This window comes from Trifolium pratense, linkage group LG6 (assembly GCF_020283565.1).
Source record: "Trifolium pratense cultivar HEN17-A07 linkage group LG6, ARS_RC_1.1, whole genome shotgun sequence".
NCBI lineage: Eukaryota > Viridiplantae > Streptophyta > Magnoliopsida > Fabales > Fabaceae > Trifolium > Trifolium pratense.
In genome coordinates, this window is record NC_060064.1 from 46,000,875 (window position 1) to 46,137,615 (window position 136,741).

At 34.2% G+C, this 136,741-nt stretch overlaps 10 protein-coding genes, 6 long non-coding RNA genes, 3 other non-coding genes and 3 pseudogenes across 36 annotated transcripts; 13 read left to right on the forward strand and 9 right to left on the reverse strand.

The window, feature by feature from the left end:
• The first annotated feature begins 4,476 nt into the window (after positions 1–4,476).
• On the forward strand, positions 4,477–5,658 carry LOC123892612. Its single transcript, XR_006803222.1, has 2 exons — positions 4,477–4,980; positions 5,397–5,658. It is a non-coding gene; the product is annotated as an uncharacterized LOC123892612 (long non-coding RNA).
• Positions 5,659–7,066: 1,408 nt separating this feature from the next.
• On the reverse strand, positions 7,067–7,375 carry LOC123892401 (cold shock protein 2-like). Its single transcript, XM_045942186.1, has one exon. The coding sequence runs from the start codon at positions 7,373–7,375 to the stop codon at positions 7,067–7,069; it is 309 nt and encodes a 102-aa protein (XP_045798142.1).
• A 3,047-nt stretch (positions 7,376–10,422) lies between these two features.
• Positions 10,423–11,061, forward strand: LOC123892402 (transport inhibitor response 1-like protein Os05g0150500). Its single transcript, XM_045942187.1, has one exon. It carries the CDS (start codon positions 10,423–10,425, stop codon positions 11,059–11,061), a length of 639 nt encoding a protein of 212 aa, XP_045798143.1.
• Positions 11,062–15,241: 4,180 nt separating this feature from the next.
• LOC123892404 lies at positions 15,242–19,320 on the forward strand. The gene is made up of 4 exons (XM_045942188.1): positions 15,242–17,205; positions 17,284–17,354; positions 17,429–17,524; positions 17,593–19,320. Exons 1-4 carry the CDS (start codon positions 15,588–15,590, stop codon positions 19,318–19,320), a joined length of 3,513 nt encoding a protein of 1,170 aa, XP_045798144.1. The 5' UTR covers positions 15,242–15,587.
• A 12,320-nt stretch (positions 19,321–31,640) lies between these two features.
• LOC123890505 (dynamin-like protein ARC5) lies at positions 31,641–35,533 on the forward strand. 3 transcript variants are annotated; one of them, XM_045940127.1, is made up of 8 exons: positions 31,641–31,924; positions 33,000–33,051; positions 33,452–33,609; positions 33,693–33,816; positions 34,611–34,658; positions 34,794–34,862; positions 34,944–35,083; positions 35,365–35,533. In XM_045940127.1, the coding sequence occupies exons 2-7, from the start codon at positions 33,022–33,024 to the stop codon at positions 35,067–35,069; spliced, it is 555 nt and encodes a 184-aa protein (XP_045796083.1). In that variant the 5' UTR covers positions 31,641–31,924; positions 33,000–33,021; the 3' UTR covers positions 35,070–35,083; positions 35,365–35,533. The 3 variants fall into 3 exon arrangements, with proteins under 3 accessions (XP_045796083.1, XP_045796080.1, XP_045796081.1); XM_045940124.1 differs by lacking the exon at positions 35,365–35,533 and having other exon boundaries at positions 34,944–35,338; XM_045940125.1 differs by lacking the exons at positions 31,641–31,924; positions 35,365–35,533 and adding an exon at positions 32,698–32,827 and having other exon boundaries at positions 34,944–35,339.
• A 1,181-nt stretch (positions 35,534–36,714) lies between these two features.
• LOC123892405 lies at positions 36,715–39,016 on the forward strand (annotated as a pseudogene).
• A 1,416-nt stretch (positions 39,017–40,432) lies between these two features.
• On the reverse strand, positions 40,433–41,216 carry LOC123889967. The gene is made up of 2 exons (XR_006802679.1): positions 41,038–41,216; positions 40,433–40,944 (listed from the first exon to the last, which is right to left on the reverse strand). It is a non-coding gene; the product is annotated as an uncharacterized LOC123889967 (long non-coding RNA).
• Positions 41,217–45,542: 4,326 nt separating this feature from the next.
• Positions 45,543–52,398, reverse strand: LOC123889713 (PRA1 family protein A1-like). Its single transcript, XM_045939175.1, has 8 exons — positions 52,075–52,398; positions 51,694–51,734; positions 51,499–51,577; positions 50,240–50,326; positions 50,075–50,163; positions 49,878–49,949; positions 49,663–49,792; positions 45,543–45,835 (listed from the first exon to the last, which is right to left on the reverse strand). The coding sequence occupies exons 1-7, from the start codon at positions 52,230–52,232 to the stop codon at positions 49,689–49,691; spliced, it is 630 nt and encodes a 209-aa protein (XP_045795131.1). The 5' UTR covers positions 52,233–52,398; the 3' UTR covers positions 45,543–45,835; positions 49,663–49,688.
• A 58-nt stretch (positions 52,399–52,456) lies between these two features.
• TRNAV-CAC lies at positions 52,457–52,530 on the reverse strand. The gene has a single exon. It is a non-coding gene; the product is annotated as a tRNA-Val (tRNA).
• Positions 52,531–59,022: 6,492 nt separating this feature from the next.
• On the forward strand, positions 59,023–63,370 carry LOC123890560. Of its 13 annotated transcripts, none has more exons than XR_006802871.1 (8): positions 59,046–59,229; positions 59,321–59,417; positions 60,044–60,163; positions 60,275–61,690; positions 61,764–61,873; positions 62,068–62,210; positions 62,366–62,463; positions 63,020–63,370. It is a non-coding gene; the product is annotated as an uncharacterized LOC123890560 (long non-coding RNA). The 13 variants fall into 13 exon arrangements; XR_006802872.1 differs by having other exon boundaries at positions 59,047–59,229; positions 60,105–60,163; XR_006802870.1 differs by lacking the exon at positions 60,044–60,163 and having other exon boundaries at positions 59,048–59,229; positions 60,275–61,480; positions 61,640–61,690.
• A 257-nt stretch (positions 63,371–63,627) lies between these two features.
• LOC123892406 lies at positions 63,628–65,049 on the reverse strand. The gene has a single exon (XM_045942190.1). The coding sequence runs from the start codon at positions 65,047–65,049 to the stop codon at positions 63,628–63,630; it is 1,422 nt and encodes a 473-aa protein (XP_045798146.1).
• Positions 65,050–68,327: 3,278 nt separating this feature from the next.
• On the reverse strand, positions 68,328–71,047 carry LOC123892407. The gene has a single exon (XM_045942191.1). The coding sequence runs from the start codon at positions 70,152–70,154 to the stop codon at positions 68,328–68,330; it is 1,827 nt and encodes a 608-aa protein (XP_045798147.1). The 5' UTR covers positions 70,155–71,047.
• Positions 71,048–81,326: 10,279 nt separating this feature from the next.
• On the forward strand, positions 81,327–81,858 carry LOC123891863. The gene is made up of 2 exons (XR_006803173.1): positions 81,327–81,500; positions 81,593–81,858. It is a non-coding gene; the product is annotated as an uncharacterized LOC123891863 (long non-coding RNA).
• A 6,640-nt stretch (positions 81,859–88,498) lies between these two features.
• Positions 88,499–89,269, reverse strand: LOC123890459. Its single transcript, XR_006802837.1, has 2 exons — positions 89,066–89,269; positions 88,499–88,802 (listed from the first exon to the last, which is right to left on the reverse strand). It is a non-coding gene; the product is annotated as an uncharacterized LOC123890459 (long non-coding RNA).
• Positions 89,270–92,160: 2,891 nt separating this feature from the next.
• On the reverse strand, positions 92,161–97,271 carry LOC123889250 (L-ascorbate oxidase homolog). 3 transcript variants are annotated; one of them, XM_045938506.1, is made up of 12 exons: positions 97,039–97,215; positions 96,774–96,931; positions 96,558–96,667; positions 95,746–96,016; positions 95,480–95,576; positions 95,028–95,376; positions 94,576–94,941; positions 94,404–94,482; positions 94,204–94,252; positions 93,034–93,192; positions 92,699–92,947; positions 92,161–92,581 (listed from the first exon to the last, which is right to left on the reverse strand). In XM_045938506.1, the coding sequence occupies exons 2-11, from the start codon at positions 96,921–96,923 to the stop codon at positions 92,835–92,837; spliced, it is 1,743 nt and encodes a 580-aa protein (XP_045794462.1). In that variant the 5' UTR covers positions 96,924–96,931; positions 97,039–97,215; the 3' UTR covers positions 92,161–92,581; positions 92,699–92,834. The 3 variants fall into 3 exon arrangements, with proteins under 3 accessions (XP_045794462.1, XP_045794463.1, XP_045794464.1); XM_045938507.1 differs by lacking the exons at positions 92,161–92,581; positions 92,699–92,947 and having other exon boundaries at positions 93,057–93,199; positions 93,975–94,252; positions 97,039–97,271; XM_045938508.1 differs by lacking the exons at positions 92,161–92,581; positions 92,699–92,947 and having other exon boundaries at positions 93,066–93,192; positions 94,048–94,252; positions 97,039–97,271.
• A 3,302-nt stretch (positions 97,272–100,573) lies between these two features.
• On the forward strand, positions 100,574–101,657 carry LOC123892517 (reticulon-like protein B13). The gene is made up of 3 exons (XM_045942324.1): positions 100,574–100,760; positions 101,118–101,329; positions 101,432–101,657. Exons 1-3 carry the CDS (start codon positions 100,579–100,581, stop codon positions 101,611–101,613), a joined length of 576 nt encoding a protein of 191 aa, XP_045798280.1. The 5' UTR covers positions 100,574–100,578; the 3' UTR covers positions 101,614–101,657.
• Positions 101,658–102,660: 1,003 nt separating this feature from the next.
• Positions 102,661–102,732, forward strand: TRNAW-CCA. The gene has a single exon. It is a non-coding gene; the product is annotated as a tRNA-Trp (tRNA).
• Positions 102,733–102,987: 255 nt separating this feature from the next.
• On the forward strand, positions 102,988–105,524 carry LOC123889450 (annotated as a pseudogene).
• A 1,344-nt stretch (positions 105,525–106,868) lies between these two features.
• TRNAW-CCA lies at positions 106,869–106,940 on the forward strand. The gene has a single exon. It is a non-coding gene; the product is annotated as a tRNA-Trp (tRNA).
• Positions 106,941–106,945: 5 nt separating this feature from the next.
• Positions 106,946–116,762, forward strand: LOC123889449 (annotated as a pseudogene).
• A 12,090-nt stretch (positions 116,763–128,852) lies between these two features.
• Positions 128,853–131,305, reverse strand: LOC123892194. Of its 2 annotated transcripts, XM_045942011.1 has the most exons (7): positions 131,143–131,305; positions 130,940–131,038; positions 130,787–130,834; positions 130,553–130,708; positions 130,400–130,447; positions 130,105–130,317; positions 128,853–129,584 (listed from the first exon to the last, which is right to left on the reverse strand). In XM_045942011.1, the coding sequence occupies exons 1-7, from the start codon at positions 131,201–131,203 to the stop codon at positions 129,520–129,522; spliced, it is 690 nt and encodes a 229-aa protein (XP_045797967.1). In that variant the 5' UTR covers positions 131,204–131,305; the 3' UTR covers positions 128,853–129,519. The 2 variants fall into 2 exon arrangements, with proteins under 2 accessions (XP_045797967.1, XP_045797966.1); XM_045942010.1 differs by having other exon boundaries at positions 128,853–130,317.
• Positions 131,306–134,539: 3,234 nt separating this feature from the next.
• Positions 134,540–136,732, forward strand: LOC123891280. Its single transcript, XR_006803050.1, has 5 exons — positions 134,540–134,765; positions 134,863–134,920; positions 135,021–135,215; positions 135,904–136,043; positions 136,605–136,732. It is a non-coding gene; the product is annotated as an uncharacterized LOC123891280 (long non-coding RNA).
• Positions 136,733–136,741: the final 9 nt, after the last annotated feature.

The window sequence follows — 136,741 nt, forward strand, 5'->3', positions numbered from 1 at the left end:
AAACAGTTAGTAAAAAAAGCAAATAAAAGAAAGCTGCGAGCATACTCCAAAAAGCGGTCAATTTTTCCGAGGTATCGCAAGCGAGCAACTCCTTCGTAGCGATCACCTTCGGGCAGGTCAACCTTCGACCATTTTCCCCAAGCAAAGGCTCGCCATTCGAGTCACTCAGAAGGAAAGGAGGCAAGCCCTCCACAAACTCTAATAATTTTTTATAGTCAGCTCTCTCCTCAGCTGATAACGCTCCCAGCGTAAACACAAATTCTTTGGTCGACATGGAATAATGATCCCTGCGCCAATAGAACGGGAATCTAGCAAAATCCTCCTCTATAGGGAGACCTTGCTCATCAAGCACTTCCCGTCCAAGCTCATCAATTCGATGCCCCCTACGAACGAAATTGTTCCAACCTTTCGTCGTGATTGGCCTAACTCCATAGAACACGGACTTAAACCCCCGAACCGACTCGTCAAACATATCAAAGAGGCGTTTCCGTTGCCTCAAAGAAACCCATCCATGCTTGGTGCCCGGTACTGGGGCTCCCTTCGCGAGCTTCCCTTTCGCCTGTTCCCCCCGAGGACAGCTCCGTTGAAGGCCAAAATGATAGAAAAATAAAGGCAAGGTGGGGCCCAGACCCAAATACTCAGCAGTCTTTTCGAAAGCCTTGATAAAGGCCAACGAGTTCGGGTGAAGTTGAGAAGGGGCTAACCGAAGATGCCGAAAGATGGACACTTCCAGATCGGTGAAGGGCAGTCGAATTCCCAGATGCTTAAAAGCAATCTCGTACATGGGGATCGTCCCCCAAGCCCAATTGCCGCAGATCCTGTGGCGAGCAGTGGGAATCCGCACCTCGAAGTCTTCGGTAGGAGGAGTCTGAATATCCGTGCACATCGTCTCTGGGATGTCACTCTCGCAATCCTGATAAACTGACTCCGTCTCTCGGGGTTCATCCGCCACCCACGAAACGTCGGCTCGGATGCGAATTGATGAGGAAGGCTGTTGATCTATGAACGTGAAGTCACCTTGAGATCCCTCAGCCATCTAGAAAACCTGAAAAAGCAGAGGAAGGAAAAATGAATTCGACATTCAAATCCACCCTTCCACCGCCAAATCAAGCGAAAGGGCGAGGGTCTCAAACAAAAGATTGCGCGGAAACTAAAGGTGACAAATCATCTCTCCGAACGCGAAATTCATGTAAACAATCGAGCACGAAATGCATATGGTGCTCGACACTGTTCTAAGCTAAAACCCAACCGTTAGTTGGTGAAAACAAGCGATTTCTCGCCTAGAAACCGCAAAAAACCCTTCTTTTGGGGGGAAAAGGGTGCTAATCACCACCTACAACCATCAAAAGGGCTACCCAAACTACACAGGAGACCAAATTACAAAACCCCTACCGCGTGAACTATTTACTCAATCAAAGTAAAATCCAAAGCCAAATCTTCAAAAGATTAACAAGGATAAAACACTTACTTGGTGATTAATGGAAAAGAAGACGCTTGAAGTATAGCAACAAAGAAAATATGAATCGCCGGAAGGCCTGGAAGCAAGGAAGTTGGTAAGGAGTGAGTAAGAAACTGTAAAGTTTCAAACGAAAAAAACCTCCCTCCTATATATAGGCCAACGCATCCGTACAGGAAAATCCGCGCCGCTTCCATCTGAACCACGGGATCGATCCAACGGTCCGAATCAATCACGATCAAGTGGCTCAGATTTGATCTCAGGAGAAACGAAAAGGCGCGAAAATCCAACGATTCAGGACGACCTCGAGATTCAAATCTCAGTAATAGCCACTCGAGTACTATTTAATAGTCTTTACACGTGGCGAGAGGAAACGAAGCGACTCGTCCTTTCAAGTCACATCCGTCTGCTCGCGCAAATCTCGTGAAATCCAAGACACCACATCCCGAGAAAATCGCAACCAAAAAAGGTAATGCAAGATCCTCGAAACCCATTCCCCTTATTTCTTTGCTAAAAATACGGGGAAGGCCGCAGCAACCGAATAAGAACACCGCGCTCCTCGACAAATTCGTAAATTCGGAAACATGCTCGAAAAAGGAGTACGGTTTTTCGATCGAAAGTCCGCTCGGAATCGTTCGGAAAATCCACGACATTATTAAATTAAGAGCATACATAAAGCATGAATGCAAATAAAATGTGCTCAAAATATTTAAAGTAAAAACAGTCTTTATTAATGATAATCCATTACAAAGGGAAGAGGATTACAAGGGGAACCGAGCACCTAATCCTCATACTCGGAACCTGAGCTAATTGCGGAATCCGAATCAGTCCACAGCACCTCCTCTGGCCATATCTTAGCCTCCTTCCCGACCTGGGACCCTCCTTCACCAGAGGCAGGGCCAGGAGGATAGAGGTGGGGAGATTGACGAGCCCTCAGGAACTCCTCGATTGCCCCAATGAAATCCGCCGATTCGTCGGAACTTGAGGTATCAGAAGTATCCGAGGAAGGGAGCATCACCTTAGCTTCTTTCCCCTTTTGAGAACGAGCCGGCGCAGACTTAGGAACCTCCGCTCTCTTTTCTCCTCTTCGAGACTCAGAGCCATCAGCAACAACCTTCTTGGAATCCCTATTATCCATCGCTAGCCTTCAAACTCAGGATATGGGAAGCCAAAGGATAAGCAAGTATTTATAGCAAAACTTGCCGCCCAAAGGACCAGTCACCATACCTGACATCCCATAAATGCGAGAGGCGGCTGCAGAAACCTAGGATTGACCACTTGTAATAAACGATTTTCCCTTTCCAAAGCTTGACTTTGACCACGGGAACACTGCGAAAATTCAGCTGCCCAACTCGGATCTGTTGTGTTCGGTAAATCGAGATGAATCGATAAAGCTTCAAGTCATTACCCTCGTCTACGAGCATAACGACTTGGGGGGCTCCTGTTCTGGGCCGAGCTTAGAGCTCGAGCATCAGAGGGTGTCGAACACATATACCATCCGAGCACGTCCTAACGGTCAGATACCCTTGCGTATTGTAACGGCCGTAAACCGGAATGATGAGCATTTACTGCGCATCAAGGCCTCCAAGCCGTTTTCCGGCAGCCACTTGATGGTCATTAATGTCATCAAGGGTCTTAGCCCAGCGCTGGGGGCTATATATATGCATCTCCACTTCATTTGCAAGGTACGCATTTTATAGCTAAGAAAACCTTACACACATACTGACTTGAGCGTCGGAGTGCCTGCAGGTACACAACCCCCCTCCGCTCCAACAGGGGTCTCAAACGCTCTCAACCACCGCAAACGCCGGCGAAGTCGCATCATTCTGATCAACACGATCATATATATATATATATATAAGAGATGAGAGCATTGAATATTAATTCTATTTGATTAAAATAAATGGCGAAGATCAAATTTCTTATGGTGAGATTAAAGTTGCACACTTACCTTCTGTTTTCCTTCAAAGTTGCTCATTCTTCCTCCTGTTCCCTTCCCTCAACCACGACAATGGCTTCAATTTACAGTTTGGACTTGTAGTTTGGACGTTCTATTTAGTTGCTTAACTAGCACTGTTCCAGAAACACTAGTTTTTTTTTTTTTTTTTACTCACACAAATTTAACTCATGTCATTAATCAAAATGTCCTCATACAAAGAGGAATCGAATAAAAATCACAGTGGCTAATTCAAGAAATGGCCGCCCTAACTAAATTATGAGTCCAGAAACATCAGTTAAGCACAACGATGTATTTATTTGTAATCTAATGGATTCTCGTTCAATAAATCAATCGGATTGCCGAGGCATCGGAATAGATAATATTGCAGCCAACGATCTAAACTGATAAACCGTAAGACTCAATCTTTGAAAAACTACATTCCTAGACCTAGGCGTCGTGATATTACAATGCATGACCTTTTGAACTCTTTTTTCAAAAGGTTTATAGTCTTTGGTGCTAGAAATCCATAAGTGTCGAATGCAAACGGTATTAAAACGTATTGATTGTCGGACCATGCTCATATTTGACCAGTTTGCTTGAAGCAGCTATCAGGGCTGCCCATCCCACAGTAAAATCCCCAGCCTCTAGTCCTACAAGTGGGAAAACTCAAGTCAAATCTACACAAACATGTTTTTCGCCTATCCATCCAAAACCCCGAACATCGATCCGCTGGGCGAAGTGTCGATTTCTCTTCTTGTGGATCAGTCAAGAAGTTCACTTGTGCCATTTTCTTAACAGAGATTCTCGCACGCATAAAAAAATCAAAAATCACATCTTTGACCAAGTCATGTTTGTATTTTAGCATGTGCCGCTTTCTGACACCCAAAAATTGTTTTTTGCTTTGCGGTCATGCTAAATCCATGTCCTGAACAATTTGCTAAAAAGACCACTTGCAAAAATATGTTGGGCTTTAGGGGGACGGTGTCCTTGATAGCAAAATTGTAAAAGTCATATTTTAATTGAACTTTAAAAATATTGTCATATTTTTGCAAAAAAAAAATCATTAGTAAGAAAAGGAAAACTAAAATAGAAATGTAAAAAAAAAAAAAATATTGTTGCAGAAAAAACAATTTATATTTGTGGAGAACATTCTCTCTATCATTCATTGATTGATTATTATAACGTCATATGGTTGCCAAATAGTTCCCATATGTTAATAACGTCATATGGCTGACAAATTAGTTCCCATATGTATGTAGGGACTAGGGACCCCATATGTAACTGCGCAGAAATTCATTTAACTTTTCGAGTAAGCAAGGTAGTTGACCATAAATTATACAGTTATATAAATAAAGACTAAAGAGTTTATAGTTTTCATAGGAAACCAAGACTTAGGCCAAGAACATACGTACTAGATATGGGAAATTGTTGCTCCGGACTTTGTAGTGACGATTCAGATGGAAATCAAGGTCATCATGGTGGGGGTGGAGTAGGTGGCGGAGCAGGTGGCGGCGGAGGCTGTGGAGGTGGAGGCGGTGGCGGAGGCTGTGGAGGTGGAGGCGGTGGCGGTGGCTGCTAGATTATGGTAGGCATTAATGTTGCAGCATTGGCAACAGTTTATAATTTGATGCAAGCTTTCACGCAGTCAACAATATCATTATAAATTTAAAGATTTGGTACTTTGTATTAAAAAAATTCAGATTTTATCGCTTTCATTCTTTTTAATTTGGAGTCGCTCTAATAGTGTGATATTGGGGGAACTTTTATTTGCTTCAGTTATTTGTTTTCATCTAGATTTTGGAACTATGATAATTTTTTTTAAGATATTATTATTGAGACTTTGAAAATGTCGCTTTTGTTTTTAATTTTAATTTCCTTGCATGATTTTAAATATTTAATTTTAATGTTCATAGTATAAGGATTATTAGTTTGACTAACCTCATAGGTAGATGGGACCACTGAGACAACGTGACTATCTCACTCTTCACATTTTGATTTCAGATAAACAGGTTGAATATGGGGTTAGAAGAAAGCTGATGCTTGAAGCAAGATATTAATTTTCTTTAGGAATTTATCATTAGATTTCTTCCATGTACTCTTGTTTAATCAACTTGATGAACTAATGTTATGTTTAGTCTTATGCTCATGAATTCAGACTTATGTATTTCTATTTTTGGATTTCTAGTGCTTATGTATTAATTCAAACAAATTTGTTTGTAATTCTAATGTATTCAGTACAACTAGTTGGGTTTATTAGGCGTAACTTAATATACTTATAGTATAGAGTTCTATAAGGGATTGCGCCTAAGCGCCATGAGTTGGGATGTAAAACCCATCGAATCCTAAAGTTGACGCTGGATTAATTCCAACTAATATTCTAGATAAATTAGTATGGATGTTATTTTTATTTATTTTTTGAATGGCAAATTGTTAGTTATTAGTATATTACAATGTTATGATAATTTTTCTCCTTGCCAAAACTTGAACGTACGTGGATCTCCAGTTCCTTAACCCTTAGCTCAACTAGTTTAACTACCCATCCCACCTGGATGTTATAGTTTAACTAGTTACCAATGCAATATGTTAAGCTTACAGGAATTAGGAGTTTCTGGTCATTGTATATAGAATTTAAATTTGGATTATGAATTTATGACCGTCCTGATTGAATTGCTAAAAAGACTAAAGTTGAAACATACTAGTATACATATACATACAAATAACATAATTCATCAGTTTCCAGCAAGAAAGCTAAATCAATATCTAAGCGCGTCTATTGTTCATCGAGAATTGTTAAGACTATTCACCGTTTTAACCTTTAACTTTTACTACACAATGTAATGCACAAAATCAACTAGTTTCATGCTAAATATGCGGTACAACATAATAAATCCGCTGCTCTGTAAATAATGCACAATGTCATGTAAGTTGAAAATTTAAAAGAAAAATCTCACAAAAGTAACTTCTAAAACATACATTTTGCTTACTTTTCAGAGTTCAAACTATAACTAACAGATCACTACTATAACTAACAGATCACTTCGTAGAGTTTGAACAAGGCATCCATGATGCAAACTCGAAAAGAAATATGTATTTCCAATAAGAAAAGAAATGTAATTACCCATACCCATGTCCGTACCCAAAATGCGGGTTTTTATCCTACCCGTTGTGGATAATTTTTGCGGGTACCCTCTAGATATGGATCAAATTACCATCCCTAAATGAATCATCATATATTGTTCAACCTCAGCTCTTTCAACCAATATAAAACTTTTAACTCACTTATATTTCTTAACATCGTAAGGCTAAAAAATTATCCATTTTATGTCCATATTGGTTATGCAAAGTGTTTCCTAAAAGCTTAATCCTTTAATTGGACTCATAAATTTTAATCTAACTTGTTTTCAAAGAGATGAATCAAACAATCACTTGACAATTTCAACCGAATCAAAGTCAATAAACAAATTTCATTCAAAATTACGAAATACAAACGTTCACCCAAATATGTAGAAACTTACAAAATATACAACATGATTTATGTCATATATAAATTAAAAAATTAATAAAGGGATATTACATATATGGACAGAAATAGATATATACAAAGTTTTCACAACCACAAAGGTGTGTGTATGGACCAAGTCAATACTCCAACATTAAATCCAACGATAATCTCAACCGCCACAACCGCCTCCACACCCTCCGCCACCGCATCCACCTCCACCGCCTCCGTCACCTCCACCACTTCCATGTCCACCACTGTCTCCTCCATGATGACCATGATATCCACCTGAGGTTGTGTCAACAGGAGTGGTTGCTATAGCAGCAGTCATAAAAACCATGTTACCATCTCTAGCACCACCATCATCTCTATATTTTGTGGCACTAACCTTAGAGGCATGGATGGCTTGAAATCCTCCATCTTTCTTGTGTTTGTTATTATAATCTCTTTTCTTTTCATGTCTGGAGCAAAAATTTCCCATATCTATATGTTTTTTGGCTTTAAGTCTTACGTTATAATGCTTTATTTATAACCATTATCGATATAATTTAAAATTTATAGTCAACGACCGTGCTTACAAGAAACATTCTATGAAGTTCCACGCAATGGATAAGGGAATTATATATTTGTGTGCCACATACGTTACAAAATTAACGATAAATGCAAGACTATTAATTTTGTAAAAAAAAAAACGTGAGACTTTTGCTTTTAGTCAAATGGATAAAACTTTGCTTAAAAATTTACATTTTAAAATGAATAAGTGGGTGTATGATATTTTCAAAAACATGAAAAAGTGTGGGTATTAAATTTTCAACCTGATTTCAACAGATTACATGTGGTGTTTATAGGGAGTAAAATTTATGATACAAATTTTAAAAAAAAATCAAGAGTTGCTGAAAAAAAAATTAAATAAAATTTGAGATATTTATATTAAATTTACGGGTTAGGATCAAATGACCAAATGATTTTGGATTTGTCTGAAATTTTACACAAATGATCTTTATGATATAAATTTTCAATCCAACGATGAATTTTATAAAATTTATATCGGTTAAAACATTATTGAGGGGTGTAACATTTGGTATCAAACTAGTTTGTGTCATTCATCCTGACCCTAAAATTTATATATAAGTCATGTTATAATTAATTTGATAATCATTTTTTTCATCGATCTTTGTCAAAAATTAGTTGAAAATCCATCGTAAATTCTCCCCAAGTTCTATCAAAAGAGTTAAGATCCCCCAACTCCTATCAAAAAGTTATCCCCCTAGTTTTCTTCATAGAATTCGTGGACTAGAATTAAATGTTTGACCACTTAAATTCCTTAAGGTTGGACCAACCACAAACGTTACTTTATTATTACTCCACCTGTCTCAAAAAGTATCTTTTAAAATTGTTTCACACATACTATTAAGAAATGTAATTATGTAATGATTTTGTTAAAAGAAATAATATTTTTACTAAATTACTCTTATTAGTTATAAATTTGTTTTCTTGGGATTGAGAATAATACATATAGTAATTATTATGGGGTATATTTGGAAAGTATTACATTGAAAAGTAATAATGACAATTATTTTGAGATAATTTTATTCCTAAAGTACAATTAATTTGGAACGTAGGGAGTAAAGTAACACATAATTCTTTTGGGCCAAAACGTAAGAGCCTAAAGTGACGACAATGACTGCCTTACCTTTGCGCCGACCTTCGTGGTTAGTTTGTGACCGATTTTTATTTTAACATATATATAGCATTGGTCAATCTAAAGAAAAGTCTTTGAATATTAATAGATGACAAACTTTTACACTTATTTTCCTTTCATTTTTTTCCTACGCATCTATAAAACAAAAATTATGAGATTTTCTATATCAAAAAAAAAATTATGAGATTTTACTACAAGTATACAACCCAAAAATAAAATTTGTCTGAATTCAACCCTCCTAATCCACCATATCCAGCTCCCTCCTCAATCACCACCTCCGCCTCCACCGTTGCCTCCTCCATCATTTGAAATATCAGCGCATAGTCCGGCACAATCAATGCAACTTAGCAAATAAAAACTCTTCCTTCTATTCAGCGTAGGTTGGTAATTAGAACTTTGAGGTCCTTTATAAGTTTTTTGAGGTCCTTTATAAGTTTGTGCAACACTATCTCTCAAATATGTATTTTGTTTCTTCTTTCTTCCAAAGCAAAGAAACCCCATAATAACAACCTTTTACTTGAAAGAACCTCTTACTGAATTCTCTATGTAAATATTTTTTCTGAAATCAAAGGCATGGCCTTCGGTAAATATATATATGTGACAAAGAAAGTGATATGAACAATTCTTTATCCGTGTGTTGGGTTTGAAACTAAACAATTTTAATAGGAACAGGTAAGCTAAAGATTAATTAATTGAAATAAATTATTGAAAGACTATTTCCAACATCAAAATATTTGTAACCGAGTAGAGACTTACGTTACGTACGCGACTACTTCTTGAATGTTCATAGTTGAGATTTGAGACTAATTAAGAGGAATTTTTTTTTTTACTCCTACATTTAATCCTTTACTCTTAGATATTTTAAAATATTCTCATTTTATCCTTATTTTACTATATTATTTTTTTATTATTATTAATTTATCATTTTCTGACTTTTTCAGTAGATGTTGTCCACCCCTTCAAACACATTATTCTGGTAAGTTTCTCTACTTTTCCGGTTTGTTAAATTTACAAGTGTTCTAGTTTGTATAATTTTAAGAATTATTTAAAAAAATTTACCGGAACACTTTATCGGAACACTTTGGAAAAGTGTCTTCAGGTTTGTTAAAAGTGTTCCAGTGAATCCACAATATTAAAACATAGCAGAAGATGCTACTACCAAATACCAATATTAAAGTGTTCCGTTGAATCCACTTTCTTCATAGATTCTTCCTTAGTTCTTTTCATAGCTTCTCATTTTTACATGTTTTCTGATTATTTGTAGCTTTTGATTATTTTAAAAATCTGTAACAAACAGACGCAAAACAATTAAAAGTAATTATTTTTATAAAAAAAATAATTATTTACCAGATGATTGTTGGGAATCGATCTGCAAATTCCTCATCGATGATGACGACGACAACCACCACCGTCACCGGAAACCTCTTTCTCTTGTTTCCAAAAAGTTCCTCTCCATCACCAACCGTCTTCGATCTTCTTTAACTATCGTCACCCCAATGCTCCCTTACATACAGACCCTATGCCACAGGTTCCCCAACCTCACCTCCATCCATATCAAAACTGTCCTAGGTGACGTTAACGACCTTCTCTGCCAAATTTCTAAATTCTCATTCAAACTCTCCAACATTAACAAATTCCCCACAAAAGGGTTACGAGTTTTGTCCAAAAAGTTTACAACTTTAACCTCTCTTACATGTTTCAACATTCATTATCTCAATAACAAACCATTGGCTCTTATCTCCAATTGTTTCCCTTTACTTGAAGAATTTCATCTTTGGCAAAACTCTTGTATTGACAATCTTCAAGATGGGGTAATAACTATGTTAATGGCGCTTCCTAAACTTCGCAAGATTAATCTCTCTAGCTATTATGGTCATTATTCAAAAATAAACGACGGGTTTCTTTTGAATTTGTGTAAGAATTGTGAGTTTCTTGAAGAAATTGTGATTTTTATTTACTGTCCATTATTAACCCAAGATGGCATTGCTTCTGCCATCCGTGAGAGACCATCTTTGACGTCTCTCTCCATTAGTTTCCGGTGCAATGGAAACCAGAACAACATCAATTCACATGTTATTGACTCGTTTGTGAGGTTGAAGGGCTTAACTTGTCTAGATTTTTGGGATACGGAAATTTCGGATGAGTTGCTTTCCTCTATTGCAACGGAAGACCTTCCTTTGAGAAGGCTTGTCCTTCAAAATTGCACAGGCTATAGTTATGCTGGAATCGTTTCTTTGTTATCCAAGTGTCAACATATACAACATTTGGATCTTCGTCGAACTGAATTTTTGAATGATCAACATGTTGTTCAATTGTCTTTGTTTATGCGTAATTTGGTGTCCATAAACCTTAGTGAATGTGATATGCTCACAAAATTAGCCTTGTTTGAGCTCGTTAGGAAATGTCCTTTACTTAGTGAGATCAAAGTGAGATCAAAATGGAAAATATTTGGAGTGAGATTGTAGAGAATTCTGATTCTATGATGGATTTTGGTGTCTACCCTCAATTAAAATCACTCCATTTAGCTGACAACTTATGGTTGACGGATGAAAACATCAATACCTTTGCTTCTATATTCCCCAATTTACAGCTCTTGGATTTGAACTCTTGCACGGGGACGGTAAGATTTTATGTAGCCTATATTATACGCTCTATGTTTTGTGTATCTATTTTATTTATCCATTAAATTTAATATTAATTTTCAAATTTTATATCTCTAAAACACACACGGGGACCGTAAGATTTTATGTAGCCTTTATTATATGCTCTATGTTTTGTGTATCCATTTTGTTTATCCATTAAATTTAATATTAATTTTCAAATTTTTATATCTCTAAAAAACGCACGGGGACCGTAAGATTTTATGTAGCATTTATTATACGCTCTATGTTTTGTGTATCCATTTTGTTTATCCATTAAATTTAATATTAATTTTCAAATTTTATATCTCTAAAAAATGCACGGGGATTGTAAGATTTTATGTCGCCTTTATTATACGCTCTATGTTTTGTTTTTCCATTTTGTTTATCCATTAAATTTAATATTAATTTTCAAATTTTATATCTCTAAAAAACGCACGGGGACTGTAAGATTTTATGTAGCCTTTATTATACGCTCTATGATTTGTGGGGTAAATAGGGTTTTACCCCCTGCAAAATAAGTTAGTTTTGTCTTACCCGCTGCAAAAAAAAAATAAAAAATTGGATTACCCCCCTACAATGTGAAGATTCTTTGGATTATCCCCCTGATTGCACAACTTGGCAGGTGATTGTATCAGAATCTTGACGTGGCATGCCAAGTGGCTTTTATTTATTTTTTTATTAATTTTATTAATGCCACGTAGATAAATATATTTCAACCTTACATATTTATTTTTTTAAGAAAATTTAAAAAACAATAACACAACCAAAAAATTAAAAGAACAAATTAACATTAAAAAAAAAAGAGAACAAAATGAATAACAACACAAGTTTTATCTTCAATCTCAAACCATTCCTTCATCTTCAATTCCAAACCCAACCAAAAAATTAACATAACAAGATGAACAGTACACACGAGCTTCATCTTCAACCTCAAACCATTCTTTCATCTTCAAACTCAAACCCAACCAAACCCAGAAAACGCAAATGAAACCAACGGCAAACGACAAGAACAAAACGCAAACGAAACCCATAAACAACAACAAAAACTTAAACGAATCGACAAGAACAAAACAACTAGAACAACAACAAAACAACAAGAACAACAACAAAATGCAAACGAATCTCAGAGTTTTGATTTGTGATTATTGAGATCTATGATACTGTTGTTTGGTGAATGATGATGGGTTGAGTTTTTTTCTTCACTAGTTGTTTGCTTAATTTGTTCGCGATCTAGGTCTTCTCTCTAACAATTCCAAAATCGATATGAGTTTCTTGTTTTTGGGTTTCTTCAAATTAATCTCAGCATCAAATCATTTGTCTTCTTGTTGTTATTTTTTTTCCTGGGAACAAGATGCAAAAAAGTGGAGTGCCAATTGAAAATTAAAATCATAATAGACAAAAGAAAAACAAGAATGGAAGAACTAGCTAGTGGTATCTTGGTTGAGGTTTCTAGATTTATGGAAAAGGGAAAGAATTTAGAAGATGAATTGTTTGAGTGAAATCTTTAATTTCTTACTTGTTGTTATTGGATTTAGATGGTAGATTATTGTTATAATTTATAGCTATTTTATTTAAAGAGTCAACGAAAAAAATTATATTAAAAAAAAGGTTGGAAGTTTTTTTTTTTTTTGACGCAAAGGTTGGAAGTTAATATATATATTTTTTATGAAATTGTTTTATTTTCTAATGGGATCAAATTATATAATTAAATTAACAAAGTTTTTTTATTATATTATGTGGCCTTATTTATCTATGTGGCACACTTTTTTTTAATTAAAAATGAATGAAAAGCCACGTAGGCATGCCACACATCAATTTTGTCCAATCAGCGTCCATGTTATCAATCCAGGGGGTAAATGATGGAATCTTCATTTTATAGGGGGTAATCCAAAAAAAAATATTTTGCAGGGGGTAAAGCAAAACTGACTTATTTTGCAGGGGTCCGGTTAAGCTGCATAAGCCCAAGCTTATGCACCGTGCATAATTGCTATGCGCGCCCCCCATATTGCTACGTGCGCCCCCCAACTGCTACGCGCCCCCCATTTTCTAGCCCCAATTTCTAGCGCGCCCCTCAACTGCTACGCCCTCCCCCCAATTGCTACGCGCCCCCCCCCCCATTTTCTAGCCCCCCAATTTCTAGCCCCCCAATTTCTAGCGCACCCCCCCAGGTTTTTTTTTTTTTTTTTAGATTTCTAACGCACCCCTCAGATTTTTTTTATCACGCTTTTAATTTTGATTGATTGAATTTTATTTTATTTTATTGATTAGGGATAAATTTCAGAGTATTATGTATGGTTAATTATTTTAGTAGTTAGTTTTAAACTAAAATCATGCCAAACCATCATCGCTGTAACCGCTGCAAGCTCTTCAATCTTCTTCGCTCTCGCTATCTTCGTTTTCCAATCGGAATCTTACAAATTGATTCTCTTGAATCGAACGAAAACAAGAACGAATTGCAATTTCTGAGATGAATCAGAATCGGAATCGGAGTTTTGCAATTTCTGAGATGAATTGGAATCGGAGTTCGTGAGAGAAGGTGAAGAATATGAACAGTGATCGCGGATGAACAGTGATCACGTTTTCACTGTTTCGCGTAAGAGAAGATGAACAGTGAATTTTCGTTACAATTATTCTGGAAACCATTGTGCTGGTTAAATGGTTTCAGAGAGTTAAAAAGTGAAACCATTTGTATTATAAATTGGTTTTATGTGTTTATTGAAATCAATATTGTGTTTTTATGGTTTTAAAAATCCTGGAAACCATTATGCTGATTAAATGGTTTCAGAGACTTAAAAAGTGAAACAATTTCTATTATAAAATGGTTTTATGTGTTTATTGAAATCAATATTGTGTTTTTATGGTTTTAAAAATCCTGGAAACCATTATGCTGATTAAATGGTTTCAGAGAGTTAACAAGTGAAACCATTTGTATTATGAAATGGTTTTATGTGTTTATTGAAATCAATATTGTGTTTTTATGGTTTTAAAAATCCTGGAAACCATTATGCTGGTTAAATGGTTTCAAAGAGTTAAAAAGTGAAACCATTTGTATTATAAAATGGTTTTATGTGTGTTTACGTTGGAATTTGGTAAACAACCGCTAGTTTAAGTATTTAAACTCGCGAGATCAACTAGTAAATCTCAGGACAATTTTGTGTTTATTCGTTTCAAGAAAACTGTTTGAAGGTTCGTTTGAATAAGGAAACGAACACTTAGGAATTAAAATATTTTAAAGCATACAAGAGAAACTAATTCGAATCGCCTCGAAGTAGCAGTTTCTCAAGCAAGTATCTGGATTCAGACTTAGAAAAAATTACTGGAAAACAAATTGCATTGCATTGAATGAAAAACAATTACAAATAAAGATGGTTCACAAAACATACATTTCTCCTTCGAATTCCGTTCGTTCGATCGCTGAGTACTTAGAATTTTTAGAGAGAATGTTTGTATAAATTTTGTGACCCTTGTTCTGAATGAAAAACTACTATAAATACTACTACGAAGTGGTAACTGTTCTTCGATCATCTGGACGCTCCTCCATTTGCCACGTCGACCACGTTCTCCACTTTCATCTTTCATTTCTTCAGCGCGCGCCAAGACCTTTTGGGCCGTTCGTTGTTCCTTCTTTGGGCTTGGCCCAACTCTCCATCGGTTCAATTTCGCGCTTTCGATAGCTTCCTGGCAGAACCAAAATTGGGCGCATTATCCATATCTTTCGAAGCGCTTTTTGGCTTCGACCTAGCTGGCTTTCGACGCCATTTTTGAAAGTTTCATTTTGACAATATCACCTCCAAATAAATATTGGACCCACCAATTATATTTAATTGATAAATACCAAATTTATATCCAACAAATTGCCCCCCAAAAATGCCATTTTCGACTGTGTCTATCGAAAGAGGAAGTGGCGTTTTTGAAAGTATTAATGGATATCTTTCTTTTCCATTTATCTCTCCTATCGTTTAGGCTGCCATTCAAAACTTTGGATTGGCTCCAAAACTTTTTTTTTTTTTTTTGTTTTTACCTGTCAAGGGGTTTGGACACTTGTCAACATAGGAAGTTGAAAAAATTTGCTATTTTCCTCAATCTGTGTGCCTCTATAAATAGCCAGATTCTTCCTTTATTGCGTTTTTTCTCCAATTTTCGCTCTGTCAACTGTTCATCTTCTTCTTCATCTTCTGCGATTCTTTCTTGAATTCTTGCTTTCAAAAGACTTCTTGTTCTCACCTTTCTGTTTATCACCAAGTTATTACTTTTCTTTTCACTTGAATTCTCCTCAACTATCTCAACAACCTGTGATTCCCAAATTTAACCCTAATCCGTTCTTTTACACCATCTTTACACCTTCATCAATGGCGTCAGGTTCAGATGTTGGAAAAATCCTTCCTTCCGCCGGTAAGTGGACCGCCGCCATTCTTTCTTCTTATGATACGGATGTGGTTCCAGAACCGTCGTTGCGTCTGGACTTGCAAAAGTTTTGGGAAAATCAATTGATCTTTCCTTATTCTGTTGATAATCTTGTGCATGCGTTTGGGGGACCCAAACCAAGTGATAAAAGTCGGAATTCCAAGGTTTTGTCTATTTTTCCTGTTTATAAACCTTGTGTTCCTAGGGTTTTCATTAGTGAACCCTATAATTTTAGCTATATCAAGGCGCCTAACAGAGTGTTTCGATCAGCTCCTTCTTTGAATGATCAATACCTTGGCTGGTTAGACAGGGTACAACGTGACAAAGCTGACATTTGGCAAGCTTGTGGCATTTATGACCTTATTCAACTTTCTCGGACCGGCCTTAAATATCAACAGGAAATGATTGTTGCTGCTTTGCACTTCTTTGAGTCTTCCACCAACACTTTCCACTTCGAATGTGGCATGATGACTCCTACACTGCTGGATGTTGCTGCCATTACTGGCTTATCGCCTCTTGGCGACACTTATGATCCTTGCAAAGCTTCCGACACCATCAAATTCGACTTTCGAAACAAGTCTTACTCTAAATACATCGTGGAGAATCGAAAGACTAGTGATGAAGTAAGTGACGAAGAACACATCGCTTTCTTAACCTTATGGCTATCGCAGTATGTCTTCTGCACTCAATCTCTCCAAGTAGCCAAGAAATTCATCCCTATGGCTATTCAATTACATGAGTGCCAGCAATTCAACTTCGCTCGGCTTATTCTTGGATGTCTTTATGAATCCATGAGGGATGCTTGTGAACATCTTAAAAGAACAGGTGATGGATCCACCTTTTTAGGTGCTGGCCCCTTCTGGTTACTGCAATTATGGCTAACTGCCACTTTTCATGCTGAGCTTGACCTTTTCTTGCCTGAGCCATACTATGAGGAATCAAGAACACGTCGAGTCGAAGGCACGAGGTTGGCGAGAATGGTGCCTAGGGAAAGAGGCCTTGGTTATGATGTAGCCTTCCAACAGTATTTTAATGCTTTTCTCAGCCTGAAGAAGTTCAAGCCTAGCTTTGCTCCTTTTGTAGATAGGCCACTTGGTCCTCCTTGGTTTACTCACAGATTTCCTTCTCCACCAGAATTTGAGATGGTAACCAACAGCATTTGGAATGCTTACTTGATGCCTACAGTCTTGTCTTGTCGAATTGGCTTGACCTCTGGAGATTTTGGGTTAGTTGGCTACTTCCCAAACCTGGTGTCTCGCCAATTTGGCTTAACTCAAATACTCCCTAAGAGCATATACTTGGAAGAAAGGGAGGTTTGTTTAGGCAAGCATGGCATGACAGAACCACAGTTCCATTCATTCTTGAACCACTTCAATCAGCCTTCTTATGAGCTCACCCCATTCGACTTCGCTCCCTCACATGCCTGCACTAGGGAATTTTTTACCTGGTGGTCTCGACACTATGAAGGACGCCTGGTTGACAAGACTGCCTTACTCACTGCTATCTCTAATGGGTTCGACTCATCTATTTTGAACAAGATTAAGTCGAAATTGAACGCCAGAGGTATTCTTTTAGTTTTACTTTTACTTGCATCATTTTTACCTTGCGTGCTTTTCTCTTATGCGCACCTCTCCGATGCAGGGAGTAAGTCGAAGGCAGGTTCCAGCGACTCTAGCAAGCCTCTTCCTCCACCATCTAAGGTTGAACTACAGGTAGGCTTTTATCTTCTTGTGGCTTCTCACACTTCTGTAAGATTTCTATGTTAACTTTGATATGCCCTTCCTAGATTGCTTCACGCAAGAGGCCTCATTCAACTGAAACTCCTTCTGTTTCGAAAAAACAAAAGCCTGTTCCAGCCACTTGTTCGAGTGCTCCAGATAAGGTACTTATCTAGCAAAGACTTTTCTCTTCTTTTCCTTACCTGCGAACTTACGGAGTTGTGGCTTGCAGGATATTCCTGTTCTCTCGACCATCCCCGAACAGACTACCGTTGTTACTACTCAAGATCTTTTTCCCAGTGCTGAACCCATTACTGATGAGAAAAAGAAAAAGAAGAAGAAGAAGAAAGAACGCCAAACCACCCAAGAAAGTACTCCTGAGCGCAAGTCCTCTGAGATTGAGGCACAACCTGATACTCTGGCATCACCTGAAGATCCTCCTTTGGAACAACCGGAGAGGAAGAAAAAGAAGAAAAAGAAGCAGAAAAAATCTCCTGCTGCAACTACTGTTGTCGAGGCTTCTGCTACTGCAAAAGAAACAACTTCACAACCTGAAGCTTCTGCTACCCCTCAAACCCAAGTAAGCCATTCTTATTTCTTGTTACTTCTCCAGCTTTTGGCTGTGTTACTCATTCTTTCATGGTTTTATTTGTTTCAGCCACAAAACTCTGTTCAAGTTATTTCTCAGGATGAGCCTACTCCTAGCAAAGCGGCTGAGGGGGTGGTCGAAGGACCAAGCGATGCACATCCTGAAGATGTTGCAGAAAAAATCCCATCTCCTCAGCCTGTCGGAACGGCCATTCTTACTGAAACCTCGTCACCGCCCAAGGCTCCTGGCTCGCCTCACCGCGCTTTCGAAGGTGACAACCTTAAGCCTGACAATGAAGAAGACCAACTCGATCAAAGCTTACCACAACAGAATCCTTCGACAAATCCTGCCCAAGTATTGGCTGATAATGATCCTCCAACCAACTTTCAAGCTGACCCCATTGCTAATACTGAACAAAAGCCAACAGTTGATGGCGAGCACTCCACTACCAATCACCCACAACTAAGTGGGTCAAACCATGAGTCTAGTTCACCCAGTGCTGGCACTTTCGACTCTGAAGATGGGAACTCCTATATTGGTGATTCACTTGGTGAAGAGGGAACTTCCGTGTCGAAGCCATTTCCTACTGTTGTCCTGCCGGCTGAACTTGCCAAAAAGTTAAAAGATTTAACTCCAGTAGATGCACTTAGCAAGCTTTTATCAAGCTATGGCACCTCTAGCTCCGCTGTTGAGGACACAGAGGGTAGGGAAGATGTACTTGAGCAAGAACAGTTTGAGCATGAAATCAGGTTCGGGAGAGAAATTCTTAATGGGGATATGCTGGGCTTGCTTGAGCGTGACTCTTCTATATATTACAACATCAAAGCCCTTTTTCGCAAGCTGCAGAACCCAAGGACTGACGAAGCCATGTTCCTTCTAGTGACTCAGGCTGAAACCTTTTTAGAACAATTCGTTAGTCAATCTCAGCTCCTAACCAGGACTAGCAGCCTTTTGACATCTCTGCTTGCCACCCAGCAACACCATTTCGAGCAAGCTAATAGTTGCAATGCAGAGGTCACAACTATCAAGGCTGCCTCTGATGAAGCTCTTGAGCAACTTGTGGCTTGTGAGAACAATATTGCTCAATGGCAATCTGAAATCGAAGCGCTAAAGGCAAAGATTCGACAAGAGGAGGCTAAGATGGAAAAGCTAGCTGCAGTGGCTATTGAAGCACAAAAGGTTAAGCTTGATGCGCTAGCACGTGAAGGTATCCAACACTACAGTGATGGTCTAGCTGTCCAGAAGCGAGTTGAGCACCTTGCTAGTGATAAAGAAATGCTACAACGTAAACTGGCGTCCATTCGAACTCAGTATTACCAATTTCAAGCGGCCAATCGAAAGCCTCCTTCAACATCCCAACAACAACCTTGACTTTATAAATTTTCCTTTTAGTCTCAAGTTTTTTTTTTTTCTTTTGGATGTCGTAATTGTAAATCTTTTAACACTAGCAACTGTCAAACAATTTCGTACATGCCTTTTGAATGCATGCCCGTTTTGGCTTTTTAATGCTGCATGTTCATATATTGGCTGAGTATTTTATTCCTTTGTTGTTGTTTGCTTTCCTTCTTTTGGGCCACTTTCCCAAGCCTTATTAACGGCACTTTGTAAGGAATGAAGCGAACATGTTTCCAAAGCAGTCAACATAATTAACTACATGGCTTTGAGCATTAATGCAATGGCATTTCCTATGCAAACTGAACGTGGTTAGTTGTAACTGCCTAGCTATTAACGCGTATTAATCCTTCTATAAATACCCACGCCTTGCAACTCTTTTGTTCAGCACTTTGCACCAATTAACGCATCAACACCTCTCCACAAAGAATGGATAACAAGAAAGATCTTCCTTCCTCTACCCCGGGCTCAAGCACACCACGTCCTCTTGGAAGGGGACGAATCAAGATTCCAGCTTCCAAACCTCCACGCACTAGAATCCTTCGCCCTAGGCCGGCACCAGCCAAGGTAGTAGAAACCATCATTCTCTCTTCTGATTCTTCAAGCTCTAGTTCAGATGATGAAGATGAAGACTACCTCAAGTTCCTCAGTACCCTAGAGCCTGATGAAGAATACCCAGGAACTCCAACTCCTTCTTCTGAGGATGAAGACTCTCAGATCTCAGAACTTTCCAATTCTGATTCAAAGGATGAGGGAACTCGGGTTCAGGGTAAACCCTAAGTGTTTATCTTTCAACATTCAACCATTTCTTGTATTTTCTTGAACATTCTTGAATGATTGGTTGTATTGTTGATTTTATATGAAATAAAACTTGATTATTGGCATTTCCTTTTACCATTTCGCAAATTTTATTCTTGCGTTATTCATTTTTTATGGTTATTTCTTGCAACATTGGCTTGTATTTCTTTAAATATTTGCCATTCATGTTGACTGAACGTTTCTCAGGAGTTAACTCTTCAATCTCATAAGCTCCATTTGACAAAACTTGAGAAATCTTAAATGGTCCTTCCCAATTGGGTGACCATTTTCCAAAGACTCGATCTCGTCTGTCCATGGGGAGGATGACTTTCCAAACTAAGTCTCCTACGTCAAAGAGTTTGGATTTAACCCTTTTGTTATATGCTCTAGCAATTCGTTCTTTTTGTCGAATCAAAGCATCTAACGCCTGCAACCTTTCCTCATCCACGTCTGTTAATTCATCTAACATTATGTTCTCATAGTGATCAGGAGGTAGTTCCCATTGCCTTTGTACTCGAATCGACTGCATCATTATTTCAACAGGTAACACGGCATCGTGACCGTATGTTAGTCGAAAAGGTGTCGAACCTGTTGACTCTTTAGGAGAATTCCTACATGCCCATAGGACTTGGTCCAGGGTCTTATGCCAATTCTTTGGTTTTTGGGCAACGTGCTTTTTAATTAAACTAATTATAACCTTGTTGGCTGCTTCAACTTGGCCATTTGCTTGAGCATAATAAGGCGTCGAAGTCATTAGCTTAAAACCTGATTGTTCAGCAAAATCTTGCATCTTTCGACCAACAAACACCGTTCCTTGGTCAGTAGTGATCGTCTCAGGAAGCCCAAACCTATAAATAATATGGTCTTGGATAAAACTGATCACTGTTTCCTGATCCACGTTTGTTAGGGCCACAGCCTCTATCCATTTGGTAAAATAATCAATCCCAACTAGTATATAGCGCTGGTTCTTGGATGACGCGGGCCTTATCTCACCAATTAAATCTAAAGCCCAGCCTCTAAAAGGCCAAGGTTTGATAATCGAATGCAACTCACTGGCAGGGACGTGTTGTATCCCCGCGTGTTTTTGACACTCTTGACAACCTTTCGCATATTCTATGCAGTCCTTAAGCATGGAAGGCCAATACAAACCCTGTCGAAACAAAAGCCATTTCATCTTGTGGCCTGCTTGATGGGCACCACAGGCTCCACTATGGGCATTTGAAACTGCTACATACGCTTCGTTTTCATTTAGGCATTTCAACAAAACCCCTTCAGGAGTCTTCTTAAATAGTTCATTTCCCATGATTGTGTAATTCAAAGCTCTATACTTAACCTTCCTATCGGCTGTACCTGTTGGATTTTCTATATATTTAACAATGGGTTGTCTCCAATCCGTGTCAGCCAAATTGTCAATCACAAAGACTTCAGTCATTACTTCATCAAAGTGTGCATCAGCCATTTCGGACTCCCTTTCGCCATTTGGTTCATTTGCCCCCAGCTGATGGGGTATTACCTCACTTGAGATTAGTTTCTCTTTAATTTCAACTATCTCATCTAATTTTTTCCCTGTTACTTTATAACCAGAAGCTATTTGGGCTAAGTCATTTGCTTCTTGGTTTTCGATCCGAGGCACGTGTTGAATGTCACACGAATCAAATCGTTTTAGTAACGAGAAGGCAATGACAAAGTATTTCATCAAATGTTCTTGAATGCATTTGTATTCCTTTGTCAATTGTTTTATTATTAACTCAGAATCTCCTCTGATTTTAACATGTTTTGCCCCCAAGTCCAAAATAATCTTTAGACCTACAATTAAAGCCTCGTACTCGGCTTCATTATTGGAGCATGTTCCATTAATCTTGTACTTAAATTTTGTTGGAATCTTTAAAGGAGAAATGATTAAGATTCCAACTCCTGTACCATGTTTGTGCTTCGAGCCATCAAAGTACAACATCCAAGGTTCATGTTCTACATATGTTATTGGGGTCTCAGTCACCGAGTGGTCGACAAGAAAATCAGCCACTACTTGACCCTTTACAGCCCTCAGGGGTTGGTACGTCAATGAATATTCAGTTAAAGCTAAAGCCCATTTCCCAATTCGACTATGCAAAATTGGTTTTAATAACATATGCTTAATGATGTCAAAATGAGAATAAACATAAACATGAACTGGTTTGATATATTGCTTAAGTTTGGTACAAGAGAAATACAAACATAGACAAAGCTTTTCAATTGGACTATATCTAGTCTCAGCATCATTCAAGATTCTACTTAGATAGTAAATAGCCTTTTCTACGCCATTTTCATCCTCTTGTGCGAGCATGCTTCCAATAGTCGAATCTGACGCTGCGATGTACAACTTCATTGCTTTGTTTCGAATAGGAGGCATTAAAGTTGGAGGCTTTGACAAGTATGCCTTGATATCATCAAATGCCTTTTGTTGTTCCATTCCCCATTCAAATACATCACCTTTCTTGAGCCTCAGCAGTGGAGAAAAAGGTTGAGCTTTACCACTTAGGTTTGATATAAACCTTCTCAAGAAATTGACCTTTCCTAGCAAAGATTGAAGCTGTTTCTTCGTTCCTGGAGGTTCTGTCTCCATGATAGCCTTTGTCTTATTTTGGTTAATTTCTATGCCCTTCTTATGCACAACAAAGCCAAGGAAATCTCCTGCATGTACACAAAAAGCACATTTCAGTGGATTCATTTTTAATCCACATTTTCTCATTCTTTCGAACGATTTTTTAAGATGTTCGATATGTTCATCCTGGGAAGCGGATTTCACAACAATATCATCAATATAAACCTGCATAAATATTTCGATAAAATCATGAAAAATTAAGTTCATAGCTCTTTGGTATGTTGCTCCAGCATTTTTCAATCCAAAAGGCATCACCACCCACTCATAGGTGCCTAAAGCACCAGGGCAACGAAATGCGGTTTTTGGCACATCATCTTCATCAATAAAGATTTGATTATAACCTGAATAGCCATCTAACATACTCAAATATTCATGCCCTGCTGCTGAATCAACTAACATTTCGGCTACAGGCATGGAATATTCATCCTTAGGTGTAGCATTATTCAAGTCTCTAAAGTCTATGCAAACCCTAAGTGATCCATTTTTCTTAATAACAGGAACAATGTTAGCTAACCATTCCACATACCTGGTTGTTCGAATGAACTTGCATTTGAGCAACCTTTCAATTTCTGCTTTGATCTTTGTCATGATTTCCGGTGCAAACCTCCTTGGAAGCTGCTTTACAGGTTTCTTATCTGGTCGAAGGGGTAGCCTATGCTCCACAAGATTTCTGCTTAACCCAGGCATTTCGTTATAGTCCCATGCAAAGCAGTCTCTGTATTTCTTAAGCAACTCGACCATTTTTTCTTTTAGGGCTGGGTCTATATTGGCACTAATGTAAGTTGGCCTTTTAACAGAGCCATCTCCAATATCAACCTCCTGCAAAGGATCTTGGGCTTGCATTCTCTGAATCGAACTATGTGGATCTTTCTCAAAACCCAAAGGCTCATCATCATAGATGCAATCTAACCTTTGCTTCTCTCCATCATTTACTTCACTAACCTCCAAGGCCAGTTTGTCCCTTAAGTTATCATTGGCTTCGACAGCCATATTTTCTTGAACATTAATGGCCTCAAGAGCCATTTTGATTCTATTCTCGGCTGCGTAAGCCGTAATTCGATCCCATGCTGGGGACTCAATCATCAAACTCATCATGGTTGACCCATCCAGACACTGGTGGGTATGCATCCTCACACAAGGGTTTCTCTATGTCTTCCCTCTCCCAACAAAAACCATGGGTTGGATGCAACTTAACTGAGTGGTATACATTTTTTGATACCACTTCATTTGGATCGAAGGCAGCATCTTGCTCACCACAAGGAGCAATCGAGGCCAGGTTTTTGTCGAAATTCTGTAAAGTCACAGTGCCTGTCTCTGAAACATATGCACTCTGATCTGCTTCTACGTTCTCGACTAAACCATCTTCTCTCCAGATGATTAATCTTTGGTGCATGGTTGAGGGAACAGCTCCAACACCATGTATCCATTCTCTACCTAATAACAAATTGTAATTAGGTTTGGCAGCTATGACCATAAACAAGGTCTTTCGAACTGTACTACCAACACAAACTTCCAACTGCACTGCCCCCAGGGAATGACCAGTTTTTCCTTCATAGTTGGCCAACACCACATTGTGGGAATGAAGGTCTGTGTCATAGAGACCTAATTTCTTCAACATGAAGTGAGGCATGATATTCACCACGGCTCCTCCATCCACTAAGACTTTATTGATTCCCACATTATTGACTTTTGCCCTAATGAACAAAGCCTTCAAGTGGTTCTGCATTCCCAGATCTGGCTTTTCGAAGACAGCTTTTTGCTCTTCAACACAACCATTTTGCATAACATAATAACACATTGGCTTATGATAAGCCAAATTGAGGGCTTCGAAGTCCTCTTCCAATTCATTGACTTCAGTAGGTATATCATATTCCAGTGGCAGAATCGACACCACATTGACCATGACATCAAAATCGGACCCCTCATCTAGGAGATCATCATCCTCCATGTCATCCTCATCTTCTGCCCCTCCTTGGGCATTTTCAGCTATGGGCTCTTCCAATATTATGGAGAGCCTCTCCTTTACTGGCCTCTTGGCCATTTCAACCTTTTCAGCCTTCTGGGTTGCTACAGCCTTGCCCCCAGCCTCAGCCTCTTTTGCTGTCAACTTTTGTTTCCTCTGGAACCTTCGCCACTGAGTGCGGGTCATAGGATTCTTTCCCTTATAGTTATTCCTATAAGAGTATTTGTTGACTTCAGTGGCAGCATTCACTGTTTCCTTCCCAGCTACCACTTTTGAACCCTTGGGTTCAGATACAATGTTCACATTAACATTGCTAGAGCTTCCATTTTCCATCATCCTTCGATTAAAAGTGACGTACTGTCCACTCACCCATTGGTTAACAGGTGCTCTCCCAGATGGTTTGAAAGTGTTTTGGGGGCCTAGCCTCTGATGGATCGAAAGGCCTTTGGTAATAGGCTTTCCCCAGTTGGCCCCTTTGTAAGGCCAAGCTTTTTGATTTGGCCTAGATTTTGGCCATTTTCTCTTGTTTTCAGCATAAGGTACAACACTTTGAAGGCCTGCAGTAGCCTCTTTGTCACACACAGCACTGCATCTAGGGCAAAGCATCACTTCAGCATTCTTCAGCTTGCACCTATTTAGGAAGTCCACCAATTCTTCCTCAGCATTGGGGTATACCTCACGTACCCTCTTTTCATACTCCTCTTCAGGCACAGCCTTGATTGGAGCAGCAGCGTCTATCACTTCAACCATGTTGCAGTCATAGACTTCGACATAGGTAGCGTCTGCAGGTGGCAAGGGATCTGAATCTACCTTCATTGGAGGCTTTGCCTTATCAGCATACTTCAGCCTTCCTTCATTCAGCGCTTTTTGCACCAAATCCCTGAAAACAACACATTGATAAGTTTTATGTCCCAAATAATTATGAAACTTACAATAACCTCTTTTCTTTCTTTGTTCTATTGGTGGTATTTTCATATCTTTTGGCACAATAATTTGGCCGTCAGTCACCAATAAATCAAAAATCTCATCACATTTAGTGATGTCGAAAGTATAAGTCTTCGTAACAAACTTATCATTTTTTGGTTCGATAGGATTTTTTCCATTCGACGGCCTCAACAATTTGCAAGTGTAAGGAGGCCCAGGCTTTAATTCAGCCACATTAATATCACTATCATCGAAATCTAAGTATTCATCACTCATTTCATAATCAATTTCATTATCATAGGAATCAACAAAACCTATTTCTTTCTTTTTCTGAAACTTAGAATTTCTAACTTTTTCAGCTTTTAACCTTTCGATTTGTCTCACTCTGTCAGCCAACTGTGACATGTCTCGAAGGTATTGGGTATCCAATTTCTTTCGAATTGAATAATCTAACCCACCAGCAGCCATTTCCACTAGCTCGTGTTCAGGCACTTGAGTAAAGCACCTGGATTTCAGCAAACGAAACCTATTTAAATAGTCATCAATTGACTCTTGGTTTTTCCTTTTTACACTGGCTAACTCTTTCAGACTTATCTTGGTTTGGCCCATATAAAATTGCTCGTGGAAAATCCTTTCCAATTGGGCCCAACTATTGATCGAATTGGGAGGCAAAGTTGTAAACCAAGTAAATGCATTCTTGGTAAGCGAATTAGGAAAATACTTCATTCGCAAATTTTCATTATTCGCCAAATTCCCAGACTCAGCTAGATACCTGGCAATATGTTCTACGGTTGACTCATTAGTGTCCCCGGCAAACTTAGTATATTTTGGGACTTTCCAACCTCTTGGTAACTCGGTTTGCAGCACATATTCAGTGAAGGCAGAGACAAAGTTTGGCCTTCGACAACCCGTGTTTAGGCCGTTTTGGGCCAAAATCGTTTCGACCATGTTAGCCAAATTGTGTTGGCCAAGCAAATTATTGTTTTGCACCTCTCGCACTACCTCGTCAGGATCCTGGTTCCTCCTAACCATTACCACTGGAGGGTTCTGATGTACCACTTGTGGATTTGGGTTCATAACAGGAGGGTTTTGATTTACTAATTGAGGCATTTGATTAACCTCGTGAGGATAATAGGTTTCCTCTTGTACAACTGGTGTAGGTGTTGGGTTAGGAACTGTTTCAGTAGCCACATAGGTTGGCCTTTGCTGCACTGGAGTCGAAGACATTGCAGGTAGTATTACTTGTGGAGTAATGGGATTTACTCTAGGAGGTGGTGGGGGTGTCCCAAAAAAATCTGCAATTCGACTCATTTGAAATGCCAACATTTGATAACTCTCGTTGGTATTCTGAATTAATGGATTAAACACAGTACCCATTTGTTGTGTTAAGAGATTAACCATTTCATGGTTGCTCTCATCCATTTGTTGTCTCAAAGACAACACAGATGCAGTCGTTAAGGGTGTGGGAGTTACCCTTGACGAAGTATACCTATCAGGTTCGAAACTTGGCATCCCTAAACCAAGTGTAGGGGGAGGCCCATACATAAAACCCTGACCTGATGGTGGTTTCGAACGTCCAAAACCAGCAGTTACGGACGGAATTGCCATAGTTGGAATTGGCAAAGTTGGAATAACATCATGCACAGTCGAAATGGTTGGACTGGAGAATATTGGAACATTCACTAACTCAGATGTTACCAAACTTTGTGGAGGTGGATCGACTCCACCACTCGAACTTGCTTCGCTACTCATCGCACTAGAATTTGGAGTTTTACTAGGATTAGATTTCTGAGTAGTTTTAACCATAACCTAACTTATCATCAGTTATATGCAAGTAACAAGTTTTTTATTCCACAATATAAAAATAAACACAACTTTAACAAACACAAAACCCGTCCCACCAGGTGTGCCAATTTGTTTACGTTGGAATTTGGTAAACAACCGCTAGTTTAAGTATTTAAACTCGCGAGATCAACTAGTAAATCTCAGGACAATTTTGTGTTTATTCGTTTCAAGAAAACTGTTTGAAGGTTCGTTTGAATAAGGAAACGAACACTTAGGAATTAAAATATTTTAAAGCATACAAGAGAAACTAATTCGAATCGCCTCGAAGTAGCAGTTTCTCAAGCAAGTATCTGGATTCAGACTTAGAAAAAATTACTGGAAAACAAATTGCATTGCATTGAATGAAAAACAATTACAAATAAAGATGGTTCACAAAACATACATTTCTCCTTCGAATTCCGTTCGTTCGATCGCTGAGTACTTAGAATTTTTAGAGAGAATGTTTGTATAAATTTTGTGACCCTTGTTCTGAATGAAAAACTACTATAAATACTACTACGAAGTGGTAACTGTTCTTCGATCATCTGGACGCTCCTCCATTTGCCACGTCGACCACGTTCTCCACTTTCATCTTTCATTTCTTCAGCGCGCGCCAAGACCTTTTGGGCCGTTCGTTGTTCCTTCTTTGGGCTTGGCCCAACTCTCCATCGGTTCAATTTCGCGCTTTCGATAGCTTCCTGGCAGAACCAAAATTGGGCGCATTATCCATATCTTTCGAAGCGCTTTTTGGCTTCGACCTAGCTGGCTTTCGACGCCATTTTTGAAAGTTTCATTTTGACAATATCACCTCCAAATAAATATTGGACCCACCAATTATATTTAATTGATAAATACCAAATTTATATCCAACAATGTGTTTATTGAAATCAATATTGTGTTTTTAATATTGAATTTATTGTATTATTGAAATAATATTCCTTCATTATTATTACTATTACTGAACCAAATTAACATCTCAAGATTCTCTAACCAATAATCACTCAACAATTATAAAAAAAAAAATTAATCACTCTACTTTGTCTCCATTCGGCAAAAACACAAATATTTTATCACTAAAAAAAACCTCATCACAAAAAGAAAAACCAAGCTACCCAATTCGATTCTAATTCATACGTTCTTCATTGCCGTTCAAATTCGATTCTGAGGGGTGCGCTAGAAATCTAAAAAAAAAAAAAAACCTTGGGGGGTGCACTAGAAATTGGGGGGCTAGAAAATGGGGGGGGGCGCGTAGCAATTGGGGGGAGGGCGTAGCAGTTGGGGGGGCGCGTAGCAATATGGGCTTTCAGGCCTAGTAGGCTAAAAATAAAAACAAAACGTGTGCATCAGCAGAAAGGGGGTGGGGATAGCGAGCCTTTGGGGGGGCTGGGGGGCGCGCGCGAGAAACTTCTGGGGGGCGCGTGAGTAATTCTGTGCTTATGCACCATGCATAAACATCCCCTTATGCATATTAACTTTTGCCATTTTGCAGCGGGTAAAACCCTATTTACCCATGATTTGTGTATCCATTAAATTTAATATTAATTTTCAAATTCTTTTTCTCTACAAACAGAAGGGGATGCTGCACCTTTGCTTCTATATTCCCCAATTTACAGCTCTTGGATTTGAACTCTTGCACAGACATATCTGAAAAAGGTATAGGTCACGTTTTAAGGAGATGCTGTAAAATTAGACATTTGAACTTATCAGAACTGAAGCCACCTAGAGTTAACTTTGTTTTGACGTTGGAGGTTTTGGACTTGTCAAAGTCTGGAATTGATGACAGTTCACTCTACATGATTTCAAAATGTTGTTTTGGGCTGCTGCACCTTGACTTGAGTAATTGTTCTAATGTCACAGAGCAGGGAGTGATGCAAGTAGTAGAAAACTGCACACAATTGAGAGAGATAACTCCTCCTCCTAATTATCGGTGTAGTGAAAGCAGGATGAAACATTTTTTATGCCATGGATGCTTTGTTCAAACTCTGGGAGAGTGATCTGGTGTACTTTGAACTCTAAAAAGTAAGCAAAAGTTTTTTTTTTTTTACATAAGCAAAATGTATGTTTTAGAAGTTACTTTTGTGAGATTTTTTCTTTTAAATTGTCAACTTACATTTTTTGCTTTCGCTTATGACTTTGTGCATGGTAATTGCCCTTGTAATTGTGAATGGTTAGATTTTTATATAATGGCACAATGTAATGCCAAGCACTTTGGTGTTATACAAAGTTTAAAATTACATTTATTTTCTTATTGGACAGTGTACTTAATTTGCAGTAAGATTTATCGGAAGCAAGGTTTTAAATAAAGGTCCGTTACCGCGAAAACAGCCGCGACAAAAAGGTATTGGGGCCTAGCGTTACCGTTTTTCACCGTTTTTATATGGTGAAAAAAAATCACGCCGAAACGCCGTTACGGCCGTGACGAAACACCGATACAGCCGCAAAGAAACGCAATACGGCCGCGACAAAATGCTAATAGATAGAGATTTCTATTTTTTCCAATAGAAATGCATAAAAATCGCATTTTTAATACAAATATGAACATAAATTATAAAGTGTTATATCTTTTTAACTCTTTCCAAGTTCAAAACTTTACATTTATCTCATATATTTAAGTTGTTATACATGTATCATAGTACAAATAATTTTAATAAGATTTGTGCGATATTGTGATTTATTCACACCGCGATGACCGTATCTCATAACGCAACAGCCGTAACAGCCGAAATCGCGAAATCCTTGACGCGACCGCGACCGTGACCGCGACCGCTATTTAAAACCTTGATTGGAAGCACAATAAGAGCTGTGTATAAAACCACAATAAGAGCTGCATATTTAGCATGAAACTTGTTGATTTTGTTAAGTAAAAGTTAAAACTGTGATTAGTCTTAACAACTCTCACATCTCAACGCTTGATGAAAAATAGACATGCTTAGATTTTGATTTAGCTTTGTTGCTCCAAACTGATGGAACAAAGGCAACTACAATGACTGTGGCTTAATCTACTTAAACACTCTGTTGATGGGAAAAACATGTTAAATAATGAACCTTTTTCAACTTTTTAATCTTTTTTAACAATTCAATCAGGAAGGATTGATTGGTTTCCTATATGGTATAAATCTTGTTATCCTCACAAACTCAAATAAATTCATAGCCACCAAATAAACATTCCAGAGCAACATTAACATTACCAGAAAAATGATTTTTTATATATACGTTTAAAATTTCTCATTCTGGCAAGGGATAAATCGACATCTTCTTTCTTACATAAATCATCGGTGTCAAATTTCAACCATTTTCAATGACAGCCAAACTAATTGGTTACCTTCCTTAATCGTCTTGGCCAGTGAGCACGCGCACGACAACCCTATTGTTGACATTAACGGACTTCTGCACTTTGCTTTATCCATTCCAACCGAGCCCATCCGACCAACCTCATCCGCTAAGTAAAGCACTACTCCCTCCGTCCCAAAATATAAGCAAAAGTGAGTCAAAGAAAATTGATGAATTTGGTTAACGATTTGTATCAAATACATTCTCTTTAGTTAACCAACTTTTGCTTATATTTTGGGACGGAGGGAGTATTTCTCTAGAAATATTTCCTTGTAGTTCAGACAACACCATTCTCGTTAATCTATATCATCTTTAAAAATAATGTTCTATTGAAAGTCCTTCTGCAACTCAGTAAACATATTTGTGAGCATGTTATCCATCCATTCTCAGTTTTTGCATATGTCACTCAAACCGTTCATCAGATATTTTTTCAAACGGGAATGAGATGACATGACCCTATTTGTGGTGGGATTACCAAATGCATGACGCAATCACTCCAAGCCGTCACAAATTGCTCCTAGACTGGCACCAGTAATGTACCCTCAACATATGTAGCGAACACGGGCCATTGTGCACAACATTCTTTGAACGTGCTCAGGAAAGAATCATAATTTTTATACAAAATCATGAACACGTGAAATCATCTGTTCGAGGTCATCAAACTTCCTTTCCGTTGGCATAGTCGTAAATCGTCTTTGATATTTTTTTAATAAAAAAATTCTTATATGTTAACTTTCATATCTTTAAAGTTAGAAGGCATAAATGCAGTTTTGGTCCTCCTATTTTCAATATATTGAAATTTTAGTCTCCCTACACTACAAGAAAAATAGAATATAGCGACAGTCATACTGAGGCAGATGAACAGTAACTGCCGCCGCTTCCCATTAAACCAGCAGTTACTCCGGCGGTTCGAACTGCCACTGCATTCTTAATAGAATCTTCCTTATTTTCCCTACTTAATTTGATTTTTCAATCAAAATTTTCACTCTCTCGCAGAGTTTCACCCTTACCTCCCCAAATCGAAATTTCACTCTCGCTCCGTAGCTTCTCATCACCACCATAGTTTATCTCATAATCATCGCCGCCGTAGCTTCTCCTTGCAGGTTTCACCCCCCCTCCCCTCTCTGTCTCTGTCTCTGTCTCTCTCTCTCTCTCTCTCTCTCTCTCTCTGTATGTTGCAATTTCTGCATGTATCTCACAATTTCATGGTTTTCTCTTGTTAAATTCTTGACACTTTGATTATGATGATTTAGGATTTGAAGTTTATGTGTTCAATTACTGTATTCTTCATTTTAGGGTTTTACTCATGGTTTTTTGGGTTAATTGTTTTGTTTGGTTTTTGATTTCAATGGTATTGAGGAGTGATATATTTTGAAATATGAATAAATTTTTGTTTGATTATGAATACTTTTTTTAGTTGGGGTTTTGAGTTCGGTTGTATTGTGTTCAATTTGGTTTCAATTGTTGTTTTATTTTTAAGCTATAATAACAACAACATTAATTTGATTAAAAGAATTTCGAGAATTTAGGGATTCGTGTTCAGTATTGCTGCTCTTCCACCTCACTCACTCTCGCCACACTCATTTCAATCTTCAGCTTCGAAATGGTTGTTTAGTTCTTGAATAGATTGTTGATTGTTCTAAAAAAGATTGAAATTTGAATTGGTTTAAGAAGAAAAATGCGGAATAAAGAACCAGCTTTGGATGATGGGGAAGTTGAGTATGAGGCTGGTCCAGAATCTTGTTGGGGCAATTTTGAGGATGATGATGTAATGCAGCAGCAATTTTCTATTCAGGATGATGAAGCCAAGAAATTTCCATTTGTTGGTGACAAGGAACCGCTATCTAGCTTGGCTGCTGAATATCAATCGGGCAGTCCTATCTTATTGGAGAAAATCAAGGTGCTTGATCAGCAATATGCTGCCATTCGGCGTACTCGGGGAGATGAAAACTGCTTCTTTCGAGGCTTTTTGTTTTCATATCTTGAGCATGTTTCGGTTTCTTGTTGTAAGTTAATAGATGTTCAATTCTTTGTTTGTCTTAGGTTCTTCCTAAATGCTTGATGGCAAGTCTTTTGATTTTCCAGCAGTATCATTTTGTGGTGGCTTTAATGATATATTTTATGGTTATTGCATCATAAAAACATTGGTTGTTTAATTAGAAATTGTAATTTTTTCAGGTTCTTTGTGCACGTTATAGTGATGAGGGATTTTTCAACATTAGATGCAAAGGTAAGCACTTTTTTCAAATTGGATTTCTTCTGGATTTCTGGTTACCATATTTTCCTGGTTGAATACTCCTTGTTATTGGATGTAGAATACATATCATGTATGCAACTGGAAGAAATTTCTTCATCACACAAGTTACACATTCACAAGCAATATTACTCTTTCTAGTTTCTTCTTCGTAGATATATTCCTTAATGATCTTTATGTTTTGTTTCTGGTTATCTTCCCTTTTAAAAAATTATTTATAATTTCCAATTTTTTCTTTTAGTTGATGATTTTGTTTGACTTATGTCTGTAATTACCATTTTCATGTGATTTTTTATATTTGTGCGGTAAGCTTTTGAAGTATTTTCAGAATATCGGTAAGCAAACATTTGATAGTCTGGCTTATCCTTCTATGTAGAATGCAGGGATGCGTCTTTATGGTGGTTCACAATATCATTCGGGCATGGCTGAATTTCGTTTTGTATTTGGAGGAATCAAGTGCCCTCCAATATCTCGGGAAGAAATTGTAAATGCTTGCGGAGTTGAAGACATTCATGATGGGACAAACTACTCTAGGTAATTATGTGTGTTCTATTTACTCATTCTCGTAGTATTACTCACTTTCGAATATTAAAATAATTTTTATTTGGACCAACCAGGACTGCTTGTGTAATTGCTGTTCCAAAGGCTCATGACACATTTGAACCCTTTCTTCATCAGTTGGGGTCTAGATTGTTGCATATACTTAAGAGATTGCTCCCAATTTCTTTTTATCTTCTTCAGGTACGTACTCTCTCTTTATTCATTTGTGATATATAAACTATTTTTGAGTTTTCAGCTAATTGCTTAATATTTTGAGATAAATGGTTCTTGACTTGCATCGAGGGCCTTTATGAAAAAATGGTGTAGAGTTTGATTCTTCGCAGTTGCCAATCTATGCTTAATAATCAAGTTGAATTTATGTACAAGTTAGTAATGGCGCGTATGTTGTCCTTCATGCAATTATTTGTCTTTTTTCTAAACTTACTGTATTTATTTATGCATTTTGGTTTTGACAGAAAGATTGTGAGTATCTAAGTGGCCATCAGGTGTTCCTCAGATCTGTTGCCTCTGCCTTCGACAACTTTGCAGAATCTACTGAAAAATCATTCAATGAAAAGTTAACCATTGTTTGCCTTCAATTGCTTAGTTTCTTTCCACATGTCGAATGAAATCACGAGCCTTGTTTTTTTCTCTAAAAAATAACTGAATGAATGAAATAACAACAAAAACATCATTAGCTTCATTTTAGTTTTGGGTGAATCATATTGACCTGCATGTCAAAAATATCGGTACTCTTGATTGTCTGCTTACTATTTTTATTTTTATTTCATATCATGTGTCTGACCTCCTATCATGTGTCTGATACCAACATTTCATTTGATATATATATTTTTTCTTACTGCTATATGCCATTCGTGGCCATATGCATCATATTTCCAGTATATTGCAGATAGTTTGAAAAAGTTTCATTGAGAAATTTTATGAATTGCATTTTATTCTATTTGAAGCCTTGTTCACTTGACAATAAAATGCAGGCCAGAAGACTGAAAGATGTCATATCACAAATAGATACCAAACTTGAGGTATGTATTTAGTAGAAGCCTCTACTAGTATTCATCAGTTGAATGAAGTTTGTTTTATTCTGTCATTATATGGACACTATCATTAGTTTTATTGGTAGTAACTAAGTGTTCCTATTTTTATTTGCTTAATCCTAGGAAATAAAGGTATCTGCACAGTCAGACCTGCGGCACCCGGTTTCCCTTGTTGTCCATCAAATGCACCAGGCGAGCTCCACATAATTCATTTGACCATGTTTGTTGCATCTTATGGAGGATTAAAAGTAAAGTACATATTTTGGTGTGCAGGCTTTGGAAGCTGCCTTGATACATTACGATGTTGACGATAAGAATTTGGAAGCTGCCTTGGTACATTACGATGCTGACGATAAGAGAAGAAATGCTAAAGGGCCAAAGCCAAATGGTTATGTTTAGGAATTAGGAGAATGGTATGTCTATGTGTTCCAGCATCACACCATAACAATTTAGGAATTTATATTCAATCAATTTTTCCGTGACCTCAACAGTATGGCTATTTATCTCTATATTGTGATGAAATGAATTATTTTTTTTTTTTTTTTAAGAAGAAATTAATTATATTAGAGTTAGTGAGCCATGCATTTACTAATAGTTAGTTCTGTAGAAATTACTTGTTTACACATCCTAAGTCCTAACTGCAAGATGTTCTAGAATTTATCTAACTTCACTTTTACCATGACTTGATTTTCAGGTTTTAGAACACAATTTCTAAGAGTATTGACTTTTTTTTTGTAAGCAAAGAGAGCATTGACTATAGTTCTCGTTGTTCTTATGTTCCAAAAGGCTATTGAGTCTTTGAGGTTGATGCTTATGTATCTTGTAGTAGTTATGCTAGTGTTTATTGGACAAACCAGTAGTGATCTTCATATATATATATATATATATATATATATATAAAGGAAAAAGAATTGAGTAAATAAATACCCAATTTATTGTTGGGATTTTTTTTTAAAAACATTTTAAAATTTGCGGCGGTTTGGAACCGCCGCTATTAGTTCAATATTTTTTTAAAAAAAAATTCAGTAAAAACCGCCGCCAAACATACAGAACCGCCGCTAAATACCGTACCGACGGTTATTCCAGCGGTTGCTAAAACCGCCGCTGAAGGACCTAGCGACGCCGAAAACAGCGACGCTTGGAAAACCGCCGCAAAATCAAATAGGGGCAGTTCAAAACCGTCGCCGCTTGCCAAAGTTAGCTGCCGCTGCTTTTCCTTTTTCTTGTAGTGCTATTTTGAAAACCAACTTTTTGGTCTCCCTATTTCAATTTTTTATTACTTTTGATCCCCCACCTTACTTTTGAGTCAATTTTGATGACGTGGCCAAGTCACTTATGACATGGTAGATGCCACATGAACACAACAATTATACATGTAATTATTCTTTATTTTAATTTTAATAAAACACGTTATACATGTAATTATTCTTTATGTTACGTATAAAAATTGAATCCTGCTTCAAAAATAAAATAATATTGAATCTATGAATTTCAAATTGAATCCATCTTTCCAAAACCAATATTCTCCCCTCCATGTTCTCCCTAATCGATCCTTACTTCTCCATCCATCAATTAAGTTTTTCTCCTCCATAAACATTCACATATAAAAAGCTATCGTAAAACAAAATTGTGTATCATGTTCCTATTGAGGAACAAAGAGATTACCCAGATTATCATGGCAGAACTTGACAAATTTTAATTCAAGTAAGTAGGAGCAAAATATAAAAAATCCATCTTTATAAAGGAAACACAAATTATTATAAAGAAGCTTTAATTTATTAATTTGGTTAAAAGGGTAAAACCAAAAACGTACGGAAACAATGGAACAGAGATATAAACTCAATGAGGGAGAACAATATTTTTTTGCAGCAAGAAGAATGAAATTAATTTAGCTAGGGGCACAAGATATGCGCCCATGGGATTTAGGGTTTTTTTCTTACGGTATAAGGATTATTTTGTTTTAACAAATATTATAATTTAATTTATTATTTTATCAATAAAAATATATTGTAATATATTTTATTGAAATTAAAATAAAAAAATAATGACATGTAATTGTTGTGTCCATGTGACATCTGCCACGTCACAAGAGAGTTGCCCACATCAACAAAATTGACTCAAAAATAGGGCGGGGGATCAAAAATTTAAAAAAATTGAAATAGTTTGTTTTTAAAATATGGGACTAAAACTTTAAAATATTGAAAATAGGGGGACCAAAACTGCATTTAAGCCAAGTTAGAATTACTTTCTGATTAAAAAAAAAAGTTAGAATTACTTTTTTTTTTTGAAGCACAGAGTTAATATTACATTTAAGTTTAGTAGATTTGAACTATTATTAAAATTAATGAGAATAAATTAGATACTTTACTTTTAATATATTAATGTAAGATTACTTTTAATATATATTTTTTAAAAAATATTTTAAGTAGATAACAAATCTTTTAATATATTGTTTTTTTTTAAATCTTTTTTTTTAGCAATATTTAAAATCTTTTAAGTAGATTTCAAATCTCAAATCCTGTGCGACAGTAAAACTCCAACACCGGAAGAATTTCTCCACAATGAAAAGGAAGAGAACAACAAGAAATTCTCTCAAATCTTCTTCTTCTTTACTGATAGAATATGGAAACATTTGATAGATAGATAGAATATGGAAATATCTTTGTACATGAATGCATATATTTTATATTGTACATGAATGCATATTCTATCATTTACATTTAATTACCAGATGATTGTTGGGAATCAATCTGCACATTCCTCCTCGACGACGATGACGACAACCTCCACTACTTAAAATCTCTTTCCCTAGTTTCCAAACAGTTACTCTCCATCACCAACCGTCTTCGATCTTCTTTAACTATCGTCACCCCAACACTCCCTTATATACAGACTCTATGCCACAGGTTCCCCAACCTCACCTCCATCCATATCAAAAGTGTCTTAGGTGACGTTAACGACCTTCTCTGCCAAATTTCAAAATTTCCATTCAAACTCAAATCACTCAAACTCTCCGACATTAACAAATTCCCCGCAAAAGGGTTACGAGTTTTGTCCAAAAAGATTACAACTTTAACCTCTCTCACATGGTCCAACATTGTTTCTTGCGATGAAAAACATTTTGATCTTATCTCTAATTGTTTCCCTTTGCTTGAAGAATTTCATCTGCAGCAAAAAATGGGTAATGGCTATCTTCAATATGTTAATGGCGCTTCCTAAACTTCGTAAGATTAATCTCTCTGGCTGCCGTTATGGTTATTATTCGAGAATAAACGACTCCTTTCTTTTGAACTTGTGTAAGAATTGTGAGTTTCTTGAAGAAATTGTGATGTTTAACTGCATATTATTAACTCCAGATGGCATTGCTTCTGCCATCCGTGAGAGACCATCTTTGACATCTCTCTCCATTAGTTTGAAGTCCAATGGAAACATCATTGACTCGTTGGTGGATTTGAAGGGCTTAACTTATCTTGATTTGTCGGATTCATGTATTTCGGATGAGTTGCTTTCCTCTATTGCAACAGAAGACCTACCATTGAGAAGACTTGTTCTTCAATATTGCGGCGGCTATAGTTATGCTGGTTGCTGGAATTGGTTCTTTGTGGTTCTTTGTTATCCAAGTGTCAACATATACAACATTTGGATCTTAGTCGAACTGATTTTTTGAATGATCAACATGTTATTAAATTGTCTTTGTTTATGGGTAATTTGGTGTCCATAAACCTTAGCCGATGTGATAACCTCACAAAATTAGCCTTGTTTGCACTCATTAGGAATTGTCCTTTACTTAGTGAGATCAAAATGGAAAATATTGGGAGTGGGATTATAGAGAATTCTGATTCATCGATGGATTTTGGTGTCTACCCTCAATTAAAGTCACTCCATTTAGCTTACAACTCATGGTTGAGGGATGATATCATCAAGACCTTCCCTTTCATCTTCCCCAATTTACAGCTCTTGGATTTGAACTCTTGCACTAAGATATCTGAATATTGTATCGGTCAAGTTCTAAGGAAATGTCGTAAAATTAGACATTTGAACTTGTCAAACTCTGAAATTTGTGATAGTTCACTCTACATAATTTCAAAAAGTTGTTTTGGACTGCTGCAACTTGACTTGAGTAATTGTGATAATGTCAAAGAGGAGGGAGTGATGCAAGTAGTAGAAAAATGCACACAACTGAGAGAGATAAATTTGCAAGGTTGCAGGAAAGTGGCTGCTAATGTTGTTGATTCAATGGTATTTATAAGGCCATCATTGAGAAAGATAACTCCTCCTCCTAATTGTCAACTTACATTTTTTGCTTCCCCTTATGACTTTGTGCATCATAAATAATTAGCATACAGAGCAGGGGACTTATTATGTTCTACTGCATATTTAGCATGAAACTTGTTGATTTTGTGTAGTAAAAGTTAAAACAGTGATTAGTCTTAACAACTCTCACATCTCAACTCTCGATGAAAAATAGACACGCTTAGATTTTGATTTAAGCTTTGTTGCTGCAAACTGATTGATCAAGTTGAGGATCTGCAGGAGCTGAAGCAGAGGTTCCTGAAATGGCATAATTTCGTGGAGCCATGAAAGCGGAATTGAAGCTCTCTCATACCATGTTGAGAATTGTGAATAGAGATGAAAATGAGAAAAAGAAGATAAAGTTCTCATTATTTCAACAACTGAAATGATATAATTGTAGACTTGGATATATAGTTGTTCGAAGTAGTGTGCATGATAACAAATCTATGCCTAATGTATGGAATTAAAACCAGCTATGCTAACTGAATCCTAACTACATTCTAACAGCATCAAAACTGTTATAACAGAAAGTGTAAGCTTAGGGCTAGGATAGCTTGTAGTACAAGTTAGCTTGGACCACCATGTTCCTCCTCTATGTGGAGTGTTGGACCTTCTTCTATGCATGTATCTTCATTCTCTTTATTATTCAATAATCTCCACCTTGTTTACATCAACTACCCCCATGATTTGCAAAATGGCCAAATTTGAGAAACCATGTTGTGACAACCAACACGTTTTTATAATATTTGCACTCGATACTTTTGGATTTCTAACACCAGAGGCTGTAATCCTTTTGAAAAGAGTTCAAACGGTCATGCATTGTAATGTCATGATGCCTAGGTCTAGGAATGTAGTTTTTCAAAGATTGGATTTTTCTATTCAAAAAGGATTTGCGGCAAAGCTTGTTGTCCGTCTATCTTTTGTTCATATATAATTATTTTATATATTTTAATTTAATTGGTTTTTCATTTGTCCAAAAAAAGAAGATTAAAGTGACATCAGCTTTTAAGATATTGCTAAGTGTTTATTTTGGGATATGCTTGATCTCAATGATAGTAAGAGGTAAAACCATCCCATGAAGTTACCTAACCATCATTCCCCTCGTTGAAATTTTTTTTAGCCTTAATGTAATTAAGTTATTCGATTCTCTACCTAAGCTATAACGTATGGCTGATTACAAAGAGCAAAGAAAATGCTCGTTCCAAACTGTCAAGCAAAGATGGATTGATTGGATTCCTATATAAGGTATAAATTTAATTAATTCATTCTAATTAAACTAAATTCATTACAAGCTTCTTAGAATGAGCACCAATTTATAGAAAAGGTGGGAAAAAATTAGAAAAAAATAAAATGGATTCTCTATCGTCGATTTTACAGTATAGTCGCCTACATGTTTTCTCTCTGTAAATCTAACGATCTGTAGTCGACCGTAACAAAAAACTGACAACAGAAATACAAGACTTAAAAAAAATAGAACATTAACAATAATTTTTGCATATATCTATCTACAACCCTCTATTTATAATCCAAATTACTAAATTATCTGGGAATCCTCCCATGATTATGAACATATTCAATACTATAACAAATCTATATTTTTATAAAAAATAAATCAATAAAAATATGTACATGAAGTATACCCCCAACCTAATGGATTAATAACCCACCATCCCAAAAAACAGCTGGAATTGAATTAATAACCCTCTCATGTTAGCATATGATGATTGAATAGTTATAATTTATAAACATCATACACAACCATGGCCACCACCATCACAAGTGCAACCGCCGCTACCGGAGTTAACATCGCCATCTTGTCGAGGTTTGGTGCTTAGACAACAACATAAAAGACCCACCAACAACATGAATCCCCATGCCGTAGCCAAAGCTTGTACCCATCTCAAGTAATTCTCCATTATTTTTCTTTTTACATATATATTCCCCTTTGTCCCTTCCTTTGATCTTCAACTCCTTTCATGACCTATAATATATATATACCATAATTAATTATGAGTATTAAGAATTGAAATCACCAAAGGGTGGTATGAATAATACTATATGATATATCTTTAACCTTTAGAGAATGAGAATATTGGTATCAATTGGGATTATGAGAAGTGTTTGTGAGATATATGGATTGGCGTAGCACATGGGGTGTGAGCTTGAAAGAGTGCAAAAAAACATGGGGCCAACCTGTGATTTTTATGGTCACACCTTAGCAATACTAATGCTCTTCCAACTCTTATAATCCTTTTTTTTTAAAAAAAAAAAAAAAAAAGAGGAGTAGCAAAGGGTCACTACCTCAAAATATATATATAATAAGATGAGGAAAGAGTTACAAAAAGAAGGAGGGGGACTAGGCCAAAAACCTCTCTAACCATGTACAACCCTAAAAAAGGATTTACCAAGTCTATTACAATTAAAACTTTCCTTAATTTGATGAGGAAGCTCACACCATACAGTAAGTCTGTTTAAAGATAAGCCCAAATTTGCTAAACCATCAGCACACTGATTCCCCTCCCTAAAAATATGAGAAACAATGATATTCATACGCCTAGAAGCCACCATGCAATTGTACCAACGACTTCTTAAAGGCCAAGGCACCATATTAGGAGACTTGTAGGACATTACTACAAGCATGGAATCTGTCTCAATCCATACGTTATTCCATCCTCTAGAGTCTGCAATTTCAATAGCTGACATGAGGCCACAAAGTTCAGCATGAAACGCCGAGGACAAAGCAAGATTAGGGATGGCAACGGGCGCCCACGGGTGCGGGTTTGAGTGATACCAAACCCACACCCGAAATCAACACCCAAACCCAAACCCAAACCCAAATCTGTTCGGGTGACAAAACCACATCCACGCCCACACCCATTGGGTTCGGGTTATTTACACCCAAACCCAAACCCACAACGCATTTTGTACTACTTTGCAAATTTAAGCAAAACAAGGTAAATTTAAGCAAAAACAATGGAATTTAAACATATTATCAATCACTTAGCAAAAACATAGGTTTAAAATTACAAGGGAATTTAAAATTACAAAATAGTCTTTCAAAAAATTAAATTACAACTAAACCAAAATTAAGTTCTTCCAACTTTCAAGCAAAATTCAAACACAATTTTGGTTTGTGGTTTGTGAAAAACCTAATTTTACTTTTACACTTATATATATATGGGGGGGTATTTAGGTAATTTTAACATGTTTCGGGTGGGTGTATGGGTTTCGGGTGTGGGTTTGAGTGATACCAAACTCACACCCATATTTTCGGGTGTCACCCAAACCCAAACCCAAACCCAGTCAATTCAGGTTTCGCCTGTTGACTTGGGTTTGGGTTCGGGTGGGTCTCACGGGTTTGGGTTTTTCTGCCATCCCTAAGCAAGATTAACTGCAAAACAACAAATAAATTCTGCAGAGTTGTTTCTAAAAATCCCACCGCATGCTGATGCAAGAGGAGTAGAAGCGCCATCTATGTTGCATTTGATCCACTGAGATGGAGGAGGTTGCCATATAATCTCTTTCAAGAAAGATGGCTTAGGAGGGTGGATGATAACCAAGAAAGCTTTGAGAATTGAAAAATCTCTGATAGAAGTCGAAGAAGTAAGATTTGTTTGGTTACCAGTAAGAGTGATGTTAGCAGATATCCAAGATAAAGAAGACATCCAATTTGGTCTGCAGCTGTTAAATCTAGCATTGTTTCGAGCTATCCAGATTGCATACAAAATATTGATGATGGCAGCTTTGATCACTACTTTACACTGAGGAGAAATAGCTCTATCACACAACGTCCAGATGTCCTCCAATGATTGGAAATGAAGGGTTGTGTCCAGAACTGTGGCAAGCCAGCGCCATAAGCTAAAGGCAAATCTGCATTCAAAGAAAAGATGGAACATGGTTTCACAGTGGCAATAGCATAATGAGCACATAGAGGGAAGATTGCAACCGCGTTCAGAAAGCTTGTCATCAGTTGACACTTTGCCTAGCATTATTCTCCAAGCAAGAAGAGATTTGGAAGGAGGGATGTCCTTACACCAAATAACCTTAGCCCAAGGAAGAATAGGAAAATGATGTCTCTTAAAGTCATAAGCATCCTTAAGAGATAGCAAACCACTAACAGAGCCTTTCCAAACCAGTTCATCAGACAGAGGTTCCACTGGGAGGGTAATTTGTTGAACAAGAGTCTTGAGAGAAGGGAACATAAAGTCCAAGTATTGGGGAATATTCCATTGCTGATTATGAATAATATCACTGACAAGGCTAGGAAGCCAAAACAAAGTATTAGAGTGAATATTTAAGGTGTCAGTCAATACATTCCCACACCAAACATCAGTCCAAAGCTTGATACTTGTACCAGAGCCAACCTTCCAGCTCGAATTATCTAGAATAACAGAAACTTCTTGCTTTATACTGCTCCATAAGGAAGAATACACATGATATTTCACAACATTGTCATTTCTTAAGACCCTATTTTTCAGAATAAGAGACCAATCCTCTTGAGAATGCAATAAATCCCAACAAAGCTTTAAATTAGCTGCTTCATTAAGAACAGCTAAAGATCTCAAACCTAAACCACGCTCCTCAAAAGGAGTACAAACTCTTATAATCCTTTAAAGGGTAAAGCAAATAGTAATAAATTTATTTGGTTTTTTCCTTTTCTTTTTTTGATAAGCATTTGGTTTTTTCCTTAATAGAAGTCTTTTTTTTAGATTTGGCATAAATGCTTACAGCAGGGAATCTTGTCATTGTCCTTTTTCTTTATAATTGTCAATTGTCCCTTTGAAGGCCAAACGCGTTAAGCATAAATGTGTACTCATAAAGATGAAGTACATCAGGACTTCTTTTTTTTTTTTTACGACGTCATGACTTTTGTCAAAAGAAAAAAAATCGTGTACATATTTAGTTCTATTTTTAAAAGAGTAAAACTTGATTTTAGAGGTCTACAATTTATTGACACGGTCTAATGGATAGAAATTCATCTTTTGATGTGAATAAATGGAAGATTCTAGATTCAAACTACATCTCTACATATAAAATTTAATATCTCTACCAATTGAGTTATGCTCATGTGGATGATCATATCTTTCCACTAATAAATAAAAATATTAACATATAAGATGATTGATGTTTCAATGAATATTTTCTAAATATCAACTTTTGAGTAATTTTTTCTATAATACAATTAAATATATTAACAGCAAAAGTTATACATTGAAATGTGTGAAACTCATCGTGGGACAGAATATTGATCGATATAACTTTTGATCAAAAGCTTTACGATGTCAAATACCAGCCAAAGACAAAACCCTACACCTATGTTTGGTATTATTGTGGTTATGTCAGAATTACGGTGACTCACTGTGATTTTTCAAAAGCTACACTCTGTAGCTTCTGCAAAATCACAGTAGATCACCGTAATTCTGACATATTCACCGTGATTCCAAACATATACTGAATTGTCTCGCATTGCATTTACTTGTTCAAAATACATAAATATACACAACTATTTGTATTTTAATGCTTTTTTCACTTAAAAAGTAAAGTTTAAATATATTTAGTGTATATTGTCAAGAATACATGTATTTATTAATTGAACAAAGTACTGAATAATTTTTTAATTTTTAATTTTCTTAAGAAAATATTGCTTTTCAGGTATATACTACTTATGCTTTAACAGATATATTATTCATTTGACCTTTTTGCAAAAAAAAAATAAAATAAAATATTAAATAAATTTAATTCTAAGAAAATATAATTAAATTTAATTAATTCAGCCATTATTCAATTAATGATGAAACTCTTATTGCATTTAGTGAAATCACTAAATTAAAGAATAATTATGCTTTTGAGAGACTGTAATTTCCAAGACTTTAGAGGAGGATAATATAAATCATGAAAGCATTATTAAGACCTATAATAACAGGATATTTGGTGGTGGTGACATCATTAATATACTCTTGTATATCACATTAATATGAGTGGAGCATGGCAACTTTGATTGAGATAATATCACCACAATCAGCCAAAAAAAATATCACCAGAAACGTGGCAGAGTCTCCTTCCAAATAGGAACTTGTCAATCCATGAGTATACCATGAAACTACAAAGGTGGTACCTGTGAACCAACCCCCCACAACAAAATAGGCACAATAAACCGGACCAACACACAAAAACAAAACAAAACAAAACAAAACGATCCCTCCGTTACCAGTCATCCACAATATCAAAAAAATCATTTTGATCGGCAAATTTACCAAGAGCTAGAGTCATAGCGATCCTCCTATTCAACCATTTCCGAGCACCCCCTAGTATTTTCAGGGATGGAACCTTCCAGGCTTTTTTCATTTTATATATGATATGATTTCTCGTAGAAGAAGTAACAGACATACTCAACAGTTTTACATAAGCTTGTATATGCTCGCACAACATAAGAAGCAGCATCCATAACAAAATCACATGCAAATCAATAAACACATGCAATGCAAGAACTGAAGTTCTATCCACCAAAACGAAAATCAAAACCACAGTATCGAAGTATAATAAAATGAAATAAAAACCAACAAATAAGAACCATAAAAGTAATTGAAAGTAATTGCTTTACCAATTTCTCACATAGCAATTAAGAATTCTAAGATTTAGTATGTTGGCAATTCCTATGTTACATGATGTATCAATAGTCCAATGCTTTCCACTAAGATATAATAAACAATGAAACCAGTGTGCTTTACAAAAACACAATTCTGAAAATTTACAATCTGTTGGACGGTTGGCAGCCTCCCTGGAAAGTTCCAATCCAGTTAAAGGAAATTGCTCCCATTAAAAAGCAGCATACAGCATACCCTTTTTTTTTTCTGACACAGCATACAGCATACCTAAAACAACATTTATACCACATCAGTTGTGCAATTTGTGTTGTCATTAATGAACAGCTATAAAAGAGGTACCAAGATTTGCAAATCTACATGGTAGAATGCTGATATTTAGATAATAAAGGGTAGAATAGAATGTGTCACGATTGTACTCCAAAAATTGACACTATAAATAGAGCATAAGCCAAAAGTCACATGAATAAGCCAAAAAGTCATACTGGTGAAACCAGATCCCTCTTTCAGTCACCAACTAGACTAATTACAGTGGAGAAGTAAAACAGAAATGAAGAGTGATGGATACAATTATACAAAAAGGAAAGAAAATCACACTTCCAACTTAGTTTAAATGCAGATTCTCTTATGGATCAAAAAGTCATTTATCACTTATTCACTGCAAAAAAATTCATAAACCCTTTTTCCAACGAAAAATTCATAAAACCAACATATGGGAGAAGCAAAATCATAGAACATAGGATAGATATTGAATATTCTTAGAAACTAAAAGAGTGAAAACCCAGAGAAATTGAGTTCCTTTCTTGATAAGACACTGCTCTGAATTTTATCAAGTAGAGCTTGTTTTACAAACTATAACACATAAAGTTGAAGATACAAAACTAAATAACATTAATGGAAACAACTATATCATACAATATTAGTAATATTAATAGGAAATAACTGGCAGCTCAAGTCCTTGCAGAAGAATTTAGGCTCTGAAAATTTTTGAAAGGAAAAGAAAGCTGAAAGAACAAAGACACTTTAATCAATCCCCTTGTACTAGCCAGCTTTTAGGTTATAATACCCCAGACTCTCATTACCTTATATCTTTCTTACCTCCCCTTCACCCCCCCAAGCCATATCACCCCATTCACTTATTATGTTGATTTCCCATGTTTAATCTCCTCAAATTCAGCTTCCCCTAACCTAATTTCTCATTTGGCAGAACCCCTCTTGTCCCATTTCATTTTTGCAATTTCTTATGGAACTTACTTTCCCACCCGTCCTATAACTTGCCACTTTTTTGTATCTCTGCCTCTGTATAAGTTAGGGCTGAGCAGCAAATCCGGACCCGCCCGGAATCCGGAAAACCTGCATAGAAAAGTTTGCGAGCGGGTGGGTTCAATCGGGTTGTCAGCCCCTATGATGTTAATAGTGGCGCTATAGCATGGCGTCAGACCACCACTCCGATATGCTATAAGGCCGCTTTCCGCTATTTAGAGAAAGCGGAAATAGCGGCTGCTATTTGCAGGATAATAGCGTTGTGATAGCGGTGGCGTAGCAGTTCGGTAGCGCTATTTGGCTGCTTTTGCGTTTTGGATGGAAAAAATTGATAAAAACCCTTATTTTGCAAATAAATCATAAAGTGAGGGGTATTTTGGACTTTTCTGCACATCATAAAGTAACCCTCACATCACATCAGCCGATTACTTTTCTATTTGAGTTGTTTCTTTTTTCTTTTCTCACATACTTCACGCTCTTCTCCTTCAATGGACTCCTTCACCAAATCATTCTTCTCCTTCAACGATCTCCTCTTCACCATTTTAGATTAATGGCTTGTCATTATTTTGTTTACTTTTAGAACTTGTTTATGTTTTATTTTAATGGGATGTCATTTTGAGTACTTCTAGAACTTCATGGAATGTTATAGTCTTTATTTAGAACCTATTTTTATGGTAAATGACAATATTTAGTATAATTATTATGTAAGAAAGTCCTTTTAATTTTGTGTATTTTTCTATTTTTTAGTATTTATGTTGTTGGAATTTATGTTTAATTTGTACATGGCCGCTATACCGCTACAGCGCTACCCGCTATACTGCTATAGCATTTTTGAGGGTCGGCGCTACGCGCCGCTATCTGATATTAACAACATAGGTCAGCCCATCGGGTGGAAGATCCAGTTCCATGTGGTTTGAGATGGTCGAGATTGGATGTGGGAAATGTAATTTGTCACAAACCGCACCCGACCGAACTAGGACCGTTAGATTAAAAATGATGGGGATCATAAATAAAATGGATGCTTTAGATGTATTCTATTAAGGGGAACAAACTAAAAAGTCTTTGTCTCTCACTTTGTTTTTCTCTCTCTATGTTTGTATCCTTCCCTCTACACAAAGTAGAAAAACTATTCTCATTCTCTAATCTACTCTCTGCTCCCACATCTCAAGTTCTCAACCTCTCTCATGAACTGTTGTTGCTCTCTATCCTGATCTAAGCTAACACAACTTTTTTTTCTTTTTGAATGGCTAAGCTTCCACAACTATGTTTGTATTACACCAATCCCTCTCTTTGAGTCTTTGTGGCAGCATCACACACATCCCTCCCTTTTGCTTTATTGATCTATTTAGATCTAGCCAAGTTTCTTTAGATCTAGCCAAGTTTCTATCGTTTAGATCTGTCCAGGTTGCTAACTTTTTCTTTGTTTTCTCTTTTTTTTTAGTTAATTGTTTTCTCATTTTATATTGTTTATGATTTTTATTCTTATTTATTGTCTTTACTCTGTAATTTTTCACTTCTCCTGTTTTGTTATTTTGGATTTCCTCACCGTCTCAAACCGCCGGTCCAAACCGTCACCCGACTAATCCGATGTCACAGACGGTTGGTGATGGATCAAATATATTGCTTTTCGGTTTTGCTTAGGTATAAGTAGTGCTCTCATTTTTGTATCTCTCCCTTCTTGTTTTTGAAGCAATTTTGTATCTCTCCCTTACTCATTGCATTGATCTCCTAGTTAGTATAAGTATTAGAACTTATGAGGCCTATACTCAACCACAAAAGCTAGCTTGTGAGTTGAGGTTTGCACTACATTTATAAAGACTATCTATGCCATATCACTAGCCAATGTGGGACTTCTAACAATAAGCATGGCCTACAGGTCTATCACATGAAAAAGCTTAAAAGAAAAAGGCCTCCAATATGTATCTTGTTGGCAAAACTTCAGTTTTGGATAGAACAATTAGTTGAGAGTGAGATTTATTGATGGCCACTAAGATTATACAATAATAGAAAATATGCAACTTTAACAGTGCTGGGCTCAAAGGAGGTAAAGGAAATTAAGAGGGAGAAGAGGGGAGGGGGAAAAAATAAAACTAATTTACTATTATAACCTTGTAATAGTGAATATTATTAAATGCCCAGTTCTACAGAGCAGTAGCGAATGAAGGAGGGTAACAGAAAATGGAGAAGGGTGTCAGACAACAGTAGTGGTGGTGGAGGGTGCCAAGTGGTGGTGGCAACAATGAACATTATAGGTCGAGTGGTGGTGGTGGTTGAGGATACCAAGCAACAGCAGAGGCAATGGAAGGTGCCCAGTTGTAATGAACGGTGGAAGGTGCCTAGCAGCACAGGGGGTGAAGGGGTAAAGGTTGTCCAGAAACAGAGGTGATGGTTGTAGTTGAGGGTACCAAGCAACTTAAGCAATGTAAAATGTTCAATAGCATTGACAAAGGTGAGTGGTCCCTAGAACTTCGCAGTGGAATTGATGTCTGAGGTGAAGGGTAGTTTTGGATTTCTACATAAAATACATTTGAGTCGGTATACTTAATATTTCTAAATTCAATTCTCTCCTTTTCAAATCCTAGTATTAGAGGGTATCCAAAATTAAGGAAAAGACATTTTGTCCACCTCCACTCCCCTCCCCTTTGGCTTCTAATTCCCTTGAGCCAAATACAATGGTACTAGTATGTTTCAATCAGATGCTTATCACTCTAAAAGTCTATAACTTACATATCTACTCTCAATCATTACAATTTACAGTTGTATTTTACAAATTTGTGCTTACGAAGAAAATTATCCAGCATATGATTATATAAACTATGGCAGAAAGCACTCACATCTGATCCAGCAAATTTAATGAGACCTACAGCTCGCTGTAATTGCGCCATACAGCACGAAATTCTTCACGGAAGGTGTTTAGACGTGCTTTCAGGTTAGGTGTTCTAAAGCTTGCATGCAGGATGGTAGCTGAAAAAGCAAGAAAAATCAATTTAAAAACAAGAACAAAAATGTTAAACAATATTAAGATTAAAATTTCCCAATCTGCAATTACCAAGAAGACCAATAGCAAGCGCCCATAAAACAGTCAGGAGACCAGCCGAAACAAACCAAAGAAAGAAACTTGCTGCAAAATAAAGGGGTAAATGAGGCACTGATGTCAAAAAAAATGGAAATGTAGCAGGGATTGGGCAAACATCCAATATTATTAACATGGCGAAAAAAAATAACAGTTTCACAGACTATATTTACCAGAAGAAAAGACCAAGACAAACACCCAACGCGGCCGACCACAAATATAAATTGCTCTCTTGGCTGAAGGACGTCCACGAATAACAGGCCTGGAATTGAAATAATTACTAAAGATGCAGAAAAATCCAAAGATTCACATATATAATAACAACCAAACATGCTTACGTAAGCGGAGGTCTCATTTTGGCAGCTAAATGTGGTGAAAATTGTCTAACTGTTCTTGTCACCTTCTCACTAAAGGTACCCGCAAAGCTGCAAAAAAAACATACCCATTAGATTGATGTGGAATAAATATTGGAAAATTCAGCATTTTCATTATAATAAAAATGGGACAGTCACAAACTAAATGAAGAATTCATATTTCAAATCTTCTCATACTCATCATTCCCTAGATTTGGCAAAAAAAAAATTAGTAAAATATTTTGCAAATCATCCGTCCATACATAATTAAATAATAGCCCATGTCATCTAAGTATAACTTTTAGGAAGATTATTGTATTCAACAACTGTGTCATTAACCGTCGGAGTTCTTTTGACTTCTTTTTGGTAAACATGATAATATCACAGCCATGTATAAATGATTTTACATCGACACTTTTCCTCTCTAAATAAAAAACTAGTAGATTACTAGTAAGAGAACATAAATTATCGATATATCAAACTCACGAGAAAGGGTTTTGATATAGTTGAATCCAATAGACATATAATGTACATAATCTAAAATACTGTAGTCTAAGCTCTTCATTTTACATCATAAATACTTTTCCCATACTCCAGACTAAAACATATTTGTAAGTTTGTTTTTGCTCATCCCATTATTAAAAGACGGAAAACTTGTACTTCCTGTAAGAATCAAGGTAAAAATACTGTGTCGCCCCTTGTGGAAATAAAACAAGTTGTTACCCTATTACAAAAATTATGCATCAAAAAGCCGTGTCCACAGCTGGAATTAAAACTACCATGTGATTCATATCATTTTAGTTATTAGTTACATGACAGGTTTCATTGTGTGGGTCGGTCCTGCAGTTCAAGAAAAAGGCAAACAAATTGGGGAGCAACTTTACCCACCCTCACATTTCTGAAAAACCACACAGGATTCCGGAACACAAGTGACAAAAACTGTATTTGTCCGGAAGTACACATCCGGACACCACAAAAAATGTTATTGTTTCCAGATGTGTACATCCATCCAAAGTGATTTTGGGGAGGGAAAAGTTTCCCCCGATTCCCTAAAAATTGTAGTAAAAGTCAGCTTTGTTGCACAAGCACAGAAATCAGATTAACATCATGAAAACTGGCATCAAAATCCTAAAGTTCTAAACTGATACAAAATATGCACACTTATATTGCACAACATTACAACACCTTCAAACCTAATCAATATCAAAAGAAATAAGCTTCAGTAACATACTAACACTACTTACCTGTCATTAAGAAAAGCGATGCTGAGTGCCGTTAGAAGCGCGGCCACAATAGCAAGCGGCCTCCGAAGAAACCCCAATACTACAAAATTCAACATATAGGTGATAAGAAATCAAGGCAAAACACACATCACAACATATGAAAACAAAAATAAAATCTAAATAAATAATTAAATACTACATATCATGCTCACTTACTGAGAACAGAAACAATCAAAAGGAAGTAGTTCGTCCTGTAGCTGCAAATACAATCATAACCATCATTATTTCCAAACCCTAAAACTTCTTTACAGTGATAAATTAATAATTCAGAATACAATAACAAATAATTCCCCAATTACTACGCAATTAAAAATTAATCATGCAATCATCTATACAAAGTCAAATAAAAACAAATCCATTTTCCGATTAAACCGATACCTACAGTGACAAAAAATGGTAAAAAACTCAAAATAAGTTCAAAATCAAACAAAAATCAGTTCATGCAAGAAAAAACCTAAAAAAGATTAGGAAAATCGAAATTGAAATTGGGGAAGAAAATCGAAAACGAAAGAGAGTAGATGAAGGAGGAATCGGTACTAGTAGAGATTGCATTTGAGACGACTGTTCCATTTGGAAGAAGATCGTGGAACGGTGAATCGAGAGAAGAATTCAGCGAGAGGACGTGGCGGCGATGACCAATCAACTTCGCGGAGAGCATCGATCAGATCTTCGGCGGTTACGTTTCCCCAATCCATGTTTCTCTCTGTGTGTTTGATTTCAGAGAGAAACTTCGAATTTCGATGGTGTAGTGATTGAAAATGGAAGGAAAGAATATTAATTGAAAGGAGGCGCGTGAAAAGAGAAACGAAAGAAAATAAGAAAGGAAAGTGAAGAAGTGAAGAAAAGAGATGGAGAAAGTGTAATTGCGTTTTATTTCTGACTTTTATATATATATATAGGTGAGAAAAAATAAAAAAAATGTCTGAGCCCGGGTTCGAACCGGGGACCTCTAGTGTGTGAGACTAGCGTGATAACCGACTACACCACCCAGACAATTGGAGTTTGTTGAAAGAAATCTGGTTGTTTACTATATATATGAATACACCTCATATGACATTTTTTTATTACTAATTTCTTTAATTTACAACAAACTTAAAACCCTTATTTTGGGTTAACAAGGGTGGGAGACAGATTAATACCCCTGCCAACTAACTCCTACTACCTACGTAAAAAACAGTTTACAATGTTGCCATAATTAATCATTTTAGTGGTTGTATTTGTTGAAATTCGCCACTTACCAATACCTAATTAATATTATCTGTTGGTTTCTATTTCCTAAAAATATGGTATCTCTCTTTCATTTATCATGGGTGTATCTCTCTTTGAATTACCCTCTCCTACTTTCTAAGAACTATCGTCATTTAAGATTTTCTTCACTTCTTTCTTTCTCATCTTACTTTTTTTGTGCAAATCCTTTTATAATACTTATAATCCAGAAAATGAGAATGCGAGAATAAAACTTAAACTTACACAACTTTCGACCTCAAAAAACTTGTAGAGTGGAGAGAGAGAGAGAGAGAGAGAGAGAGAGAGAGATGACGGGAAGGGAGGAATGAGGTTTTGGGTGGAGTGAAGGAGAGGACGACAACAAAGATGATGGTGGCAATCGATATGAAAAGAACGGTGAGTGAAATTAAATAAAACGTAATGAGGTGTGTTAAATACTTTAAGAATTTTATTTTATTGTAAAGTTTTCTTAGTCACTATAAGATTCGAAAGATGTACAATATTCAATTCATTGTTCACATTAGAGAATTTGGTATGTGTAAATTTAATAGAGAAACTCTTAGAATTGAATATTTCACCTAACTCATCCTTACAAAACCGGCTTATAAGGTAAGGATTGTCACTTGCTTATAAACACTTGTCAAGGCTATCTCACAACTGACGTGAGACTTTTTAACATAAACAACTACAAACTCTAAAATTTATTTTAAATCGAATATTTCGATCAAATAAGCAAATTTGTACTCATTGATAAAATTGGTCTTAAAAATTTTCAAAATAGATAAAACATTCCCCAATTGTCTTCTTGAAAGATAACCATGCTTAATTGTAACGTTAAAGGGTAATGTATCATTTCATGTCACATTCCACATGTTCGAGAAATTTTTTAATTGATATTTTTCTTATGAGCAAATTTTAATTGAAAATTTTAATTATAAAAAAGACATTAAATTAAAATAAAAAATAAAAAATGTTGTAGCCCTAAACTCTTCATGTTTATACCTATTCATCATCTTCTTCCACTAAAAACTCACCATTTGTGTTATTGAACTCAATTCCTCCATCATAACCACCACACCATCACCACAACTGTATTCCCCTCCTTCAACCCCAAACACAAAACGTCAATTTTCTACCACCAACCTCACATACAACAACCAAATCAAAACCAAAATTGTTCATTTGCTAACTCATGAAAAATCCAATATGTTGCCAACATCTTACTTAATTTATTTTATTGAAAAAAAAAACAAACAGATTTATACCTATAAATAAGAAATTATGATTTTAGACAATTTAAGCATTAAAGTGAAAATAAAATACAAAAGAATTTACTATGAATTTTCTAGTGTTTTGTACATAATTTTTTTTTAGTACATTATAGGAATTTCTCTTGATAAAATTTTAATATGAACTAGTTTAAAGACTCGTGAGTCTATTGACTTTTATTCGATATATAAGTTTATCATTATATATTAAGGTAGAAAATTTATTTATCATTAAATATTTAAAGAAATGTTATATAGTAATTGTTCTGGTAAAGATTCTAAAAAACATAGGGGGTTTGTATTATTTAATAATGAAAATGAATACAAGTATGATTAGAGAAAAATGAATTGATTAGTCAAAATGAAGAAAAAAAAAATGTTCCTCTTTACAATAACCAAAAGGATCTATTTATAGGTCTCTCCTCTTGTTCTATTTATAGGCCAATTATGGAAGTGGGGCGGTTACTGTCTTCCACCCACGCAGTCATGGGATAGTGGGAGTAATACATTGCTCGTTTAGATGATCATGGGGATCATGAGTATATGTTGCCTTGCATGTGATGAGATCATGGAGCTCCTCATTCCTGCCATTTGTCTGATTTAAGTTCTTTTGGGTTGGATGTATTGGGCCTTTCACTATTGGGTCTAGCCAAATATCTCTTGGACCGTTGCCCAGTCCACAACCCCCAAGCACGAGGCTTCAGGAAGGCGAAGTGCTTTTGAATGAAGCAACTTGGCGATTACTATACCTCGGCGTTGTTTTGTACCGCCTATTTGTTGTTGACTCATACTCTTTGTTTGCTTGTCCTTTGTCCTTCTTTTTGCATTTTGTATTTCTTAGATAATTTGTACACCCTGTTGCGGCTCTTGGATGCTTTGATGTATGCCCTTTTAAGGCCTTTGAATTTTTTTGTTGCCTTTAGGGTATAATCAAGTACTTTTATTTAGTTTCTTGTTGTTTACGTTTTCTTATTGTTCATCTAATACTGTGTTGACGTAGTGTTGGATCATCAGATCAAATATCACAATCTCAACACCGTGATACTAGCGTGCCAGAATTGCAAATAGTAATCGAGTTACTTGCACTTTATGTTCGATATGTTGCTAACTCTGTGTTTTGTGTGTGTGCTGGACCTTTAGGGGTCCATGCTCTCAGGTCGTGTGTTCGAGTATTGATGAAGCCCCCCGCTCTGATTGTGACACGGGAAAAGGGGGCTCTATATATGTAGAGTCCTCTAGTCTTAATTATTTTGTATCATTAATAATACTTTATTTTATTCAAAGATTTTGTATAAATACATATTCTACTAATTAATGTTATTAGTAAGGTTTAGGAAATAATTTGTAATATAATATGTTAATCCGATATTATATCAATCATTTTGATTTAAGTCTTGAACCTTATTTATCCGCTGAGTAGTTTTTGAAAAAGAAATTCAAAATGCTAAAATAAGGCCAATATTGGGTTTGAGTGTTAAAACAAGCCAGTGTTGAACCATGTTGAAGTGATCAGAGTTGTGCCTAGGCGTGGCATAATGGTGAAGTAGCAATAAATGTCACAAGAAAGGGGGGGTTTGAATTGTGACCCTTTTTAAAAATCTTTTATGTGAGTTTAAAATAACTCAAGACAATATTTCTTTTAATTGGTTAGTTAACAATTAACAAAGAAATATAGTTAGCAACAATAAAATAAACAATATATAAATGAACAAAATAAATACTGAGTTAGTTGCTGAATAAGTAAATGTTTAAGGCCCAGAGCACTCTGGTATTACTCAGTTAGTTAGTTTAGTATGTTTTAAGGATTTTAGAGTCCAAGAGAAAAACACACAAAAGTTATCCTGGTTCACCCAACTTGGGCTAGTCCAGTCCTCACAGTCCTTGTGAGATTGTCCACTATAAATGCTCAGATCAGAACCTTCTGCTTCGCATCAAAAACTTGATCACAACTGGATCAATACAAACTGCTTTTCTTCACTCGAAAAGACTTTTACACAAATGCTTTTCTTCACTCGAAAAGACTTTCACACAAATGCTTTTCTTCACTCGAAAAGACTTTCACTCAAAATGCTTTTCTTCACTCGAAAAGACTTTCTCACAAACACTCAATCTAACATGAAAGAAAGACTTGAGAGGGTTACAATATTTGTGGGGAATATGGGTTAAATCAACTCAAGTGAGAGATTGATAATAGCAAGCTTTGTCTATTTGTTTTTCACAAATTTATGATATATCTTTGATGCTTTGCTTTGCTTTTGAAGAGTTTATTACTTGTTGATTTTTGCTTCAACTAAGTATATGATTTGATTCTTTTTGCAAACTCTTAATCTTCTCTTCATGTAGCTCCATTGTATTTATAGGCAAATAAGACCTTGGAGGAGCGTATGAGAGAGGGATTTGAATTTCAAATCCAACTTGACATGTCACAATGTTGTGCTGTCTTTTTGCTGTGAATAGTGCGTTATCGTTGCTTCAGTAACATTACCGTTATGGCAATCTGCACTACACTTTTAATCCAATGACAACCACTACATTTACGTGGCCCATATATGTCCATAAGAAGGAATCTTTCCTAATTTAGGGTTGGACAACTTGTATGCAAGTGGGAAAAAAATATCATGTAATTATTGTACTTTGTTTTGGTGACTCATTGTCCTTTGTTGTTTCCTTGTCCCCTCTATGTTCCCTTGAAGAGAATGAGGCAAGCTACAACTTGGCTTATGGTGTGACTCCACCTTGTTGGCCAATTTTCGTCCAAGCCATCATTGTATGATGTGGCTTTCATTTGAATTTCAAATCTTCTTCAATCATTGATGGAAGCTTCCTTTGTTTGTCCAAAGGGGCTTTTATTCACTTTAGTCCAAAAAGGCTTTATGGCCCATGATTCAATTTATGCCATGTTTGGCATATTCCTTACATAAGTGTTTCCTTAAAATACTACCACTTTTGATGAGGCAAAGGAATAATATCTTTGTGAAGCACTTCATCATTTATGCCAAGACTTTAAGATGCTTCTTTTGTTTCTACTTGTTGCTTATATGTTTTGCTTGTCCATTGGTTGCTCATCCATAACGTTACCGTTGACAGATGATATCATTATCGTTGAAACATTTCTCACAAAACACATTAGTAGATAACAAGATAATCATAATTAAAATTAATTAATATGTTTGTTATCTTTAAAACATCAAATAAGGATTTTGTCCTCAACAATCTCCCCCTTTTTGATGATGACAAACATTTAACTTAATTTTGATTTTGAGTTTTTTGATAAAAAGATTTTGATAATCTTTTGCATTTGATTTGTCAATAACTCCCCCTCAATTTAAGCATTCTATTTTCAATAGCAAATTGAGTTTAAACTTTGATTAATAATAATATGACAAATTTTAATAAGTCATTCTTTTACCAAAGTGAATGTTTATGGTTATGATGGTTTTGCTCAAAATTTGAATGAGTTTCATATCAGAGTTTTTAAGGATATTTTCAAAAACATTTTTATGTTTTGATTAGAGCATTACTTATCCTTTTGGTTGAATATCTTTTACCTGCCTTCAATGCAGAAACTTATCATGGATTAAAACTTAGCATGTTTCAGAGAATCAAACAATTTGAAATTTATCACATATTTCAACATGAATCCTGAAACTGTCTCTTGACAGAAAAAAAAGAGATCATGATAAAATTTTGAGATATCTCTCAACTGCATAATTTCTCAAAGCATAGCTTTGTTTTTTCCTGTGATCAAAATAATGATTCATAAACCTGCTGACATAATAACATAAGCATTCATTTCATTGCAGCAAAAGTTTTTCAAAATATCATTTCAAAATAAAACTTACAGATGCATGCTATCATAGCATAACATACTGGCGCATTAGTTCAACATATGAAAATGCATCACAAAACATAGTCTTTTAACATTACATAGCTTAAAGCAAAATAAGTTAAAAACAGAACAAAATAAAATGTGCGCGCTTTGTGTTGTGCCAGCATCTGCAGCCTCAGCTGTGTTCTTTTCTTTTCTCCCCCTTTGTCACATCAAAAAGTGAACTAAGGAGCAGGCCTTGATGGTGATGAGCCATCTGATGATGATGATGTGGAAGGTTGAGGCATAACATGAACAGGAATGGGATATGGATTGGCTGGAGGTGTTGGAAGATTGAACCTTGGACAGAAAACATTAGAAATCCAATCCCTCATGATGGAGTTTTCAAGAGTGATATAGGTTAGATGAGAATCAAGAAGTTGATTAGCTTGGAACAATTTTTTCACATCACTCCTAGTTTTGGAGGTGATTCTCTCAACTTTGGATCTTGGTAAATGTGGTGAAGGTCTAGGTGCAGCATTTGATGGTCCAGCATTGAAGTTTGATATGTTTGGGAGATTCAAAGTGGGTGAAAGAATGGAGATGTTTTGAGTGAAAATAGGATTCTGAGGTGGTGAAAAGTTAAAGAACTGACTGTTAAAGCTTTCATTGAACATAGGTGAAAGATTGAAGCTTGGTGGAGAAGTAAACAATGGAGCACTACTAGTGGATGAGGAGGTGAGATGGTTTAACACAGAGTCAGGGTCAGGTTGGTTCACAAATTGATTGACTGCTAAATTTGGAGCAATTTGAGGCTGTGGCTCGGGTTGAGGTGCAGCTGCAACTGGTGATTCATTTTGTGGATAGGCTAGAGGGATGTTCAAGTTTATCTCAGCTCTAGGGCCTAGCATTTGAGATGAGGATGGAGAAATAAAAGCCTCATTTTGAGGAATTTCTGTTTCAACAGAGTGTGGCGCAAAAGGTGGATTTGAAACAAGTTCATCTTCAACAAAAGGTTCATGCATTTGTTGAGATTGTGCAGTGTCATCATACTGCTCATTCCTTTTTCTCTTGGCTCTAGTGTCACTAGTGGAAAAAACACTTATTAAATCAGAGATTTTAAATCACAACCCATCCACTTGATTTAAAAGGTCCAAAACTAGAACACGGAAGGAAATTTTTTAAGAGAATGATAATTAAATCAGTTAACCTGATTTAAAAAAGAATTTTAAATTAAAAAAGAAATTAAAAAAGCTTTCCTTACTTCCTTCTCTTTTCACAAACCCTCCCTCTCTTATGCGACAACAAACCCTAAAGGTACTTTCTTCTTCCTTTCTCTCCCGACGACGACGACGAAGCACAGTCTCACCATATCTTTCCCAAGGATAGGTCACTTTCCATTTCGATTTTGGTTTATCTTCATTATTCAATGGATTCTCATTCTAATTTCCCCTTTTGTTTCGCTTCATTGTGCGCTCAGAGTTTTCAAGGGTCCTCTTCGCCGTTGCCGCCATCTTCGCATTCAGTCGTTGTAGCTTTCTCATCATCTTCATCTATCGACACTTCTTAACCTATAGGTATCTCTCTTTTTCTCAGTGTGTAGCTCCCAACTGTTTTTTATTTCAATTTTATGTGTTGATATTGTTTTCTAAGCTTCGATTTGTTTTCTCGTCTATTTTATAATCTAGTTTAGGTTTAGTTTCAATAAGCAGAGGCGTTTCTGTGCTGCAATTTAACTTGTTGGGAAAAGAAGATTTTTAAAAAAGAAAATAATAATAATACACTTAAAAAACTAAATTTGAAACCAAATTTCTTCAAGTCCTTTTCTTTCTTTCTTTGATTATTTACACAAATGAAAAGAACAAGGTTAATTCAGTTATAACCATCCCCTGTTACATTATATGATTTTCAATTCAGTGCAATGTTCAATTTACATTGCCAAATCAATTAAGAGTTGTTTGTGGGTGTCAATTTACATGTGCACTATATTATGAGAGTACTTTTTACTACTCTGCTTTATTGACTGCTAGGTGTGTTTTACAAGGTGTTAGAAGCTGCTAGAGTAGATTGAGTTAGAGTGTGTCCTGTATGTTTTACCACTGAGTATTTGGTTGTTTATTGTTTCAAGTTTAGAAGCATCCTCTACATTATTGTTGAGTTCCCTTTTGGAAGTTCACATTTCTATTTACTTAACTTGACTCAGTTTGGATTGCACCAAAATTCTGGTGTTGTCGCATTTACATGGCTATGTTAAGTACTTGCAGATTCAAGTAAATGCCCCTTTTAGGTCCTAATGTTGTTATTAATTCCAAATAGATGCTCTGTAAGTAGACTTTGTTATCATGGTAGACTTTGTTGTGCAATATTTTTCTTGGTAGACTTTGTTGTGCAATATTTTTCTTCCTCACGCAAGTTCTTTCCCTTATATTTTTAGGGAAATTTCCTCCGGATTCTATCTTCCTCATGACAACATCTACATTGATTCAACACAGTAAACAAACTTTGTATCTGTTAGAAGCCAGACAAGACAAGAACAAACAACCATATATCATACTCCACTCCTCAGGTGACGGTTCTATTTTCGCAATGTCTTTGTTTCTGCCGTACGTGTCATTGGTTTTTATGCAGGGACTGTTTTCTACTAGTTTTTCTATTTCTACTTATATGGTGTGTAGTGCTTCTGTTGCTATTTCGCCCTGTGGTATAACACTATGTGTCAATTCTGTTTTTGCTCTTCTAGTATAATAGCTTTTGGGTTGTTTTACTTATATTTAGAGCAAGTCAGACTTTGGTTCTTATTTTGTTTTGATTGTAGCTTTTTGCAATTATCTATGTACACCTTGTACTTGATCATTTGAGCAATTGATTACTTGATCATATGAGCAATTGATAGTTAAATTTAAGTGAAATTTAATTAAGGAATGGCTATTTATCTTCTTGTGTTTATGTGGGTTCTATCTAAAGTGTTAAGTGATTTTTTTGATCTTGCATGTAGGATGATGTTGGCGGTATGATTAAATTTAATGTTTGAAGAGATCAGGAACTATAGGCCTATAATGTTTGAAATTTCAGGATTTGATTAGTGGAAGAAATGGTTAGGAACCGCATGCCTTATATGAGTCTAAATAAGAAATGATGGATTTTACTTCAAAATATAATTGCTGATATAAGATAAAAAGTTTCTGTTTTCTTGACTTTGATCATGTGATTGATGTTTGCTTAAAATATATGTACCAAATATGTGTATTTGTTGGTTGATTAATGAATTATAAGGAAAAGGAATAATTTCTAAGGAAACAGACACTTGAAAGAGTCTAATGATATCTCAGTGTAACTAGTTTTGTAGCTACTGATATGCATATCTTATTTAACTTGTATATACTTGCTAATTTATGAAATATAGTATGCATGACTTGAATTGGTTACTTTTTATGTTGTGGATTAGTTGAACAAGGTCCCTTATCACATCTTGGTTTAAGTCTGCTACTTGTATTGATGATGAATTTGGTTGTTGAAAATATATGTCTAAGTGGGATTTGTTGGGTAGAAGCTTTTTCTGCAGTGATGGCGCTTTGATATCTGGAGTCGCCTTGAATATCATGTTCGGGAAGAATTGAACAAAACAGCTCCTCGGACAATGGTTGTCCTGCACAAAACACCTCCTCGGATAATATGTTTCTTTACTACTATCTAAGTTTCTATATTTACCATTTATTTAATATCTACTTCTTAGCTACTAATTGATTTCATTGCTTGATTATTGCCAAAAATAAGTAACACGATCTAACGATATCTTTAGGATGGCTCTGTTACAAATGACGAAGTCAGAAAAGCAATTCACGCGGTAGAGGTGAGGTTTCTTGTAAAATACCTCTATACTTTGGATCTCAAAACACTAAATAATGATCATTTTGATGAAACAGGAAAGTGTAGTCAATAGTTGGGATTTATGCACAAAATTTCCTTCGATCATGACACCGGAAGCACTATAAAGTAAATTTCATTCAAGAGGATATTGAGCTCTTATATTCATGTAAATTTCCAACATTAATACACTATATATGCATACATTTATGGTAGCCAAAACTACTCCAGCATTATCTAACTCTTATCTAACTATCTCTTAATTATATGTTTTGTATTTACATGAATTGTGTTTTATATTTTTATATATAGTTGAAACCAAGTGATTATTGTTAAGAGTTTCTGGTGTGTTATTTATAACAGGAGAAACAAGAGAGGGGAAAATTGTTTCAGGCTTGTAATAAATACCTACACCAACAAAACACTATGAGAAGTGCATAAGGGGCCAAAAAACATCATCAGGAGAGTACACATCAAAAGAAACACCCCTTGTTGCCGATAAAATTGTAAGTAAATGAATTGATTGTCATGTTAAAGTATGACTATTAAATATTGTCAAAGTATGCCTTATTAAGTATGACTATGATTTATATAGCAGTTGTCAAATTATGCCTTGTTTTCTTTATGAATGGTCTTGTGAACCTCAATTTTGTTTTGTTAGGTAGTGCTGGTTTTTTCGTGACTATTGGTTTGTTTCTCTGGCTGGGTTCGGACTTGCTCTTGGTGCTGAGTGCCTCACAGTTTATTTCTGTGTTTTTTGTAAGTCAGGACCTATTTTTTCATTTCTGTGCACTGGGTGTGGCTAGGCTCTTTGTTGGTTTTTTGGTGTATGGCTGTGTGCTTAAGCTATTTCTTGGTTTTTTGACAGTCGGGACCTGGTTTTGTGTTTCGGTGCACTGGGTGTGGCTGTGTGGTTAGGCTCTTTGTTTGTTTTTTGGAATATGGATGTGTGGCCAGGCTCTCATAGTCTCATGTAGATTGGTGATCCATGTCCTACATCTTTGTTGAAAACCAATCTTCCATGTTAACTAAGCCGATTAAACTAAAATTTTAACTAACGCGATGTTTGTTGATAATCAAATGGATATGAAGTGGATCATTAGCCAACTAATATTAATTGATATATTATTTCATGTAATTGGGTTTGAATTTGTGTGGATGTGTTGATTATTTCAATTGAGTATTATTGAAATTCCTGACAGCTTTGTGATATTGTTTGTTGTCATTTCTAGGCTTTATTTTCTCCAAGTTGTCAATTTTATTATGCTTCTACGTTGAGCTGAGTTTATCTTCTTTTTTTTTTTTTCCTTTTCAGAATTAAAAGGTCCGAGGACATCCCTATGGAAATATGGAGAGGATTGATTCAACCCAGCGATTTTAAGAATGGTCTCTCGAAACCAACTTATGAGTTAACTGTTAAAGGAGGAGACAAAGTTAAGCATACAAATAGAAGGAATCGAGGTTACAAGTATAAATTTGTAACTTTATGGTTTATAATTGATGATTCTAGGTATATGATATTAACTCTACTATTATGGAATGATTTTAGTATATATAAGTATAATTTATGCTATTAGGTGTATGATACTCTATTATTATAGTACGATGATTTTAGTGTATAAGTATAATTTTGTAACTTTATGTTATTAATGGATGATTTTGGATTTTTGGATTAAATAAATTTTGGTGTATGGTACTCGAGAAACAATAGTAAAAGAAAAAAATTAATAGCATTTAAATCGGGTGAGATATGAACAGATTTAAAATAACATTTTTTAAATCGGTTGAGCCGATTTAATTTTGGATTTTAAATCGGATCAAATAGATTTAAAAACTTCCAATGACTTTTTTAACATTTTTTAAATCGGGCAAACTGATTTAATAAACTCTTTGAAATCGGGCAACCCGATTTAATAAAATCTTTTAAATCGGTTCGAAACCCGATTTAAAAATGAAAAACTTACTAAATCGACGGAATTTAAATCGGTCCCGGAACCGATTTAAAAAGCCTCTCAGAACCGATTTAAAAAGTGTTTTTTGCACTAGTGTGTAAACTTTTACAGGAGCTTGGGAGATAGGTTCATTCTTGAAGTGTTTGAGGTTTTTTAAGGAAAACTTCTTGTGTTCAGTTTCAGCAATTTCCCCCTCAAAAGGTACTTTGAAATGATCAAAGATTTTGGTTAAAGCCATGCCATACGAGACACAGAATTTTTTGTTATTCCTATTAGCTATATCCATCATAAAATTGATCATTAGGAATGGAAGGTTTAGCTTTTTCCTTTCAAACAGGTGATGAATGACCATGAGTTCATTATCATCTAGCTCAGCATATTTTCCTTGTCTTGGCAAAACACTTCCTTGAGTTATGATATGAAAAACTTTGGATAAAAAGTTTAGGTCAGAGGTTTTGCGAGAGTCTTTTGGAGATTCTAAAGTGAAAATAGGGATTCTAACTTCTTCAAATGTGGTTTTAGCTAGGCTATACCAGTTTCTTCCATAAGACATAAATCCATCATTTGGGATTTTAAAGACATCAGCAATAACATCAGGGTTAAGTTCAAATTCTACTCCCTTAACAGTGGTTTTAATGGTGCAATTTTCACGATCACACTTAGCCTTAAAGTAAAAGGCTTGAACTAACCTAGGGTAATAGATTTCTTTAAGAGATAGAAAAGATGACCAACCTTGAAAGTCAGTGTAGGCTTTTATCTCAAGAGGATGTGATTGAAGAGCTTCAAAATTGAAAAACCGTCCTGGTGCTATTGGCTTGGTTCTCCATTTTTCTTGAAAAATCTTTTCTTCAGCTTCTGATGAGTACATTGGTGTTTCATCTTGAAACATAGCATTCACAGATTTTTCCTTTTTAGCTCTGTTTTTTGAAGTAGTCTCAACAACTTTCTCTTTTCCTTTCTTAGACTGTGATTGAAGAGGAATGGAAGAGTTTGACTTGGTTTCCTCACTTGAGGAAGGATTTGAGTAAGATTTTGAGGACGGAGGAACATCAGTTTCTTCCTTGTCACTTTCTTCTTCATCAGTTGATTCGATATCAATGTGGATTTTTTCAACATTGCTTTGAGTTTTCTGAGTTGCAAAGTTTTCCTTTAATCTTTGAGAGCGGCGAGGAGGTGCAGAGAAGGAAGGTTTCATCCTTTTCGATTTTGGTTTGAGATGTGGTGGTGTTTGAGTTGGATTTGGTGGTGGTTGACCATAATGAGGTGGGAAGAGTGTTCTTAGGGGTTTCAAGTTTAAAGGTAATGATGAAGATGGTGGTGGTGATGGGTTGCGGAACCGTGGTGGTGAATAGTTAAAAGGAGGGGCTCGCCTGGCAGTTTGTTTGGTTCTCATGGTTGTGATGTGAAGAAGATGAAGGAAGAAGAAGGAATAAGAAGGGTTTGCAGATGATGATGATGAGTACGGTGGGAGAGAAAGAAGAGTAAATGAAATGAGGAAAATGAAAGGTTGGAGTTTTTGGTTGGGATACCGAGAAAGAGAGAGTGAAGTGATTAGATGTGTAATCTTTGGAAAGATACACTTTTCTTAGATGTAATGATCATACTAGGGTAACTTAAATGAAAGGATTTAAATAAGAAAGGAAATTATTAATGGGTTGTCATTTTATTAAAGGATAATTTTTTAATTCACCTTAGATATTTCTAGATTACTAGCTTTTAATGGGATTTTGAATTATTTTTAATTTAACTTTTAACTCATTAAAACGATCTTCTACTAAGGGTTTAGTAAAGATATCAGCTAGTTGATTATTAGTGTCAACGAAAATTAATTCAATTTCCTTTTTATTAACATGATCCCTAATAAAATGATGTTTTATCTCAATATGCTTGGATCTTGAATGTTGAATGGGATTTTTTGACAAATTAATTGCACTAGTATTATCACAATAAATAGGTACATTTTCGTACCTTATTGAGAAATCCTCAAGCTGATTTTTAATCCAGAGAACTTGAGAGCAACAGCTTGCAGCTGACACATATTCAGCTTCAGTGGTAGATAATGCTATCGTGTTTTGTTTTCTGCATGACCAGCTTATGAGTGCTTTTCCAAGAAATTGGCATGCACCACTTGTACTTTTTCTTTCAATTTTGTCTCCAGCGTAGTCAGCGTCACAATAAGCTATTAAATCAAAAATAGAATCTTTGCTATACCAAAGACCAAGATTAGTAGTACCGATAAGATATCTGAAAATTCTTTTAACAGCAGTTAGGTGCGATTCTCTAGGAGAAGTTTGAAAACGTGCACATAATCCTACTGCAAAAACTATGTCTGGTCTACTTGCAGTTAAGTACAATAGAGATCCAATCATACCTCTATATTCCTTTTCAGGAACAATTTTTCCTTCCTCATCTTTATCCAAATTTGTAGATGGATGCATGGGAGTTGCCATGATTTTGGCTTCATTCATTTTATATTTTTTGAGAAGATCTTTAATATATTTTTCTTGACAAATAAAAATTCCACTCATTTCTTGTTTAATTTGTAAACCAAGAAAATATCTCAGTTCTCCCATCATGCTCATCTCAAATTCATTTTGCATGAGATGGGAAAAATCTTCACATAATTTTTCATTTGTTGATCCAAAAATAATATCATCAACATAGACTTGAACAATTAATAAATCCAATTTATCAATTTTTGTAAAAAGAGTTGTGTCAATTTTTCCTCTAGAAAAATTGTTCTTGATTAAGAATGCACTTAATCTGTCATACCAAGCTCTTGGAGCTTGTTTTAGACCATACAAAGCTTTTGAAAGTTTGAACACATGATCTTTTTTCTTTTCATTTTCAAAACCAGGAGGTTGATGAACATACACCTCTTCATTTAGAAAACCATTCAAAAAAGCACTTTTAACATCCATTTGAAATAATTTAATATTTTTATGTGATGCATATGCTAAAAGAATTCTTATTGCTTCTAACCTGGCAACTGGAGCAAAAGTTTCATCGTAATCAATACCTTCTTGCTGGTTATATCCTTGAGCAACAAGTCTTGCCTTGTTTCTAATAACCTTACCTTCTTCATCCAGCTTGTTTCGAAAAACCCATCTTGTTCCTATGATTGAATGATCTGTAGGAGATGGAACAAGTAACCATACTTGATTTTTCTCAAACTGAAGAAGTTCTTCTCTCATTGCTTCTACCCATGAATTATCAATAATGGCTTCGCCAATGGATTTTGGCTCTATCTGAGAGATCATTGCCATGTTGTTATCATTTTCTTTGAATGATAGTCTTGTTCTTATTCCATCAGTGGAACTTCCAATGATTTGATCTTGAGGATGATTCCCAACAATTCTTAAGGTTTTTGGAGGAAGAAGAGGATCATCTTCTTTCTTTTGATTTGGAACATCCTGAGAAGTTAGTCTTTCTTGCTCATCATCAATTGATGGCATTATAAGATCATCAAATTCATCAAAGATAATATTCATGCTTATTTCCATGGTTTGAGTTTTCAAGTTATAAATTCTATATCCTTTAGAGTTAGTAGCATAACCTAAGAAAATAGCTTTATCTGATTTTGAATCAAATTTACCAAGATTATCTTTTGTGTTTAAGATATAACAAAAACATCCAAAAATATGAAAATATGATATGTTTGGTTTTCTATTTTTCCAAAGTTCATATGGAGTTTTGTCTAGAATTTTTCTTATTGAAACTCTATTTAAAATATAGCAAGAAGTACTTATGGCTTCAGCCCAAAAATATTTTTCAACATTTGATTCATTTAACATTGTTCTTGCCATTTCTTGTAAAGTTCTATTTTTTCTTTCAACAACTCCATTTTGTTGAGGAGTTCTTGCACAAGAAAAATTATGAGAAATACCATTTTCATCAAAGAATGATTTAAAAGATGAATTTTCAAATTCTCCTCCATGATCACTTCTGACAGAGATGATATTTGAGCTTTGTTCATTTTGAACAAGTTTACAAAAGTTTTGAAAAGCATCACAAGATTCATCTTTATTTTTCAAAAACAAAACCCATGTGTATCTGGAGAAATCATCAACTATAACAAAACCATATTGTTTTCCACCAAGACTAGTGGTGTTGACAGGACCAAATAAATCAATGTGAAGTAGTTCCAGAGGTTTTTTAGTTGAAATAAAATCTTTTGGATAAAAACTACTTTTGACTTGCTTTCCTCTTACACAAGCTTCACAGATTTTATCTTTGTCAAACTTAATTTTTGGAAGACCTCTTACTAGATCAAGTTGAGATAATTTTGAAATTGTTTTCATGCTTATATGACCAGCTCTTTTGTGCCAAATCCATTTATCTTTTTCGATAGACATAAAACATGATTCAGCTGGAATGTCATCTAAGTACAAAACATACAAATTTTTCTTTCTTGATCCGGAAAAGAAAACTTTTCCTGATGAAGTTTGTTTGACTTCACAAATGTTTGGTTTAAAAATAACTTCAAAACCACTATCACATAATTGACTAATACTAAGTAAATTATGTTTTAGACCTTCTACATATTGAACATCTTCAATTTTTGCAGAATCATTATTACCTATAATACCTTTTCCTTTTATTTGTGCAGTATTATTATTACCAAACGTAACTGACCCTCCTTCTTTTTTGATGAAGGAGAGAAAACACCTTTTATCTCCTGTCATGTGTTTTGAACAGCCACTGTCCAAAAACCATGGCTTTTTCTTTGCACTTTGATAGTATCCCTGCATTTTGAAATTTTCGTTTAGGTGCCCATAATGACTTGGGTCCTTGAGGGTTAGTTTTCACAATTTGTTTATTTTTAAAATAGCATTCTTTTTCAAGATGCCCAAAGTTTTTGCAAAATGAACAATGTTTATTTTTTCTTTCCAAGTGACGATAACGTTTTGGTTCATGGTAAAAACTTTCATAACTTTCTTTTTGATAGCAAATTGATTCATGATGACCATTTTTGTTACAAAATGAACATCTCAACTTAAACTCTCTATTTGCTGGTAAAAGAACATTTTCAAAAATTTTGTTTTTAACTTCATTAAAACCTAAGCCATTTTTGTTAAGAGCTTGAGATTGTGATCCCATAATGTTTTGAAAAGTTTCAGTTGATTTTATAAACCCAGTGAGATCATTTCTCAGTTCTTTTATTTCATTTTTCAACACAACATTTTCATCTATTTTCTTAGATAAAACACTAGAGCAAACATGTTTTTCTTTTGACTCAATTAAGTCTTTGTTAATTTTCTCAAAATTAAGAATGTCAATTTGAAGTTTTTTCTTTTCTTCTTTTAGTTCAGAAACTTCTTTTTGTAACAAAAAACATTGTTTGGATAAGAATTCAGAATCATGTAATAAACTATCAAAATTAGTTTCTAATTCTTCATAAGGATGAGTTTTATCAAAGAGAAATACCTCATCATTTTCTGAATCTGCCATTAGACAGATGTTGGCTTCTTCTTCTTCTTTATTTGTTTCAAATTCATCATCATCATCCCAGGTAGCTAACATAGATTTTTTCTTGAAGGGAAAATTTCTGGGTGATTTGTTTAAGGGACATTCTGATTTGTAATGTCCAAGTTTGTTGCAACCAAAGCAGGTCACTTGACTTTTGTCAAAGTCATTTTTCTGCATATCTTTTCCTGAAGAAAAGTTTCTTCTTATTTGATCTCTTCTTCTTAACATACGTTGGATTTTGCCAGAAATGAGAGCTAGTTCTCCTTCTGCCTCTTCTTGGGTAGATTCTAATTCCTTAGAGTCATCTTCTAAAAAACTTATATCTTTTTGAGAAGCTTTTAAAGCAATGGTTTTTTCCTTTTTCAAAGGTTTATCTCCTTGAAGAATAACTTCATGAGCTTTTAAAGTACCAATAAGATCTTCTATGGGAAGTGTTTTCAAATCTTTAGTTTGAGTAATGGCAGTAACCATTGGTCTCCAAGTGACTGGAAGACATCTCAAAAGTTTTCTAATTCTATCATTAGTTGAAAAAGTTTTTCCAAGAGATCTTAATTCATTTATGATAGTAGTAAATCTTGAAAACATTTCATCAATAGTTTCGTTTTCAATCATTTCAAAAGTTTCAAATTTATTAGTTCCTATGTCTATTCTTGTTTCTTTTACATGACTAGTTCCTTCATGGTGAACTTGTAAAGTGTCCCAAACCTTTTTAGCAGTATCACATTCATCTACTCTTTCACTTTCTTCCATGCTTAGAGCACAGGATAGAAATAAATGAGCTTTAGAGTTTAGGAGTACCTTTTGTTGTTCTGCAGTTGTCCATGCATCTTCAGGTTTATCTGAAATGACTCCCTCAGCAGAAGTTACAGTAGGAACATAATCTCCTTCTGTGACTATGCGCCACATTCCTACTTCTTGAGATTTTAAAAACAATTGCATTTTGTTTTTCCAAAAATAGTAATTTTTTCCAGTGAACAAAGGTGGTCTTGAAGCAGATCCTCCTTCTGGAATGTATCTTTCTTTTGACATTTTTCTTCCTGAATCTTTTTCCTCTAACACTTGTTAAGTGTATAAACCTGTAGAGACAGGCTCTGATGCCAATTGAAGTAGCAATAAATGTCACAAGAAAGGGGGGGTTTGAATTGTGACCCTTTTTAAAAATCTTTTATGTGAGTTTAAAATAACTCAAGACAATATTTCTTTTAATTGGTTAGTTAACAATTAACAAAGAAATATAGTTAGCAACAATAAAATAAACAATATATAAATGAACAAAATAAATACTGAGTTAGTTGCTGAATAAGTAAATGTTTAAGGCCCAGAGCACTCTGGTATTACTCAGTTAGTTAGTTTAGTATGTTTTAAGGATTTTAGAGTCCAAGAGAAAAACACACAAAAGTTATCCTGGTTCACCCAACTTGGGCTAGTCCAGTCCTCACAGTCCTTGTGAGATTGTCCACTATAAATGCTCAGATCAGAACCTTCTGCTTCGCATCAAAAACTTGATCACAACTGGATCAATACAAACTGCTTTTCTTCACTCGAAAAGACTTTTACACAAATGCTTTTCTTCACTCGAAAAGACTTTCACACAAATGCTTTTCTTCACTCGAAAAGACTTTCACTCAAAATGCTTTTCTTCACTCGAAAAGACTTTCTCACAAACACTCAATCTAACATGAAAGAAAGACTTGAGAGGGTTACAATATTTGTGGGGAATATGGGTTAAATCAACTCAAGTGAGAGATTGATAATAGCAAGCTTTGTCTATTTGTTTTTCACAAATTTATGATATATCTTTGATGCTTTGCTTTGCTTTTGAAGAGTTTATTACTTGTTGATTTTTGCTTCAACTAAGTATATGATTTGATTCTTTTTGCAAACTCTTAATCTTCTCTTCATGTAGCTCCATTGTATTTATAGGCAAATAAGACCTTGGAGGAGCGTATGAGAGAGGGATTTGAATTTCAAATCCAACTTGACATGTCACAATGTTGTGCTGTCTTTTTGCTGTGAATAGTGCGTTATCGTTGCTTCAGTAACATTACCGTTATGGCAATCTGCACTACACTTTTAATCCAATGACAACCACTACATTTACGTGGCCCATATATGTCCATAAGAAGGAATCTTTCCTAATTTAGGGTTGGACAACTTGTATGCAAGTGGGAAAAAAATATCATGTAATTATTGTACTTTGTTTTGGTGACTCATTGTCCTTTGTTGTTTCCTTGTCCCCTCTATGTTCCCTTGAAGAGAATGAGGCAAGCTACAACTTGGCTTATGGTGTGACTCCACCTTGTTGGCCAATTTTCGTCCAAGCCATCATTGTATGATGTGGCTTTCATTTGAATTTCAAATCTTCTTCAATCATTGATGGAAGCTTCCTTTGTTTGTCCAAAGGGGCTTTTATTCACTTTAGTCCAAAAAGGCTTTATGGCCCATGATTCAATTTATGCCATGTTTGGCATATTCCTTACATAAGTGTTTCCTTAAAATACTACCACTTTTGATGAGGCAAAGGAATAATATCTTTGTGAAGCACTTCATCATTTATGCCAAGACTTTAAGATGCTTCTTTTGTTTCTACTTGTTGCTTATATGTTTTGCTTGTCCATTGGTTGCTCATCCATAACGTTACCGTTGACAGATGATATCATTATCGTTGAAACATTTCTCACAAAACACATTAGTAGATAACAAGATAATCATAATTAAAATTAATTAATATGTTTGTTATCTTTAAAACATCAAATAAGGATTTTGTCCTCAACAATTGGTGCCTAGGCGAAAAAGGATAGAATTGAGATATTTTCACTCCGAATTGGAATTTCATATCTTCATAAGAGTTGTTAGCTTTCATTTGCAATTGGTTTGATTTCATTTGGACATTTACAACTCTAGAGATTGTTAAAATACCGCACAATGGTCATGTTGCTTTTTAATCAAAACTATGCAGAAAGTTTGGTTAATCGGGAAAATGAAGGCATAAACACCTTATTTGTTCAAAGAAGAATTTATTCAAACAAAACTCTAAAATCAACATTAAATATAGAAAGAAATAAACTCAATAACTGACTAAAAAGACTCTAAAAATTACATTTGACTAAAAGCCATCATTCACCCCTAAGAATGAGTTACGTCAAATCATAGTTACGTATTGACTTGAGTCAATCTTTCTTTTACATAGAGTTGTTGGATCACAAGCTTACAAATAAAACTCAATCAAGTTGAGAAGCTTAACACAAATGCACCTCGTTCACTCAATAGTATACTGGTCCAAGTTTTTAATTTAGAGAGCTGGGAGTGAGAGTGGTTAAAGAAGAGCTTGAAAACTTGTACGACAAAGACAAATATGACATGAATGTTGTAGTGTAAACTTTTGCCCTTCAAAGGCACCCAAGTGGACTATGTATAGATGTGGTTTGCTCTGAGTTGTGTGCTCTCCAAGTGTAATATCCCGAATTTTTATCCAAGTTATTTGTAAAAATTTAGCTTAATTAGAAAATGTGTGGCTACTTTTTTTAATTTTTTTTTTATCAAATAAAAACAATATAGTAATGACTGAATTGAGATTCAAAGAAACATAACTTAACGAAATTAAAATTAAGTAGGAGTTCAAAAATCCTAGCGGAAGAAAATCCATATCTGTATTTCTAAACAAGTTGAAATGAATTGAAATAGAAATAGTATTGCCGCAACAGCTTATTTATTTCATAAAATGCTAAACTTGGAAAAACCCAATTTTTCCCGTTCGTACGCGCTTCAAGCAACACATTCAGTCATAACTTTTTTCTTGAGTACCTAAAATATTAATTGTAATGGGTCAGTTTCCTTGTCTATATTGAATCATACTCACCACAAGAAACATGTTATAAAACAATAATAAAATTCTTCACCAATCAAAAGATTTCAGAAAAATATATATAAATAATTTATTGTTCAAAATTTTTTGGTCAAATGATTCGCAATACCACTGGTCAAATTGTAAAATAAATAGACTCGAATAGTGCAAATAAAAGAACTCATTCAAATGAGAAAATATGCCACAAAGGTGTAATAATAATTGCTGTTAAGGCTTTCCACTAAGTCACTCAGCCACTAAGCCACAAAGATAATAATTTCACAAAGGTGATTGAGTATTTGTCATTAAGGTCTTCCACTAAGCCACAAAGATAATAATGCCACAAAAGCTATAATAAAACCATAAGAAAATATTTTTTAACAAGCACATCAAACCAACAATGCAGGAACTAGCCTTCCATATATCTTTATAAAAATAAAACCTCAAGACCAGTAACCAAAAATAATTAGAAACACCGATCTCCCTACACTTATATATATATATATATATATATGGGGGCTGCTAACTTAGACCCAGTTGGGTCTAAATTAGCAAAGTGCACCTTTTCAGTTGGACCAAAATACCCATTCTTTTTAATTAATTAACCAAATTACCATCAATGGACGCGGATCCAGTGTCGCGCGCGTACCGCAGGACCATGGTTACAGGCCGTTGATTTCCATCAGACAGCCAAGATCTGATCAATCAGACCGCCCAGATCATCCGAATCCATCAGATTCCAGCGCGTGCACCACACTGGATTACACCCTGGAGAGAGAAGAATCTACTTTTTAAAAGCAGGACACGTGTCGCTGTCTGATTGGCTGGGCGTGATTTTTTTTCCATTTAATACTTTGAACTCAATTATTTCGTTGTAAATTAATTTTTTTTTTTTTTTATACCAAAATTCATAATTTTTTTTTTCTCTACAAATAGAGACTTGGTTCGTTTGATTTGGACACAGAAAAAAAAACCCAATTTTTCACTACCTTAATCTCATTTTTCACTACCTTACATCAACTCACTGAAACCATTCTACCAGGAAAATGGTTTCAGAGTACAAATCTCTGAAACCATTCTACCAGCTAAATGGTTTCAGAAGCAAACACAATTAATAAATTACTCACCGAAACCATTCTACCAGTAAAATAGTTTCAGAGTACAACTATGTGCAACCATTCTACAAGCTAAATGGTTTCAGAAGCAAATAACTAATAATCAACTTACTGAAACCATTCTACCAGCAAAATGGTTTCAGATTACAACTCTCTGAAACCATTGTACCAGATAAATGGTTTCAGAAGCAAACACAATTAATAAATTACTCATTGAAACCATTCTACCAGTAAAATGGTTTCAGAATACAACTATGTGCAACCATTCTACCAGTAAAATGGTTTCAGAAGCAAACATTAGTTTTTAATTACCGTTTTATCTCATTTAATTAACTAAAAATAGTTTCAGGTCTCCAAAAATTTCATAAAATATACCAAAAGTTCCAGAATATTATCTACTATTTTCCTGGTATAATGGTTTCAGTGAGTTTGTTGAGTGGTGCGTGTTAAATTACAACACACAAGTAACGTATTTAGTAGACAAAAAATGAGATTAAGGTAGTGAAAAATTGCATTTTTTTTTCGGTGTCCAAATCAAACGAACCAAGTCTCTATTTGTAGAAAAAAAAAATTATGAATTTTGGTATAAAAAAAAAATAATAAAAAATTAATTTACAACGAAATAATTGAGTTCAAAGTATTAAATGAACAAAAATCACGTCCAGCCAACCATTGTGTGACACGTGTCCTACTTTTAAAAAGCAAATTTTTCTCTCTCCAGGGTGTAATCCAGTGTGGCGCACGCGCTGGAATCTGATGGATCAGGATGATCTAGGCTGTCGGATTGATCAGACAGTCTTGATGAGATCAGATCTTGGCTGTCTGATGGAAATCAACGGTCTGTAACCATGGTCCTTCGGTACGCGCGCGACACTGGATCCGCGTCTATTAATGGGTATTTTGGTTAATTAATTAAAAAGAATGGGTATTTTGGTCCAATTGAAAAGGTGCACCTTGCTAACTTAGACCTAACTAGGGTCTAAGTTAGAAAACCCCTATATATATATATATATATATATATATATATATATATATATATATATATATATATATATATATATATATATATATATATATATATATGTATCCTCTGCTTTATACTAAGCACAAGTTTATTAAATAAAATTCCCAAATTGGATCAGCCTCACAATACATGCACATATAACATGATCAAATTGGTATACAATAAGTTATTTCACAAAACAAGAGATATTGATTGAAATTTTGGCAGTATACATATTAATCAAATTAAGAACAATAATTCAAATAAATAATAGTTAAATTTTTTTTACTAGTTTCTTTTAATTAGTTTTCTCTTAATAGATAAAGGTTCTACTTGTAACCAAAAAAAAAATAAAGGTTCTACTATCATTCCACAACATAATCCCTATGAAGTTGTATGGGAAAAAACTCTTACCTGAAAAAATAAGGAGTTGATGCAAATAAGATGTTGATGATGAAAATATATAACTTCAAAAGAATATAGTTATTTGTGGGTTAGAGAATTTGTGAGAATGCAATATTTTTACGTGATATGAGTGGGTGTTTATAGTGTTGAGAGTTGGGTGAATTTTGGAGGCGGCAGTGAGATAGATAGAGATATACTCCCTAGTCAACCTAAACCAATTATCAATTTCTTTTATTTCATGAACCGAAGCATAAAGAAATCAAACGTTTGTGAAAAACTCTACATCTGTTTCGATCATCGATTTTAAAAAATAATACCGGGCATCCTTCCAAAATTGAATGAAGATCGAAACGGTATATAGAACGTTGAATTTCGTTGCGAAACGAGAGAGAACCGTCCGGGTCACCCGCGGGTCATGGCGACCCGTTTTGCAGAAACCAGGCAAGAGAGATGATGAATAGTGCGCGTCAGCCACGCCCATTCGCACGTACGGCGTGTGGGGGCGCGAGTGACGCCTAAACAGCTCCAGTGTTTTTAATTTATTTCACAGAAAAATAGTAAATAATTTCTTAAAATTTTGGTACCACTTGGGTAATTTTTGGACACATGTAGCTATTTTTCATTAATTATTTGAAATAACAAGATGATTAAAAATATTATAATTTCTTGAAAATTTTCCCGAATTTTATGTACAGTATTTTGAATATTTTGGGACCCTCTGAGGTTTCTCACTCTCTCTAGTTTATATCCCTTCAAGGATTTGAACTTATTTCGCTAACTTTTATTGATTAAAATGCACTACAAGAAAATATGCACTTTGCGACGGTTAAAATTGCAGTTTGCAACAGTTGAAACCGTTGCAATTGTACACTTGTGACGGTTAGCCAACCGTGGCTGATTTCGGCGTCGCAAGAGAACTTTGCGACAGTTCTGAAAACCGTTGTTACAACAGTTTCAAACTGTCGCTATGTCTTTCACCACATAACACTAAATTAAATGTTGCAACGGTTACAAAACCGTCGCAAACTTGTTTTTTTTTTTTAAAAAAAAGAATCCTTTAAAACATTTTTTATTCTTTGCTTATTAAAGAACAATTACAATATTCATACATCCATAAAGAAGTAAAGAAATAAAAATGCACTAATATATAAATAACTGAATCTCATTTATTTAATTCATTCAATAGTGACAAGATCCATACATCAAAAATTTAATTAAAGTACTTGAAGTTTCAAACGAAAGAAACTAATGTAGTTCAAAGATTCAAAAACTAAAACATAAATATTACTAGTGGTTAAACATAACATTACGTCATAATAAGTTCACAAAATATGTGATGTTGCTTCATAATCCTTAATTAGTGTTAGCTAGACTCAGAACGCCTATCATCGCTTGACTCTTCTTATTCGGTTACCTGGAAAAACATAAGTATATATTAGGATACTTAAAAAAACGAACTAAGTTGTACAATTTGACTTAGTTCATGGTATAATTCCACAAGATTGGTATTTTAAAACATAACATAATGCATTTCTTTTCTAAGAAGATCAAATAAATGAACTCATAACAGGACAAATTCTTTTTTAAAAGCCAAAGAAAAATTTATTAATGAAAGAGAGATAAGGTATACCAAATAGTTACAATGCAACACTTCAAACCATACAAACACATGATTACAATGCCAAAGTGACTCAATCATTAACAACCCCATAGTTAGAGCAACACACAAATGACAACAAATAAGGGCAACAAAATTAAGCTCTATCAAAACAACTATCAAGCCTAAGACATGATTACAAAGCTACCGAAAAGGTAGAGACAAGCTGCAATCAATTAACTCTCATACCTCTTTTCAAAGAGCAAATTTTTTTTGTAAGCACAAGTAGTATCTCATAGCAGAATTGTTCAATCAAATATAAAAAGAAATTACTTGTGAACTGAACATAACAGGAGATAAAAGAGGAGAGTTTTTTACCTCCATGCTCGAACAATGCTTGGAAAGTAAAGGGCATACTTGAAAAAATCAGTAGGATTTTACAAAGAACCATCCAAGTTCTTAACTCTAGTATGCATATTCTTCAGCCTGCACATTGGAGGAAAGGTTTAATTGTCATAAAGAATAAATTTATCAACAATAATACTACACACGGCTTCTCAATAATCAATAAAGACTTGCAAGACAAAATTGAAAACAACAAAGTTCTTAAGACTTCTGCGTGCAACATAATTTAGTCGCTTGCAATATAAGATGGAAATAACCAAAGTTACTGCATTCATATTATTATAATATGAAAGTTGCTGCAGATTCATGTACTATACTACTAATTAGTCGCTTGAAATTTACTCCATTTTCAACTTTGGCTTCGAAGTAAAAATAAGTCATTTGTATTAAATGATCCTACCTATTGTTCCAACTATATATGCCACCATGAATATTTAACAAAACCATCAAACCAAAAAGTATCATAAACTTCACCATAGTAATAAGATGTTAGGAAAATTGGTCAAAAATCACTAGTTCTATTGTTCAATTTTATGCTGAACAATTTATGTAAGGAGTATAACTTATAGCTTGGGCCAATCATTCATATATACTAACTTCTAATCCGCCTCATGAAAGAAACGTAGCAACTACTACAAGACATTAAAATCTAAAAAGATGAGAGATGAACGCGGAATGGATGGTTTTTGAGTTTGTAAAGATTTTACTTTCATTCTTATTGCAGGGAGTATAATTATAAATATAGAGAATTCAAAAATCAAAACCAAATTACAGCAAAAGCTACTTAAAAAAGCACGCAGAAATTGAGTTGACAGGGGCGCATATAAACTTTCTCCTCTATAACTAAATTATATTGTGATTAAATGTTTGATTAAAACAAATGCCAAAGGCAAGTTATTGAAGCACCTTAGGACCGGTTTGGCCGAAAATAGCATTACCTGCTGCAACAGTTGAATCACAAACCATATGTAATACATGCCCACCTCCACCAGCATACCCTGCAACCTGTTTTAATGTTAGTAAATAATTTGCAGCTGTTGAAGGCTTTTGAGCATAACAAATGAGATTAAGAATAAAGGTAAAAAGAGCTAAAGAGAGTACCATGCAATTACTGGTTTTGGAAGTCGGCGAATCTACATATGTAATCTGGAATGAATCGATAAATACTTGTAAGTCTAACACATTAAGGCGACCAATGTTTTCATGAGCAGAATAACCATCTTCAATCCTCAAGGCTTGCTCACCACCACTACAAAATGCATTTGTTTCAGCACAAAGATTAAAACCTCATATCCCAGGGAAATAAAAAATATAGTACAGCAAAAGAAACAAAACATAAATTGAGAGTGAAACAAAAACAAAGGGGCTTCTAAGGGGAAATTACAAAAAATGCAGTAAAAGAAACAAAAAACAAACCATAACTTGAGACCATAAGAACAACTCACAAAGGGGCTTCTTTGATTCACAGAGAGAAGAATTGAATGATACCTAACTAACAAAACAACAAGCTAAAGATAAACAACAAGCATGCAATCAATACAATGAAACAGCAGAGAGATGGTCGGAGTTACTCGATACCTTGGACCGCAGAGAACGGCGGAGGATTAAAGGAGAACGGTGGAGTAATTGAAGAAGAACGGCAGAGATATTGACGGATTGAACGAAGGAGGACGACGAAGGGGTTTGAGGTTCTTCGATTAAGGATCCAGCGGAGGGATTTGTGGTTCCATATTTGCGATTCGGCGGCGGAGGATTCGGCGGAGGGATTTGCAATTCGTGGTTGTGGTTCAATGTTGGGGGAAAGATAAACAAAAAGAAAAGGGTTTGTGATATGTTCTTTCGTATAAAAATAAAATAAAAAATAATAATATGTGAGTGAATTTTTGATTTATTAGAGAAAGAGGCAAACTTTTCATTGGTGGTAAAGCAAAAACATTGAGACGGTTCACTTAACTGTCGCAAAATTTCAAAATTAAGCTAAAACATTGCAACGGTTGATACAACTGTCGCATCACATGTCGCAAAATTCCAAAATTTAGCACATTACAACGGTTCTGGTCAAAGTGTCGCAAGACAAGTGTCGCAAAGTAACAATTTTCTTGTAGTGATGATTTAAAATTTGCATGATCATCGGTGGACTAAATTGAGATAAATTGCATTAGGGGTACTCTTATAGAAGAGTAATAGGATGTTGGTTGAGGGGTGTGAGTTACCAATTGAGTTATGAAATTTTAATTATGGTTGTAATCGAAGTTGCTAATAATTGTTGTGTATCGGTATTGGTTTAAGTTGTTATTATTGATGTTGATATAAAATTATTGATTGTAATCGTTTAGGTTGATGATGTAAATGTTCATTGATGTTTTATAAGTTTAGTAATCATTGAGGATAATGAAGTTGCTAATAGTGTTGAGATAATGAAGTTGTTAATTGTGTTGAAATAATGATGTTGTAATTATTGTTGTTTATTGATATCGAACCATTGATGTTGATCCTCCAATGTAAAACTGGTATTGATGTTGATCCTACATGATGTAAAACTGTCATTGATGTCGAACGTACATGATGTAAAACTGTTATTGATGTTGATCTTTGACGGTGGCAAGTGCACAGATTCGCTACCAAGTAATAAAGTGATAAGTTTATCGTTCTCCACAGGGATTGTGCCAAGGTTACTAGTTTCACTAAAGAATATGGATAGTTGTCTTCGCTTTGGTGTTTGAAAAGGGTATCTTTGCGGATAATTAGTAAATGACAGGAAAATAAATGACAGAAAAGTTAATGGTGTGTGTGACCACACGGGGTGGTTAAGTGTGGTCGGATCATTCTCTTACTCTTGCTTGGTGGTTATTCCCTTGTTTCCCTCTATTAGAAATTAGACTATTAAAAATAGGTTCAGAAGCACTCGTTCCTTATTTCTATTACAAACAGTTCAGAGCCTAGTTAGTGGTTACCCTTACTCTATTTAAGCATCATCACCACAGGTTCCACTTTTTTGTTAAAAACGTTGGTATCATTACCTTGGTGACTCCGTGTGTCGTAAGCCGTCATGTGTACCTCTAACTAGTCCTAACTCTGCCTCAGGTAGAAATTATCGTTCTTTCTAATCCTATACTAAGACTTCGGAGACTGAATTTAATAGTCTCATGTTGACCTTATCATACCGTCCTTCGTTCGGGATTACTAGCTTCGTTTCCTATGCGATATCCACTAGGTCCTTAGATTTTATTCTAATGTGATCAATATTAAAATAAATATAAAACCGGACAATAAAAGAATTTGAAAGTAGAAACAATTGAATATATACCCAAATTGTACAAAATACAAAGCCAAGTATTCGTAAGGGAGTTCCGCAACTCCACCTAACCTAGGAAAAATAAATTACAAAGACAAATAAAAGAACCTTGTTGGCCTTGGAGTTCCTTGACCTCCTTGCCTCCTCCTTGGAGTTCTCCTAACTCTAGAGTGAATATCACTATTGTTGAGTGATTTCTGAATGCATAATAGTGGAGGAAGGAGACTCTATTTATAGTTTTTCAGCTGAGTTTTGGGCTTTTCTGCGCGTCCATTGCACCCATCGTGACCATGATGACGTGTATTTTCGCCTCTATAATGAAAGACTAGACAAGAAATAAAAATAAAATAAAATACTAATAATAATGAAAGGTTGGTAAAACAAAAATGAACTCTATAATTACAAGCAAAGTTATTTTATGATATATATATTCTATGAGCTAAAGGGACAAATATTATTCATCAGTATACTTTAGAGACATTTAATAATTATTCTAATTTGAAAAAATAAATTATAACAACAACATAATCATTAAAAACTACCTAATTGATGTAAACATAAGAAATGGTTTTTACTATATAAAGTTATTAAATCAGTTTATATTTGTAAGATGCAAAGGTGGAAAAAAAATGGCTCAAACTCTTAAACTTGCTTATATTGTGATCCTTTTTGTTTCCCTTTTTAACGTTGCAGTCTTTGGTTATCATTATAGTAAGCTCTTTCTCATTTTATATTTTGTTTATTTTATACACAATTTTTCCCTTATTTTAATAATATTTCATTATTTTTAATGTACATTACAGAATGTGATACTATTAAAGATTGCTATAAAATATTACCAAAATCTTTTCCAGAAACACTGTGGTGCTTGGATGGATTTTGTACCGTCGTGATTGTTGTTCCGATTTAAAGTATATGTCACTCTTATAATTTCTCTTATACTTTAATATCTTTCTCCGATCTTGTAAAAGCATGTTAAACATTCTTTTAAATGGAATATATATATATATATATATATTAATAAATGATTACAAGACGTAATCCAATAAAGAAGCATATATTTAATATATTATGAAATATTTGTTATTAGTTTTTGTTGGGGAATTAACAATGTAGAGATTTTTAAAGATAAGTATGACCTACTTGATTGATTTATAATCTAAGAAGATTATAATTGAGTTATAGAGCTCAAGAGACGAGAGCAAATAATTGAGATTTTACACTTTAGGGTTTTATCTTGAGGTTGTCTTGTTACAATTACCATCTAATAACATAACAATATCATTATAATGAGAGAGTGAGGCATGCTAATTTGTATAACCCTACTTTTAAAAAACAAGGAAATTAAAATTTGAATTCACAGACAGTAAGTAAATAGAAATATTTTGGAACATATATTGTATAAAAACCATATGTATTTTGGAACATATATTGAACATATATATATATATATATATATATATATATATATATATATATATATATATATATATATATATATATATATTGTGGATACACTATTATATATAGGAAACCATATATATTTATACTCCCTCCGGTCCTTTTTATAAGGAACAATTTGGAAAAAAAAATTGGTCCTTTTTATAAGAAACAATCATTAAATTTATTCTTACAATTCCATTTTTACCCTTATTAAATTGTATCCATTCCAAAGTTATGCATTAATTAGAGTGATATATTCCCTAAGGATAAATTAATACACCAAGGTTAGTTTTGGAATAGATTGTAAAAGTTTAGAATTTTTATTAAGAAAGATAAGGTTTCTTGGTATGTGTGTTTTTTCCAAATTGTTCCTTATAATAAGGACCGGAGGGAGTATTAGATTTGGCCAATGTACAAACAATTAATTTTCTATAGTCTTTATCATTGTCATTTAGCCTCATAAACTCTTTTATTGAAATACTAACTTATACGTTTGTAGAGATTTGGAATAGTTTCATTTGTAAAAGCAATCAATATAAAATTCATTTTTTTTTGAAATAGTTTCATTTGTAAAAGCAATCAATATAAAATTTATTTTTGTTTATATATACAGTATAGAAATGTTTGTTTAGTGGCGATTTCGACAAGTACACACTAAATCACATAAGTAGTAAATAAAATTGTAAGATTGAGTGTCAAACTCAATATTACGCTTGTTGTCGAATTGTGTTTGTAACTTAATTAAATAAAAGATTTCGGCTTGGTTGGCTGTAATAACAATTTTAATAACTAAATTAGGTTGAAATTATTGTAACTAAAAAATGTTGAAGTCTAAGTCAAATTAAATGACTGACTTAGACTATTGAATCCTTTTATCGTTGGGTATAATGATGGAGGGGTTGGCCCTGAATTTTTTGATGACAAAATATTGTTGGTGTATACATTTAATGGAGCCCCTAAACTAAGCACGATGCAACAACTATGGTTTGCTACTTACTAAATCCAATTAGTTGTATTCTTAATAATATTAATTAGTTCTTGGTTTTGTATTCAATAATTGAAGGACTAATAAGAAGGAGTTTAACATCCATTCTAAATTTATCTGAAATATTTAGACGCACATAAAATACTAGTACTGGATACATTAAAATTAGAGTTTAATTGCTGTGCACCGTCAGTGTAACATTTTTTTACACATGCATCCAATAACACGTTGCCACATCATTTAATGAATGTGACACATCATGTGTTTTTAATTACCATACATGATGGGTCGGTATATTATTGGATGCATGTGCAAAATAACTTTACACCGACGGTGCATATAAATTAAATTCTTAAAATTATAGCAAATTTTGTTCAAATAATACATCATGTACCTATATATATGAATTCAAACTATAGGAAATACATAAGTCTAAAAGGATCAGGACACAACTGGAAACATACATCACTTAGTCCAAAAATGACATTATACTAATGCAAGATAAGGAAGAAACTAAATAAAATAACATGAGATAATTATTTCGTGCGCAAATCATTCATACGCTCTCTTCTTACTCATATATTGGCAGAGATCAAGGAATCTATAAAACGGGGTCGGAATAACTAAATAATAAATATTAAATAAATAATAATTATAATAGTATTTAAATATACTTAATAAAAAATAAAAAATACATCACATTGTTTATCTAAATTATACACGACATTGCTCTATATCATAAAATTCATCAACAATTGAATTTGTAATAAATTTTTTAGCAATTCTTCTCTCAGTGTAAGTAATCACATAATTAGTTTGAAATTCATTTTCTATCTTGTTTCTCAACCTATATTTCTCAATCTTCATACCAGAAAATAATCTCTCACTTATAGCAAACAATCAGAACTAACTTAATTGAATTTGGACTTTGGTAGTGTATAATATATATTATCAAAATATTTTAAAGTAAATTGTTACAATTACTATGCTGTGGGTACATGTTTTGCACCAAACAGTAGTTACTAATCTTTAAACACATCTCTCAAATATCAATTTATGTGTACATATATATCAACAGGTATATGAAAAAAAATACCGCAAGAGGGGGGGCCTCAGCCCCTACTTGACCCCCTTATGTCCGTCCATATTGGTCATCCTGCTTATCTGCAAATATAAAAGGGCATGTGATGAGACAAAAGCCTCAATGAGTTCCCACCTAGGGTACCTAGGGTGTCAGTAGTCATGAGATACTTATTTACAGTTGATCATTAGTCAAGAGTCATCATCAAATTTACACAAATCATAAACATAATCCATAAATGTGTAACACACAACATAAATAATCGTATTAATTCATAATTTTCAATGACAGCTAGAGGTGAATAGGTCTCTAGAACGTCGGCGTAACTGACTGAGTTATGAAAAGCTACAATTAGGGCTCACAAATACATATCGTGTGGATTTCCATAATAAAAAAACCCAACCAAATAAAGACCGTAAAAATGTTAGTCTATATGTGCCTTCACAATACAACCAATTTTAAAAATTGAACCAACGTGGAATCTCCATACTTACAACGACGATAGTCTTTACGTCTGGTCCAAAACCGACGTGAAAAGTGGTTTCTGCCCGACGTGGAATCTTCATTCTGTACTAGTGTGGCGTGAGAGAACAATAGAGAATGGGAGCTATGTGTTGCTGAAAGTGAGTAAGGAAAAATGAAGTAACGGTTGTGTATTGGGTTTATTAGTTTAAATCACTACAGATTTGAAAATGCACACGATTAATGAGGATATTAACGAGGATTGAAGTTTTAGTTGTTAGTAAATAATTGAATCACGCTTTTGATGTAATCTAAAGTATGTTTGGACGAGGATTCTATAAAATTCAAGGGATTTTAAATACTAGGCAATTCAATTGATTCAATTGAATTCCTTGATTTTCAAATTCCATTGTTTGGATAAAGTGGTGAAATTTCATCAGTCGTAAAATTTTTTGTTTGGGTAATAAAATTCTTTCTTTCACTTAATTTTATTTATCTTAATAAAATTGACACTAAACCCAAAAAAAAGCGGCTGAAAACCTAAAATAAACCGTAAACCCAAAATCGACCTGAAATTCAAAAAATCGGCCGAAAAATTTAAAATCGACAAAAAACCCTAAAATCGACTATAAACTAAAAAATTGGCCGAAACCTCAAAAAATCAGTCGAAAAACCAAAAATCGACCCTAAACCCAAAAAATGGCAGAAAAACCTAAAATCGACGAAAAACCCTAAAATCGACTTTAAACTCTAAAATCGGCCGAAAAACAAAATAATCAGTCGAAAAACCAAAAAACGACCCTAAACCAAAAAATCGGCCGAAAAACCTAAAATCAGCCAAAAACCCAAAAATCCACTATAAACCCTAAAGTCGACCGAAAAACAAAAAATCGGCTGAGTTTAGGTTTTCGGCCGAGTTTTTTGGGTTTATAGTTGATTTTAGGTTTTCGGTCGATTTTTTGAGTTTTCGATCGATTTTAAGTTTTTCGGCCGATTTTAGGGTTTATATTGAACTTTTAAGATTTTGCTCGATTTTTTGGATTTATAGTTGATTTTTGGGATTTTGGCCGATTTTTGTTTTTCGGTCGGTTTTTTGGGTTTTCGGTCGAATTTAGGTTTTTTGGCTGATTTTTTAGGTTTTTGATCGATTTTAGGGTTTATAGTTGATTTTTGGGTTTTTGGTCGATTTTAGGTTTTCGGGCGAGTTTAGGGTCGACTTTGGATTTTTCGGCATATTTTTTAGTTTTTCAGCTGATTTTTTTGGGTTTTCGGTCGATTTTAGGATTTATAGTCGTTTTTTGGGATTTTGGTTGATTTAGGTTTTTCTGCAATTTTTTTGGTTTTCGGCCGATTTTAGGGTTTATAGTCGATTTTAGGCTTTATAGTCGATTTTTGGTTTTTTCAGCCAATTTTAGCATTTATCGTCGATTTTAGGTTTTTTTGCTAATTTTAGGTTTTTTGATCAATTAGTAATTTTTAGAAGTTTATAGAGAAGAAAAAATTTCAAATTTTTTGATTTTGGGTGTCATTTTGAAATTCTCTAAATTTAACTTGAACAAAGCACTTCATAAATTTCCATTATTTTGAAAATTCTTCGAATTATCATCCAAACAATGAAATTCACCTCAAATCATTTGAATTTCCTCAAAACATTACTTTACTTCAAAAAAGTTTCCAATTGAAAGACACTCACCCTATGTTTCCATTGAGGATTTATATGTTGTACGTATAATTTATGATGAATAATATTGAGATGAGTCACCATGTTCAAGAAAGGTATGGTGTTCTGGTGATACTTGTTTATGGATTTGGATTTGGTGCTGTTGAAAAAGCACGCAGTTTCACGCTGTTATGTATTTCAGCCGTTCATTTTCGATTGGACGTCTCAGATTAAATATAAATAAAGTAATCATCAAATGATCTCATCCATCAATACTTGATCGGACAGCTGAGATGCTCAACAGCGTGAAACTGTGTGCTTTTTCAACAGCACTAAATCCAAATCCCTTGTTTATGACGTACGTATCTTGTGAAAGGTGAGAATGATATTAATTTTTGGGCATTCTAAACTGTGACTCCAGGACACTAGTTAAGTATATCAAAACAAGAAATAAAAAGATAAAATTAATGATAATTAATATGACTTTTTACATTTTTAATATGTTGAATGTACAAATTCTAAGATAAAATTTCTATATTAATATTCTTAACTAGTACCCTGGACACTGTTTAACATTTTCTTTAATTTTTTATGAGAATTACAAGATGATATTTGTTGTGAAACATACATCATATACATAGGTTGTTTAACATACATCATAAACCATCCTCTTTTTGTGACCAGAAATGCTATTGGGACACAAATCCTCAACAAATATACAACACAAAGGGGTGTATTGGTCAATTTGCTCATCAAGAAACCTCTCACATGTGTGACCTTCTTTTCAGTTTTATATTTTAATTTTTTTTTCTTCTTCTCTCTCACACCACCAAAACACATGCGAAATTCCTTCTCAGTGGGGGGAAAATCTCAACCCCAAAACACGACCAAATTCATAATCGTATATCGCACAATCCCCTCCGCCGTTCAATCACTCCTCCACAGTTCAATCTCCTCCACCGCCGTTACAACTTTTTTTGACAAGTATTTGTACACCTTTGAAGGTTTGGTTTTTCAAATGTACTTTTGTGTATTTGTTTCAGGCTCAGGTTAGGGTGAGAGAACGAGCCTATCATATTTCTTATCTATGAGTAACCATTAAGAACCTTTAGATTAAAAGGGCCTATGAAATTTTTTGTAAAGCTTTCCATATCAGTTTTTTTTTTTGTTATACAGAATATTTTTTCTTTTGTCCTTTAACTTATTTTTAACCTTTCTTATGTATTGAACACTTATTAGTTAATGATATGAATTAAGTTTGTTTGGTTAAGAAAAAAAATAAACCTTTATTTATTTATTTGAACTATCAACCTTTATTCTAATTTTTTTTACTTTCTCCGTTTCAAGATTCATTTGTAATTTTTATTTTGTACAAATTTGTAAAAATATTTTATCCTAAAATAAATAATTCTTACAATTTTTAATATAATACTACTTGTGTCTTTTAATATAATGAGGAGTTTATGTCTTTCAGGTATCGTTTGACCCAATTTTTTTTAGGTGTAGAAGTTCTTTTAATCATAAAGCTAAAAATAATAGCTTTAAAACTAAAATTAAAGTTGTTTGGTAATGTCCATTTCAATCGAACTAAGGTCACGGGACGCATAAAGTGGATTTTAAAGTGAATAAAAAAAATAATTGTTTAAATTTTTGTAGAATTGTAAAGTTTTTGTTTTATTTTATAATTTGTTTTCTATAATGTCTTTATGTTTTTCTCCAAGATATTTTTCTACCATAAACTAATGAACTTAGAATTTATAAGCTACATTTTTCTTTTAGTATATTTCTTTTTCGGGTCTAAAATTCTTGGTTTAGTTGTCTTATCTTTGGACCGGTCCGACTTTTTTAAGGAAATAAAAATACGATAGAAATAGAAACACAATAGTCTCCGTGAGTTTAGCTCAGTTGGTAGGGATATCGTACTATATGTACAGGAGGTCGTGTTCAAACTCGAGACACTCCACTTATTCACCTTTAAGAAAATAGAAACACAATAAACAACTGAATAAAAAATGTGAGAGGATATACCAAAATAAAATGTGAGAGGAAAAAAATAAAAATAAAAAAGGAGATGGTTGTGTATTAATCTGTGACTCTGCTGGCATATCAAGAGGAAAATCAAGTGCCCCAAAAGATCCATGCACCATTACAATCCAACGGTTCTAATACATGTTATACTTGCCCACGTTTCAATCAATTGAAATTGTTATACCATTGAAGCGATTGTTGGTCAAAGAAGAGAGAAACAAGGAGAAGCAAAAGAAAATAAATAGTAAATGAAAATAAGGAAACTTACGAGAACCTTATGGAGAATCTTAAGGAACGCTTAACCAACAATTGAAACTGTTTTTTTTCTACTGAAAGTGAAATTAGATGCTCGACCTGCACATGCAATAAGAACACATAGGTGATAACTTTTTCTTTCATCTAATATATATAATTGAACATTATGCAAAAAAAAAAAAAAAATCAATTTCAAAGATTAAAGTTACCAAGTTGATCACATGGCTTATGAACCAAAATCATGGAATCAAATATAAATTAGTAATTTAATTTACATATGTTAAACTAAGCCCAACAACATAGTATAAATTTAATATAATATATATGAAACACTATAATTAAGAAGACCTAAAAAGACTAACCAGCAAAAGAAGTTGCTAAAAGTGAGCCAGAAATAAGGAGGAAGAAGAGTGTGAATTTCTTGAGAAACATGAAATCCATGTTGGTATTTTTCTACATGTACTTTCACAAAACTATTGTTTCCTATGTATAATGCAAGAAGAAATAAATTCCCTAAGGAGGAAGCTTTTGTTGACAACAAAACTTGAAGTTGACAGTTTTATTAATTTTTTGCACTAATAATAATTAAAAAGAAAGCATAATTATTAATATTATTCAAATGAAAAAAAAGGTAAATGTAGACCACTTTGCTTTTGTTGGGGCACTAAAGTCTAAAGTTAGTGGAATAAATTAATTAGGATAATATTTGAAATTAAACCTCAGTGGAAATTATTGTGTAGCCCCTAATTAGCTTTACAACAAACTAATCAAATTTTTTATTTACTGTACCAAACTTTTATTTGTGACAACATTTTTTCTGTTTTTGGACAAAATAGCTTTAAAAGCAACTGGCATGAAACTAAACTTTTGTATATCTCAAAGAGGGATTGAAATTTGAAACCACATATTCTATTTCATACCATTTTCATGAAAAACCCTAGTCAAAAAGTTCGAGAATTAATACAGAAGAGCCTATTTACTTTAAAAAAATGTTTTCTACTTTATTTTCAATTTAATATTTTATAGGCAATTTTTATTTTGTTAATAAGTTATGTTTGTAGTTAAAGTTTGAATCTTTGATGACCCACTATTCAAATATGGTTCCTAAAGAAATGGTTAAAAAATGAACTGCATTTTTTGGTTTACAATGAGCTGAGGATAGAACTCAAGATCTATAACGTACTATTAAAACCCCTCACCGCTAGACCAAACCTAGTGGCTTAAAAAAAATGATCCGCATTACATTTACATCAGTGAGTTTTCTAAAAAATAAAAATTAAAAAAAGGAAAAATTTCAATGTGTGCTAATTTTATTTTTTTTTTATCAATTTTTTTTTTGGTCAAGTAGCCTAATGGCTATAATTTCACTTTTTTAAAGTGAATAAGTGGGAGTATCTGGGTTCGAACTCCGGTCCCTGCAATAACTTCAATGTGTGCTAATTTTTTATTTTTTTTTTGGTCAAGGGGTGACCAATGTGTGCTAATTTATCAGCACTATATGAGTTAACAAGTGTACACGGTTGGACCATATCCATATTCGGGAGACTTGTTTTATTTTATTTTTAACTACTAAAATACAAAAAAAAAAAAGCCCTATTTTGAATCAATTTTTTATTTTCAACTCAAAGAAACACGGAAAATCATTTTTTTTCCCATGTCATGAATAAATTTTGTCTGCAGGGTGATAGAAAAAAAAAATGAAAAGAAAATTAAGGGAGAGGAAAAGTGAAAATCGAAAAAAAAAATGTATTTAAGGGATAGGAAAAGTGAAAATAGAAAAAAAATGTAGTGTTTTTTTTAAAAGTACATTAAGGGAGTGGAAAATAAAATTTTATGAAAAAGAAGAAAAGAATATATTTTTTTTTTGACTAAAATGTTACAATTATTTTTGAAAATGTGGAAGGGAGGTGATTATTTTAATTAGTTGCAAGTAGCATACGATTGATACGATATTAATCATAATCTTTATCATAATGTACATGGCAATAATTATGAATTTGATCTCATCCATTAGGCCAAGTTTTATTAGCTAATCATAAAATTAAAAGAGGCTAATGGAAAGTAAGAAAGCATGCGGAGGGATTAAAGGGAGATAGGTCTAAAGGTTGTTTTACACAAAGTGATATTAGGTTGACATAAAATAATATTATGCATTGTAAGTGCTTTCAATTATCCTTAACGACAAATAAAATGCACCAATTAACAATGAAAGGACATTTGTGGAGAATAAAGATGAGCACTCAAGACTTTAAATATACTTATCTTTTCTACTTCTTTTAGTTTTAGAATGTTTGTGAGTTCCCTTAAGTCAAGCACTATCTTTGATTAGAAGATTCCTTTAACTCTCTTAGGCTATAATTGGTCAACTTGCAAGGACTAATTGCTAGGACACAACATCACAACAACTCTAAGAATGTACTCCCTCCGATCCTTATTATAAGGAACACTTTGAAAAAATCACACAGACCAAGAAAACACATTGTAAATAGTTATCTTCATTTAATACTCCTATAAATTTAAACTTATTCCATCTATACCCTTATTTAATTACTTTTGATTCAACTAACTTACTTAATTTTAATATTATTTCTCATAATAAATAAGGGCATAAGTGAAATTAAGCATTTAAAATATTTGAAAATTGGTCAAAGTTTCTTATAAAAAGGACCAAATTTTTCCCCCAAAGTGTTCCTTATAAAAAGGACCGGAGGGAGTATTTCACAAAGAAGAGATAGTTAATATTCAACTTAGAGTTAGAAATATTTTAATTTAACCAAAATATAGAGTTGTTTTTATTGTTTTAATTAATGGCAAACAAAATATATTATCAAAAGTGGAGTACAAAGAAAAAATAAATCCCATAGAAAATAGCGAGGCTAAAGAAAATTCAACTCCCTAAACTCTTTTGGCTTACAAGTCACCTCGCAAGCTATCTATGTGAGATGGGGTGCTTGGCGTGAAAAAACTTATGTGGGTAGCTTGCGAGGTGGCTTATAAGCCAAATAAGTTTAAGCAAATTTAGGTGTAAAAGATCTAAGATTGTTCAACATAACTCTCCTAGCTAAGTGGATATGGTGCCTTCAATCAAATGAAGATTCTCAATGAAAATAAGTTTTAGCAACTAAATATAGAATTAGGATCTTGGAATCACCTAACTTGATGTCTTTAAATAGGTCTAATAAAGCATTTGTGTGGTGGAAGCATTTGTGTAATATTGGCATGGTGAGGATGATTGGATAGTATCTTATGTTGAGCAAAAAAGTTGAAAATGGAGGTTAAAAACATATTACAATGTCTACTTGTTTTATGAAAGAAGAAATCTAATAATGAAATATTACAATGACTCTTAACAAACATGTCAATTTTTTTTGTCAAGTAGTCTAATAAATATAAATTCACCTCTTGAAGTGAATAAGAGGAAGATCCTAGGTTCAAACCTCGATGCTGACACGAGTCAAGTTCAATTTAAAATTACATTTTATTAGCACTAAAATGAAATATAGCCTATCATACAACAAAAGCAATAAATATATAAATAAAGATCTGCTCATACAGAAAGAATGTCCATCTGCATATCCTCTCCCCAATGACAGGAGTTTACAATGGACACTTGTGTTATAATAAACACAAGTCATTAATTGCTTTACAAACTATAAGCTAAAAACTTACATGCAGATTGCATTATGGTGTCCAATTCACAAATCAAATTGAAAGTATTTATATATTCATGTCAAATTCCATTGAGAGCCAAAAAGTGACAACATGATCAACCATATTGAACAAACTGAACAAGATGACTATGATGAGGAACCAGTTTCGACCAGTTTGTCATTTTCTTGGCGTAGACTGTTTTCTCTCCTAAAAGCGTCCTTAGCACCCTGTCCCTCATAAGAAAAACGACGAATTCTTATATATATCAACAAAATGTAACAGCTTGAAATTTTTGCTTCATGTTAAAGTGCAACCATATGATACAAACTTCAGGGATCACTTACTTGAAAGATGGTTCCTAACATTTTCAATGCTTTAGCCCGAGCCTTCAGAACATCTTTGGACACGGTAGGATCCTTAAGAACCTGAGAAAAATAACAAACTTGTGAATGCCGAATAATTGATATTCTAATATAAATATTACGCTTCGGTATCCTTCTTATCTTCAAGAGCTTTCATTATGTTTTCTTCTTTATTTTCTCCTTGATTTAGCTTCTTGAGCTCTTCTTGTATTTGAATTAGGGACACGGCTCCTACAGAAGTAGTTAAGTTCCGTTAGAACCTACAAAAGAAACTTTGAGAAAACATTTCAACTTGATAGACTACTGTAGTCTACTACCTGAGGCTGCCGTCACTTGTGACTTAATACGGTGTCCTTTGTCTCGTACCCACTCTGCCAAGAAGGGAACGTTCATGAACCGGATATCCTTTCCTAGTTCTCTTGCTGCTTTTCGTGTGTAGATATAACCAATTGTATGTAGCATGGCCTCTCCAAAAGCTGAAAATAATGTCAGATGTTAACAAAATTCCAGGCGTGAACAGACATTGTCATCCTAAGGTTGCTGCTAGAGATTAAAACTGTTGAGAGGAAAAGGAATATGTATGATGAAATCCATGCTTTTGAATTACAAAATTGAGGATCTAATGTATACACACAAATTGTAATAACTACAAGAATATCAAAATATTGTAATTAATGTGATTAGAATATATTATCATCCGTCCTCGTGAGCCCCCATGAGCATAGCTCGGTTGGTAGGGAGATCGCATTTTATATGCAGGAGTCAGGGTTCGAATCCCGGACGCTTCACTTATTCACTTAAGGGTGGAATTCTAGCCACTAGGCTACTTGACCAAAAAATGAAAGAATATATTTATTTTTTTTGACAAAAAAATGAAAGAATATATTATCTTCCCATTTACATATTTTCAAATATCCACGCTCAAACTAGAGCATTAACGTGGTATGCATCAGGCTTTATTAAAAGTCCTCGGTTCCAATTTCTCAAATCCATCTATTTAGGCCCTTTGTCAATTTTTGCTGAGATGCATCAGGTGTTAGTTAAAGTCCAACAGTGGTATCAGAGTCCAATTTGACTTGACGGGGGAGCGGGAGAGGTTTCTGGTTTTGGCAAAAGAGGTGCACGAATGAAAATAAATTGCTAAATAAATAAATCGGCAAAGAAAATTCAATACAAGATTTTTCTCAAATTTACCTTAAGACTCAAACATTTGAGAAATTATCTTCTCCATCTAATCCTATATAATCTTCATTAAAAAAAGAAAGAATTCTAAATGCAGTCAAGCTCTCATGACTAGAAAAAACCACAAATAAATGGTTGAAAATGTATACTCTATGCATGATGTCCCAATGTTTTGCCGCAAAGCAGAGCATTATTAGGAACATCATATTCATTTGCGGCGGTGCGTTGTGCATTCCACACCCTCAGATACAATTGCTGTCCAAGATATTGTCTTTCCCATATGGCTGATCTCAAGTTCCACATACCTTGGTTATCCAATGACACCCATATTGCTGTCCATGAGTTTGGATATACCTACATTCATTTTAAGCACATAAGTTAATTAAGCATATAGAAAAGAAACAAATATTCGGCACATAATACATTTAAGACCTATGAATTATAGACACAGACATGGACACAAGACACGACATAAGAAATAAAACAAGGTGTCTTGTTTTGTTACCTGTGCAGTATGTCGAGTTAAAGCATCCACTAGATTATATGAACTTCTACTAGCATCTGTCCATTTGCCGAAACCATAACTGCAATCAATTTATAGCAACGAGCATCGTCAAAACATTGTTAAGCAAATTCTACAAAACTCAAATCAAGAAAGCTATAACATGTATACATACCCGACGACCCAAAAATCATAACCATCAAGATGCCAAGATTGCACGGAGTTTTCATTGTTTTGGAAAACAACCTCGATAAAATCATGAAGAGAAGTATGCAACACCGATGTAGCTAAATGTGCAGGAGCATTAGAGGGAGTGATTTGGATTGAATTATCACTGAAGACTCCAGGAATGTTGAAGTAATCAGCAAGCTTAAGAGGGGTATCAGGGTTGATATAGGAGACACTATTTACTGCATAACGAAGCTTTCCATTGATCAATGGTGCTGAATTCGCCAAATTTATTCTTTTAGTCGGAATTATCGTTCCATAATGGAATGACCCTTGTGGGTTAGGCCTAGCAGCATTTGCTGTCAGATTCCATCTGCAAGAATAAATAATTTCAAACTGATTAAAATCTATAAACAAATCAAAGTAAACTTACAAAAGAGAAATGATTTATTCAATAACCTGTAAGTTCTAGCTTGCTTCATCGACCAATCATAATCGTTAGCAGGGGGAGCAGAAGGCACGAGTCCTGATGCTGAGGAACGAGAGTTTGAATAATGTAACACTGAAATTGTGTTGAGAACTGTTTGAGTAAATCTTGTTGAGGCAACGATGTAATAGTCCTTTGGAGGTTGATTTAAGGTTACTAACACGGAAACTGATTGTCCAACATGCACATCAAGTGAGTCATATAAATTTTGGATAGTATGTGATCCTTCAACCTCAACCAGTTTTAGCATATGACCCTGAATTCTAAAGTTAATTGACGTTGACAAACCGACATTCGAAATCCTGAACATATAGGTTTTTCCTGAAAACAAAGTGCAAAACTGTTAGTAAAAGCAAAGTTTATACAATGTTGAAATTTATTTGTTAGAAGAATTTCGAGTATTGTTTAAAACACAAAAATTTACCTTGGTTACCAGTGAAAGTAGAATGAACCTGACCATTTATAAGTAGGCCATCAGGAAAACCAAGAGATTTTCCAGAATCTAAAGATTGGCTCAATGTCTTGTCTACTAGACAAAATAAATGCATGTCAAAATCGCTTTTTTTATAATCTGTAACTAGCGCGTTCTAATTCTCACAAATCCTTAACATCCTATTCCTAGCAGTATCAATGATATTTTAATATAGGATGTTTATAAGGAAAGAAAAAAAAACATCTTATGTTACTTACCTTGTGGTTGGTTTTGTACCAATCACCAATGAGTAAAGTAAAATCTCCATCAGGGTTTGAATAAGGGATTGGGATGACAGATCTATGGTAAACATCGAGTCCTCCAAATCCTCCAGCAGCTTTATGCAATTTAGTTGATGGAAAATAAGTATAAGTTCCAATCTGATCTTTGGTCTGAAACTTGTAAGTATAATTTGAGTTTGGAGGAATAGCACAGTTGGTTCCTAAAACACCATCTTGCCATGAATTTTTCCTTTGTTTAATTCCATTCCTAGTTTAATCCCAACATTGTTAAATCATGTTCTCAGATAAAATCTCACAAACAAACTAAGTTGATACAAATGTTTTGAAAACCAAACCGGAGATTAAACCGGTGAGACCTCCAAATCATAGTTGAATTGATTCGTCTATTGAACGTTTGGTTGAATTGGATATGAAGCACGGACACTCCTCAGATTAAGTGTGTTCAGTGTTGGACACGTGTCGGCGTCGAACACCGACACGACACTTATGATTACACCGAATCGTCATTTTCTCAAATTATTAACGGTGTCGACGTGACGTGTCAGACTGTCAGGTGTCCGTGCTTCATAAATGACAAATAAATAAATAAATAAATAAAGTAAAAGTATTAGAAAAAAATTAGTTCAACTCTTGTTCAATCTGATTCGACCAGACTACAGTACAACCAAAATCAAATCAACCGATGAACTGGCCGGCGGTCAGTTCAACCGGTGGAAACCAATTAGTTCGGTCCGGTTTTCGAAATATTGGTTTTGATTTATACACAAAAACATATATACAAAACTCACCATGTAAGTAGAAATGGTTCATCTAGCTTGTTAACAAGGTTGAGAATCACATTGTCATTAGTAATCAAATCAAGTCTAGGACCAGGAAACTGACCATTAATCAAAATAACCTACAAAAAGTAACCACAAAAGAAAAGTCAGAATCAGAATTTTTTTAACAAAAAGATATCAGATCCAATATAAAACCATATTTAATATTCATATTTCATTACTCACTTGTTGAGGAGTACCAAGTGGAGAAAGAGTTCCATAAGTCACTGTCCATGTATAGAACTTATATGCATCTTCTGCTTGCACTAAAGACACACTTATAAATGCAAGAACAAGACATAGTAGAGGTAACAAACTAGTGTTTGTTCTTTCCATTGTTTTCACTGAAAAATGAAAATAAAAATACACTATTATTAGAATGCTATGAACTATAAAAATTGAAACATAACTGTTAAGTTACTATAAAAGGAAGGAACAAGATTTGTAGTACCAGATCTATGTTTTGTTTGAAGAGAGTGACACACTTCAACGCTGACACCGACTTAGCTATGAAACCTTAGTATATATAAATACAGAAATGAAATGAGCTTGAAAATATGATTTGGTTGGTTGAATGAGAATTATTAATCTAAGTTTAACATTTAACAATTATTATTATTATTTTAGGATTTTTTTTTTTTGTGTTTTCTAAGGTTGCATATTGATCATTCATATTCGGTGCAGGTAACGCGTTTTGGTTTGTTAGCTGTTGCTTCCAACTAAAGTACTGTCTCCCATAATTATGTTCTAATTTGTCGATACTTTTATAAGAGATAGTTGACCTTTTAGATTCATTCGATAATTAATGTATTTGATCTATAATTTAGATCAAATACATCGATTATTCAAGAAATCTAAAAAGCGAATTGTCTCTTATAAAAAGAACTAGAGCGAGAATATACTACTAATCATTGTTAAAGTTGTTTTTGGTCATTAAAGTGGAAGACAGGTTAATCTAATTGTCAAAAGAGCACCGACAAGATACTATTATTTTGAATTTTGTTGACAGTACAGAGATGCATTCATATTTATTTTTTAATGTTCATTATAATTTTTAGTATTAATCTAATCTAAAGGGCACTAACATTTAAAATGTACTGTATTTTTCACAGTATGTATGTCCATGTGGGGAAGTGGGATTCTTAAAGGGCACAAACATTTTTAATAAGGTCACACAATAAGTTTTTCAACTACTTGTGTTGAATATGAAATAAAATAACCAAATAAAAAAAATTATCGTTGAAACTGAAATGGATAAGATGGCAAAAAATTAAAATATGTCAATAATTTAGATGTGTGTATAAATGGAAATGCATATTATCAATGTTCCACACTAAAATAACAAACATAAAGCCAAATCTTAATCTATATTCTAAGAGATTTATCTACAAATCATACGTGTACAAAATCCAATTCACTAAAGCATTATGTGAATCTTTTAAGGACATAAATATGACTCTACTTTGGCTACTTAAAATAATTATCAAATAACAAAATAATTAAAATATTTAGAAAACTAACTCTTACAAAACCGACTTGTTAGGTGAGGATTGTCTCTACTTAAAAATCCATATTAATGTCATCTCACATCTCCGATGAGGACTCTTAACAAGTATAAATAGAAGCATGTATAATTCATTCATCATATCATAAAGTTACCCCTGACTCTGAGATTTATTTTCATTACCATGGAATTGAGTATGTCCTCTACCCTCACACCCCATGACTCTACACAAAATGACAAGTACATTATCATATCACAAAGTGGAACGGTGGCAATTGATTAAGTTGATACAATTGGTCCTAACTCACTCTAGGACATAATTAAGTTCTAAGTACAATAACAATGATTTTTTTTCCTAGAACTAGAACTACTACTTCAGAAGTCAGACACACTCTGCAATGCATACATGATTTGCCACAGTAAACCCACTAAATCGAAGATTAAATGACAACACTACTACTTCAACAAACTCTTTCATTACCCTCTAAACCCACTAGAGTGCCATCAATGTCTCTCTGTTTCTTTACTCCTCCATGAGATATTTTTTTACTCTTATTTGAGTTATTTCGATAACTCGGTATGTGGAGTAATTCAAAGACCAATTCCACCGTCCAAGCGGGGCCAATTGAAGCCAGAGTTTTACTAATTTTACTCTGTATGTACTAGTCAAACCCAAAAATAAGGGCAAAGCAACAGCCTAAGAAGCATCGATCGAGAACGTCTTACACCAAAATGATTTGTAGTCGTCCATAACATAACATGCCTAATATATTTGGCCTACGTACTATAAAGTTTATTTAGGATTAGAAAGAGCTTGTTACGGTTGTGAAAATAGAATTACTCTACTTTCGAGGGTAGAGAAGCCTCCTAAGAAGAAGATAAGAAGAAAGACTAATTTCTCATTTTTCATAATGATTGAATAAGTCAATACAAGTTTATATAATGCTAGCATACTTATTCTAGAATGTGGATGAGTCATCACTTCTTTCATTTTTGGGCTTGACACTAACTTGGACCTTTAGGATCATAACATTACCCAACCCTTCAAAATCAACCTTGTCCTCTAAAAATTGCTCACAACATAAATTTTACCCGGATCCCATTGCTTGAACTTGAAGGACCAAATTGTTGCACACATCTCCAAATGCCCACCAGGATCCCACTTTGTTCTTTTCCTCCTGCTCATTAATGCAATATAACCATAATATCCCATAGATACAAAGGTAGTATCCAATTCTGATGTAAATAAGCAAATTCTTCAGAAGCATCAATAACAATGGATGAGCTACAATTATAATGTCAATCTAACAAGTTTTGCTTGACATTCAATGTATCTACCAAGCTTGCATTTGGAATAAATTCATAGACCAAAAACTTGTTATTACAACTTTTGTAGCAACACCACAACCTATTAATCCTCTTAAGCACAGTCTTTCCCCACTTTTCAACTTCAATATTTGTAATGTCACATATGATTTTCTCACAAATGATTTTCTCATTGTAAAACATATTTGTCAACAAACATTGAACCAACACAAAATAGATCATATCAGAGCTTTGCATATAGAATTATACATACATAAGCAAACAACAAGGTATTTAAAACTTAAAATAGATGTCATCTTCAGTCTTTACTGCTCAGTTTACAATTTGCACATTGCATGCATGCTAGTTGCGAGGTGCTGCATGTAAGATAAATGAATAGTATCATTTAGGCAAAATGAAGACTCTTATAAAATGGGACGGAGGGAGTAAGAAAAATAACATCACTTTAGATTGCAGAATGAAATCACTCTTCATTTGTTGATTTGTTTGACACACAAAATATTACTACATTATTAAATTTATTATATTCTTCAAATATTAATAATGACAAAAAAAAATTGATCAATCCTTAGTGGGTTTAGTGGTGATTGGCGCTGAACTTGGTAGGGAGGACCACGGTTCGATCCCCCGCAACTGCGACCGGGAGGAGACTGGAACTACTTGATGTCAGAATTAACCCCGAACCAGATTTAACTGGTGGTGAAAGTAAAAAAAAAAAAAAATTGAAGAGCATCATGAGTCAGTAAATGTGCACCACAACTGAAGTTATGCCACGGAGGCTTCAAAACTTCAACGTTTCCTCAAAATTGTACACGTGTAAATCAGACACAGAGTATAACTCTGTTCCAAATTACGTACACCGAAAGACCACTATTTTTGGCACAGCACATTTTGTAGCAAAAATGAATCCATACATTTATATATTTATTTTTCTACTCTACCATTCAACAATATATCATATCTTCACGTAATTATCTAAATATTTCCAAAATGTCTACAGAAGCAACTACTACAGAAACAAAACCTTTCATAACCCTCTAATTCCTCAGGTAATTATTTGATTAAGCTTTGTGTTATTTTTTGTAGTAATTAATAGTAATACATCATTTATAGATAAATTAGTTGGATTAATTTTGTGGCGCAGATGGTGGTAATGACATAATGAAGGACATAGTACTATGGAAGAGGAAGAAACTAAGTACAATGATTATAGTTACGGCAACAGTAACATGGGTGTTGATGGAAGTTTATCAATTTAACTTTCTCACTCTCATGTCATGGCTCGCAATATTTGTTGTTGCTTCAATATTCATCTATTCCAATATGCTTAAACTTTTGGGCAAGTAAGCACCTTAAGCTTCCTCTGCTTCTTCTAATGCAAAATTCTTTATTTTTATTATATGTACTACGAATACAAGATACGGACATCAGACACAATATTCTATTTTAGTTTTCATCACCAATTTAATTTGGTTCGGAGTCATTTCTGATATGTTTCCTCCGAATCTCTGATCATAGTTGCGGAGATTGAAATGTAGTCCTTCCTACAAATTCAGCGTCAATCACCACTGAATTAATTAATATATATTAAATGTAACAACATATTAATTTTTTGGACTGAAATATTGGTGCTACATAGATAACTAATTTCCATATATTTGTATTTTTTATTTTTTTTAATTGTATGAATGTTTTTTTAGGGAACCACAAAACTTGTTGAGGTTGGAATTGAAGGAAGAAACAGCTGTGAGAATGGCAAAGACAGTTCGAGCATGGATGGAAAAATCAATAAAATGGTTTTTCATTGTGAGCACAAAGGAAGATTGGCCTGTGTTTGTGGGAGTTATGGCTAGGTTATTGACAATTTCTTATGTAGGAAATTGCATGGACTTCCTAACATTCATTTATATAGGTAAATCCATGAATAATTAATTTCTTTTAACTAATTATCTACTTCTTCCCCTCTTGAATGGATATTGGATTGTATTAAATTTTATTTTATTTTGTGGTATAGGTATATTGGCTGGTATGACACTTCCTTTAACTTATAATAAAAACGAGGACAAGATCAAGAGATTCATGGATTGGTTGAGGGAGAAATACAAGAGATTTTATGAGATTATAGATGAGAAAGCCATTAAGAAGATCAAAAACAGAATACTAAATGAGAATGAAAAGGAGAAGAAAATAGAGTGACTTGCTTCTGTATTGCTAGAAGCTTGTGTACAAATTTTATGCACGTACGGTTATATAATGTTCATAATAATGGAATACTTTCATCAAAATAATAATGAAATACTATCACATTATTTATATTATTTGTTATAGTTTTTTTCTACACGTATTATTTTTTTTATAATAAGATTATTTCATTTTTTAAAAGCAATAAGATGATTTCATTACGTTCACAAGTCCTAGTTTAAAGTATAATATCGAAATTGTTAGGCCGAACACTATAACTGGGTTCGAACTCCGTCTTCCTTACTTATAAGTGTGAGTTTATAATGATTTTGCTATTTTATCTATCTATCTATAAAAGAAATCATTTCATTAACGAATTAAATGAAGAATTGAATAATCCCTATATTTCAACAAAAATAAAACAAGTAAAAAAATCACAAGCAATATTATAGTACATTAGTACCCAAGTCACTTTCACTCAAAAGATTGAGAACTTCAATTAAAAGTGGATAATGGAAATATTTTGATATAGAGTCAGTTAAAGCTATACTCTGATTGATGGAATCAGATAAATTGAAATGGAAAAAAAATGGAATACATTAATTCAAAAAGTGCAACAGTAAAGTTATTTCGATGTAGTATAACATCATTGTTTGATTTCACGATTTGCAGGTTTTATTGTGTGGAAGAGGAATAATTTTTTCTTTTGGGGTCAAATGTCTTAGTGGCTAGACCCTCACACACTTAAATGTGGAGAAAATGTGAAATTCGAGGTTCGAACCCCAACCACTTCCCTGGTAGCTACCATTTGAGCTACATTTATGAGACGGAAGAGGAATAGTTGCACTTTTTGTTCTTTAGTCTCTCATCCGTTGGACTTATTTAATGGTCAAAAATTGGAGAATGAGAAATAATGAGACGATTGGGGAAGGTGAGAATCCAATTCCATTTGGACATGGATTATTTATGGATCTAGAATCGTACGTAATTCTAATTGATTATTGATGACCGTTTTGGACATAAACTAACGTATACATCCGAGTGTCATACATAATCACAAATGGATCTGTGGCGCAATGGTAGCGCGTCTGACTCCAGATCAGAAGGTTGCGTGTTCGATTCACGTCAGGTTCATATCTTGTTTTTTTGCCATTTTTTAACTACAATTTAGAAGTGATCAAATGTCAAGATTCTGATATCTGACGGAATAATATTTTATTTTTTTGACAGCAGTTAATAACAATAAATTAATATAGCATCAAGACTAAGAAAGAATCACTAGTCAAATGAAATATTTATTTTCTATTAGCTTAATGTTTTACTGTAGACAGAACAGTTAACGATTCTTTAGTTGTTTGTTACATACAAGAGTTGCATTGCATAATAGTTATGGCGGATCTATTGAGTGGAGGTGCTGTTGGAGCTGTGACAGGCGAGATGTTGAAATATGCTCTCCAAACAATACAAAATGGTCTAGAATTTGGTCCAACTCTTGAGATGAACATCGAAACGTTGAACGCATTGGCTCCTTTAGTTGAACAAATCAAAGATTACAGTGATTTGTTGGGTCGACCCAGAGAATAGATAGAGAGGTTTGAGACTCACATAAGCGAAGCCGCGAAGGTAAAGAGCTTGTAAGGAAAAGCAAGAAGCTTAATCGATGGAAGTTTTTTCGTTTTCCACGTTACAAAACAAAGCTTCAGAAGAAAGATGAGGAACTTAAGAGACATTTGAATGTTAATGTTCAAGTTGAGAATAGAAGGGATTTGATGGATGTGTTGATTAAGGTGAATGAAATTTTAGAGTTTATTATGACTATGAGAAAGGAGAATTTAGTTGGTGCTCAAATTTGGGGTTTAAGTGGTAATCAAATTTGGGGTTTGTGGGGTGCTCCTGAAGAACCTGTATGTGTGGTGGGAATGAATGAGCCTTTAAATAATTTGAAGATTGAATTGATTAAGGATGGTGTTTCTGTACATGTATTGACTGGATTTGGTGGATTAGGAAAAACCACTCTTGTTAAGAAGCTTTGTTGGGATTCACAAATCAAAGGTACCAAATAACTATACTTCTTTAGTTCTTTTACTAAATTAGTTTGGTTGAGTTTATCTACTAATACTTACATAAACACTTAATTATAACATGTTTGTTAGGTGTTTTCAACTCTCTAGAATAGCTTATTAAAACAACTTATAGCACAATTTGACTTTATTATATTTTTGTTATAAATTATGAATACATAAATACTTAATATAATAAGCTTAGAAGTGCTTATCATGTAAACATTTAATTAAGTTATTTATCCAAACAGACGTTAGTCTTATGAAATTACTGGCTTGTTTAGTTATACCTTATGTTTATTGTTGTGTTAATCCATAACTGATTCTAGTTAGTTAGAGCCTTAACCAAGTGTGGTTAAGGTAGTTAGTTAGTTACTTCTGCAGTTACGTGTGTTACAAGTAATGCTTATAAAATGAGTTGTAATCACTTGTCTTTCATATCTAATGAATGAGATTGCAACAAACTACTCTCTCTTCTTCCTCATTCCTATTCTTTCATATGTATGTGTGTGTGTGCAAGAATCAAAGTGTGTGAAGCTCATAGGCTCAAGCTGCGCCTACAATGTTGTTATGGATGGATTGAAATTATATTACTTTAGCTTTCATTGGCTAGATATATTCAACCAATAATTTTTTGAGATATTTATCTAAATTCACTTTATGTAGTTTAGTCTATAATCTCTTTTTTACTCCACTAATTTTGAGTGTATGAGATAAAAACCAATTTCATCTCATTTGGCATTCAATCAGTTTTTGATTTAGAAAGCTATATTTTGTTTTTGACTAGGCAAGTTCTGTGGAAACATCTTCTATGTTAGCCTCACAAGATTTCTCAGCTTGAAGCACATTGTAAAGACACTATTTAAACACTGTGGACTTCGGGTGCCTGAGTTTCATAACGATGAAGATGCATTTAACCGACTGAGATTTCTGCTGAGTCAAATTGGTAGGAATCCAATATTATTAGTCTTGGATGATGTTTATCCTGGCTCAGAAAGACTTGTTGAAAGCCTTGTTGAGATGTTAAAATTCCAAATGCTAGATTGTAAGATTTTGGTGACTTCAAGGGAGGTTGCATTTACAAGATTTGGCACCCCATGCTAGTTGTATCCACTCCATCATGATCATGCAGTGTCCCTTTTTCTTCACTTTGCTCAGTTGAATCACAGCAGCCGTTACAAAAAAAAATTGAATCACAGCAGCTCATACATGCCTGATAAAAAAATCTTGTTCATGAGGTGCTTTCTCTTCAATCCAACTTAATTTATCACACAATTTAGACAGAAATTTATGTTTCTTTGTTATGTTAAATTTTCTACTGTGGGATATAGACAAATTTATTTATGAATAGAAACAACCTGATTAGTTTCAAAGCTGTCAACTGACTAGGGTTTTGTTTTGATAAACAACTTATCATTAAGCGCTTATAATAAACGTTTATCATATAAGTGATGATGTATAAGTTATTTCTATAATAAAAGACAAAATAAAGTCAAATTGTTTTTGTATAATTGATGTAAGTTGTTTTCATAAGATATCAGAGAGATTATGAACATGTCACAAGCTCTCTCAAATAGTCTCATTATTGTATATACTAGTTAGATACCTAAGCCTTTGATGTTACTCACTGATTTCACTTCTATGCACAGATAGTGAGAGGTTGTGAAGGTTCGCCGTTGGTGCTTCAGGTCATGGCTGGATCACTCCGTCAGCAGCCTTTTGTGAAGTGGCAAAATATGAAGAAATGTTTTACGAGTCGAACCAATCTTTAAGTCTAATAGCACTAAATATGCTGTGATGCAGGATCTCCGCGGAGAACAAGCAATCCACCAAAGCAAAGTGGAATCATTTGAACAAAGAAAAAGGCAGGAGATAATTGAGTTGAATGCTCAGCTGAAGAAAAATGATGCACTGCAGAGTAATGCTTCTGATATTTCTGGTTGTAATTGTTTAAGTATCTTTAGTAAAATATTAGAGTAATTTGAGTGAAGAACGTAGCAGTTCAATGTAAACTTGTGACTTGTGTTTATGTCAAATTTATGTGTAATCTTTCCGTTTAATATCAATGTGATTTGTCAAAACAAAGATGTGTTCCCCTCCACCGGATGAAATGAGTCTCAGGGTTGTGAGCTCCAATCTTGACTAAAAAGTTTACACATAAATTTCAGGGTTGTGAGCTCCAATCTTGACTAAAAAGTCTGCACAAGTGTTCCCCTCCTCAAAAGTTTGCACTAGTCTAACCCATAGGCACACGGTTTGCAATTCACTTCGGTACGTGGTACGGGTTCGGATACGCGGTTCGCAACTCTCAAAAAATTAGATACGTGGGGGTATACAGAGTCGGTACGCTTTTAAGTCTTCTAGAATTTGATTGACACAGTTGACTGTTGTGCAATATTCACACATATTGCTTTGACCTTATTTTTCTACTAATAAACAAAAATAAATATTAGCATATAAGATGTTGTTTCATTCGTCTCGATGAGTATTGTCAAAATATCAAATTTTATAATTTTTACTATTATACAATTTAAAATATTAATCGTCAAAGTTATGCACCGGCATGCGTGAAACAGTCAACTGTGTCAATCAAATTGGGACGGAGGGAGTATAGGGTTTAGAGAATATAATAAGTCCAAATTGCATTAGTTATTTTAGGTGATCAAGTCCGACCGTAAAACCTTCCGTCTTCAATCTCACAAATGGGAAAAACAAGTCAAGTCCACACATGTTTCTCTTCTAGTCAACTATACACAAGAACATCTGCATGTGTTAGTCTAAGCGTCAATCATAAACAAGTCTTCTAGATGTTTATGAAGAAGTTAAATAAAAAGGCTTTTCATAAAAGGAAAACATTTAAGATGAAGAAGTTGATTTCCAACTCATTGCATTTATGGTTTATTCTATCATCTCTTTTTTACTCCTGTAATTTTAAGTGTACGAGATAAAAGTAAAACCAATCTCATCTCATTGTCATTTGGCATTCAATCATAAAAAATATCCAAACAATTTTATTTCACTGTCTTCAGTTTTTGATTTAGAAAGTTATTTTGTTTTGACTAGACAAGTTCGGTGGAAATATTACACTCTCAAAATTTCCCAACTTGAACCTTGAAGCACATTGTACAGACACAATTGTTATCGTTGAACAGATCAAAGATTAATGAAACATCTAACATATAAATCCGAGTGTTGTACATTATTACAAATGGATCTGTGGCGCAATGGTAGCGCGTCTGACTCCAGATCAGAAGGTTGCGTGTTCGATTCACGTCAGGTTCATTCTTTTTGCTACTTCTAGTGTTTGTGTGTTGCTATTTTTTTTGTTTATAAAAAATATGTTTTTCTTAGTTCAATTCAAACGCGCCATAGCCACGGTTTATAAGCTGTAGTAGTAAACTACCAAGAAATTAACATCAAGACCAAACCTCACACACAACACAAGTCAACAAAACATTTTCGTTGCTATAAATAACTGATCATATCTTAGTTCAATTCATAACGTTTTCTTTCTCATTCAACAATCTTACAAGACCAAGAGTTGCATTGCATAGTTAGTTATGGCGGATCTATTCAGCGGAGGTGCAGTTGGAGCTTTGATGGGAGAAACTGTGAAATATGCACTTCAGACAATCAAAAAAGGTAAAGAATTTCGTCCCACACTCGAAACCAACATAGAAACTTTAGATGCTTTGGTTCCATTAGTTGAAAAAATGAAAGGTTTCAACGATTTGTTGGATCGACCGAGCGAAGAGATAGAGAGATTAGAGAAACATATGAGAGAAGGTAAAGAGATTGTAGAAGAAAGTAAGAAATTTACTTGGCGGAAGTTTTTTTCATTTCCAGGTCAACAAGTAAAACTTAAGAAACAAGATGATAAACTTAAGAGAGATTTGTCTGTTATTGTTCAAGCTGAGAATAAAAGGGATTTGATGGAGGTGTTGACTAAGGTCAATGCTATTTTTGAGTTTCTTATGAAAAATTTGGGTCAGTTTGATGATGATGGGAAACAGATTAGGGGTTTGTTTGGTGCTCCTGATGAACCTCAATGTAAGGGAATGGATGAGTCTTTAAGTAAGTTGAAGATTGAAATGATGAAGGATGGTGTTTCTGTACATGTATTGACTGGTTTGGGTGGATCTGGTAAAAGTACTCTTGCTAAGAAGCTTTGTTGGGATCCACAAATCAAAGGTAACAACTAGTATTATTTTGGATTGACTTGTTTGAACTTATCTACTGATATAAGCACTTGTTGTGAGACTCTTGTTTTCGAGAGCTTATGGAAACAACGTTTTTAGTATATTTCCTTAAGTTATCCTTGATTAACATCTCAACATATATGAAAACAATTTGACTTTATTATATCTATTGTTACAAGAGCTTAATTAAGTTGTTTATCCAAATAGGACATTAGTCTTGTGAAATTACTTTTTTTTTTTTTTTAGTTAGGAGTATTGTGTGACATGGATTTTGTGGCCTAAAATGAGTGGTTTTTTAGTTTCTGGACATGTTGATTCAAATAAGGCTTAATGTGGTTGGAATCATGCAGTAAGTTTTGCGTTCATGTTTCTTACTGCATGGGTTGATTCGAATCATAGGAAAACCTCACAAAGGTCGAATCAAATCAACCCTGATTTTTGTCTATAAGTATATCAGATTTTTATTTCAATTGTGACCTCACCAAAATAGGGAAATTTTAGAGAAACTTATGGGTTAAGGGTTGAGAGCTTTTGGGTGAGAAATTAAGGTTGAGAAACAAATTCTAAACACCTTGGATAGTGAGATTTCACTAGAGAAAGGATCTAAGTTTTTTCTCTTGTTTTCTTGAGTTCTTGTGGGTTGAAAGAAGGAAGGCAAAGGGGTTGAAATTAGGGTTTGTTGATCTTGAACTCTTGAAGTAGACTCATTGATAGTAGATCAAAGAGCTGCTCTCTCCTCCAGACATAGGTCAATTTAGGCCGAATTGAGTAAACAATCTTGGTGTGTTTGTTTCTCTACTTTCTTTATCTTTGTTCTTAATTTGATTGTAGATTTTCTATACACTTAGGTTGCTAGATTTGTTCTTGGTTGGATTGTTGTTGCTTGGACTATTTGGTTGTGATTACCATTGTTATTTGTTCCAAATTTCTTGTTTGATTCACAGAAAGAGTGTTTGAATTCACAACACATTTAAGTTGAAATAGTATCAAACCTTATGTTATGGATGGATTGAAATGAAATGGAATCACATTAACTTTCCTTGTCTGGATTGTTAATGACCACATTGTATTAGCTTTAGATGAGGGGATTATTCCCAATTAAAATACATTTGTGGTTATTCATCTTTTGAAAAGTCTACATATTTACGGGGAAGTTAAATGAGAAGGCTTTTCACAAAAGGAAAAAAATTAATGATGAAAAAATCGATTTCATGATACGGATTGAACCTAACTCCACCTCAAAACCATGGTTCAAAGGGGAGGATTGTCCAATCCTATATAAACCCTCACACCGGATTCATTAACTGACTTCAAATTGAGATTGGATAGCATAGCATGGAACTTTATGTAGTTTCATTCTATCATCTCTTTTTTACTCTAATTTCCTATTTCATTTTAATACATTCCATTCTTTATGATTGAGAAAGTTATATTTTTTTTTACTAGGCAAGTTTGGTGGAAACATCTTCTTTGTTACCGTCTCAAAAACTCCCAACTGGAAGATCATTGCACAGACGCTATTTGAATACTGTGGACGTCGGGTGCCTGAGTTTAATAACGATGAAGATGCAATTAACCGAGTGAAACATCTGCTGAGCAAAGTTGGTAGAAATCCAATATTATTAGTCTTGGATGATGTTTGGCCTGGCTCAGAATGCCTTGTTGAGAAGTTTAAATTTCAAATGGCAGATTATAAGATTTTGGTGACTTCAAGGGTTGCATTTAGAAGATTTGGCACCCCATTCCCATTGGATCCACTTGATCTTGATCATGCAGTGTCCCTTTTCCATCACTATTCTCAATTGAATGAAAGCAGCTCATACATGCCGGATAAAAATCTTGTCCGTGAGGTGATTTCTCTTAGATCCAACTAAATTTATAACACCAATGAATTTATGTTTCTTTGTTATGTTAAATCTTCTACTATAGGATATAAACAAGTTATTTATGAATAAAAACAACCTGATTAGTTTTCAGAGCTGTTAACTGACTAGGCCTTTGTTTGGATAAACAACTTAATGAAGCGCTTATAGAATAAATGTTTATCGTATAAGTGCTTATGTATAAGTTATTTCTATAACAAAATAAAAATAAAAGTCAAATTGTTTTCGTTTAATTGCTGTAAGTTTTTTCATAAGATTTTTGGAGAGCTTATGGACATGGCATAAGTTGTTTTCATAAGCTCTACCATATAATATCTCACAATTGCTTATACCAGTAAATAAACTCAAATAAGTCAATTCAAACATTCCCTAGTCACTATACAATTTCATACTACTTAGTTACCCAAACCATTGATGTTACTCACTGATTTCGTTTCTATGCACAGATAGTGAAAGGTTGTAAGGGTTCGCCGCTGGCGCTTCAGGTCATTGCTGGATCACTCTGTAAGCAGCCTATTGAGATATGGAAAAATATGAAGGAACATTTTCAAAATCAATCCATTCTGGAGTCTAAAAGATATTTTCCGAGTGATAGCACTGACACTGACTTGCTTTGTCGCCTTCAACAAAGTTTGGATATATTGGAGGATATCAATGAGAAGGAGTGCTTTGTGGATCTAGGGCTATTTGCTGAAGACCAGAGGATCCCTGTTACCGTTCTCATTGATATGTGGGCGACACTGTATAACCTAGATGAAGATGGTACACAAGCAATGGCCATTGTCCATAATTTAAACACTAGGAATTTGATTAATGTCATAGTGTTGGAAAATATTTAGTTTCCTAGTTTGTTATTTCTAGGAGATTCTAAGCTTATCTATTATTTCCTTTTATGTTTGTACTCTTCCTATTTAAACCAGCCTTGAGCTGAGGAATAATACACAACAGTATTCACTTATTATTTTCTACATGGTATCGAGAGCTCCCGATTTTGGGGGTCTCGCTTCCGCAAAACCCTAGCCGCCGTCGTGTTTACAATCTGACCACGACGACTGATTTTGTGTGCGGCACTGTTCACCCGTGGTACTGTTCACGCGCCACTATTCATTCGGAAATACTGTTCATCGGAGGTACTGTTCATACGTACTGTTCACGAGTACTGTTCACCGGCGTTACTTTTCTTTGCTGCTTCCGGTACTCCTTGGCTAAGATTATTAATTATGACGTTTTTTTATTCTCGACGACGATCATCCACTTTCAAATACCGTCGTGAATGCAAATATTGTCATCGTTTGGGACATACTATTTTTCAATGTTGGAAATTACATGGTCTTCCGCGACCTTCAAATCAGAAGAACAAAGGTGGAGGTGAGGGTCATACATTCCAAGCCAGTAATTCTGATCAAGAGCATCAGTCTTCTTCAATTCAGCTTTCATTCACGATGGAACAACTAGACAGACTGTACAAAATTCTTGAATCTAACACTCTTTCTGGCTCTGTTGCCCCCAAAGGTACTTCTGCCCTTTTTAGTGTCAGTCCCAGTCGTGCTTGGATAGTAGATTCGGGTGCAAGTGATCACATGACTGGTGATTCTACTCTGTTTTCTTCTTATAGTCCATGTGCAGGTAACCATAAAATAAAAATTGCGGATGGATCCTTTTCGGCCATTGCGGGTAAAGGTTCGGTTGTGTTGTCTCCAAGTCTAACCCTTAAAGATGTTCTTCATGTCCCAAATCTATCTTGTAGTCTCATGTCTGTCAGTAAATTAGCCCAAGATAGAAATTGTCAAACTAATTTTTTCCGTACTCATTGTGTTTTTCAGGATTTGAACTCGGGGAAGATGATTGGTAGTGCTAAGGAGAGTGGAGGACTCTACTACTTCGACATTGAACCTGAATCACAACTACCTTCCAAACCAATAAGTTCATGCTTTGAATCTTTTTTAGTTCTGAATAATAATAATGATGATGTTATGTTATGGCATTCACGATTAGGTCATCCTAGTTTTCCTTATTTAAAACACTTATTTCCTGAGTTATTTCGTAATAAGGATTTATCTTTGTTTAAATGTGAAGCATGTGAATTTGCAAAACATCATCGTTCTCATTTTCCATTACAGCCCTACAAACCATCAAAACCTTTTTCTGTTATTCACAGTGATGTTTGGGGCCCTAACCGAACGAGTACACTTTCTCATAAAAAATGGTTTATCACATTTATAGATGATCACTCAAGAGTTAGTTGGGTGTACTTGTTAAAGGGGAAATCTGACGTTTGTCAGGCCGTAAAAGATTTTGTTAAAATGGTGCAAAATCAATTTCAAACAAATATTCAAGTATTTAGAAGTGATAACGGCAAAGAATATTTTAACACAATGTTGAGTGATTTTTTTCGTGAAAATGGAATTGTGCATCAAAGTTCATGTCCTAACACTCCCCAACAAAATGGAGTTGCAGAAAGAAAAAATAGGCACTTGTTGGAGGTGGCTAGAGCTTTACTTTTCGCAAGTAAAGTACCAAATTATTTGTGGGGTGAAGCAGTTTTAACTGCTGCATACTTAATTAACAGAGTGCCCTCCAAAGTTCTTAATTTTAAAACTCCAATTCATATTTTCAAAGAATGTTTTCCTAATGATCGTGTTTCAAACGATTTGACCTTAAAAATCTTTGGTTGCACTGCATTTGTTCATGAACATAAGAATATTAGCAAACTCGAACCGCGTGCTATAAAATGTGTTTTTGTTGGGTATTCTCCAACCCAGAAGGGATATAAATGTTTTGATCCAAAAAACCAGAAAATGTTTGTCACCATGGATGTTACATTCTTTGAAAACAAACCTTTTTTTGACACGCATCTTCAAGGGGGAAATTTAAATGAAGATTCGTCTCAAACTGAGGACATGAGTTTTTTTAACTCGTTTCAAACTGAGGACATGAGTTTTTTTAATAATTTATCTTTGCCGGTATCACAAAGTTCTAAGACTTATACTTCTGCACCAACGAAAAATGGCCATGATTTTTTATCTAATCCTACTCCTGTTATGAGTAGTGAGCTTGGTGAATCCGAGCCTACATTTTCTCATGAAGAAAACAATGAGAATCTTGAAAACAATGATAATGATGATCTAATTGAAATGCCACAAAATAATGAGTCATATAAAGATAATAGGTTTGAAGCAGGAAACAAGACTTGGAAAGGAAAGGTTTTTGTGAGAAAGAATCACAAAGAAAGTGATGAGTCCACATCTCAACACTGTCATGAATCTGAACTGAGGGATGATCAACTTCCTAAAAAAAGAAAAGGTAAGTCTATCTCTGTTTCTGAGAGTCGTATTTTGTATCCTGATATCGATGATCCTGTGGCTGTTAGAAAACCTGTTAGATCTTGCACTAAATACCCATTGTCCAATTTTATATCATATTCAAATTTGTCTTCATCTTTTTCTGCCTTTACCTCAAAATTGTCTAGTGTAGAGATTCCAAAAAATGTACAGGTTGCTCTAGAAGTTCCAAAGTGGAGGGAAGCTGTACTTGAGGAGATGAAAGCTCTTGAAAAGAACAAAACCTGGAGTGTTATGACACTACCGGATGGCAAGAAGACGGTTGGATGCAAATGGGTGTTTACTGTGAAGTATAATTCAGATGGGTCAATCGAAAGGTACAAGGCTCGATTGGTGGCTAAGGGTTTTACTCAAACCTATGGTATAGACTACTCAGAGACTTTTGCTCCTGTTGCAAAATTGAACACTGTCAGAATTCTCTTGTCTCTTGCTGCTAACTTAGATTGGCCCCTACATCAGTTGGATGTTAAGAATGCTTTTCTCAATGGTGATTTAGAAGAAGAAGTATATATGGACATTCCTCCTGGCTTTGAAGACAAGTTTGGATCAAATGTATGCAAGCTAAATAAGTCTTTGTATGGATTAAAGCAGTCTCCTAGAGCTTGGTTTGAAAAGTTCACTTATTCCATGAAGAAACAAGGATACATTCAAGGACAAGCTGACCACACCTTGTTCACAAAGTTCTCCCAAGATGGAAAAATTGTTGTCCTAATTGTTTATGTTGATGATATCGTCCTTACTGGAGATGATATAGTTGAAATGGCAAGAGTACAAGAGAAATTAGCATTAGACTTTGAAATCAAGGACTTGGGATCCATGAGATATTTTCTTGGTATGGAGGTTGCTCGATCAAAAGATGGTATTGTAGTTTCCCAGCAAAAATACATTCTAGATTTATTGAAAGAAACAGGAATGAGTGGATGTCGACCAGCAGATACTCCCATGGATCCTAATGCAAAACTTTGGGAAGAAGGTAGGGTTCCTGTTGATACTGGAAGGTACCAGAGATTGGTTGGGAAACTGATTTATTTGTCACACACTAGACCTGACATTGCTTTCTCGGTTAGTGTAGTAAGTCAGTTTATGCATTCTCCTGTTGAGGAACATCTTGAGGCAGTCTATAGGATACTGCGATATTTGAAAGCAAATCCTGGAAAGGGGTTATTTTTTAAGAAGACTAATAAAAGAAATATGTCTATCTTTACCGATGCTGATTGGGCAGGTTCAGTCACTGACAGAAGATCAACCTCCGGATATTGTACCTATGTTTGGGGTAATCTTGTGACATGGAGGAGCAAGAAACAAGGAGTTGTAGCAAGAAGTAGTGCAGAAGCTGAGTTTAGAGCTATGGCTCAAGGTATTTGTGAAGGATTATGGATCCACAGAGTCCTAGAAGAGCTTAAGATGAAAATTGAGCTTCCATTGAAATTATACTCTGACAGTAAAGCCGCTATTAGCATAGCTCATAACCCAGTTCAACATGACAGAACCAAGCATATTGAGATCGATCGACATTTCATAAAAGAGAAGTTAGATGCCGGAATCATATGTCTACCTTTTGTAACTTCGAGTCAGCAAACTGCAGATATCTTGACCAAAAGCTTAGCAAGACCCACCTTTGAGCATTTGATCGGCAAGTTGGGCATGATAGATATCTATGCACCAACTTGAGGGGGGGTGTTGGAAAATATTTAGTTTCCTAGTTTGTTATTTCTAGGAGATTCTAAGCTTATCTATTATTTCCTTTTATGTTTGTACTCTTCCTATTTAAACCAGCCTTGAGCTGAGGAATAATACACAACAGTATTCACTTATTATTTTCTACACATAGCTACAAGGTAAACATTATCTTTTGGTTCCTGTCATTCTAAAGCAAATAAGTAAAACTATCCTATCAAATAGATTAAATTTTTCATGTTGTTGGTGTTTTGGTTCTTTCCTCGGTTACTAAATTATGCTCATTGTACAGGAAAGTTGCAACAGAAACAGACATGTACTACAATAACCACTATGTCATGATGCATGATCTCCTCAGAGAACTAGCGATCCATCAAAGCAAAGAAAAACCATTTGAACAGAGAAAAAGATTGACCATTGACTTGAATAGAGATGATCGTCCCAATTGGTAGATAGTACCGGATCAGCAAGGAATGATTAGTCGTATGTACTCATTCATCACCGGAATGTTGGTAAAACAGAAGCAACTAAAGGTTTCTGCCCGTATATTGTCTATATCAACTGGTATGTTTCTATTTCTAAATTATATGCATACTTACAAATAAAAAAATAACACCATTTGTTACACAAAAATTGTCTCAAGAGATTTTGCCAATTGTTTCACACAGTTTATAAGTTCATTTGACTTAGATTATTTGTTCACTCGATCAATATTCTCACATCTCACTTAATAGAAAGTATTAAAAGATAAGAATAAGTTGGATAAAACTTAAAAGAAATTCAATTTTATTTCATTTTCTGAAGTGACTAATAATTTCAAACAAACTAAAATCTTTGAATTACAATTATTTTATAGTGGAGGGTGCAATATGAAATACTAATTCCCTTGCCATGCATCATCTCCTATGCTTATTGTGATATATGATGTTTTTACAGATGAAACATTTTCTTCGGATTGGTGTGACATGCAACCTGATGAAGCTGAGGTTCTGGTTTTGAATCTTCGATCTGACCAGTACTCATTACCAGATTTCACCCAAAAAATGAGTAAACTGGAAGTTTTAATAGTCACAAACTATGGTTTTCATTGTTCTGAATTAACCAAGTTTGAGATGCTTGGTTTTTTATCAAACTTGAAAAGAATAAGGTTGGAGAAAGTTTCTGTTCCTTGCCTATGCATATTGAAGAATCTGCAAAAATTATCCCTTCACATGTGTAATACAAGGAATGCTTTTGAAAGCTGTGATATCCAAATTTCAGATGCTATGCCAAATCTAGTGGAATTGAGCATTGACTATTGTAAAGATTTGATTAAATTGCCTGATGGATTGTGTAACATAACCACATTGAAAAAGCTCAGTATCACCAACTGCCACAATCTTTCTGCAATGCCTCACGATATTGGAAAGCTGGAGAATTTGGAAGTGCTAAGGCTTTGTTCCTGTTCTGATTTAAAAGAGATGCCAAAATATGTTGCAGGCCTTAACAAGCTATGTTGTCTCGACATCTCAAACTGTGTGAATCTTTCAAAATTACCTAAAGATATTGGTGAGTTGCAAAAGCTTGAGAAGCTCTCAATGAAGGGTTGCTCAAACTTGAGTGGATTGCCTAATTCTGTCATAAAATTTGGAAATTTAAAGCATGAAATGCATGTGATCTGCGACGAAGAACGTGCTGCCTTATGGGAACAGTATCCCAACATTCCCAATCTAAGGATAGATATGCTTAAGGAAGATATTAACTTAAATTGGCTTCATAGAACTCGTTCCTGAGTGTTGATTCATGAAGATAAAGTGACTTGAACTTGAAGTCATGTTGATACTTGTAAACAATGTTGCTTACCCATAATATATGTTTTCCTGTTTATCATGTTGTCCATGTAACTGTGATGATTTATGTTGGACTGTACTGTAAATGTAATATACATAGTTGAGAAGCATGGTAGAGCTCAACAAGTAGAAAGGTGAATTTTTGAATTGAATAAATGGGAAAAAATGATTATAATTGTTGTAGGAGATTTACTTTTTGCAACCTATCAGTTACTCGCGCGTCCTATGTTTTTCTCATTTTACGTTTCCGCTATTTAATTAGCGATCGTTATAAAAATAAGATTTTTTTTATAAATGTCGACCGCTACTTAAGTAGCGGACGTTGTAAAGGTAGAGTGTTTTAAGGGTGTCCGCTACCTAAGTAGGGGACGAGGATATTTTGATAATTTCATAGGGCATGCTAGAAATGGAGTAGGGTGGCAAAAATAAATCTCTTCTAATAGACCCTAGTATGAGGATAAAGTAAAAAGGCTATTATTCAAATAAGGCTTTAATGCAGTTTTGATCCCCCTATTTTGAAAAACCTGAACTTTTGATCCCCCTATTTTAAAACTCAGCACTTTTGATCCCCCTATTTTAGTTTTTTGTTAGTTTTAGTCCCCACCTCAATTTGGTCAAACTTTTGCTAATGTGTCATGCTCACTAATGACATGACATTGTACATGTGGACAAACAATTTCCTTAGATAGTGTCTCGAGCCCCAATCTTTTGCTTCTTTGATTGCAGTGATGTAAACACGATTATCTTTAAGGAATCCCATTGCAAAACATGCATCTCTATAGGTCAAATATTGTGTGTCACCAATTTTTCTGACATCATCATAGCAAGTTGTCCACATGTACAATGCCACGTCATCAGTGAGCATGACACATTAGCAAAAGTTTGACCAAATTGAGGTGGGGGACTAAAACTAACAAAAAACTAAAATAGGGGGATCAAAAGTGCTGAGTTTTAAAATAGGAGGATCAAAAGTTCAGGTTTTTCAAAATAGGGGGATCAAAACTGTATTAAAGCCTTCAAATAAAGATTATGGTGAAGTTATATGATAAATAAGATGGTTTCTCTTCCGACCCCCCGCCTTTCTTTTCTACCTCCTGAATTTCCGTTATTGCCCTTGGGGGTACTTCGGTTTGTACGAACCGAAATTTTTTGACATGCTCACAAAATTCGGTTAATAAAAACCAAAATTTTGTGTTCCAAATTTTGCGTTTCGTCTGCGTTCCAGATTTCCTGCATAAATTCAGCATCAGACCCTTAACATCCACAATTTATTTGAAATACTAAACGATGTCCGATTTGGTTAAACGACCACTCGTTGGAAAGCTTATGGTGTCAAGATTACAAATATAATTTTTGTTTTGAGGTTTAATTATCCAATTGGTTCAGTTTGACAAAATAAGGGGTAATGGTACAGAAACAGAGCAGAAATTTTACTCAAACTTGTAGGTACATTTTCTCATACTATACTTAATGAAATTTAACAATTACGGTGTCAATCCTGTAGTAAATTTTGTCTTCTTTACACTAGATTCAAAATCATTAGCATACGACTTATATTCAGAGAGATATGCTAAATTTACCACAGGTAGGTCTACACGAATTTTCACATAAATCTTTTTTCTTTTCTTAACACTGATCATATTTTGGTTTATATAAACCGAATTTTTTTTCCATGTTTAAGAAATTCAATTCGTAAAAACCAAAATTTTGTGTTCAAATTTTAAAGGGCAAAATGAGATTTTAGGGGGTATAAAAGAAAGCCTGGGGTGGGAAGAGAAACCATCGCTAAACAATGAGTGGGGTAGGCTGTTTAGTTGGCAAGTTTGTTATACCCTAGTAGTTACTATGGGTCCGTTTAGTATATGTACAATGAGGTGAGAGAAGTGAAGCGAGATTGTGGAAGTCAGGAAGTTTTTTTTTTTTTATAAGCGGAAGTCAGGAAGATTTTAGTTGGAAGTTGGAACTATTATGAGAGTGTTCTCATTCTTTGAGGAGCTTAGATCATTGTAGACAATCGGTAGTAACTTTAAGGGTTATGTTCTGTGCAAGCCACTAAATATATGAGCTGTTATCTCTATCTCTATTATATAAATAGCGAGATTCTCACAGAGCTCTCGTATATTCTCAAGAAAAAAATTGAAAAAATGTGTCATTGACAACAATAATCTAATTTTTATAATATTTTAATTTATGGAAAGCTACTCTATTTTATTTAGAAAAAAACAACCTTTTTTTTTATAATAAAAAACTACTTTATTATTAATATATCTCTACTTTATCATGGAAAGCTACTCTATTCAGTGGCGGATCCAGGACCCTGGCTCAGTGGGTGCAAAATTTTTCACTTCAATTAAAAATAATATATATATATATATATATATATATATATATATATATATATATATATATATATATATATATATATATATATATATATATAATTTCAAAAGTTTGCATTAAGATACAAGTGTTTTTTTTTTAATCAACCTTAAGATACAAGTTAAAAAGTTAAATATAATTATTATTTTTTTTGAAAATATTGCATTCACTGTATTAAACGATTAAAAATGTATATTTTCAACACAAAACTTGTCTTTTAAGTTTGTTTTGTTTCATTTGTCCCTTAAATTATTTTTTTTCATTTTTTTCTATATTTTGGTCGCTTAAGTTATGAATATCGAATATTTTGATCTTTTGAGTTACAAACTTTAGATAATTTAGTCATTCTGTTAGAAATCAAAATATCTTAATATTTATATTTTAAAAGATTTAAGTGTTTAACATTTATAATTTAAAGAATAAAAATGAAAAGAAAAAATTTACTGGACCAAATTATCTAATGTCTGTATTTTAAAAGATTAAAATGAAACAAAGAACATTTATAGAACCAAAGTACTCCGTAAAATATAAAATTAACTTAATGTATGAAAAATATAATTTAACCCATTAAATAATAAAATTTGAATACAATATAGTCATAGAATGCTAAGCAGATTGCAGCCCTGGTGCAGAGGGATTAGACAGAAGCATAGCTAGTTAGCTTGGTGCAGGGTGCAAAGCCAACTTTTCAAGGGGTGCAAATTTTAATAAATAAGAATTATTGATGCAATTATTAAAATTTGAGTGTGGTCAGCTGCACACCCTGGGCCCAACGTGGGTCCGCCCCTGACTCTATTTTAGTTTGTTTGCGTTGTGAGGAAGAGATTATACTAGAGTTGGAATTTGAGGGTTTCTCTGTCTTATGATAAATCAATTAATTAAGCTAAGTAGTTTGATTAAGTTGGATTAAATATCACTAATCTGCAATCGGGCGTCTCACAAGATGCACTTAATAGACATAGAGACTTGTACTCTCCTAGAAGGTCAAACTTGTACCAGATTGAGATTCCTTTTTTAGCTAATTTAAAGTTGTTTTAACTTTCTTGACCAAAAAAAAAAAAAATTGTTTTAACTTTTAATGTACTCCTATCCTATGTACCAAAAAAATTGTTTTCTATTTTGTTTTTCGTATTAGTGCAATGTATTTTAATTTTTAAAAATTAAGTTCAATTTATAAAGGAATATAAAAAACGAATCCGACTCTATGACCATATCCATTGGAGGTGTTCTTCTTATCCACAGTAAACCCAACTCTAAACTCGAAATAGATCAAATCAAAATTGATCATATCATAAGCGACAAGACCAAACAAGTACCCACGAATGGCACCAACAAAGTTACCTACGCATGGCAATGGGGCGGGGCGGGGACGGGTTTTGCCCTCTCCAAACCCAAACCCATAAAGTTCGGGTTTTTCCAAACTCATCTCAAATTCAAGCGGGGATAAAAATGATAACCTCAAATTCATACCCAACGGGGATCGGGTATCCCCAACGGGTTTCGGGTATCCCTGTTACGCCTCTTTCCACATGAATTTAGATTGTATTTTAGTATTTTTTTTATCAAAAAAAATTAAATGTCCAAAATTATTTTCTCTTAACAATATTTTTTTAAATAAAGAACAAAAATATAGAAAATTTTGTTTAATAATCAAATTAAAAATAAAAAATAAATATATGAATGTAATTTAAGAGATTATTTAAGCGTTTATGATTTAAAAGAGGTGAAATCTAATTTTTTAGTGTAGCGGGGCGGGTTCGGGGACGGGTTCGGGGTGGGTATCAATGTACCCATTACCCACCCCAACCCCATCTTTTGAAATCGGGGAAAACCCAAACCTAGTCAACTCGGATTTTCCCCGTCAAAGCGGGTATGGTTTGGGCGGGTATCCGTGGGTATGGGTTTTATTGACATGCCTAAAGTTACCCAATGCTAAGAAGGCGGCTTCTACTGTGGGCGAGCTTCTCATATAGCTCACTGGTGCAACACTTAAAAAATAATCAGGCCCGTTCATTGTTAGGGATGCACAATACAATATGTACACCTTATAATTTTTTATTATCCACAATATCTTCTCTCTTCTGTTGTTCTCTTTCTCTCTCAAAGCTTCAAAGAAACAAAATCATATCATAATAGACTCTGAAGCTTCAAGCAAACAAACAATAATTGAAGAATGTTGAATCAATGATGTGTTTTAGAAATTGTAATCAAAAGGAAGCAAAACACAAGGAAAACACAGTAATTTAAAAATGGGTTGAAGAAAAAAAAATGGGTATGAAAAATTATCTGTTATTGAAAAATTTAAGAGAGAAGCATGATTATATGAGTAGAAAAATGCAGAAAAACCTTACATTGCAAAATAATTAAAATGACCATGATTCAGAAACGAAATAAATAAAATTAAAATTGGAAAACAAAAAATAAATTAAAACTTATATAATGTTGAGAAAGGTTAATATAAAATGATGTTCTTAACTGATACTCCGTACCAAACTACTCCCTCCGGTCTTATGTATAAAGAACACTTTGGAAAAAAAAAATAGTTCTTTTTATAAGAAACACTCTTTAAATTTATTTTTTATTAAATAGATAATCATTTATATACCCGTATTAAATTGTATAAAATGCAACATATTCCAATGTTATGCATTAATTATACAGACATGTTTCCGATGTTAGTTTTGGAATAACACATAACATTTTAGAATTTTTAATAAAAAAATAAGTCTCCTTAGTATGTCTGTTTTTCTCAATGTGTTCCTTATATATAGGACCGGAGGGAGTATAAGTCATTTTGAAAAGAAAAAAAATTGTATCAAATTATAAGTAGTTTTACATTTACAATTATATTCTTAACTATTTATTAATATATTTTTTTTAATTCTATAATTTATCTTTTCCATATGATTAATAAAGGACATAATTTCTCTTTTTCATACATTAATTATGCTGTCTTAAAGTAACGGTACCTTTGCTTATCTTGACTGTCTGAGGTAGGGGTGCTCGCGGTTCGGTTTGGATCGGTTTGGAGGCAAAAACTCATCCGATCCAAAAAAAAATTTATTTGCGGTTTGGTTCGGTTTTGGATGACAAATAAAAAAAATTCGATCCAATCCGATCCAATATTATGCGGTTTAATTTGGATCGGTTTTTGGATATCCAAATTATAAATTGTAATTTTTTTTAATAAATATAAATATTATAAAAAACGCTACAAAATAATAGTTTGACATTTTTGACAAAATAAATATTAAGTTTAATGTAAAATATAACATATAATATATTGAAAATTAATATTTTGGAATGACAATTACCAATTATATTCGAAACATATAAAAAGTAAAAAAAAAAAAATAGATTAAATTAAACTAACATATAGTATTAACAAAATTTAAAATGAAAAAAAAGTTAATGCAATATATATTTATACTAATAAAAAGATAAATAAACATTAAAATATATGTATGCGGTTTGGATCGGTTTTAAGAAATCAATCCGAAATCCGATCCGATCCAACGGTTTTTACAAAAGAACATCCAAACACATCCAAAAAACTTCGGTTTTTTTCGGTTTTTTTGGATCGATTTTTGGTTTTTATTTGGATTGGTTTGGATTTGAGCACCCCTAGTATGAGGTGTATGGTTTTGTTGTTCCATAGTTCATCACTTTCCACATATTGAAAATGTCTCGATCTCAGTCTAGGGTAGGAGAGTTTTATGGGTCTCCCACCGTGGGTGGGTATTATTCACCGTTAGATTGTAAAATTTTAAGGATGTTATGATGCACCATTAGAGGTGGGAATAGGCTAGGCCGAGCTAGGCTTTGCCAAGCCTGAGCCTGGTCTGTCAAAAAATCGAAGGTCTGAGTCTGGCCTGTGGCCTATCATAGGCTTAAATTCTAGGCCTGAGTCTGGCCTTTTGAAAGTCTGATGTGGCCTGTTAGCCTGTTTAAAAGCCTATTTCATATGAACATATTTAAATAAATAATTATATTTATTTTGAAATATACTTGTGAACTAATAAAATAATGTTCCATTTGATATTTTAGAGAATTTGACTATATATGTCATCATATTTCAATTCTAGTTTATAATAATACATTTATATATGTTAAAAACTAATGTAGATTAATAAACTTAAATTACTTAAAAAGTTAATAGATTTATAATTTAATCAAAGTATAAATTTTAATATATAAATAATAATCGTAATAAAAATATTATTCATGTTAACTTAAAAAGGCCGGCCTAGTAGGCCTCAAAGGTTTTTTTAATGGCCTGCGGCCTGGCCTTTTTAGCTAAATAGGCTTATAAAAAAGCATTGGTTTGCTCTATTTAAAGAAATAGGCTGGCCTGACCTGAGCCTATGTAGGCTAGGCCTGGCCTGTTCCCACCTCTATGAACCATCACTATCTTATAGATATCACTTCTCTCTCTCTTCTCGTTGATTCTACATTATACTCTCCGACTGCATCACTATCACCACCACAACAACACCCAATCCAACCTTCTCATAACCACATCCATTATTATTTAGTTCCAACATTATTATTATCCAGTTTTTTTTTTTTGGAATAAAAATTTCTTCTTTCGGACAAAATGCATATAATTATTTTAGGTGTTGAATCTATTGATTATTAAAATTTAAAACTGAAGAAAGAAACAACATGAGTGCAAATTTCACAATTCAAATTTTGGTGATGAACTGTGGATTAATCTAGCTTTGTAGATTGGCTGGCAAATTCTTTAAAAACTATCAAAATCAATTGCCACAGATTCAACAAGATGATTTTGGTGTATTAGATTGGATATGATTTTCTAGATCTAGGGATTTGGATTTTGATTTTGATTTGGCTATTCAACAAAATAAAACTTAATACAGGAAAAATAATTAGGATCTGGAATTTGTGGATTTGAGTTGTGTGTTTTTTTATTGAGGGGAATGGAGCAAGTAGATCGGTGTTGTGTTGTGAGGTGGTGGTTATAGGAGTGGTCATAAAGGGTGGCGGCGGTGGTAAATCTGGCGATGCAATCTTGATGCAATCTTGGTGCACAGTGACAATGAGTAGAGAGAGAAAGGAGATCTATAAGGTGTTGGTGGTCTATCATAACATCCTTAGAATTTTACGATCTGACGGTACCGATTATTCACCCACGGTGGGAGACCCATAAAGCTTTCCCACCCTATAATCAGCCCTCGATCTGTGAGGCTTGCAACTAGAACAAACAAACAAACAAGAATTAATTAAGCACGGAAGAATCAAATCAAATTAACAACTAAAATATGATGATTTAGCCTTTGTTTGGTTGAGGTGATTTAGAGAAGAGAGAAATAAGGGAGAGAGAAAAAGAGTAGAAATGGGTGACTTCTCCTGTTTGGTTTATGAGAGAAAGAGAGAAGAAGAATCTCTTTTTCATCTATTTCCACTATTGCCCTCATCTATTTCTTCTTTGTTCACTTTACCATCTCTATGTTTTCCATCAATTCATCCATTCCTTTTGGCATTTCACTTTACCATCTCTATTTTTTCTTCTTCATTTTTTTCTTGACTGTTCCACCTTCTTCATTTATTCAATTTGTGTTTGAAGGAATGGATACAAAAAATTTCATCTAGAGCTACTTACGGTGATTCTATGAATAAAAAAGCCAAAAGGGTATATGTGAATCTCCCAAATTTGTTAAATTTAAGTGGTTTTTGTTGTGTAAAAAGTGTGGGAAGACTTGATGTTTATTGATCAATCGGTGCATGATTATACAAGGCCTAGTGTATATGCATTGTCCACTACAAGAAATGGGTGAAGAATGAAGACCATGAACTATGAAGATGAACCCAGATCAATCATTTATAAATAATTAGTTTAATGGCTTAATTAATAAAATGGTCCCTTAAAGACATTTTTGGTTTCAGATTGGTCCCTTAAAGAAAAAAAGGTCCAAATAGGTCCCTTAAAGAAAAAAAAGTCCGAATAGGTCCCTTAAAGACATCTCCGTTAATCAGTTTGGTCCCTAAAAAGAGGTCTAAATAGGACCAAACTGATTAACAGATATGTCTTTAAGGGACCTATTCGGACATTTTTTTCTTTAAGGGACCTATTTAGACCTTTTTTTCTTTAAGGGACCAATATAAAACCAAAAATGTCTTTAAGGGACCATTTTATTAATTAAGCCTAGTTTAATATACCGTAATAATTTGTCCTTTCCTTACCAAAAAAAATTACCTTAATTTAAAATTGTAATGGTGAAAGAAATATCAAGAAGCATTTTAGTTTCATAAAAAAAATTGTTTAGTATTAGATTTTTAGTTAAAGGGTATTTTTGTCTTTTAAAAAATAAATATATAATCCATAAAATTATTTTAAAAAATAGACAATATGAAAAAATATGCTACCTTATTAATATATTAGTAAAAAGTAAAAACATAGGTCTTATAAAAATCACCAAAAACTTAAATCGCTGTATTAAATATATTAATATAAATATAGTCCCGTAAAAATTATCAAAAAAACTGAAAGTGAAAAATATAGGTCTCACAAAAATCACCAAAATAATTAAGTTACTATATTAAATATGAGTATACCCGTAAAATTGTTGAAACAAATAGACAATAATTTGATGATGTGTCAAAAAAAATTGTATATATATATAGATAGATAGATAGATGGGAATAGGTAGTTTTTAATTTTGAATAAAAAGACACAAATAACGATAATTTGATGATATGTCAAAAAATTTAAAAGGGGTAAATTGTAGATTTCATATGTATGGGAATAAGTAGTTTTTTCTAATAATAAAATATTGAAATTATAAATAACTTTTAAATATGACACAAAATACCATTTAAAATGATGATATGTCAAATTATTAAGTAGGGTAACATGAGATTTTCATGTTTCTTTTTAGTATATATATATAGATAGATAGATAGATAGATAGATAGATAGATAGATAGATAGATAGATAGATAGATAGATAGATAGATAGATAGATATTTTTCTACTAATTTTGAATAATAATTTTGAATAAAAAGACACAAATAACAATAAGTGATGATGTGTCAAAAAAATTTAAAATGGGTAAATTGAAGATTTCATATGTATGGGAATATTGTTTACACTGATTTTTGGTAAACAAGCGCTAGTTTATTTACTAGTGAGATCAACTAGTAAATCTCGGGATATGTTTGTGTGTTTTTTATTACAAAGCATTGATTGTTCATTATTGCAATAAACAAATTTGAATTTTGTTAAAGGTTTGAATAAAATGAAAACAAAGTAAATGACTTTGAAAATGTAAATAGCTTTAAGTTTAAAAAGCAGAAACTTAAATTGCAAGTAACAGAAATTGCAAGATTCAATCGAACGAATGAACCATGTAAAGATTACTGAAAGTAATGAAATTACTGAATTGTAAATGAACTTGAAAGTTTAAATGATATTTGAATGTAAATTGATTACAAATTTGAAGTGGTTCACAGGATCATACATGTTTCTGTTCGCAAACTCGTTTCTCTCGAACGCTTGGATACTTTGAGTTTTTTACAAGAAATTTTTGTATGTGAATTGTGACCCCTTGTTCTGACTACAGAACCTAATATTTATAGACAAATATAAATAACTAACTACCAACGTTCTTCTTCCAAGCTTTTGCCACGTACGTAACTGCTACTTGATTTTGAATTTGATTCTTGAATCATAACGTTGTAATTGCTCGAAAGGAATCCCTTCGATTTCGATCAATATTGACTCGAAAGAATGTGAATCGAAAGAAATACATGTTTCTGTTCGCAAACTCGTTTCTCTCGAACGCTTGGATACTTTGAGTTTTTTACAAGAAATTTTTGTATGTGAATTGTGACCCCTTGTTCTGACTACAGAACCTAATATTTATAGACAAATATAAATAACTAACTACCAACGTTCTTCTTCCAAGCTTTTGCCACGTACGTAACTGCTACTTGATTTTGAATTTGATTCTTGAATCATAACGTTGTAATTGCTCGAAAGGAATCCCTTCGATTTCGATCAATATTGACTCGAAAGAATGTGAATCGAAAGAAATAACTTAGAAAATATTCTAAGTTATTTTGTCTTCTTTCTTGCCTTCTCAGGTTTATAAGAGACAGATAAAAAATCTTGTAGACTTATGGATACTTTCCAGAAGGGCTCTCTTGTTTTTGAAAACATTACCTTCAACCTTCACATCAAGGAAGAATATGATCAAGACAATATCTCTTGTTTTTGAAGACATTTCCCTTAACCTTCATATACATGTCATGATACATGGCAAGTATTCGAATAATGTTACTTTCGATCAATTATCTTTATTAAAGCAACTTTTATTGTCCATTATAATCAAATAATAAATGATTTGAACAATTAATTCATAATATATTTTAGCTTTGACTAAAATATAGGCTAACAAATATGTAGTTTTTTTCTACTAATTTTGAATAAAAGGACACAAATAACAATAATTTGATGATGTGTCAAAAAAATTAAAAGGGGTAAATTGGAGATTTCGTAGAATAATAATAATAATAATAATAATTTTGAATGAATAATAAAAAAAAAGACACAAAATAACCTTAAATTGATTATATGTCAAAAAAATAAAAAGGGGTAAGCTGAAAATTTCACTTGTATGTTCTTTTAAAATATGATGATACAAAATACCCTTTAAAATGATTAAAAAATGAAAAATAACTTCTTTAATATGGTACAATCATGATTAAAGAAGAACAAAATTAAAGAAGAAAGGTAAAATAACTTCTTGAATGAATAAATATCATATATATATTATGGGAAGAAGTTAGTTTTTTTTTATACAGATTATGAGAAGTTGGTTTTTTTTCTATTTATTATTCATAATTAAATTGTCTTGAATAAAATGACAGAAATAACCCCTTAATTATTTATTATTCATAATTAAATGACAGAAATAACCCTAATTAATTATGTGTCAAAAAACGATAAAGGATAAATTATACATTTAAGATGTTGACTGTCAGTCTAACAAGTGGACCAGTCTGCCGTCGAGTAATAATTCACACTCTACCGAGATAGAATGAGTTTGTATCCACAGGGACCGTGTCAGTGTGCGACCTCTTTTATTTTAGTTCATTTAAGTTGCCTTCGCCTTGGTTTTAAAAAGGGTTTTTATAAAAGGTGTGATAAGGCATGCAGAAAAGTAAAGTGATTCAGACAAATATAGAGATGAAGATAAAGGACTAGGTTTAGGTAGATCGTATCCAGCTCTTCTCCGCTTGTCTATGAATGACAATCAGAACTTGCTTTGGTTAGATAGATGATGTTGTTTCGGATGTATTTATCTAACTTCCTTCACCATGAACTTAAGTTCTGAAGTGTAGTGTGCATGCGTTGAAAATTGTTGTTTAACTGCATTCGGAACACTACATCCGAACCTAAGTGTCTTCGGATGCTAAGATCCGAACATATCTGGTTCCAAATTCAAGGGTAATATTGGATTTTTGGGGGGGGGTCTAGTAGCAAATAGGGGGGCCTAAACAGCAATTTTCATCTTGTTATGGTTTCTCCCAATGAAATGATTGATGTAGAATAAGGTCAAAATTCAATTAGTTAACCAAGTTTTTTAACAATTCATCCGCCTCATCATAATCATAATCGTGTTTGAGATATCATAAAGGAGAGCCTGAAGCTCTCCTCACCATGGCATGCTACATACAAGAAGGGTCTACTAGTAGCTAAAGCATTGACCACATTCCCAAACAAACCATTTCAGCCTGGAAAATACATATGCTAAAACAAAATGATACTCAAATCTAATCAAATGATTTCTTATCATTGTTTTCCATTTCTACCAACAATTGGCAAGTTATTATTATGACTAACTAAAAGGCGCACAGTTCATTTTCCATAATAATATGAATCAAATTTGGCAAGAGCATTAGAATAGGATTGTTCAGATGTTCTCTTGTTCATACAGTCCCCACATTCATTACCAATTTACAATTCCACACACATCAGGAGGGTTCTAACCAACAAAGGAAAAAGTGTAAAATTATATATATACTTAGAGGCGATGTCTACGGTGCACAAGACATCTAAGTCTTGCACCATGCAACACTTGTTACATCCGTTGGATCAAAATATTCAACAATATATTGTCTGTACTTTATAATTAAATTTTTTGTTCTCTAATTTCCATTTAAAAAAAAAATCAGTTCTCTCTCCTCTATTTGCAGTCCTTTCTTCTTCCTCCCTTTTCACCATCGATCCCGACGGCCAGCTACCTGCATCCTACCGTCGTCGATTGGCCGTGACATCATCAACACTTAATTCCTTTTTTCTTCCTCTCAACTACCTTACATTAATTCCAGATCAGAGAGATGATTTTGAAACCTCCACCTCCAACTTCTCTCTTATTTTCCGGCCACCGTGGGTCATATATGGAGAAATCAGACCGACCATTTCCTTCCCATTTACATCCGCAACAGAACCCCTAAATTTATTTTATAGTCGGAGTATTTTTGTTATTGACCACCGTGTCAAGAATCGTGTCCGCCGCGCCGGAAATTTATCTCAACCACCTCCATTTTTCTTTGCCTACTATAATCAGATCCATCTGCCATCGTTTACACTCTGTTATTCAAAAATTAAATTGTTTATTATGGTATCAATGAAAACAAGATGAACGGAGTTATTTAAAAAAAATTAATGGTCATTAGCATCAAAGTCTTGCGAGGATAGTGACAAATCAACCTCTTCACCGCCATTCTTCGAGTCTCATTCTGAGAAAATAAATCTTGGAGAAATGATAATGAAAGATAACTAGTGCAAGCCAAGTAGACATCGGAGGTCTATGAAAGAAAAAAAATTTAGTGCTGATGACCTACAAAAAGATTTGGTACACCTCTAAATCAAATGATTAAGAAATGTTGTGTACCATGCAAGACTTGTCTTGCTATTTCATTTTAGACAAAGCCATATATAATCTCACAACATGTAAAATTAAAATTAACACAAACAATAACTTGTTCCTAAAAAGGCTAAGAACAACCACAAAAGTCTTAATTATTTGGAGTAGCCCGAATTTTAGCATACCTAGGCCACTTTTCAATGTTGGATTTAAAAGCATAACCATTATACCGGTCCGGCTTACCCGTCTTTCTGAATTTTTTTGTGATCTCTTCTTTGGATTGATCAGCTAAACTGAGACAATTGTAAGTATACTCATCCTGATCTGCGGGCTCCTCACGAATATTTTGTTGAAAGTTGATGTACGCTTTGTCTTCTTCCTGTTTGTCGGGGTATGTTTTTCCTCCCATCATCGCAAGCCACATATCGAAAATTTCCCGATCTGTGAGGCTTGCAACTAGAACAAACAAGAATTAATTAAGCACAGAAGAAACAAAAACAAGAAATTAAGTAAAATATGATTTAGGGTTTGTTTGTACCTCCTCCTGAAGATTTCAATTTCGCAAAAGGGTCACTCTGATCCTCAACTAATAACCAAAAGAAAACAAACAAGAAATCCATTGGAATGGGAACAAACAAGAATGAAACAAACCAAACAAGAAATTAATTAAAATATAATTTAGGGTTTGTACCTTTAGGAACAGAATCAGCATGAGTGCTGGGCTTATCCAAAATAGATTCCTTAAAGTTACTGAACATTTTATCAGCTACCTCTTGGGAGGAGCATGTTTTTCCTCCCCGCATCGCAAGCCACATATCGAAAATTTCCCGATCTGTGAGGCTTGCAACTAGAACAAACAAGAATTAAGCACAGAAGAAACAAAAACAAGAAATTAAGTAAAATATGATTTAGGGTTTGTTTGTACCTCCTCCAGAAGATTTCAATTTCGCAAAAGGGTCACTCTGATCCTCAACTAATAACCAAAAGAAAACAAACAAGAAATCCATTGGAATGGGAACAAACAAGAATGAAACAAACCAAACAAGAAATTAATTAAAATATAATTTAGGGTTTGTACCTTTAGGAACAGAATCAGTGTTGAGTTCTTCTCTTACGAAATCCTGGTCGCCAACTTTAGATCTCTGAGGATCCTTCTGATCCTCATTCTGATCCTCAACTAATCAAAAGAAAACAAACAAGAAATCTATTTCAATTAATTTTTCATTGTAAAATATTAGATGCTGTGCTGCGTATGCTGCTCTGGTTTACGGTGGTTCGTACCTGAATCGTGGTCTCTGCGGCGCCTGAGGGGGAGGGAATTGCAGGGGGGAGGCGCCGCCATCAGTTGGCTGTTGCGGCGGTTCGGTTCAGGTAGATCTGAGAGAGAGAGAGAGGAGAGCAAGAATGAGACTTATTTATGGAATGAATGAATAATAATCAACGCTACCAGCATGATTGGAACAAATTGAATTTAAAATAACATGTAAGGACATATTTGTCTTTTTAAATTATGAGTGATCGAGAAGAGAGAAAAGATTGAACACGGACTCTTGTGATTATCGGTCCGACTTGCTAATATCAACGTCGCTCGAACCAAGACATTGACTGAATAGGATCGCTGCAATAAAAAGATCAGTGGTACAATTGCTGACTATAGAGGTTGTGAAATTCCTATCATCTTTATACATCTCTTTAACTGCTGACGATTTTGTTTAACAGGCATGTTACTAGAGGACGAGCAACGGTTTAAGTTTAGGGTTGTGATGACAGAAATTTTGTACTATATTTTAGTATAGGTTTAGATAGTAAAAAGAAGCAAAAATAGTGACACGGCCCAGAAACCTAAAGAAAATGAAGCCACTTGCGCAACAAGTCAATAAATGAAGAATCTAGAAGAATATACCAAGAAAAGGACGAAAATGGAATAAATCACAAAATACATCTGCGCGTCATCGTGGCACGATGAAGATTTGTTTTAAAAAATAATTTTAGAAACAAATCAGCGCAGAAGATTTATTTCCAAACAAAATCATACCACAATGACATATCATCGTGGCACGATAGGGTTTCAGTGAAGAATGGCCACGCCGCCACTATATCGTACCACGATGGACCTTATTGTGGCACGATGGTGCGTAAAGTTTAAGCTCATTAACACTATAAATAGAGCTCTCCTCCCTCATTATTTCTCATTCAGAAAATACTTGACGGTATTTCTACTAACTTGGAGCAATCCAAGGAGAGAAGAGGAGGAGCTTAGGAGGTCGTAAAGCTTTTGAGGCAAGGCATCTACGCCATTGGTAAGCATGGTTCTTTAATTATGTAGAGATGTTGAAACTCTTCCATGATGCTTGGGCTGTGTAACAACTGTTTGCGCTTTAATATAAAATATTTATGTTATATGCCTCACTTTATTTAAGCTTTATTTACATTATTATTATTACTATATCGGTCATATTATAATACATCCTCACAGGGTTGGTATTAGTCTCAACAAAGACGGCCGACCCGAATCAATAAATAAGGAGGCTAACGTATGTAGTATGATAACATCCGACACTCTGACGCTAAGCTTCTCACTTATAAATAAGGAGGCTAACGTATGTAGAGGCCATATGTGATTAATTGCACAAATTAGACCACGCACTTGAATGTCATCTTAATGAAAGTGGGATAGTGACAGCTTGGAAAGCTAAAAAAATTGGCCGAAAACAAAAAAATTGGCCAAAATCCCAAAAAACGGCCAAAAACCCAAAAAATTGGCCGAAAACTCAAAAAAAATCAGCCGAATACACAAAATAGGTTTAAAACCCAAAATATCGGCCGAACACCGATTTTTGGGTAATTTTCTGTTTTTTGGCCGTTTATGGATTTTCGGCCGATTTTTGGATTTCTAGGTTTTTTTGTTTTCGACCGATTTTAGGATTTTTTTTGAGTTTTCGGCAGAATTTTTTAGTTTCCGGCCGATTTTTGGATTTCCGGGTTTTTTTTGTGTTCGACCGATTTTAGGATTTTTTTGAGTTTCCGGTCAATTTTTTTGGTTTTCGACCGATTTATGGATTTCCGGGTGTTTTTTTGGTTTTCGACAGTTTTCGGACGATTTTTTTGGTTTTTGGCCCATTTTCTGATTTTCGGCCGATTTATGGATTTTCGGGTGTTTTTTATGTTTTCGGTCAATTTTTTGAGTTTTCAGCCAATTTTAGGAATTTCGGTTGGTTTTTTGTTTTTTTTTACCGATTTTAGGATTTTTTTTGAGTTTTCAGCCGATTTATGGATTTTCGGGTGTTTTTTAGGATTTAGAAAAAACAAACATTTTTGGGTTGATTACAAATTATTCATTTCATAAAATTAAAGAAAAATTATGTTTTCTTTTTAAAATTAAACAAATCTGTTTTTTAAATCAATAAAAAAAATTGAAATTGTTTAAGTAAAAAATTGATTTAAAACTGGTTCAATTAAGTAACCAAATTTTTATTACAAACCGGTTATTAATTGGTTATGAAGCGGTTAAAAACCATATCCAAATTAGTTTTATAAAATAACCAATTTTTCATTAAAATGGTTTTGGATCGTAACCCAAACCACAAATTTGGATTGGTGTGGTTTTTAAACATTTGGCCCATAATGTCCTTAGTTCCTTATTTGGGCCCCGATAATCTCTTAATCTTGTTAGAAAATTGTTGTTTAGGCCCCTTGTTTGCTAACAAAGCCCCCCATTCGGACCAAAATACCCTTGAGAAGGGATTCGGAACTTAGAATCCGAAATTAAGTAGTTTTGGAACTCATGTTCCGAGCCTAATTCATACGTTTCTAATTCTATCAAGCATTTATTCTGGAGATTGACTGTTGAATCTGCAATAACTCGGACTTCATGTATCCACCTGAATCATGGAATGAATATTTTAAAAACCTGATAAATTTCAGTAGCAACAATTGGAATTCCCATATTTAGTTTTTTTTTGCTTTCACAACAACTAATTAATCAATTGCAGCAGGCTGGAACTACAACAATCAATGGTGGATGAGATTCAGGAAGCAATATGGAGTTTCAGAAAGCAAAATTAAACAGCTTGTGATTGTGTAATGGTGGAACAACACTTATCTTTATCTTTATCTTTCTAACTACACAAATTCAACATAGCTTGAGGGAAACTTTTGACAGGTGTCACAACCAGATGAACCTAGACAATTTTGTTTTTTAAAGTACAAAAAAATCTTGCTTCTTTGATCAATTTTTTGAATCTGTTTTCCCTCCATTCATATCCTTGCAAACTGGGCCAATAAGACCATCTACAATGGTGGGTACTTATTTTTTTAAGTACTAGTACCTAATAGGTACTCCCATTGGAGCAAACACACAAAGAGTACCTAATAGGTACTGGTTCTAAAATAAGAAGTGGTACCTATTTTGTTTTTGTGGGTCCCATTTATAATGATGTATAGTTATTGGTGGAATGTGTTATTGGTGGGACTTGTTTAGAACTTTTTAAGAGATTTGGGTTGGAGGGATTGAGTACTTATTAGGTACTATCATTAAAAAATTATAAATAAATGATGTATACATGTGGGGTCCAGTTAAGTACTCAAAAATGAGTATCTCCATTGTGGATGCTCTAAAGAGGTCACAAAACGGTTCAGCCCAACACAGCCCAGTCCATTTCTTGTATCTGCCTAAGGCCAAACAAAAAACTCCTTGCTTTAGAGTTCAGAAGCATGCTTGACCAGTCACTTTCATCCATCTCTCTCAAAGACAAAACTTGCTGCTACCTCAAAGACAAAACTTTCATATGTTGGAATCAAATTTAAAATTCAATTTCTCCCTCTCTTTCAATATCTAAACTCACTTTCTTACTCATCACTCTCCATGAATCAACCATCTTGGATGGCATAAGCCACAAACTCAGGTTTCAAATTACTTCTCCGTATGTTATTTCATGATTTAATTTCATCATTTGATTTTTACGTGACATGTTAAATTTTCTGTCTATATCTGCAAATTAGGTTTTCTTTTCAATCTTCTCAATCAAATCCTCCGATCTGTTTCAAGACCCATCCGCAGGTGATGAAAGTTTGGTTCTTTTTCTAAATCCCTAATTTTCTTCAGTCGCATTTCTAATCCTCTTTGTTTCATTTTTTTTTTCTTTTCATTATCACATTAGAGGTAAATTCACCCGAACCATACAACAAGGAAACGGATTGAAAGATTTCAAATACACTAGCTAGACAAACGTACCATACAGCAAGGAAATGCTCTAGCTGTGGGTATATGAGTATACATTCACTATGGAGTTAGCCTTGCTGGATCTACTATGGAGTATGCATTTTGGATTTACTATGGAGTATGCTTTTTTATGGTACGTGTTAATTCAATATGAGTATGCAACATTTTATTAGCTGATTTAATGTGCATTCACTTTTTCACTCAAACAAATGCTTTATGCTCTGTTTTCGTTTGGTATGGTGAAAAATTCTTGACTACATAAAGTGTTTGAGTTTGATTATATTTGAGAACTCTCATTTGATTGTGAAAGTGAGCACTCAAAGTGTTTGAGTAAATGTCTCAATATGTAAAATTGATGGCTTTGTGGTCTTATTTTTTATGCTTTTTGAAACCATCATTTGTATGCAATTAGTGAAACAACATGTAAGTAATCCTATAGTTTTGCTGATATTTGATTATCATCGACCTCTAACGGTTCTATAGTTTGATTTTGGAAATTTGGATAGAAACAATGCTTGGGCAGTTGGTAATCCTATAGTTTTGATGCGTTTAAGCAGTTTTGGTTCAATCATTTAATCAATTTCTTTAATTTTTGCTTAATTTCAAATCTAGCTTTTGTTGTTATCTAACATGATTTGATGAATGTCATTTCTCATGAACCTACCATACAAGTAAAATAAAGTCTTTGTTGTTACTTCTCATGTTCTATATTTATTTTTTATGGACTGCCTTTAAATGTTATATGCATATGACTACATTTGGTAAATTTATTATTCTATAAAGTATCCACTTGACTGTCTTGGTATCTTCAAATGTTGTAGATGGATGTATACAATATTGTCATGGAGCCCTTGATTCAAACAGAAATACCACAAGAGGGCAAACTGATGCAAATGAAACAAGCCAATTGTAGACTCTACTTTCACTTCATCATGTCTCTTCCATTACCCCAAACAAGAAAGTAAGTCTGAACCTTTGCCTTTTTCATTTTCCTGTTTGACTATACACTTAATTCACGGAAATTGTTCTATTCTCAATCCTTTAATTTTACGATTCTTGAAGAAGCTTCTTTGGTTTTATAGGAAATCCTATATTTGTAAATTTCATGATATGTATTAAGTAGGATTCTTTTTGCTTTAGGAAATTATTAAAAATCTTAGATTCACTACCTGTGTTCAATTTAGGTCCTTTGAGATATAATTTCAAGTTGCTTCAATTACATTTTATATTGTTATTTTTATTATGAGTTTATTTGTTTTCTCCTATATTGATTGATATTTTAGTTGTTAGTTTCATTGTTGGGTATATGTTGCTTGATTGAAGGCTTATGAAAGAATCCTACATCCATAAGATATGACAAGATGATCAAGAGAATAGTTGAATGGTTATAAGCTATATAAGCATTATGATGTCAATGTACTCAATGAGAGCATATTGGTCATGATGTTAATGAATCTAATTGCAAGAAACTTAACTTGCATTTCATTTATGGGTTTGTGGTCTTATTTTTCATTCAATGCAGTTCCCTTCCGAAACAGAGAATGGATAACGTTTGATCACTTGGTGTCTATGAAGAAGCTGAATGAAAAAGAAGTAGTCAGAGTTATACGGGAAGGCCAAGAGCTTGAACTCAGTATTATTCTCCGACCTGTAAGTTTT

Bases quoted from the DNA above. Each gene is read 5' to 3' on its own strand.
- LOC123892406 (XM_045942190.1), bottom strand. From the start codon at position 65,049: ATGAGAACCAAACAAACTGCCAGGCGAGCCCCTCCTTTTAACTATTCA.
- LOC123892517 (XM_045942324.1), top strand. From the start codon at position 100,579: ATGAAGGACATAGTACTATGGAAGAGGAAGAAACTAAGTACAATGATT. The intron at 100,761-101,117 runs GTAAGCACCTTA...ATGTTTTTTTAG, and splicing joins ATGCTTAAACTTTTGGGCAA to GGAACCACAAAACTTGTTGA. The intron at 101,330-101,431 runs GTAAATCCATGA...TTTGTGGTATAG, and splicing joins CCTAACATTCATTTATATAG to GTATATTGGCTGGTATGACA.
- LOC123890505 (XM_045940127.1), top strand. From the start codon at position 33,022: ATGAGGGATTTTTCAACATTAGATGCAAAG. The intron at 33,610-33,692 runs GTAATTATGTGT...TGGACCAACCAG, and splicing joins GATGGGACAAACTACTCTAG to GACTGCTTGTGTAATTGCTG. The intron at 34,863-34,943 runs GCGAGCTCCACA...TTTGGTGTGCAG, and splicing joins TTGTCCATCAAATGCACCAG to GCTTTGGAAGCTGCCTTGAT.
- LOC123892407 (XM_045942191.1), bottom strand. From the start codon at position 70,154: ATGTCAAAAGAAAGATACATTCCAGAAGGAGGATCTGCTTCAAGACCA.
- LOC123889713 (XM_045939175.1), bottom strand. From the start codon at position 52,232: ATGGATTGGGGAAACGTAACCGCCGAAGATCTGATCGATGCTCTCCGC. The intron at 49,950-50,074 runs GTAAATATAGTC...TTTATTTTGCAG, and splicing joins TGTCTTGGTCTTTTCTTCTG to CAAGTTTCTTTCTTTGGTTT. The intron at 49,793-49,877 runs GTAATTGCAGAT...TTGCTTTTTCAG, and splicing joins GCTTGCTATTGGTCTTCTTG to CTACCATCCTGCATGCAAGC.
- LOC123892401 (XM_045942186.1), bottom strand. From the start codon at position 7,375: ATGGGAAATTTTTGCTCCAGACATGAAAAGAAAAGAGATTATAATAAC.
- LOC123892404 (XM_045942188.1), top strand. From the start codon at position 15,588: ATGGCGTCAGGTTCAGATGTTGGAAAAATCCTTCCTTCCGCCGGTAAG. The intron at 17,355-17,428 runs GTAGGCTTTTAT...TGCCCTTCCTAG, and splicing joins CATCTAAGGTTGAACTACAG to ATTGCTTCACGCAAGAGGCC. The intron at 17,525-17,592 runs GTACTTATCTAG...TGTGGCTTGCAG, and splicing joins GTTCGAGTGCTCCAGATAAG to GATATTCCTGTTCTCTCGAC.
- LOC123889250 (XM_045938506.1), bottom strand. From the start codon at position 96,923: ATGGAAAGAACAAACACTAGTTTGTTACCTCTACTATGTCTTGTTCTT. The intron at 96,668-96,773 runs GTGAGTAATGAA...TACTTTTTGTAG, and splicing joins CACTTGGTACTCCTCAACAA to GTTATTTTGATTAATGGTCA. The intron at 93,193-94,203 runs GTATGTGGAACT...CATTATTTTCAG, and splicing joins GGTGTCATTGGATAACCAAG to CTTTTGGAGAGGCCATGCTA.
- LOC123892402 (XM_045942187.1), top strand. From the start codon at position 10,423: ATGGCGCTTCCTAAACTTCGCAAGATTAATCTCTCTAGCTATTATGGT.
- LOC123892194 (XM_045942010.1), bottom strand. From the start codon at position 131,203: ATGGCGGCGCCTCCCCCCTGCAATTCCCTCCCCCTCAGGCGCCGCAGA. The intron at 130,835-130,939 runs GTACAAACCCTA...TTTGGTTATTAG, and splicing joins CACTGATTCTGTTCCTAAAG to TTGAGGATCAGAGTGACCCT. The intron at 130,709-130,786 runs GTACAAACAAAC...TGTTTGTTCTAG, and splicing joins ATTGAAATCTTCTGGAGGAG to TTGCAAGCCTCACAGATCGG.